Raw genomic sequence first — 144179 nt, 5'->3', positions numbered from 1 at the left:
TGATGGTTTTCTGTGTTGTTTAGAGTTAAGTGTGTAAGGTGTATTCATTAGACATTCACTCAGCAGTTACCTATCAAGTGCCTATTATGTACCAGGTTTTGTTTATGTGGTATACCTCACTTAACAAAACTAAGTTACTTGACCTCTGGTTGTATATATTCTAGGAGGTAGAAACTGCACCAAAATGCTAGGGATTTTGGTCTAGGTCTTGCTGCTTATGGCACAGAAAGCCAATCACTGAGACAATGATTACTGCCATGGAAGAAAGCTTTAATAAGTTGCTGCAGCCAAGAAGATGGGAGTTCAGTCTCAAATTCATCTCCCTGACCAACTAAATTTAGGAGTTTATATAGCAGAGAAGAAATGTAACCAAGTATGAGAAAACAGCAATTAGGGAGGTGTAAGTAAGAGAAGTTGATCAACAGGAAGCAAGTGATTTTTGGACAATCATAATAGGGGATCAGTCTGGCATCTCACGGTCCAGGTGCAATGATCCAGTGCTTCAGCTCTTTGATGTTATCTGGGTAGCCTGATGGTTGGTTTCCTGAGAAGGAAACTCAAATCAGACAATTGTAACTATCACAAGTTTTAAGACTGGTAGTATCAAATTCTTTGTTTACTCAAAGAAACCGTAAGCATCAGTTATATGGGAAAATTGGGTTTGTTTCAAAAACAGGCAATGAAAAATAGATTTAATGAGTAAATTATTTGCTAAAAGGGTGCAATTATGTATGAGAAACACATAGCATAAATGTAAAACACAAAAATCTGCTAAAGTGACCAGAAAGCCTGGAACGTATAGTGAGGCAGTTTGCAGAATTGTGAAGGTAAGCTATGAGCTAAGTCTTAAAGGAGCAAAATGTAACCAACAGATATATGAGGGAAGAGCATTCCAGCAGAGGGAACAGCCAAAGTGATTCCATAAAGTCAGAGTATGCCTGGCATGTTTGAGCAATCATGGTGAGTTCCTTGTTGGTGGCATGGAGTGAGCATAGATAATAATAGATAAATCACTAACAGCTGTTCTGATCTTGTTTCTCATACCAATATTCTTAACTCCTTTTCAGTACAGTTACAGCAGATACACTGTAGCCTGATCATAGAAGTATTCTAGGACTACTATTTCTCCACATTAAATGTGTCATGTGGAAGCCTTGCTAAGAATCACTTGGTGGTGCTATTCAGATTAAACAAACCCATTCTCATTATTAAGAATTTTTGCACAATCTTTAAAATATCACTTCCTTGATACTTAAATTTAAGGTATGAAAATTGTATTTACTTACATAAAGGAATTTAAGAAAACATGCTTCTCAACTTAAATAAAAACAGTGTTTCTCACTAACTGAGCTTTATTATGTATATGACTTTCACTAAATATGAGGCTTAAGTTAACTTAAGTAATGCAGTGATATCCAAATAGTTTTTAAAGTGTTTTGAGTTCATGATATTCCTGAGACCTTATTTTTCTCTAAGTGAGATGTCTTTGTTATATGTTATTTAGATTAATCTTATCATTCTTTCATGCCTATTTTTACATTAGTTTTTTTCTTCCTAAATTTACTATATTTTAAAAACTCCAAGTACTATAGTTTATATTTATTTTGATCATTAGGATCTTAATGGCCTTCTTCTGTGAACTTGCTAAATATAACATACTTTTAAAGGTTTCAAAAATTAAACTCCATATGAAAACTACAATTCTTGCATTTTCCTCACTCTTGTGCTTTTTCTTCTTACGTGAAATATCAGTATAGATGCCAAAAAAGTAGAAAGAACATATTCTGAATTATATCTTTCAAACATCACCTTATGTTTTCTCAGCATCATTGGCTGTGTACTACTGGCAGTGGGAAATATTTTGGCAATGTTAAAGTATAATTTCATACTTGCTTTTAAATATGAGCCAAATGAGTGAACAGCTGGGAGCCCCCAGCCTTGGAGAAGCCTTTTCACAAGAGACCAAATTACCAGCATAGGCATAGCACAATCTTAGTAGCTCCTTGACTTTTGCTCTGTGGTATAGATAAAAAGATAAGCAAACAAAATATTCTAAAAATAAAGAAAAATTACTGTTTTTCACAATTTCATAAAACATTTTATCTATCTCATTATATATCTCAAATCTACAATTATAAAATACAATAATATACCTAAAAAATACATGCATCTCAGGCATGTATTCTCAGCCTAAGTATTTGATAATAGTTCATGTTTTATTAAGATTTACATTGGTTTAGTGTATTGAGAATAAGATAAAGAAATTTTATACTATTAGTAAAAGAAATTATTAGAAATCATCCAAAATGCATTTATTTTCCACCTACAACATATCTCAAAATAGGTTATTGAAGTTTCCCCTGTAGATTATTGCTCTATTTCTATTTTTATTTCTTAATGTTTTTGATTTTCATATTTATATAGTCCATTATAAACACAAAACACTTATGATCGATTTCTCCATTTATTTTATCATAGCTATATTCATCAAGATTAGTTACAGTGTTCACTGACTGCTGCTTTACTCTTTAATGTTGGTTCCATTGGTCATTTCTGTTTTGGTTATGTTTATGAATTTTCATGTAACTTTAGAGGATGTTCTTAATGTGTAATTACATTTGTTGAAGATAGCTGAATGATTTTTGAAAGTGAAAATGTATAATACTTCCTTTCCTTGATTTTTACCTTCTCTACTGTGCTGCAGTGTAACTTCCTGCACAAACAATCCTCCCACCTCCAACTTCCACTTGACATGCTACGCCTATCTAATTTGGATATTCCCCAAATTTGAATTTATTGTAGAGAAAAAAGAAGAGATTGTATGAATGACATCAAGCATTTAATAGCAACATATATGCAAACAAAATGGGTGGGAAATTTCAGAGAAAAATACTGGATATCTCACAAAACCTAGGATAAAATTTGTGATGTCCATTTGTAAATATTCAAGAAAAACAGTAATCTATATTACTACCTTTATGTCTTATTTATCTACCAAATCACATATAGATAGCCCTGAATTTATTACTTCATTCATATTTTTACAGTATGTATTATTTATAAGTATTATTATATATTATTGTAAAATGTCAGTCTTCTCTCTTTAAAATTTAACAGTAAATTGAAGAGTATAACCCTCTTAAAGAAAAAACTTTTGCAATAAAAATACTTTTGCATTTATTCCATCTTCTGCTACCAGTTTTGTCTCAAATAAATGCTTTGTAGATAGCTTGTTTGTTTTATATTGATTTTTATGTTTTCCTAAAACAACACTTTTATTATTTAAAAAAATAGTATATGGGTAGACTTCTGAAATGCCTGTATAAAGAGCTTGAAAAATTATTTCTAGAATAATGCAGCAAAAAATGGTCAAAATAGTACAATATAACCATTTTAAGTCTCTGAAAATTGACTACAGAGAATACAACTTAAAAAAAATAGTTTATTCAAGAAAATGTCCTATTATGAGAACACACCATTGAATTTTGAGATAGGTCGGAGGCTGTTCCCACCTACTCTCAGCAACTAGTTTGGAAAGTTTATTCTGGGAGTTGCTCTAAGTTTCCATCGTTTTACCATAACTTTGACTCACGAGAAATGGCTGCTTCCTTTCTACTCCCTCCTGCACCCAGTTCTTGCTCTATTGTACCGAGATTCCATTCCGGGCAGAGGCCATTTCTACTACTGACACTATGTTGAAGAAATTCTACTTATGGATTGATATAAAGTGTTTGACATTATACAGAATAAAGTATGGAAAAAATCAGTTTCTAGAAACAATTTTCAGAAATCACAGTGGCAAAAAATACATATGTATTATATATATACACACACACACATATATACACATACATACATATATATACATACACACACACACAAACACACACACGCACACATATATACATATATATATATATGTAGGGCAGAAAAATGGAAAAATGGCCAGAAATTTGTCAAGGAAACCCAGAATGAGATACAGACAAAGAGGGCTCTCCTAAGATCAAACTCCATCTTTTGTGGTTTTGAAGGCAATGCACATGTATAAAGTTATGGCTGTTCAGGAGACACAGAGAGGGAAATTGTGAACACTTGTCACTGGCTGATTACAGGGATTACTTTTAACTTCCCCCAAGTTGAAAACATTCCTAAGGATACACAAAAACCTATCTCAAAGCGTCAAAGCCATATGACTTAAAGTTTAAGCACAATCTCTGACAAATCGCTGGCTGATTATAAAACTAAGCATACTGTGGCCAGTTCTGAGGAAGCCAGGTCCAAATGATGAAGTTAGAGTATAAAGACCTCAAAGAAGGTCTTTTAAACATGCTCAAAATACAAAATTTTTTTTTTTTTAAAACATATTTTAGCGGTAGTGGCTCCAGCCTGTAATCCCAGCACTTTGGGAGACGAGATGGGATCAAGGGATCCAAGAGATCGAGACCAAATCCTGGCTAACAGTGGAAACCCGTCTCTGCTAAAAAAACTCCCTGAAAGCAAGGCAGGCATGGTGAGGCCTGTAGTCCCAACTACTTGGGAGGCTGAGAGGCAGGAGAATGGTAGCCGGGGCCGAGGAGCTGCAGTGTGAGCTGAGATCCGGCCACTGCACTCCAGCCTAGGCGGCAGAGCGAGACTCCATCTCAAAAAAAAAAAAACAAAACAAAACAAAAAAAAAACATATTTTAAAAGAATCACAAAAGAATATGACAGTTACTCATTAAATAGAGAATCTTTATAAAAAATAGAAATGGTAATATGTAAGCAAATAGAAATTTTAGAGTTTAAAAATAGAGTAACTAGAAAAAAAAACTTAAAGAGGATAAAATAGATTTGATGTGACAAAAAAAGACATAAACATTTGATGATACATCAATATAAATTATCTAATCTGAAGAACAGAAAAAAATGAACAAATAAATATATAGAGAGATATGTGGGACACCATTAAGCTTACCAAGATAAATATAAAGAGCGTCAGAAGGAAAAGGAAGAAAAAGAGAATATGTTTGAAATAAATGGCCAAAAACTTACAAATTATATTTAACAAATGAAGGCACACATATAAAAAGTTCAAAAAACTCCAAGTTTTTGAACAAAAATATTCACACCTGGACACCCATAGTCAAATAATTAAAATACAGTTACAAAAAGAAAATCTTCAGAGCAGTGAGAGAAAAAACGATTCATTACACACAAGTGAATCACTTAAAGATTAACAGCTGATATTTTATTAACAATAATGAAGGCCAGAAGGCAGTGGATGACATAAAGTCCTGCAAATAAAACAATAAACACAAAATAAAAACGAAAACAAAAGTATCTAGATTACATCTAGAAAAACTATCCTTCAAAAATGGAGGTGAATTAAAGACAGTCATGAACAACAAAGACTGAGAGATTTTACTGCTATCTGGACCAGCTTATAAGAAATACATACACACACACACACACACACACAGAGCTGTGTGTGTATATATGTATATGCATACATATATATTTGAACAGGTTAAAAGAAGTAAGAATGAAAGTAATTCAAATTCATATAAACAAATGAATAGCATTGGTAAAAGAAATAAGGTGGGTAATTATATAATTGTATATTTTCTCCATTATTTGCTTAAGTAACTTTTAAAAAGTACGTAAAACAAGAATTATAAAATTTTATCCCTTAACTTTTAAAGATGTATACACATGACAACAGGGCAATCTAAGAATGGGATAATAATGCTCTACTAGACAGAGGAAATGACTCCAGATTGTAACTCAACCTTCTCCAATGCAAGAAATAAAGAATTCAAGAAACAATAAATAAGTAGGTTAATATGCATGATTATGTAAATATATTTTATATTTTATTTGTGCTTATAGAATCTGAAAGACACAGGATTATATAAAGCATGAATTTTAACATTCTAATGTTGGGTTTATAACACACATAGATGTAATACAGATGATTGAACTTGAAGAAAGGGAGAGAAAATGTTACTATAATGGTGCAAAGTTTCTGTATTTTAATATAATTAAATTAGCATAAATTTGAAGCAGATTCAGACAAGAGGTGTAGTGTCATCTCTAGAGCAACTACTAAGAATAAACATCAAATATGTATCAAAATGTTATAACAGTCTGCAAGCTGTTAAAAGAAGGCAGTAACAGAAAATCAGGGGAACAAAAAATCAAGACTTACCCAAAGGAAACTAATATCTAAATGGAAGATGTAAATTATACTATATCCATAATAATATGAAATAAGGATGAAGATCTCAAATCAAAGTGTTTAAACTAATATCTAAATGGAAGATGTAAATTATACTATATCCATAATAATATGAAATAAGAATAAAGATCTCAAATCAAAGTGTTTATTATAAAAAGCTTGAAAACTAATTCAAACCAATGAAAATAAACCCGAAAAAGAACTAATAAAGATTGAAACAGAAATTAACAAATTAGAAAACACTTAAAAAATACAACCAGAAATCGGATCTTCTTCAAGATTAAACATACAACTCATCCACATTTAACGAGATTAGCCAAGAATAATGAAGAGAAGACACAAATTACCAATATAAGGAATGAAAGAGGGTGCAGCACTACTGACCTAACAGATATTAAAGGAGTTGGAGGAATGGTATGAAAAAATGTATGCCCCAAATTGGTCAACTTAGATGAAGTGGACAAGCTTCTAGAAACACAAATTACCCAAATAGACCCCAGAAGAAATGGATACTCTGAAAAGGAGTATACAAAATAAAGAGATTAAATTATTAATTAGAAATCATTCCCCCACACACATATTTTGAAATATCCAAACCCAGGTGCTTTAACTGATAAATTCCACCGAACGTTTATGGAATAAGTAGTACATACTGTGTAAACTGTGTCAAAAAAAACGACAAGAGGATAATACTTAGTTCATTGTATAAAGCCAGTGTTGCCCAGATACAACTAGATGAAGTTGGATACAGACATCAAAAAACAAAACAAAACAAAACAAAACAGAACAAAACATAAACTACAGAACAATATCCTTCATGATTGTAGACATACAATTCCTCAATAAAACACTAGCAAGCTAAATTCAACAACAACAAAAAAGGAGTATATGACATGTAGAGTAGTGTTTATGGCAGAAATAGATTGATTTAACATCCAAAAGCCCAGTTAGAGTTATAAAACACAATAGTAATAGAACAATAGACACAAGACAAATTATAATCTTAATAGATACAGTGAAATTCAGTTGCAAAATGCAAAATCTGTTTTTAATTTAAAAAAGAAGACTTTTCACTTACTGAAAGTAAAGGGGAATCACCTTGATTTGAAAATAAACATGTAAAAAAATACCTTATTGCTGACAATCATAACTGATGTTGAAAGACTGAATGCTTTTCCCAGAACAAGAAAAGATTCTCTCCTTTAAACACATTTGTTCAACATTCTACTGGAAATGCTAGCCAGTACAATTAGGCAATGAAAGAAAAAAATGAGAAACAAAATCAGGACAGATTAGAAAGGAAAAGATAAATTGTCTTTACTTGCGGACAATATAATCTTGTATGCAGAAAAATACATATATTTACACATTTAACAAGATTAAATGTGTAAACATGCTCACACACATACTCAAAAACTATGAACTCCACCAGTCTCAGTCAAAAGATCAAATATCAATTTTAAATAAAGCTAAGAAAATTCCAATTATAGTAGCATTAAAATAAAATATTTAGGAATTCAACCATAATTGTACAAATATTGTATTTTGAAAACTACAAATAGTACTCAAAGAAAATGGAACAAGAACAAATATAAATAAACTGTAAAACTTCCATATAAAAGTATAAAGAGAATTGGTATTCTTAGGACAGCAATAATTCCTAAATTAATATATAAATTACAAAATGATCCTTGTTCCAACTGTTGCTGACATATTCTGCAGAAGTTGGCAAACTTGTGCTAAAATAATATAAAAACCCAAAAGACTCCATAACCAAAACACTTTAAAAAAATAAGAACATACTTTCTACTTTCAAATCTTAGTACACACAGTCCCTGACTTATTATAGTTCAACTTAAAATATTTTTGACTTACAATGAATTTATTGAGATTTAACCCAGCATAAGTTGAGGGGCATCTGCACAAAGCTACAAAGTATGGTTGTGAAATAAGGAAAGACATATGAATTTGTGAAACACATTAAAATTCTAAAAGAAATTATTGCACGCATGATAGACTGATTTTCAACAAAGAGGCTAAAAGTACTCAATGAGAAAAGGATACTCTTTTAAGCGTATTATCTTAAGACAACTGTACATCCAATGCAAAAACAGAAATTTGGATCCTAACCTCATACTCTACAGAAAAATTAATTCACAATAAGTCATATACCTAACTGTGAGTGCTAAAACTATTAACTCTAAAAAAATTGTATTTCCCTTATATTAAAATTAAATGTTCTTAAATTTGGAATACATAATCAGATATAACATGAAAATGGCAAGCGATAACAGAAAAATTGATAAATTTGTCTTAATCAAAATTAAAAGCTTTTGATTTTCAAAAGATACAATCAAGAAAGTAAAAAATCAAGGTAAAGCTGGCAGAAAATATTTATAATTATACTATAAAATATTTACATCCAAAATATATATAGAAAGAACTCTTACAATATAAGAATATAAATAGCCTCATTAAAAATTTGAAAGAATATAAATAATTATTTATTTCACTAAACTTGACATACAAATGGTCAAAGAGCACATGAAAAGGCATTAAAGTCAGTAGCAATTAGGGAAATGTGAATTCAACTCTAATGAAATAGCACTTCACACCTAATAGAATGACTATAGTTAAAACATCTGACAGTAACAAATGTAGGCAACTATTTGCAGAACCTAAAATATATATTCATTGTTTGTGAGTATCTATTGACAGTGCTTTAAAATATTAAACATTATTAAACATAGATTTACCATACCCTTGCAATAAAAGCAATTATCTTTCTAGGTATATAAATATACATAAATATAAATCTACATATATTCAAGACAAATGAAAATATTTATATAATCAAAGATTTATATATGGATGTTCATGACCACATTTTTGTAATACCCTATAGACCAAAGACCAAAAATAAAAAATCTAGAGTCATGTATTTAGGTATTTTTTTCTTAGAGTACTCACAAGTTTTATTAAGTTATTAATGAAAATAAAATGAGAATCATATGGAGATTCCTTAGTTTGCAAGTTCTAGAGCTGACTTAAATCTTAACTCTATTGGCAATAGGTTGGGATTTTGGGGAAAAATCACGGAGAGAGTAAAAATAAGAGCCCTGTTTCAGGAAAATTAACTGATAACTACATTGAGAGATCCTGTTCAGTAACATAGTAAAATGTACAACAGAGTCAAATAATGCAGAGCCTATTCTATATATTATTTATAGTTATTCTTGAGCCTGTAGAATAAGAAATTAAACTTAACAATGCAGGACAAACATGTTAGTGTTTGTCTTAGTTCACTATTGCTGCTATAACAAAATCCCTGAGACTAATGTATAAGAATATACATGTATTTCTTACAGTTTTGGAGACTGAGAAGTCTAAGATGAAGGCACCATCATTTCATATACGGCGATGTCCATCTTGCTGCATCCTTGCATGACAAAAGACCAGAAGAGAGCAAACCCACTCCCTAAGCCTGTTTAGAAGGGTTCTATTCCCATCCATGAAGACTCTGTCTGCCCTCGTGACTTAATCATCTCCTGGCTGGGCGTGGTGGCTCACACCTTGTAATCCCAGCACTTTGGGAGGCCGAGGCGGGAGAATCACGAGTTCAGGAGATCGAGACCATCCTGGCTAATACGGTGAAACCTCGTCTCTACTAAAATTACAAAAAAATTAGCTGGGCGTGATGGTGGGCACCTGTAGTCCCAGCTACTCGGGAGACTGAAGCAGGAGAATGGCATGAACCCGGGAGGTGGAGCTTGCAGTGAGCCGAGATCGCACCACTGCACTCCAGCCTGGGCGACAGAGCCAGACTCCATCTCAAAAACAAAAACAAAAACAAATCATCTCTCCTAAAGACCTCATCTCTTAATACTGTCACATTGGCCATTAAGTTTCAACATACAAATTTTGGGGAACACAGATCATAGCACTGTGTTATTCCAGGGAAACTAATAAAAAATATCTGATATACATTGAACATCAGTGGTCAAAATGCTAAGGATTTTTACCTCAGATTCTTTTTGTTAAAAAAGAAAACACTGTTTTGCAGACTCCAAATATCTAATAAAATATTGAAATGTTTGTATGTCTAGTTTGGCTGTAACTTTTATTCTATATTTATTTAAAATGTCAGACTGCAAAATAAATTACGTTTCAATTATTCATCTTTATGCATATAATAATAACAGAGGCTCTTTTGGAGAGTAGAATTATACTAGAATTTATCAGAACTTCACTTACTGGAAAGAAATGACAGTAACTTGTATTTACTGTAGCTCTGTGAGTGCCATGAGAGTATGTGCAGTAAATGGCCTATGGCATGTTTTCAAATCATTACAAACCCCAGGGTTTTCATAAATCACCAGTTAGGAAGCACCCATTCAACATTGTTATTAAAGTAATAAATATGATAAATGCTTATATGTTAATTTTATTCTTAAAAGTAAAGTACTCCAATTTTCTGAAAACCCAATTTATGCATTATAGCTGTCTTAGGTTTGCTGTCAACACGATGAACAAAATATCCATGTTCACCTTAACACACCAATAGCAAGAGAAATGAAAAGAAAGAGATTGTGGAGTGAGGAAAATGTAATGGGAATTAAGTTTGATGAATTTTGTGTTATGTTTCTGGTTCATCATTTTGAAACTGGACTTACAGAATATGCAGAAAGAATCCAAAATTAAGGTTAAAATTTATGATATCTTAAGCAAGGGAAACAATCCAGGAAGTTGTATGGTAATAATTAAATTATTTAAATAGATTTTAACAATTTAATTATTTGAACAAAAGGCAACATAAGCAATATAAGTAAAGATAAAATCTTTAGAAAAAGAAAGAAAAGCATTTTCAGCTATGTAAGTCCAAATGTTAATATAACAAATTTACAATAAACTGACAAGCATGAAAAGAATGAATGTAATCTGATACAAAATGGTAAGGAATTAAAGTTTTAAAAAGGAATAAAGAAAAGAACATGGAAAACAACACAGAAGTCCCTCAACAGATGAATGGATAAATAATAAGTGGTATATACATACAATGAAATATTAATCAACTTTAAGAAAAAAATCATACTGCTTACAACAACATGGATAAACTTGAAGGACTTTTAAAAATTGAAATAAGACACAGAACCACAAGTATTAGATTATACCATTTATATGAGGAATCTAAAATCGCCAAACTCATAGAAATAATGAAATGGTTTTTGTCATTGGTTAGGGGAAAGGAAAATGGCAAGGTACAATGTTTCAGTTACACAAGATGAATAAATCCTGGAGTTCTACCATACAGTATAGTCCCTACAATTAGCAATAGTGTACTGTGTACTTAAATTTTGCATACTTAAACATTTGCTAAGATGGTAGATCTTATGTTACGTTCTTTTCAGAAAATAATAATATTTTTTCTGAGAAAAGTTTTGGAGGTGCTGGGTATGTTTATGGCACAAATTGTATTCATGGTTTTATGGGTGTGTTCTTATCTCCAAACTCATTAAGTTGTGTATATTAAATGTGTACAACTTTTTGTTTGTCAATTATACTTCAGTAAAGTGTTTTAAAAATATACACAGGAATCCGCATACAGACAGAAGGTCAATGAATATATAAAATTGAACAAATTAATGATAAAAAAGCACAAACACTAAAAAATGTATTTTTGCTTATCAGATATATAATATCCAGTGAGGATAGGAGGTCAAAGATCTCTCTTGTGCATTACAGGTATTTTATAAACATGGGAACAATATTCCAGTGACACAACTTCCCCTCCAACTGAATGTCATCAGAGATCAGGAGATTTGGCAATGCCCAGACGTCTTAGGAACATGGGCTGTCACCACAGTGTGAATATGTGTACTAGAGGACAACCTCTGCAGATGACAAATTGAGATAGTATTTAGTTGGAGTGAATTACCAATTGGAGGGAAGAAAAAACAGTATCTTTTCCTCACTGATGCATTACAATGTTCATGGATGAGACCCCTATGACAAAAGATGGAATAACAAAAGGAAATCATACAAACTTATTTAATATAAATTTCATGTGACATGGGAGCCTTCAGGAATGAAAACTCAAAGGAACAGGGAAACCTGTGTGTTTTTACACTTATGTTTGAAAAAGAGTGAACAGTTGTCAGGAAATATGATTGGGCAAAAGGGGGGATGATATAAAGCTCATGAACTAGGGGGAACTTAGCAAGGTCTCTTTGTTCAGATTCTTCTGTGTCTCTGTGCTGCTAGAGATAAGGGTATTTCTTTCCTCCGGACAGAGAGAAAGTGGAACCTCTGGAATGAGGATGTTATGATTTATTTCAGGAGAGAGAAGGGAAGGGGGAAATGGAAGGTTAAAGTGATCTTCCTGCTTCCGCTGTTTTCTCAAATTCTAAGGTGCTGTATTTTACAGTTCTGTGTCCTGAACCCTGTCACTATATTAGAAAAAAAAGTCACTCAATTATTTTTACCATTTAGAAGGACAGTGCTAAGTAGGTTGTATCTATAATATGCAATAGGTAAATCTGAGTGAATCCAGAAATAGGAACCCAACTTAATGAGACAGTTTTAAGTCTGTCTCTTCATAAATAGGGAGACGACTTTAGAAACATTAACCTGGATAAAAAGATTCAAGAAAAAAAAATTGATTTTATACCTGTAAGAAGTCAGGAGATGTGTGATTTTACTTTATCCTCCAGACAAACAGACATCAAGGAAAGTTGTGATGTGTGTAATTGACAGCTATTTAAAGTGTAATACAAAAATGGCAAATAGACAATCTTCCTTGTGCAAACTTCTATCTTGTTGTGTTAATGAAATTTCAAATAAACTAATATAACATAAACAATTATAAATATGTTTGCATAAGTAATGAATAGCCCAGATATAATCAATATTTGGAGCACACGTTATTTTATAAATAAAAATGGTTATCCTTACCGACTTTTACATATGAATGACGTAGTCTTGTGTTTTTCATTACCTAATCAAGAATATTGGTATATCTGAAAGCATTTCAGGTGGCCAATTACATTTGTTCTTACTGGAAAAATTTTAATAAGCCATCTTTCTAACAACATGAAAAGCAAAAAGCTGCAAATAAAATGGAAAAGAAATATTTGTTGATAACTAAATTATATACACATTAATTAATATGAAAATTATCTGGCCAGAAACAAGAAACTATAGTAACAGTTGAATTTAAAAAAACAATTACTATTCTGTTTGAAAGTCCATATTGGTACATGTTCAAGAGATTTAATTTCAGGGCATCTTCTTAGAAGTATCATTTTAATTAGGACATATTCATTTCCACTGGCTAACGCAAAAGCATTTTTCAAAATGGTTGCTCCTACTAGCAGAGGATGAGAAACCCCAATGTCCTACATAACTTCCAACACATTTTAAATCTTTACTAATCTGATGTCTATAAAACGGTTTTGCATTATAGTTTTAATTTTTATTTAACTGATTACTAATCAGTGGAATATTGGAGGGAGTGATTCTTAGTTAAAAGTTGAGATATGTATCTTCAAGTGAAGTGTTAACATTTGTGCTAATCTACTATATTTATCCCACTCAGAAATGCTTCTGATTTCCCAATTAAAAGGAAAAATTTAAAAGTTCCTTCAGAAAGTTTTAGGCTTCTTTATAAACTGAAACCTATTTTTTTTTTCATTGTTCTTGAGGAAAATCTGTATGATTTTTCAGGAGCAAATTTACTTAAGAATAGCAATCAAAACACTTTGTAGGAAAACAGAGATATTAATAACACTTTGTTATTGCACATGATATGATTCCTTCTGAAGTTTAATGGTGTACAATCTTCTTTTTTTTTTTTTTCTGGCCTTATGAGGAAATTAGCTCTGTTTCCTGGCACAATTAGTTGTAAGTCCTTCATTTTCATTTTTTTGAAGACTGAAGGACAAATCAGTGATAACAGAATTAAGCACTTGAGTAGTCAGCTACGATTCTTGGCTAGGAGTAATTTATCATGGAAATGGAGCCCGCTTTTTTAATGGAAATTTGAAAACTGCTTTCTGCATGATTGAAGCCTTTGTCAGTAGCCCACCCTAGAGTATGACAAATGTTACTTTTCTCTACAAGCTAATAGCAAGACCAGTGTGATAAACTTTTGAAATGGCATAATTAGTTGAATAATGTACATGTATGTCTTTCCAAATCCTCTCTTGCTTTTTTAGAATCTTATGTGCACCTGACATTCATGCTTTAGATAAAGCTTAAATATTATAAAATACATTTTTTTCTCTGAAAATTGACAATTTGGGAAGTCAAATCAGCAAATTATATATATACATATATTTTCTATCAAACTATAGTTTCTTCAAAGTATTAAAATGATGCTAACATATTAAGATATTAACATATTAACATAGTGTCTGCATTAAAATATGTCTATGTAAAACTTCAGAAAATGTCAAGGTGATTATCTGTATGACACTGGATAATAATATTTTCAAATATATAGAAAAGAGATTATTTATTTTTCTTGACTACTTGGCACCATATAAATCATCCAACATGAGGCAGTATAGGGAAGAGACTCCATCTTGGCTGACAGGTGGCATTAAAACCAAAGTCCTGCTGGGTCTTACATGTGTGGGCATATTCCTTCCTCTACAATTTTGCCTCCCTTAGCAAGCTGATCCAAGTCGCGTAGCTTGATGTGGTGACCAGCCTGGTAACTTAGGTGACCAGGCTGAGATCCTAATCATGAATGAAGAACGCATTTATCTCTTTGAGTGATGTTTTCTGAGGTCACTGGAGGAAGACTCTGGCATTCCCAATAAGAATATAACCAGATCTGGCTGCCTGAAGACAAGGTGAACTTCAGCATTGACCTTTCACTGACGTTTTCTTCATTATAATCTCATTGTAATACTAAACTCTTCAGCCAAGGTAGGTGGGACTTACCTGCTTTTTTTCTGGTCATGTGATGAGAAAAGATCCTCACTAAAAATGCTTATATGTTGGTCATTCCCTTTCCTACCTCAACTTCCTTAAAATGACCAGAACAGAGCCCCTCTGGGAGCTGGTACTAGGATTCTGTTCCTGTCCATTGTTCCCTTGTGTGCTCCACCCACAAGCTCATTATATCTTGCCTGAGAAAAATCTCCAATTGTCCTGGTGTTAATTTCACCTCACATAATAGCCATAGGGATCCAGGATGTGTTAACAAAATCTAAATATATAGTATATGGATATTGATATTATAGCCAATACCTAAAAAGATGAGCATATAATCAAATATTTGATACTTATCCTTAAGGTAAAAAATATGCCAAAGGACCCAAATCTCTGAAAGGAATGTGAAAATTTTAGAAGTAATTTTAACACACCCTGGCAGAAACTGATTTTTCTAAGTAACAAAGTTTTTCTTTAAAAGTCAGTTAAATATTATATTTGACCACCGACGAGTTGATGGGTGCAGCACAGCAACATGGCACAAGTATACATATGTAACAAACCTGCACGTTATGCACATGTACCCTAGAACTTAAAGTATAATAATAAAAAATAATTAAAAAAAAAGAATAATACTGTGACATTATCATTATATGATTTGCTTTGTATTTTTATTCTATTTGTGTACATATTGTCAATTTGAGTTTTTCATTTTAGTTGAATATAGAATATATTTTATTATATAATACCGTAGTTTGAATTTTAATGTTTATGCATTCGATTCCAAGATATTTTGGAAATGTATATATACATATATAGAGAATAATACTAATATATTATTTTAACTAAAAAATGGAAAATATGAATATATATGCTAACAATGTCATATTCTGATTTTGTGTTCCCTATACTGTAATTCTTTTTGGCCATTACAATTGGCATCAATAGTCTTTGCTTAGCATGTCTCTTTCTTTTTGCCTCCCCTGTGTATTTGTGTTTTCCTGCTGATGCATTTGCATGGTTTACAATTTTATGATGCCATTGACTATGACCACATTTCTCTGAAGTTATTGTTGTTTCCATGTCACTGCAATGCCAACCTTTGGAATTGATTTACTTGCTAGGAAGCCCCTAAGGTGTCACAAACACTTCCTTCAAGAGAATTAAATGCAGAATAGTAGCAGTGAATGCTACTGTGGGGTCTAACAAATCCCTAGTTTGAGGATTCAATGAGGCTTCTATAACTTTCAAAGTTTTAAGTGATAAGAATATACATAGAGGGCAAAATTATCATTATTAAGTGTCCATCCTATATTTTAAAACATTTTTAAATTGTAAAATGTTTAATTATTCTACAGTAAAAGATTAGTAGAGCTAAGAATCTTTCTTAATAGACTGAATGGGAAAATTTGGTTTGATTTTGTACATTAAACTTATCAGATGACCCATCCTATTTTCTCTGGAAAGTTTTAATCTAATGTTATTGCTTCCCTTTTATTATGAGTCTGTTCAAGATGTTGTGCTTACTGGTGTTGAAATGGATATTACAGATGCTCTTCAGTATAGAATCATGTATGAGACTCTAAAGAAGTACAGGACATACATTTGCTACTCATTAATGGATGGAATATTCCAATATGCAGAAATGAAATTTAAAATTAACAATTTTGGGTATTGTGACTTCGCCAATACTAGGGATATATTTACAGAGTTTTGTGGGTCTGTGTGATTGCAGTATGAGAGTATGAAAGTAATCATTCCTGAAAAAATGATGAGTGTGTGTATGATTGTCTTCTTTGAGTTGGTGTGTACAATACGGATAAGACACTAAAATATTAAACAGAAACCTTCCTATGGTCTGGAGTCAAAGATACAATGTTTTTGCATTTGAAATAAAACTGACTTCAGAGACATTACTCAGAGTGTAAGTTGAAGATGTGAAAAGCCTTGGGACAGGAAAGCAATGTAGGTACTTAAGGCATTCATTAATTAGCTAATCTACTCAAATCCCAGAATGTCATTTACTCTACAGCAGAATAAAGCTGATTCCTCAGTTTAACTGCTGTGCCTCAGCAACTGCTGTTTTCTACCTCATGTAGGAGAGACTGATAAGCAGTGAAACTGACTACTATGAACATTTTAATATTCAGTTTACCTCTTTCACCCTTCGCCTCAGGCAGCTCACACACTTTGCACAGCCTGAACTTTAGCAGGATTTGAAAAAATTCACCTTAGGAAAATTACAACTGCAGATATAGTTGAGGAACCAATGATTACAAATAATCTGCAAACCACCATTGTTTGGCAATACTGAGCTATATTGGTACAAACTCAGAAGTTTGATTTTTTGGTGTTTCTTGGGTAGCTATATGCATTGTAAATAATTTGTAAGTGTATAAATTTCTCAGGCTAAATCACCTTGAATATGAAAACACAAAGTGTTCGTCTGTGTGTTTGTTTTTGTATAATATGATTAATTGATACTATCAGATGTTTGCATAACCCCCTCGAAAACACACAAGAGGAGATACGTCTGGTAGTTATTCATTATTTTGGGTGCTTAGGTGGATCACCCAGATCTTCTTTCAGAACATATTTCTCCAAAAGCAGATTGTGAACTGCTAATAGTTCACATCTGAGACTCTCCATAAGAATATCATCAGTGGAGGCCGGGCATGGTGGCTCACGTCTGTAATCCCAGCACTTTGGGAGGCCAAGGGGGACAGATCATAAGATCAGGAGATCGAGACCATCCTGGCTAACACAGTGAAACCCCGTCTCTACTTAAAAAAAAAAAAGTTAGCTGGGTGTGGTGGCAGGCACCTGTACTTGGAAAGCTGAGGCAAGAGAATGGTGTGAACCCGGTAGGCGGAGCTTGCAGTGAGCTGAGATCGTGCCACCGCACTCCAGCCTGGGCAATGACAAAGCAAGACTCTGTTAAAAAAAAAAAAAAAATCGTTAGTGGAATAGAACCTGTCTTATTCAAGATTACCATTTCCTCCCCTCTTCTATGACATTCGCATCAAATGATTGGTTCATTCAGCATTTCCAAGGCTCACCTCTCATGTCTCAATTTTGAAGGTGCATTCAACTTCTCCTTCTGCACAGTTCTCCTTTCCTTACTCCCATTGAAGTTTTGGTCCCCAAATTCCTCTACAAGAACCATCCAGAATGCATATTTCAGTTACAAAGTCTATTTCCCAGGCAACCGAAACTACAGAAGGTGATTGAATAAATAAGACTCATCTTTTACAGGAGAATGTCAAAAGACAAATCCAAGTTCTGCTCCTCTATTCAACTTGCTCTTTTATGGAAACATTTCACTGAAATTACAGCTCCATTTTGAGGAAAGACTGAGGAACTGGAATGGGACATTGAAGCGTTTTCTGAAGACTGTTCTTAAGTAAACTTGAAATGAATTGTAGTTTACTGGCTGCTACTTTATTGAATTATTTCAGAATTCCAAATTGGTCCTGACAATAAATTGATAGCAAAACAATACTTTACATTTTTGTTTTTTTCTAAAAAACATTCTTATTTACATTTTCTTCAATTGAGAAATTACATTTTTTTGTTATAACTTACAGAAAGACATGACCTCTTGTAGCTGGATGTGTATTTTCTGTCAGGGAAGCAGTTCCAATCCCTTCAGTTAATGTAGAACATAAGGATTTAAGAAGACCTTCATCCCCTGGGGTCCAAGAAAACACTATGAATATTTGGCTTCTAAAAGCTGATATATCATTTGGTATTTACTGAAGCTTGAATATACTGATGATACTGTTGCAGCTTTTTTACTCGTGCCCTTCGATGAACAGGAGAGAGTGGCACCTGGCAACTTCTTAACTCCTGTAGTTCAGCAAGCAGAAGGGAGTGTTAAAACTCTTTTACTCCCACCATCTACAACTTGATGAGTGGAAACATTACAGCTCTATTGCTCCCGCAGTTTGGCAAGTTCTGGTTTCTTGTCCCATGACCAAGAAGAATAAGGCTAATGGACACTGGAAAGTAAGACAGAAGAGGATTTATTAAGTGACAGAAAGGGTCTCAGCAGCGAGAGGGGACCCAAAAAAGGATTGCCAACAATGAGGTTGAGCAAAGGAGTTTTTATGGTCTTATTATGGGGAAGGCTTAAACTGAACAGTGCACCAAAATCAACTCAGAGAGACATGATAATGCAGAGGAGTACAAAGAACCAAGCAGGAGAGGGAAGCATAAGGGTCAAGACAAAGCATGTGAAACAGGACAAAGGCATGCCAAAGGGAGAGAGAAGTGTGCCTAAAAAGAATTGGAATTTATTCATCTGGGCTAGTTGAATGGCGATTTTCATTTAGGGATGCAGGCTTATTCTGACCTGGGGCCTGCAGCTTGGTTTTCAGGCTGTTCTTGGTTTGAAGGAGTTTTACTGAGGACCCGCCCTAACTGCTGCCTCACCAGCTCCTTCGTTCTTCCTCTCTCGGTACTTCATGTTCCTGGAAATGTAGTGGCCATTTTATCCACTTTTCAATGAGAGTTATGTAGAGCAATGATCCTCAATCTTTTTGGCACCAGGAACCCACTGTGTAGAAGACAGTTTTTCCACAGGCTGGAGAGGGGGATAATTCAAATGCATTGTATTTATTGTGCGCTTTATCTCTTTTATCATTAAATTGTAATATATAATGAATTAATTATACAACTCACCATGAGTAGAATCAGTAGGAGCTCTGAGCTTGCTTCCCTGCAACTAGACAGTCCCATTTGGGGGTGATTGGTGGGAGTGGCAGATCATCAGTCATTAGACTCTCATAAGGAGTGCGCAACCTGCACATAGAGAACTGCACATACGCAGTTCAGAATAGTGTTCACACTCTTGTTAGAATCTAATGCTGCCACTGATTTGACAGGATGTAGAGCTTAGGAAATAATGTGAGTAAGGAGGAGCTGCTATAAAACCAGATGAAACTTCACTCGTTTGTCTGCTGCTCACCTCCTGCTGTGTGGCTCAGGGGTTGGAACCCCTAATGTGGAGGCTGTACATTCTCACCTTACATAATTTTTTCTTCAAATTATATCTCTAAATTTCCTATAAAAATGACTCCTAAAATATGCACATTTTTGTAGTAGTTAAGAGTATAAACCATCAAATTAGTCATGCCTGATTTACATTCTTGTTCAGCAATTTACTAAATAATAATTAACAAAATTTTTTGACAACTCTAAGAACCAATATGTTTCTATACATATTAAAAATAGTAATACGACCTAGTAGGTAGGGCTGACAAAAGAATTTAATTTCATGATTTGTTCAAAGCATAAAGCATAGTATTTGGCGTATAGTAAGCACATAAAAGGCCAACTACAATAATATAAAAGGATTTTGAACTTCATAAGTTTACTGGAAGATTTTAAGATTTTTTATATTATTTCTCTAAATTATATTATTTTCTCAACCAAGGTAACATTTAAAATTTGCCATAATATATCCTTAGTGGATTTAACTGCTTTAAAATCATGGTCTTCTTTCCATGGGTCTCTTATATTCTGTCCTTCATGTATTCAGGCTTCTTATGCTCTTTCTCACTGATGCCTTCTCCACTCCTTCTGGTAGGAAAATAGCCTCTTAAACCCATTTGAGACACAATTTACACCTAGTCATGAATTTTTAAGGTGTTATTTGTTACAAAGACAGATAAGAAACATATCTTTAGAGATTTAAGGCAGTTTTACCTTGTTAAAAAAGTTAGGCAAATACAATTATACATTTATTTAAAACATTCAAATCACAGCAGGAAACAACTTCAGCCTGTGTGTATATTACTGATACTATAGAAGGTTAAATGATTAAGAAGGCACATCCCCCCTTTAAGAGAGTGCACTCATCTAGTGTTATTATAGCACACTAAATAGTACTCTAGTGACCTAAGATATGCATCCCCAAGCACTTATTTCCAAAAAAACAACTTTCATTCTCAGAAGCATCTGGTTCATTATGTAGGCTTAAGTCCATTATTTACAAAACTTCGGGGAAACAGAAACCAATTTCATTCGCACCCACTCGTTTGAATCGTTTTATCCTGCCACTCCCCAACTCTGCAAGTTTCAAATACACAAATATTTTATGTATTTGAGAATAAATAAGATTGTAAATGTATATGTATATTTCCAGGAAGTAGTTGTCAAATGCAGCTAAATTAAATCACAGTTATTTTAAAACAAAACCAAAGAAAACTGAAACACCTATGTGGTTTACATGGTGATTCACAATTCTATGGACATACAATACCTAGAAGTTTCCAAAAATAAAAGGTATATTTTCTAGATGTTCAATAAAATAGAACAACATGTTCTATTTATTTATTGAACTTAGCAGACACCAAATATTTAGTCAAATTGATGCTAACTAATGTCGAATTATTTTGTTGTGTTCTAAATTTGCATTGGCTCAGAGTAGTAATAATACTATAATAAAAAAAGAAAAGATGTTTACCTATTTCCTAACAAATCCACTCTAGTATACATAATATTTAAAATCATGAAATCTTTTGGGAAATAAAGAGCAAAAGGCAAAAAGAGTAATTAGAAATAACTAATTCCAATGGCTATTTTGTATCACTTCTTGATATTTGCATTTAAAATAGTCTAAATATATTCTTGATATAATTACCTGATTTAAAGTAGATTAATCAAATGTTCAGCAAACTCTTTAGCCTTAAATGATATTGACTAAACAAATGAATATATATTAATGCAAGTTTCATGGATAAGCCATAAGCAAGATGAAGATAAATAGCAAAAGTTATAAGAAAAAGAATGAATAAAGGACTGGAAAATGTAATGCATATACAAAATAGTAGGTTTATTGTGGTCAATAGCTTTTTTTCAGATGAAACCCAAATCACTGAATTAATTACTAAATTACTCTTGCAACGATCATGCTAGCTGCCTGCCCCTTACTTATTTCTACTAGTCAGCGTTAGGATTGTAGAAGGAATTGGAGACACAACCACTGTCTTTAAAATTCGCTCTGGATGATTAGACATAATAAGAATAAAAACATGGAACATTGGGAAAGTTTTAAAAGTTGAATGTAATTAGTATACAATATGAGCTAATGTACTGCAGGAATCAAGAGGAGAGGGAATCCAAGACCGGCTGAAACAGACAAGGATCCTCGGGAGATAAAAATTAACTGGATCATATAGATTGTAAAAAGGTGTTTACATAATGGATTGAGAAAACATTATCTTGATCAGGGGAATGATATTAAGCTAAAACTAACTTTTAAGTAGAAATATAGTAGGAAAATTTGGATCATAATTAACATTTTTTCATAAACAGTCTTGATAAAAATTTTGAAGATTTTTGTATGAAAAATATTTTTTGAATCTTTTCTAACTTTGCAAGTGATATTTGATTTCACTCCTGAGGTCATTATAAGTGAAGAGTAAATTGGATGATGGGGTTATGTTTCAGCAACGACAGTTTTTTTCTCCCATGAATTGAAAATTGTGGATAGAAGCTGCTCACGCAATTTAATGTTTGTGCTTGAAGTTTATTTCTGATCATCCTTCTTTAATTTTAAAGCATCCCCAGTGAAAGATTCTTAGAAAATCTTGTTTGAATTTTAGATCCTCTATGCTGAAGTGACATTTGAATAAATGAAATATTTTTCATTAACCTTGTTCTTTAAGAACATCTAGGTTGTGAGACATTGAAAATCTTTTATTAGAATTAAGTTAAACTTAACATATTCCTTAAACTATATGGTAAATATTCAAGTACATGCCTTAGAAAACATTTATCTAGAAATACACAGCAGGAAGCAATCACTAGCTTTAGAGTTTACCAGCTATAATTAGATTTGAAAGCTGAAAAATATTAATTCTATTTGATCTATATAGTATAAATAGAATTTCAAAATAAAAACAACAAAATCTCAATATTGATTATTTTATTCAGTCCCTTATTCAGTTTTATCTCTTGTATTACTTATATGATAGATGCTCTAGGGAAAAATAAAAATATATATGGTTGAAATCTTCCTGAGCATATGCTGTGGCATTTCAAATATTCTTATTTCAAATGCACTTTTTAACATGAACAGATAAACCAACAGAAGATGCCTGGAGGAAAATCTAAAATTACGTTATAGTATTTCCAATTTTAAGACATAAAAACTGAACACCCAAAGTCTGATTTATTTAAATGTCACCATTAAATTTTCAGCACTGTTATTGATCAATGCATATTTAATATAATAAATTTTAAAATTGTATTTACATACAAGTTATTTTACTTTTTGTTTGTTGGCTTATCAGTAAAATATACATGCTTATGTAGATATCTGACGAATCATCAAAAATATGCAGATTTACTTCATTGTCATTACTCATTGAATTGAGAGTAAAAACTGGAATCTATCAAGATAAAATAGTAAGATAACATTTCATTTGAAAAACTGTAAAAAGCCCTGTATGATTAAAGTGTTGAAATTTACGAAGAGTGAGACAGAAAAGGAAGTTAGGGAGGGAGAATACACCTCAGATTGTGGAAGATCAATTTAAACAGGTTTAGTCTTCAAACATAACCAATGTGAATCAGGGAAATCATGTCTGCACTTTAGAAATAACATACTGAAATGAAATGGAAGAGAGAAAGTTCAATGAAGAAAGATATATCAAAGGCTGAGATCATGAGCATTTGAGAGTAGTAAATGAATTTTAAATAACTATTTTCTAAGATTTCTTTCAAAATTTTAATCACACTCTTTGCTTCAAACACATGACAAAGAAAGTATATGTATGCACCCCACACCCTATGGATCAGATACTGAACAGAAATGCAAAAATAATAAATGGGGTACAGTGGTTAGGGTATTGATGTAGGAAAGAAAAAAAAAAAAATGATGTGGAGGAGAATTCAGGTCTTGGAGATAAAATGTGCTAGCTACTGAGATTTGAGACTTGCTTAATAACCTGCCCTGACTGGAAATATTGACCCATATCATTTAGCGTAGCTTTTCAGTTTTCTTGGTTGACTTAACTATGTAACTATAACAAGTCTTACTATGTTTGCTCAAGATATACTAATCATTTTATCTTTGATTATATTATCTTATAATATTTTGCCAACACATTAAACCATGTTCAAAAAATTAAAGTTAAATATTTTAATTTTAATGTCTTTAAACATTGAAAAGATATATCTATATATGGGTACACACACACATATGCATGTAGAAAATTGATTAACAACAGAATCATGCAATTTAATTAGTAGCCTAGATGTGTGCACCTTACATGTGCAAGCTATTTTTTTTATTTTTGCAGAAGTTCAATGATAAAATTAAAAGAAAATATTGTGTTTAACTATATAAGAAATACATTGACAAAATATCTTTCTTATCCTCTATAAGGAAAGGATATGATTTGTTAATATGTGATTACCCAGTTGGTATGCTATAGGAATTATTATTAAAATTATTGTAATTAGTTATTACAGTCCATCGTCTATTGGTAAAATATTTTTTGTAATTGAAATAGAGAAAATTCTTTATTGCCCAGTATCATGCCTTAGGAATTTTAGTCAAAATTATCTGTAGGAATTTAAAAATATATTAGTAGGTCTAAGCCCAGTATACTGATGTAATACTTCTTAGAGGGGAGAACAATGAAGAATTTTAAAAAGTAATCTGGGTTATTCCAAAGTATAAAAGACTTAGAAATCATCACAGTGGGTAATATTTTCAGGTCAGTGAAAGAAACAAAAAGCTACTGGAGTGACATATTTAATAGTGATCCCTCTTTTCTGAGTAACACCTCTGCATGTATTTGAAAACTTAGGTGTATAAATAAAAGAAATGTGGGCATATGGCACAAAAACTAAGAAGAGCAGAAGTGATTTCCTTCTGAGCAAATAGAAAAACTGAAAGGAAAAAGATATTGGGGTTCCCAGGCACTCAAATGGCAGTAAACATGATTTCATTTCACTATGAATGATGAAAGCACTGTAGAGTTGACAACTGCATTTTAGAGAAAGCAAGAAAGGTCCCTATTCATTTTGTTAGCCAACAATGATTATATAGCTAAGAATGGTTGGCATTTTAAGGGATTCCAACTGGAATATCAGAATTATTTTTATTTACATGAAGGATAAACAAAAACCTTACATTTCTTTCTAGGTCCAACATGCTTAAGATTAGGATTTGAAGGGAAAGAGAATTTGCCAACTTTATACACAAATGACTGCTTACTCTTTTCTTACATAAATGAATTATATTATTAATTTTCTCTGAACAATTACTTTATCATTTTTGCAGGTGTTATAAATATTGCCAAAGACATCCTATCAAGTGCTGTGAGAGGAATTATCACGCGAATGTCCTGTTTTATTTGTTCATTGTAGCAATTGAATTAGAATCTATCATCTCTGACCTCAAGTCCTACACTTCTTCATTTCCTTCAGAAGACCATCATGACTTATTAAAGACATACTGTATCAAAATGTTTATGTCCTGTAATCGTTCAAATAACTCTCATTTATGATGATAAAGTATCAAAAATTATTTATTGCCAAGTGTCATGCCTTAGGAATTTTAGTGAAAATTAACTGAGACTTAAAAAATACATTACTAGATTTCAGCCCATATATTCTGATTTAATATTTCTTACAGGGAAGAACAATGAAGAATTTTAAAAACGATCTGGGTGATTCTAAAGTATAAAAGATTTAGAAATTCTAGCAGTGTATAATATTTTATCTTCTAGTCAGCCAATTTACTTTACTAAAAAAATTCAGCAGGACTGTAACAAAAATGCAGCTAAATATAATTAAAGTTTAGTAATAAAGAACTAAAACTCTTTGCTCTCCTTTAATCGTATTATGACTCTAGAAAACTTACACAGAATTTAGCTACTCCTTTTCTTTGTCACTATACTGAATGCAAGAAGTATACCTTTCTCATATATTGTTTTGCAAGCATTCATGGTTTATGTGAATTAAACATTAAAAAAAAAACTGAAAAAGACTCGAAACAAAGCAGAAAATAAACTTAAAGCAGTTTTTCCTTCTAAATGATTTGGACATTGAAAACCCGTATCAGGCAGGGCACGTGGCTAACGCCTGTAATCTCAGCACTTTGGGAGGCCGAGAGGGTGGATCACCTGAGGTCAGGAGTTCGAGACCAGCCTGGTCAAAATGGTGACACCCCATCTCTACTAAAAGTACAAAAAAAAAAAAATTAGCCGGGCATGGTGGCAGGCGCCTGTAATCCCAGCTACTCGGGAGGCCGAGGCAACAGAATGGCTTAAACCCAGGAGGTGGAAGTTGCAGTGAGCCGAGATCATGCCATTGCACTCCAGCCTGGGGAACAAAAGCAAGACTTCATCCAAAAAAAAAGAAAAAAAAAAGTCGTATTAGGAGTTAACTTGAATTCATAAACCAAGTTACAAAAATATAACTTTTATATGTAAAAATTAAATGGTCTTAAAATAGTGATTATTAATAATTTTAATTACTGTCATTGTTACTATTGGAAAGTGCTTAGAAATTTTATAATTAGTATAATATTTTAAAATCATAGGCATTTTAGGAAACCTAGTAAAAATAGTATATTATAAAATTAATGTCACTTCCAACATTAGTCTATAGAAAAATACAAAATAAAATAAAAAATACAAATTAATAAATTCTAAATAAAAATGAATCACAAGTTGACTTTTATAATTAAATATTTCAAAATTTATAATCTTTATTTGTATTTTGCCCACCAATACAATGTTCTTAATGATATAATGTACTGTTAAATATTAGCTAAATAAGTATTTTAATTTTTCTTATTCTTGAAATGACACTTTGAGTATATAGAGATAGCAATAGAGATAAAAATTGTGTAATCTTGGCATTTTGGGAGGCCAAAACAGGTGGATCACTTGAGGTCAGGAGTTCGAGACCAGCCTGTCTAACATGGTGAAACCTTGTCTCTACTAAAAATACAAAAATTAGCTGGGTGTGGTGACACACACCTGTAGCCCCGGCTACTCTAGAGGCTAATGTGGGTGAATCACTTGAATCTGGGAGGTGTAGTTTTCAGTGGGCCGAGATTGTGCCACTGCACACCAGCCTCGGTGACAGAGTAAGACTCTGTCTCACAAAACAAAACAAAACAAAACAAAACAAAAAAAAGACCTATTTATTGCTCTGCAGTATTATTTCTCAGATGCTTTTGAATTAATCCTTAAGTTTGGGTATATATTGACATGATCCAAATATTTATTCATTTCATATATTACTTTATTATACTTATTGAATATATTACATTTCTCTTGCTTTAGTACAACCTCACCTCCCATTTCTTCTGACAGTTTGTAAATTGACATATATATGTGTGTGTATATACACACACAAACATATGAGAGACACATATTCCAAAGTTTCCCTTCATACCAAAATGTGCTAGAATCATCAGTGAACACAATGGCAGTATGTGACATAAATTTTATTAATGTAAATCACACTGAATCTTTAAAAATGTTTATTGAATTAATGATCGGTGTCTTGGACAATCACTTTAAATTTTGATAATGGGTTTTATTGATAAGCCTAAGTATGTCAAATACTATTTCCAGATTGCTCATTCCTTCAATTTTAGAGACCTTCTAAGACTAGTAGATCATAAGTCTGAGGTAGTTTTTCCAAGGAATACATGGAGCAGTCAAATGTTATAAGTGCAAAGAGAAAAAAGATATTAAATATAATTTTCAAAAATGGTGTTATATGCAAATTTAGACACTTTCTATTTAGGATAAATTATTGCATAAAGCATTTAATATGCTATTATATATTATACATCTCAGAAAATTCATAATGCACAACATTTCTCAAAGTAAGTCCCATAATCTACTTGGTATAAAACATTTCTGAAAAAATAAAAAAATGAGAGTTTAACACACTTTGGGAAATATCACTTTAAAGGAAAACTGAATTATAGAGGAAAAAAAAAATGGAGTTCTCCTCAGCTTCCAGATTCTGATGTTAGAAAAGTTCATTAAGATGTGCAGATGTTTAGAAAGTGGATGACAGGGACAATTATGCTGAAAAAGCAGTGAGGAAGAAAATGGAGAGGCAGTGAGGTGCACTGGAATGAATATTAGCATGAGTCCGTAAACTGAGGTGGCAGTCCTGACCTGAAATACATAAGCTACATGATATTGTGCAAACTATTTAACAACTTTGTCCAATAGCTTCCTAATCTTTAAAATGAAGAAGCTTAGCTGAAGGTTCTACAAGGTCTCTCCTAGTATTTAAAATCAACTCAAATACTTCTAATCACTGGAACAAGCTCTTACAGAGTGAGAAGAATGCCTTAATTAATATATTTTTAGTCATCAAACACAGATTTATGCAGTTAACTTTTTATGACTTATGAATATGATGTTATATTAAAGAAAATTCCATGTATGTAATTATAGTCAAGCCAAAGATAAGTTAATAGAAGGGCAAGAAGCAGGACAGATAATATGATTTATTTGATTTACTTGGGTTGCAGAGAAACAGTTCAAGGATTTCTGGTGAGATCCTCTTTCCTGCTATTTTCTTGTGTTTTCACATGATTTGTTAAAAGCATTGGTTAATTGGATGACATCTTTAGTTTCCGGAATACATAGGCTTCCATAGCAGACCAATATTTTTGAAACACTGGTAATGTTTGTCCTTTGTTTTAATTTTAGCCCTTTCTCTCCTTACCACTCCCACTCACATTTAAAAAGCTTGGCCACCGATTCGAAATAAAAGGAGTAACAGGGAATACAGCACACAAATGGTGCCTGATTTTGGTTTTAAATACTTTATCTTTAATAGGAATACCATGGTTAAAACAATATTTCTGATTGTTATCACTTCAGGAGTGTTTCCCACAAAGACTAGAAAATATTTATTTTGAACCTGAGGAAAGGGGGATGGGGGGAAAGGCAGCTGATGAAACAGCAACAACGAAAAAAAGCCACTAGTGAATTAACCAGTGAAGCTGCTAGCTTTCCACCAAGAGTCTTTCCTTCATTCATTATAATATCATTATAGCCAGACACATTTTGGCCCAGTTAGATACTTTGTACCAGCTTCCTTTGCAGTTAGTTATAAACAAATAGCTAAGTATCTGCCAATGGAATTTGCACAGAAGTGGAGTGTGCCATTTTTGGTTTGAGAATAATGACATCAGAAATAAATCCTCTACCTCCACCTTCTCTTTCAACTGTTAGAATATAGAGGAGCTTCAAACATGCAGAAGATGACTTGATTTCTCTCAAGGAACAATGGTTTAGAAGGGAGCTAAATGCCCCAAAAACCCATGAAGAGAAGAATTGTTCCTGAGATGGGAACATTATTATTGTAATTGTTACATGAAAGAAAAATTAATTCATTGTCTTTGTACCAGTATAATTTTGGATCCTTTTTTATAGCAGTTTAGCTTTGCCCCAGTTTATATAGTTTAACATATGAAGGCTCTTAGAACATTTCTGGTTACATAGTAAGTGTTAAATGTTTTTCTTATCATTATGATTATTAAAATATAAGAAGTATTACTAGGTTAAGTGTGTGTGTGTGTGTGTGTGTGTGTGTGTGTGTGTGTGTGTGTCTGTGTGTGTGTTTTGGATGATCTAGTTGGAAAAGGCCACAAAGAAAATAATTAGAAATGTGTAATTTCTAGCTTCTGCAGAGATAGAAATAAGGAACCTTGTAGCAAAGGTAAAACCACAAATGGAAGGTTTCTGGAGTTAAGTCTAAAGGTGTTACCCAACAGATCATCCAGCTTCCACTCCAAGGAGGATGTTTCTTTTGTCAGCTCTAGAAGTTAAGATAAGTGTTTACTGCAAACCTTTAAACACCATCTTGAAAGATAATCATACACACAACCTGATTCCAGGAAACTACACAAATTCTATTTCCTGTAATGGGATGGTAAGGCATTTTCTTCAACAGTATTCAATACTGACAGTAACTATGCAGGAATAGTGACATCTGTTCATAACCTAAGACTTTACAAATATTTCCATTGAACTTAGTAGGATAATAAACCTCTTTCGTTATTTATCAGTACACTAAAAACCTCTTATTTTCAGCCAAGTCTATTTTCAGAAACTGTACTTAGCCAAATAGAGCCAGCCACCACTTAAAAGATTATGCACACCTCCCTGATGGCAGGCACAGCCAATAGTTGATGGTAGGTTATACAGCCTGGTGTTCTTTTCATAATTTAGATCACTATGCAGGACCATCACAACTGGTCCAGATCTTCTTTTGGATAAGTTTTCCACTGCATTTGCATCACAGTTCAACTTCTCCCTCTGTTCACCATTGCTTCCTTCAACTCTCACTGTATTTTTCCTTAAATAATATTATGATTAACCTTTACATCAACACTCTCAGTATACCAAAGATTGTTTTCTGGGTATCTAACTTACAGCACCAAGAAAAAGAGGTTGATACCATGTAGACTTTTGAGATAGTCATATTAGGTTTTAAACTGGCAGCTTTAATTTTGTAGGGTTGCAGATAATTGATGGAGGAAATAGTACCAATTTGACAGTACACTGATCAGAACAGCAGAAGTGATGCATTTCCACTGCATGTTTTTCAATTTGATTTCATCTCAGGAGCATACATTTTCGATTTTAGGTAATTATCAGAAACAGCATGAATTTGCATGTAAACTTGCATTTAACTATATGGGTTTCATTTAGTCATTCAATATGTAAACATTTTTAGACTCCCTACATGTGAAAGATACTACGAAAGTTTCTGAGAAAGAAAACAAAGCAGACTTTAGTCTCTTTCTTGTAACTCATAAAGCCTGATTGTAAAGTCTAATTTTCATTAGACTTTCATAAGTACTAGATATCAATAAAATAACTTAATTTTAAGTAATTGAAATTTTTAAGTAACCTTAATATAAAATTGTTTAAAGATAGAAAACTTGTCAATATATGAACATATAAATGTCAGCTGGCACATATCTGCACTCAAGACATGTGATGATTTTTCCTGACTTCTTTTCTAGTTTGACATGGATTCTGAAATAATAGAGATACTATGATTGAAATTTTAGCATAATGCATTTAAAGCAATTATGTATACTTAGTAGATGATGGATTTCAGAATCTTTTCTGGCTAGCAGCTCATCATAAAAATGTATTTGTTCAATTGAGGATGGCAAATATATTAGACTAAGGAAAGGTTATTAGGTTTATGTTTACTACTTATGAAACCCAGCTATAAGAACTCACCTGTCACAAAGGTTGTACGGTAAGACAGAATATGACTTTTAACATGGAAGAGGGAAGCAATTAGGGCCTAGCACAAATTATGTGGTGCTTCCCAAAATTTCTCTACATATTTAGTGTATTACTCAAAACAACTTAGGCACATGACAATAAGTGATCCAAATTTTGTATGTATGTCTTCACCATTATCATTGTATATAACATGTATCAAATGTTAATTAGTACTGGATTCTATGCATTTTATAATCTTTTTATGTATTATCAAAATGACCACATGTGGTATATATATAATGTTCATCGACAAGGACATTTCTATAATTAATTCAATTTGTCTGTTAAGGGGAAAAGACCTATGGTTCCTATTGAAGTTTCTTGAGTTATTCTTTCCTACAATAGCGTTAAATAAATTTTATTTTTCTTTAGTTGTCAATGAATAAACATAGTCAATCATCCTATGTCCATCCCAAGAGGTATGAACATGTAACTTTCAAAACCTGTTAACGGTTTTTTTTGGAAACTTGCATACCATGTTTTAAAGATATGTTAGGTTACCTGACTCAAGCCTGCTGTATTGCTTGAAATAACATACATTAGTCACTACAAGATTAAATGGAGAACAGTATATTACAAGGGGAAGATTCATTTTCTAACTAAATTTAGTTTGTTTGATTAGCAATTTTCTCTAATCCATTATGACAGATCAGAAGAAATTTAAGAAAATGGGTCTTGGAATAAGTAAATTGTTGGCAACGAGGTTTGGAAGAAGGTGCTATCAGGAGCAAAAAGTAACCAATAATAGATGCTTGCACAGTGATATGGTCTGGCTGTGTCCCCGCCCAAATCTCATCTTGAGTTGTAGCTACCATAATTTCCACATGTTTTTGGAGGGACCTGGTGGGAAATAATTGAATGATGGGGGTGGTTTTCCCACACTGTCCTCGTGTTAGTGAATAAGTCTCACAAGATCTGATGATTTTATGGGGGATTTCCCCTTTCGCTTTGCTTTCATTCTCTTGTCTGCTGCCATGTAAGACTTTCCTTTTACCTTCCACCATGATCGTAAGGACTTCCCAGCCATGTGGAACTGTGAGTTCATTAAACTTCTTTTTGTTGTTATCATTTTAATAAGTTACCCAGTCTCAGGTATGTCTTTATTAGCAATGTGAAAATGAACTAACACACACAGGATGGTGCTATCATTGAAATATGGAATACCATAAGCAGATTTCATGTAGAAGCAGTACTATATAGCAGTTAAAACCATAGACTCAAGGGAGACCACTGCCAGATCTGAATTTTATTTTTTTTTTACAAATTATTCCCTTTATACATGTGATTTTGAAGAAGGTACTTTCTCTCTGCTTAAATTTTCTTTTGTATAAAATAGGGATCCTTCTAGTAACTACCTCATTGGGTTAAAGTGAAAATTAAAGTTTAAATTGTAAAGCACTATTTAAAGTGCCTGGCATTTAACAAGAACTCTTAGCTATTTCTAATACCCATTATAAGCATATTTTAGTTAGGTAAATAGGGAAATTGATAAGTAGAGCTGTAGAGTTTATCTATTTGTGTTTTTGCTTGTTTGTTTGTTTGTTTTTAAGACAAGGTGTCACTTCTCTCAGGCTGGAGTGCAGTAGAGAGATCATAGAGAGAGCAGGACTCACTGCAGCTTTTACCTCCTGGGCTCAGTTGATCCTCACACCTCAGCTTCCGGAGTAGCTGGGACTGCAGGTCCCATCACCATGCTCCATTAATTATTATTATTATTTTTTTTTTTAGTAGAGATGGGGTTGCCCATGTCACGCAGACTGGTCTCCAATTCCTGGTCTAAAGCAATCCACCTACCTCAGCCTCCCAAAGTGCTAGGATTACAGGAATGAGGCAACGTACCTGGCCTATTTATCAATTTTTTTAAATATTTCTAAAATGTCTGCTTTGCAAATTTTCTAAAAATATTTTATAATGTTTTCTAAAAATAACGTTCATTGACTCACTTATTCTCTGTCAAAAATCAAAATCATCATAGTATTAATGTTAATTACAGAAATTTAAGTTTTTCTCCAACCCTCTTAATAAATAGTGTTATGTGTGTTGTGGTTGAAGTTGTTTCCAGGGCCTACCATATAGACTACAAGCAAGTATAACTGGTTTGACTATAAATTTAAAGACATAATTGACCTTTTAAAATTATCATCTATATGCCAAGTTCCAAGCTAGACTGCATACATGGATGATACCTTCCCTAAAACAAAAGTATTGATAGTGACTGATAATCCCAGTTAATTATATGTGGCTGTGCACAGTTAGCACTATTTCATAAATGGAATAACTGATTCTTTAATAACTTATCTGCATATAATATAAAGAAATATTTCATAGAAAAGTTAATACAAAAAAACTGAAATGTTGAAAAGTGTTAAAACATAAACTTTCCAAAAAACATATTGATGTTTTAACCCATCAATGTGAATGCAAATCCCAAATTCTGACTTCAAGAGTTGATGACTTTTGATATGTATACCCAGGAGATTTAAAATACTTTTATTTTATGCATTATAGAATTGTACTGCTATGGTAATAGTTTAAAATTCTGTGTCTTTCTTCAACTTCTGCAATTTTTAAGTATAAAAAAAGTGATTGATTTCGCAGATGTCTGCATCAGGAGTGTCCATCATACCTCTTAAAGAGCTATATTTCATTTATCTGAAAAAAAATATGTACTTCCTTAGAAGTATTCTGCAGATCTGTGGCTGAATGAATGATAACTCACTGGGGAATACGATGGATACAACTTGTTACATTTTTAAGTAAAAAGATACCTGAAATTCCTAGTAAGTAAATATCTCAAATTTCCTCTAAGTAGAAGACATTTAATATATCTATTAACTACATTAATAGAATATAATTGTTTAATTGGGAAATATCTGAAATTCTATAAAACTACTTCTTGAATGGTATATAAATTGTTACTGTGATATCTGCTGATATCACATAATAACTGGGGTTAAGTTTTTATACTTACTGACACAATTGAAAATACTATCTTTCATAAAACTATATATTTATTAATAATAATGACACACTTAAAAATAGTCTGTTTAAAACGTTTGTCTTTCTTGTTATTAATTTTTTAAAATGTTATCTTCATCTATTAAAAGAAGTTTTCAGGAACCTGGATACAAATGAATAGGTTTTTCAACACTGTAAACTCTGAAGGTGTCTGAATTAATTTTGTTATTTTCGTAAATGTTGCACAGCCGATGGAAATGTTTACAGAAAGTTTTACATTACACAAAGTAAAACACACAAATCAGCAGAATACATGGAAAAAATATAAATAGTGCTTAATAGTATGTTCAGAATTTTTATATGTACATACTGGTATTCATCATACTAGGTGTGCCTGCTATACTCAGATTCGGAAAACTGTCTTATCATGAATATATCTAGGTGATACTATTTTTTCTCAGGCCAGTAATTCTGATTTTCAACTATTAAAATGCACCTAGCATCTTGGTTTAAATTTTTCTGTTCAAAAAGTTCTCATTTGTACACTAATTAGAATAGCAATAAACTAGAAAGTCTGTGATGTTTAAATCACTCCATGGCTCCAATGAAAATGCAAAGAAAGAGGGGTTAATTCAGTTTACCAGCAACTATCCACTGAGGTACCACACCTTATGATACCCTAATAGTGTTCCCAGGCCTGATTCTAGACAAATTTATGAAGTCTGGAATTTGTCTTTATTAATTCAACTTGTATTTACTGCTACTACCAGCACTACTACTGCTATTACTATTACTGTCTACCATGATTGACTGCTTTGATCGCCCAGGCAAGTGGGTAACTCTGCATGTGCATCTCTTAACAAAGGCACTGTTACTTCATCTTGCCCTAAAAATTTAAAATATCACTGAGACTCTATGTTTATCTTAAGGATGTTTGTAAATGCATTCCTGACTTAATAACTCATGAAACTTGGACAACGGGAAGTGCATCTCTGTGTTAACAAAAAGGGCCGAATTGTGAAGGAGATCTCAAGACAATTGTAGATCTTACGCTATGTCATTTTTCCAGGCACAGAGGCAATCCTCTTCCTGGAGGAGCCCCCAAACAATATCATGTAGATGACTCAGAAAGTATTTTAATCTCCTTTTTTGACTTTAGTAAAAACAGGCAAATTTTTAAGTTATATATTTTGAAATACTATTGTAAAATGAAACTACTGGCTGGGTATGGTGGCTCACACCTGTAACCCCAGCACCTTGGGAAGCTGAGGCGAGAGGATCATGAGGTCAGGAGATTGAGACCATCCTGGCTAACACAGTGAAACCCCATCTCTACTAAAAATACAAAAAATTAGCCAGGCATGGAGTCACATACCTGTAGTCCCAGCTACTCAGGAGGCTAAGGCAGGCAAATCACTTGGACCCAGGAGGTGGAGGTTGCAGTGAGCCGAGATTGTGCCACTGCACTTCAGCCTGGGCGACAGAACAAAATTCCTTCAAAAAAAAAAGAAAAAAGAAACTACTACGATACTACTACAATTTAGACACAGCCTATGTGACTACCACCCATATGCATGTTCCATAAATTCATACCTTTCAGGTTTATTTGCCATGAATAATCTAGACAGATCATTGTAATACCTGACAAAACATTTTATAGATATGGCAACCCCTTTTGTAAATACTGTTATCGTGTGTGTCAGAATGTCTGATTAAAGTAATTCATTTTCCAAGTTTCCTTGGCTGGGAGACAATGCACATAGACCTCACACTTAACCTTTCTTCTTCTGTGTACCAAACATGAGTAGATATTGGCGGGATAAAGAATAACCTCACCCTGGCCTATTATGTAGAAACTGGAGTACCAAAGACATTGATTTGAGCTTCTTGAGACTTTAACCTACACTGAATAATGGAGAGTCAAAAATAGGGGGATAGATACTGAGATGTAGCCGTTTTTTACCTAGAGGTTAAATGTCATGGTTACTAGTGGTGTAGTTTGAAAGAAGATAATCTCTCAAAAAGGATGCACAATTTAAGTTAAAAGGGCCAAATTATGAAAATTTAACTTCTTAGATTTTTTTTTTTTTCTGGGAATGTGGAAATTTGGGTATATTATATTTTAAAAATACAACTAGGAAGGATGCAGAGCAAGATGGCAGAAAACAAGCCTCCAGCAATGATTCCCTTTACAGGAATACCCATTGAAAAACTTTGCACACACAAAAAGTAACCTTCAGTAGAACCAAAATTAGCTTGGGCAACACGTTGGCCATAGTAGGGTAAAGCACCAGGAGGATCCTGGGGTCTTCGATTCCAGGTCTTGGTTTTGCATAGCATTTCTAGACCTGCCCTTGGCCAGACAGAATTCAGCTGCCCTGAAGGGAAAGAATCAGGACTGTCGACATTTACCACAGGCTGAATGAAGAGACTTCGGATCTTAGTAAGCATTGGAGGTAGCCAGTCAATACTTGTCATGGGACTGGTGTGATGGTGGCCACAGGGATACACTTCTCTGCTTGAGGAAAGGAGAGGAAAGATCAGGAAGGACTTTGTCTGGTGGCTTGAGTGTCAGCTCAACCACGGTAGAATAGAGCAGCAGCTAGATTTCTGAGGTTCCAGACTTCAGGTTATGGCTCCTGGACGGCATCTCTGAACTCACCTGGGGCCTAGATAAACTCACTTCCTGGAAGGGAAGAACCAAAGCCTGGCTAGATTTGCCACCTGCTGATTGTAGAGCCCTGAGTCTTTGAGTGAACATAGGTGGTAGCCCGGAAGTGGTCACCGTGGTCCTTCAGTGAGACCCAGTGTGGTCACTGTGGACCTTCGGTGAGACCAAGTGTTGTGCTGATTTAGGGTCTCACCCAGCACAGTCCATGAGTTGGTGGCTGCAGGGGCACTTATATCACCACTCCCCCAACTCCAGGCAGCGAGAGAGAGAGACAGAGAGAGAGAGAGAGAGAGAGACACTCCATTTGTTTGGGAGAAATTAAGGGAAGAGAACAAGAGTCTCTTCCTGGTAATCCAGGGTATTTTCTCGATCTTACCAAGACCACAAAGGCCTTTGAAGTAGAAAAACCTCAAATAAATAATCTAACAATGCCTCTTAAGGAATTAAAAAACCAAGAGCAAACCAAAGTGAAAATTAGTACAAGAGAATAAATAATAAAGATCAGCACTAAAATAAATGAAATTGAAAGGAAGAAAACTATACAAATATCAAAGAAAAAATAGTTGTTTTTGTTTAAGAAATAACCAGAGTGAACAAGCTGTTACCTGGACTAAGAAAAATGGAGAGAAAACCCATATAAATAAAATCAGACATGAAAAAGGAGATGTTACAATCAATATGGCAGAAATTCAAAGGATCATTACAGGCTGCTATTATAAAATATGTGCCAGATAATTGGAAAACATAGAAGAAATCAATAAACTCACAGACACATACAACCTACCAAGATTAAATCATGAAGAAATTAAAAACCTTCACAAAAAAGTAACACATAGCAAGATTAAAGCCATAATAGAAAGTTTCCTAGCAGAGAAAAGCCCAGGACTCAATGCTTTACTGCTAAATTTTACCAAATATTAAAGAAGAACTAATGCCAATCCTACTTAAATTATTCAAAACAGTAGAGGAGGCCAGTACTTATACTATGAGGCCAGTATTAACCTGAAAACAAAGCCAGGCTAAAAGCAATCAAGAAACAAACTAATCAAAACAAACAAACAAACAAAAGCTAAAGACCCATATTTCTGATGAACATTGATGCAAAAATTGTCAACAAAATACGAGCAAACCAAATTCAAAAATCCATTTAAACATTATTTACTATGACCAGGTGGGATTTATCTCAGACATGCAAGGCTGGTTCAACATATCCTAATCAGTGAATATTATATATCCTATCAATAGAAAGAAGGAAAAAACCATACAAATATTTTAATTGATGCTGTAAAAAGTATTTAAAAACATTCAACCTCCTTTCATAATAAAAGCTATTGATAAACTGGTATAGAAGGAACATACCTCAACACGGTAAGATAAATATATGACAGACCCACAATTAGTATCGCACTGAATTATTAAAAACTGAAAACCTTGCCTCTAACATCAGGAACAAGTAAAGGAGGCCCACTGTCCCCACTGTTATCCAACATATTGTTGGAATTCCTATGTAGAGCAAACAGATGAAAGAAAGAAAGGGCATCCAAATTGGAAAAGAAAGAAGTCAAATTATCCTTGTTTGCAGATGGTATGATCTTATATTTGGTTAAACCTGAAGACTTCACAAAAAAACTTTTGAACTATTAAACAAATTCAGTGGTTTCAGAACAAAAAATCAATATATACAAATTAGTAGCATTTATATATGCCAACAGCAAACAATCTGAAAAAAAAAAAATCAGTAAAATAAATACCCAGAAGTAAACTGAATCAAATAAGTGAAAGATCTCTGCAATGAATACTATGAAATCCTGATGCTAGATATTAGAGGAAACAAAAAAATGAAAAAAAAAAATTTGTTCATGGATTGGGAGAATCAATATTGTTTAAATGTCCATACTACCCAAAGCAATATATAGATTCAGTGCAATCTCTATCAAAATACCAATGACATTCTTCACAGAAATAGAAAAAAATAATTCTAATATTTATAAGGAACCTGAAAAGACCCCGAATAGACAAAAGTATACTGAGCCAAAAGGACAAACAGGAAGAATCACCATTACTTGACTTTAAATTATATTGCAGAGTTACAGTAATCTAAATCATGTTATATAATAATGAACTTAGGTCCAGTAATATGTAAAAAGTTCTTACAACTCAATAGTAAAAAGATAAATATCCTCAACTGAATATGGATAAAGGACCTGAATAGACGCTTGTCTAAATAAGGTATACAGTATACACATTAAACATTGCTCATTATCATTAGTCATGAGGGAAATGCAAATTGAAAGCACAGAGATATTACTTCTCTCTACTAGGAATGCCATAGTCAAGATGTCAGTGTTGGCAAGGAAGTGGAACAATTCATCCAAATCATGCAACTAATTTGGAAACACTGTGACAATTTTTCATGTTAAACATAGAAGTACCCTATGATCTAGAAATTCCACTCTTAGCTCTCTAATGAAGACAAATGAAAATACATGTCCAAAAAAAAATCAGATGCTACAGATTCAGATAACAGTATTGTACACAGTGTTTAGAAAGTAGAAACTCCCCAATATGCCATCAAGTGATGAACGAATAAACTGTGATATATCCATACAATAGAATATTATTATAAATTGTGGTAGATCCATATAGTAGAATATTATTTGGTAGCAAAAAGAATAAAATATTGATACATGCTATAATGTGGATAAACTCCAAAAATGCTACACTGAGAAAAAGAATTTAAACAATAGAACCTTATATTTTATGAGTCCATTTATATAAAATATTCAGAAAAGGCAATCTGTAGAGACAGAAAGTAGGTCTGTGATTGCCAAGGGCCATTGTAGTGGGTAGCTGAGGAGGGACTGGTAATGGTTAAGAGGTTTCTTCTTGTGGCCATGCAAATGCTCTAAAATTAGATTGTGATAATGATTGCAAAAGCTAATGAATGTACTACAAAAAAATTGTACTGCGCATTTTAAAAACGTGAATTATAGGTGTAGGAAATGCTAAATACAATTTCACTGAAATTTAATAGAAGATAAATTAAAATGAAACTGAAAGATTTATATATGTAATATACCATTTAGTATATATTTCATATACCAATTTGTATATATTTAATATAAAACATATATAATTTTCAACCCTATACACAACAGTTACTTTCTCAATATGACATATGAGAAAGTCATCACATTCATATTTTGGCCATGTAGAGCTTTTCTTTATTTTTAAGATTATTAAAAAAAAAAAAAACACAAACTATGGTTTTGTGTTTGGGGTAGTGTGTTAGGGGGTTACTGTAGAGAATGTTGATTTAATTAATCACCTTATAATTCGTCTACACTCATTTTGTAGATTTATGAGGATTTTTTAAAATCATTAATTTGAGCCATGTGTGGTGGCCCATGCCTGTAATCATGGCTCCCAAACCTCGGCTTTGGGAGGCGGAGGCAGGCAAATCATGAGGTCAGGAGTTTGAGACCAGTGTGGCCCACATGGTGAAACACCGTCTCTACTACAAAAATTAGCTGGGCGTGGTGGCGCACGCCTGTAATCCCAGCTACTTGAGAGCCTGAGGTAGGAGAATCGCTTGAACCCGGGAGGCAGAGGTTGCATTAAGCAGAGCCCATGTCACTGGACTCCTGCCTGGGCGACAGTGCGAGACTCCATCTCAAAAAAAAAAAAAAAAAAAAGAAAACACGTTAACTTTTTTTATTTTAGTTTAATAATTATTTTCTTTCATTTGCATTGTACTTTCTATTATATGTATATAAAATTTGTGTTTTATAGGTGTTGGATCATATGGATATGCCCCCTGCTTTTCTTCATTGTGTTTATTCTGTTTTTTCTTCTTTTTATTTGTACAGGGGATTTTATCTGCTATGGATCTAACAAACATATTCAGCTTCCAGCTGTATCAAATCTTCAAGTCACTGTGTTATTTTATTTGATAATCTTGTTTTATGTATTTAATTGATTTCTCGATGGACTCATTACTTGAACAATACTGTCCTCTATGTTGTCACAGGTGCCTTCATTAGTCTCCTGTGGCAGTAACAGCCTGCTGTCTCTTGCCACGTTAGTGTGAGTTTGCCGCTATCACTATTATTTTCTATATTAGCATTAACATGCTTTCTGATATTTTCCCTGAACGAACTCTCATGTTATTCACATTGCCTTTGGAACAGATTTATAGTTTTAGGACATCTTGTAGTTTTCATGAAAAACATCTGTACTTTCTTCTTAAGAGTTCCTTTTCTTTGTAAACTTCAAATGGTATATATCGGTCTTCACTTGTAACTATATTGGTTACAAATTGCTCATATTTAATTGAATCACTCAAATCTGAATGCTTAGCACTTACTCTCACTGAATTAGCAGGAGATGTTTTTAAGATGCTGCTGTCCCATTGTTCCCTCTAAGAATCTTCGTGTGGTATCTGCATGGGATAGGAACTTCTCAAGTATCCTCATGATAACTGCAGTCCAGATCTGAAGACCACTCTTCTCACAGCCCTTTCTGGAATCTTGGTGTTTCTGTTAATCACAGGTTGCCAACTGATAGGGTTTGGATCTGTGTCCCCATCCAAATCTCACGTCAGATTGTAATCCCTAATGATGGAGGTGGGGCCTGATGGGAGGTGATTGGATAACAGGGATGGATTCTAATCATTTAGCACCAACCCCCTGGTGCTGTTCTCATAATAGAGTTCTCATGAGTTGTGGTTGTTTAAAAGTGTGTAGCACCTCCCCAGTCTCTCTCCTCCTCCTGTCCTGGACATCTTTGGCTTTGCCTTCTCCCATGAGTAAAAGCTCCATGAGGCCTCCGTAGCCATATGTATTAGTCCATTTTCATGCTGCTGATAAAGACATACCCAAGACTGAACATTTTACAAAAGAAAGCGCTTTATTGGACTTAGAGTTCCACATGGCTGGGGGGACCTCACAATCATTGCAGAAGGCAAGGAGGAGCAAGTCACATCATAACATAGATGGCAGCAGGCAAACAGAGAGAGCTTGTGCAAAGAAATTCGTTTTTAAAGCCATCAGATCTTGTGAGACCCATTCACAGTAACAAGAACAGCACAGGAAAGACTTGCACCCATAGTTCAATAACCTCCCAGTGGGTCTCTCTCATGATATGTAGGAATTGTGGGAGTTACAATTCAAAATGAGATTTGGACGGGGACACAGCCAGCCCTTATCACCATACTCCCTGTGCAACCTGTGGAACCATAAGCCAAATAAATCTCTTTTCTTTATAAATTACCTAGTCTCAGGTATTTCTTTATAGTAGTGAGAGACTAGTACAGAAAATTGGTACCAGGAGTGGGCATTACTATAAAAATATCTGCCAATGTAGAAGAAACTTTGGAACTGGGTAGCAGACAGAGTTTGGAAGGCTGTAGTGGGCTCAGAAGAAAAGAGAAAACTGAGGGACATTTTTGAACTTTCTAGAGACCTGATAAATTGTTGTGACCAAAATACTGATAGTGATATGGATAGTGAAGGCAAGGTTGAGGAGACCTCAGATGGAAACGAGAAACTTATTGAGAACTGGAGCAATGGTCACTTTTTTATGTGTTACCGAAGAATCTGTTGACATTTTGCCCTTTCCCTAGGTATGTGTGGGACTTTGAACTTAAGAATGATCATTTAGGGTATGTAGTGGAATAAATTTCTAAGTATTAAAGTGCTCAAGACATAGCCTACTGATTCTAGAAGCCTATGCTCATATTTATGAGCAAAGAAATGTACAACTGGAACTTATATTTAAAAGGAAACAGAGCATAAAAAATTGGAAAACTTACATCTCAGCCATGTGGTAGAAAAGAAAAGAAATATTTTCTGGGAGAAATTCAAGCCAGCTGTGAAAATTTGCATAAGTAAAGAGAAGCCAAATGCTGATTGCCAAAACAATGGGAAAAAGACCTCCAAAGTATTTTGGACACCATTCCAGCAGCCCCCCTTATCACAGGCTTGAAGGCCTAGGAGGAAAGAATGGTTTCCTGGGCAGGCCAGAAGACTCTGCTGTGCTGTGCAAGTTTGGGACATTGCTGCCTGCATCCCAGCTACTCCAGACCTAGCTGTGGCTAAAAAGGACCCAAATACAGATTGGACCACTGCTTCATAGGGTAAAAGTCATAAGCCTTTTCAGCCTTGACATGATGTTAAGCCTACTTGTGCACAGAATGCAAGAATTGAGACTTAGGAGACTCAACCTAGATTTTGAAGGATGTGTGGAAAAGCCTGTATGTCTTGCAGTAGTCTGCTGTAGAGGTAGAGCCCTTGTGGAAAACCTTGACTAAGGTTTTCCTTAAGGAGGAACTGTGCAGGGAGGAACTGTGAGGTTGAAGCCCCCATACAGAAACCCTACTGGAACACTGCCTAGTGGAACATTAAGAAGAGGGCCACAATCTTCCAGACTGCAGGATGGTAGATGCATAGTGCTCCTGGAAAAGCCTCAGGCACTCAAAGCCAGCTGGTGAACCAGCCACAGAAGCTATACTCTGCAAAGCCTTGGTGGTAGAGCTGCTCAAAATCTTGGGAGCCAACTGGTTGCATCATGTGTCCTGGATGTGAGATATGGAGTCAAAGGAGATTATTTTGGAGCTTTAAGATTTAAGGACTGTCCTGCTGGGTTTCAGATTTGCATGGGTTCTGTAGCTCCTTTCTTTCGGTAGATTTTTCTGTTTTGGAACAAGAATATTTACCCAATGTCTATACCCCCACTGTTTCTTGAAAGTAACTAACTTGTCTTTTATTTTACAGGTGCATAGGCAGAAGTGACTTGTCTTATCTCAGATGAGATTTTGGACTATAGATTTTGAGTTAATGCTGAAATGAGTTAAGATTTTTGAGGGATTGTTATGAAGGTAAAATTGTATTTTGCAATGTGAAAAATACATCTTGAAGACTTGGAAGAGGCCAGGGTGAAATAATATGGTTTGGATCTGTGTCCACCTAAGTTTCATGTTCAATTGTAATCTTCAGGGTTGCAGGTGGGACATAATGGTAAGTGATTAGATCATGGGGGGCATTTTCTAATGGTTTTGGGTCATCCCCTGGGTGCTGTTCTTGTAATATTGAGTAAGTTCTCATGTGATCTTATTGTTTAAAAGTGTGTAGCCTCTCCTTCCCACTCTTACTCCTGCTCTGGCCATACAAGACGTACCTACTTCCTCTTTGCCTTCTTCCATGATTAAAAGTTTCCTGAGGCCTCCTCAGAAGGCACTGTGCTTCTGTACAGCCTACAGAATCTTAAGCCAATTAAACTTCTTTAAAAAAGTAAATTAACCAGTCTCATGAAGTTCGTTATATCAGTGCGAGAACTAACTAATACACCAAGTAATTTGCTCAATGAGTCTTTTCAAACATTTTCTTGACTTCCAACCCAAAGTGAACATGTTCCTTTATATCAAGTGGAGAAATCTTAATCTATTGTGTAACAAGTCTTTCCACAGGAAACGTACAAAAGAATTATTGGAAACATGGGGACATGGTTCTTGGGTTTATAATTTCATGGAGTTTGAGACTGTAGGAATGTACAGAGGAAGAACCACTAGGCACAGCCTTGAACTACACCCAAACACTAGTCTCTCAGACACAAGTCCTTGCTGCTGTATCTGAACCTTTCCAGTGTCTTCTGTATTATTTTTGTTTTTATTATTATTAATCTTCAGCACCATCAGACAACACCAGCCCTTTAGACATGTCTATATGTCTTATGCAGGAATTCTGAGCCTCATCCAAATTTAGGGAAAAAGTTGAAAAAAGGTTTGTCCAATTGTTCTATGACAATTGAAATCAGCAGCTTTAAAAGGAGAAATTATACAAGAAAAAAAAAATTAAAAGGCATTCAAATTGGAGAGAAGGAAGTGAAATTATCTGTCTAGAGATGACATGATCTTACATGTAAAAAACCCTAAAGATACGCACATAGACACACACACACACACAGAACTAATAATTATACTCAGTAAAGTGGCAGGATACAAAATTGATGTCCAAAAATTAGTTCCCTTTCTGTATAAACAATGAACAACCAGGAAAGTTTACAAATTCATTTACATGAGCAACATAAAAGGAATTATTTACAAATAAGCATAACCAATATTAACAAATGATTTGAACACTGAAAACTACAAACATTGCTGAAAAAAATTAAAGACATAGATGAATGGAATGGCATCCCTTGTTCATTAAATGGGTAGTGTGACAGGTCCTCTACCTAACTAGTTAAGGGTGTATGTCTACTGCCTGAACCTTGTGGGAAAGACAGTGAACCAAGGCCACAGGCTCAGCAGGGCAGCAGGTGTTCCTGAGAACTTAAACACCTCTGGAAGTATCTGACAACCTACGAAGAAAATCAAAGAGCTATTCAATTAGCTTAGAAGTAGTTTGGAGAAAAGAGCAACATGGATCTTTAAAGCTACCTTACTACCACCCAGGTGTGCCTCATATGTACATCCTAATGAACTCATCTACTCACCAAGTTGGACTCATCCAATTTACTCTTTGGTTTCTAGACTTCCTTACAGTTTGGGGGAAAGGTTTTTGTTCATTTGTTTGCTTCTACAATTCCAGGTTGTTCTCATTACTATTTGAATACTTAATATTGTTAAGATGTCACAATTACCCAAACCAATCTGTGAATTCAAAGCAATCTCTACCAAAATCTTAATGACAATTTGACAGATACAGGAAAACCCATACTAAAATTTATATAGAACCTCAAGGGAACCTGAATACATGAAATAATCTTGAAAATAAGGAACAAAGTTGGAGGATTCACAATTACTGATTTCAAAATTTACTAAAAACCTGCAGTAATCAAACCAGTGTGGTACTAGCATAAAGATATACATATAGAAATAATAGAATAGAATAGAATATCCAGGAACAAATCTTTATTTGTATATAAAATAATTTTTGCCAAGGGTACTAAGACATCTGAAAGGAAAGGACCATCTTTTTAATGAATGATGATGGGAAAACTAGGTATTGAACTGTAAAACTAATAAAGTTGGACCCTTACCTTACACTCTATAAAAAATTAAAAATGAATCAAAGACCTAAACGTAAGAGCTAAAATTATAAAACTGTTAGAAGAAAGCATAAGAAAAAGCTTCATAACATTGGATTTGTTAATGATTTATTTGACATGACACCAAAAGCACAGGTAACAAAAGCAAATAAATTGTACTACATTAAAATGTAAAACTTTTGTGCATGAAAAGACACTATCAACAGAATGAAAAAGCAACCTGTAGAAAGGGAGAAAATATTTATAAATCGTATATGTGAAAATGTATAAATAATTTCTCAAACTCAATGGCAACAACAAGACCCCCAAAAACCTGATTAAATATGGGGAAATATTTGAATTGAAATTTTTACAAAGATACACAAATGGCCAATAAGCTTATGAAACAATGTCCAATATTTCAAAGCACTGAGGAAAAGCAAGTCAAATCATAATGAGATACCAGTTTACACCCATTAGGATGGCTATAATTAAAAGATCAATAACAAGTATTGGTGAGAATGTGGAAAAAATGGAACACTTGTGCATTGTTGGTGGAAATACAAAATGGTAAAGTTGTAGTGGGTAAAACTATGACTGCTTCTCAAAAAAAATTGTACTCAGAATTATCATATGATCTAGCTATTCCCCTTCTGAATATGTGCCCAAATATATTGAAAGCAGGGACTTAAACAGATATTTCTAAATCCAGGTAACACATTATTCACAATAACAAAAATGTGTAAAAGATCTAAATATTCAAGGATGAATCAATGGATAAATAAAATGGTTATATACATATAATGCGATATTATTCAGCCTTAAAAAAGAATGAAATTCTGATACACTCTACAACATGAATGATCCATAGCAACATTACCATGATAGGTAAAATAAGCCAGACACAAAAACCAAATATGGTACGATTCCATTTGTATGTGGCACTTGGAATAATAGCCTAATTCTGAGACAGAAGGTATAGTGGTTACCTAAGACTGGGGTATAGGAAAATAGAAAGCTGCTTAATGTGCACTAAATTTTCGTTTGGGATGATTAGAAAGTCCTGGAGATAGGAAGTGGTGATGGTTGCATAAAAGCTTGCCACTGATTTGTACACTTAAAAATGGTAAATATTATGCAATATATATTTTACTACAATAAAATAAATAAATAAAAATATACCTCTTTCTCTTTTCATTGCTTCAGAAATTAGATTTTTGTTATCAGAGTAAGAGATAACATGAGAAAGAGTAACCTGAATGATTGATTGCTAATTTTTATTCTCTTAATTGGACAAATATTTTCTTATCTCAAAGTTACTTAGATTTACCTGGGATCTTAGAGAAAAGGTATCGTCATCTTTAAGAATTAAAACTTGGTGTCAAACAATTCTCACTCCACCATAACAAGCTGAATATCTTTGGCCAAGTTAACTTACATCACCAAGCCTCAGTTCCTCCATCCAGTAGAATTGTAAGGAAGCTAAACTGAGATGTACATTTTAAGACATTTACATAGTATCTGATGCACATCAAATGCATATTTAATAATCTTTAAAATATAAGTTTTTTTACTAATAGCTATAACTTCCAAATATATATCTTTATTAGAATACAATATTTGATTTTTATTTTTAGACTAGGCTTTATGCAAGTATGTGTATATAATTTTTCTTATTTGTGTGAGAGGAAGATTCTTTTTTTCCATTTCATATTTTGTGCCCTAGTCAAGATTACTTCTGTGAAATGTTAAGTGGTTGTGTGTTTTCAGATTGTGTTATTTTGTTATATCTATAGAACTTTTCATAATGTTTAATATTCTAATGTGTACATACATATCTTGAATAAGAAAAATATTCTACATGTTACCACTTTTAAAGAAAATTTCTCCTTTTTGTGATGCATCTAATGAAAGTGATGTTATATCTCACATCATAACAAGCAAAAAAGCTATTTAAAATATAACGTGTGGACATGTGTTTAATATTTTTGTTAACTAAAAATACTAGTACTTAAAATAAAACACTAATTTCAAGTTATCAAAGACTAAAACCTAAAGTCAGTACTGCCTAAAATTTTAAATCACTCATCTACAATATTTTCAGCATATATTACCCCAATTTGTTTCTTTTTATTACTGGGATTTATCATTAAATATTGATAAATTTTGTATAGTATTAATTTCCTAATAAGAGAAATAACTTACTATAAGGAAAACTTTGCATATCTATCTAATCTAGATACAAAATTATAATGATTTAAACTGCCAGAATAAATTCCAAGTATTTATCTTAACCTTTAGCCAAACCAGAGACAGGACAACTGAGGGGACAATCACAGCTTTCTTCTTCATTCCTCACAATAGGAAAACAGTTAGGTCACAATAAACATTATGCTGAACTGGGCTTTGTCATATTAAAAAAAAAGAATTGAAAATAAATGTATAAGGGCAAAGGCAGACAGAATAATATTTTTAATAAAATCTGTGTTTTAATTTTATATTTATTTTTCTAATATCAATTTTAAATTTAGAAAACATATTTCTAGACAAACTTATTTGTAGACTCCACTTTTAGAAAAAAATATTCAGGGACTTTTAAGATTAAAGATTCAGAAACAGTTCTCACATGGAATAAAGAAATGTCTAAAGTGACTCCACTCTTCTGCATCATTTGTGACATTTTTCTTTCATGTAAAGGTGTCTTTGCAGTTGAAAAGTCAGCTAAGATCTACAGGGAATGCTTTCAACCATAGTAGACAATTAAAAATATAGCAGTCATTTTAAGGTTCAATTTCAAACTTCAAAACTCTGGACATATTTTAAATAATATATATTTACGTGATTTATAATTCATTTACTTCTTGGTGTAGGTTTAATGCTGTATTTAAAACTCCCAAGTCTTTGCACAAAATGTAACCTCAGATTTTTTATTGCCAAACTTTGATCAAAAGCCCCATTGAGAGAAATTTATAGACAGTGTATGAAGGGCATCTTAATTTATTCTTCTAATTTATTTATTATGCAAGGACCAAGCTGGAATTCCACAAAGCTGCAAGTTAGATCACATTGTTTTGCATGTCCTTCTCTTAATCTTCACCCAGAATAGACTGATTTTCCTGTGTTATTCTCTGAAATTATTACATGAAGTAAAGAGTTCTATAAAACCTACTGCTCTATCAGGTAGATTAATGCAGACATTGATTAATATTTTATTTCCCTGTATAAAATCCTTTAAAGAAATTTTCTCAGTTTTAAGTGCTAGAAATTTTATGTCGATTATAATTTATTTCATTTATTGGTTAAAATTGCATTGCATTCTCAATATGTGTTAGATACTATGTTATGTTTAGTGGACCCATCAGTGTAGACAAAAACAATTCCAGTGGAGAGAGACCTAAAAATCAGTAAATATATGACAATGACAGCATTGAATTCTAGGTAGGAAGGTTAACTATGGTAAAGAAAATGGAAAATTGAAGTTGCTTTTATTAAACACAAGTTGGTAAGAAAAGAAAAGACTTCTGACCTTTCAGACATTAAAAAGAAATCAAGCAAGAAATTCAAACATCAAAATGAAGAATGCTTTGTTTCTGAAAAAGCAAATGTTGAATCTTTGCTTTAGGAGTTTTTAATGAGGTATTGGAAAGTGGTAGAAAGGCCATTGTGATCAGAATTTTAAAAAAAGATGGGAAAAGTATTAAATAAGTCATAGCCTGTTCAATAATCAGTTAATGTATTGACATATGGTGTAGAGTAAGAAGTCCATGTTTTATTCTAGAGAGTTTTGGGTAGCCATTGCAGGTTTTCTGGGGGAAATAAGTATGTAATAAATGTCAGTTTTAAAGACTCGAACTTCTGTGTGAAGAACGTATTATGTGTATTTGGAAGAATATAGTTGTATGTCTCTTAACCACTGGGGTATGTTCTGAGAAACGAATCATTAGGCGATTTCTTCATTGAGCAAACATCATAGAGTAATTACACAAACCATGATAGCATAGCCCCTCACACATCTAGACCATATGGTATAGTCTATCACTCCTAGGCTATAAACCTGTATAGCATGTTACCTCACTGAGTACGATAGGCAATTTTAAGACAATGATGAGTATTTGTGCATCTAAATATAGAAAGTTTACAGTAAAAATATGATTTTACAAGCTTATGGGACCACTCTCCTACGTGTTGTCTATCCTTGACCGAAACATTGTTTTGCAGTACATGACTGTACTTAAAATTGAAAGGAGAAGATCAATTGGAAGGCAACTTCAATAGTCCATGTGCAGATGTTGGTGGCTGGTGCTCTTGTGAAACAAGAGAATGAGGGCAAATTTGTTTAGAGTTGAGGCATACTTTGAAGATCTCTTTCATGGGAACTGGGCATGATTTCATTTCGTTCAATGTTAAACATATAAGATATTATTCATGCTATGCTTTAAAAACTTAGAAAATAAATATTGTCGCTCAAGTTAACATTGTGCTGAACTCAGAACTAAATTTCCTTTTTTTCTCAATTTTTAGTAGATTTTATGTTGATATTTCTTTTTCAGATTTTTAGAGATCACTGCCTTTACATTTTACGATAGTTATTATGGTAAACTACATTAAAAGCTTGATAACATTCAGTGAGACATAAATGAATTTTGAAAAATGCAGTCATTTATAACTTTGGTGTTTGAAAGAGCTATGATTAAATGTTGAGGCAAATGATGTACTCGGTAGACCTATCTACCAATTACAATGCTGAAGAAAATATACTTAAATAAAGAGCAACTGTTTGAGATAGATTATATATCATTGAGCTATTATGTTTGTTTTGAATTTTCACTGTGTTTCAAACAAGGTTTTATGAATAACTAAAACAGAAATATTCAATTCCCAACTAAAATAAATGGCAATTCCTTTTGCAATTGAATTAACTCTTCTGATACACCAAATGCTTTGTTCATTCACTGACAAAATACAGTTATGTGAAATTCTAGCACTACTGTTAAAATGTCAAAGGCAAATGACAAAATTTTTATAAAAATGTGTTTATAAAGTATAATTCATTAACAAATTTTAAAATAAAATTATACTAATTTATCACTTCCATAAGAGTGGCCATTATTTGCTGATTGCACTTTACCCATTTTACCTTTCTTATTTTTGTACCACTGCTGTATATAAGATTATCACGTCATTTGTATACCATTAAAGTGGGGAATGTATGTGCAAATAAGAATATAACCATAGTTATGACTTCATATTTGTGTCAACAGACATCTAGCAATAGATAATTTATTTTGCTTGAAGAAACAAGTTCTGGGAAACTTTATTTAATGATACGTTTCCTTATAAACATCTAAAGCATAAAAGGCTATTATTCACTAAACCTGCTGTTCTGAATCTTGATGTCAAAGACATACAGAGTAACAGTGAAACATTTCAAGCACTTATTTCTCCACTGGTTTCATTTGATAGCAGAATAAAAATACTTATCTCTCCATATAAATGTTGCAATACAATCATCAATACACTATTAAGATATCACTAAATACACATTGCTATCTCATCTGTCTGCAAAAGAGTTTGACATTACTAATGTTACAGAAACTTCATGATATATTGTCAAATGAAACAACAATCAGTGAATGTTACTCTAAGCTTTTTAAGATGATTGTGATATATTAATATTTATTCTTTGCCAATACAGATGGCTAAAAATTGCTGATAAAATAATGAAACACTAAGAAAACATTACTGATAGACTTTTAATGTGTATCACTTTTCCATCAGCTACAGTAACAACTTATAATAATGGAAAGTTTATGATATTTTTGTTAAGATGTTTTTCATCTACCATTTATCCATGTCTTATTCTATATCTTTACTGATAAAAAGATGTATCAAAATACTCTTTTAAATGCATTTTTATAGAATTAACCCCATTAATTTATTGATATTTTTCTTTAAGATTAACTTCAGAGCCATTTATAATGACCAATAGTCTTTCAGCAACTGTATACAATGTGTAAACTGTTAATTATTTCCCAATTTGCCTTATAAATCTCTCATTCCAGAACAGTCTTGCTGAGGTCTTCATCTATTCTTGTTTGATCAGTCTCTGCTTCCCAGGCTCTACTCTTTTCTTCAAACAACACAACTTCCACACTGAATGAGACTTAGCAGTATAAATCCAGGTAGTTCCTATCTCTCGACTGTCTTATTTATATTTCTGTCACTAACTCAGTATTATCTAAGTAAAAATGTTCAAATCATTGGGATCAATAAATTCAATGTCCCTTAGAAATTGACTATAAATCAAGTATTTGGCCTTTTATTTCCACCACTTTTTCATAAATTCTTTTCTCTATTCACACTGAAATACTTTTTTATGGATATAAACTATATCTACACAACTTAATACTTTTATTCAAATTATTTCTTATAACTGATACACATTTTTTTCATGGGAGACATCTTACCATTTGTAGGATTTAGTTAAATTGACGCTCTAATGTTTGTTTGCGACCTTCAAAAATCTATGGTTAAATTACTATTTGTTTTCTTTGTACCCTAAGGATATATTTTTCCAATCCAATTAACTTGTGTTAAAGTCAATTTTTAATAACTTGTTTTCTTTCTATATTGAACTGCTTAGCTCAAAACCATTAATTGGAAGAGCTAACTTAAGGATTTCCCTAAAATTTAAGACAATGAGAAAAAAAGAAAACTATATGAGCAAAATATTAAGTGATAATAATAATTTACCCAGCAAGCATAATATCCTTCAATAGGCATTCTTACAGGAGAGAAGAAAAATAACAAAGGTTATTGATTATTAAATGAAAGAAGTTAATGATCCTTGATTATTGCACATTTTACTTATTTGGTATTTACCGCAACTATTAATTGTCATACTATCCTCATCAACCTGTGCATATAGTCTATGTGAAGCCTGAAAGATATTCCCAAATATCCACCAATTTTCTTCTTCAGACTTAGCAATTAAGTGTTGCAATTTAGCTGATTACATTTTTGTACAGAGTAAAGACTGTATTTCCCAGACTTCTTTGTCATAGAATTATCTCCCAAATAACAGAACCAACAGACTTTGGCAGATCTTTAAGAAATAATGGTGCTTTCACATCCTCTCTTCCTTCATTCTGATACCAGGAATGTGAATACGGTGGAGAACCATCTTGGAACACAACAGAAATTCAAAGTGAAGATATTGCAGTGATTTATAATTTTCTGTTCTATTGTTTTCCATTTTGTTCCTATCTACCTATCCTGCCTATTTATGCATATAATGACATTCAATATAAACTATATATAACCCAATTTAATACAACTGATAAAGATAAAAAGTAAAAGGTTCATTTATAGGTACTACAATTAAAAAGATGTTTTCAGATAGTGAAAAAGATATACATACAGTTACAATTTAAAATGTAACATCCAAATGATTACTTTCTTCTTTTGTATATTTATTTCAAAATTAGCATATTATATATAGGTTTGAGAAAAAAATAATTTTCTTATAACATACAGAAAATTAAATAGTATACTAATAAGTGTGCATCTAATTTTAAAGTTTTAATTTTGGATCTCTAGTTTTATGATGATCTATTAATCCCAATACAATCAAACCAACCTCCTTATTTCAGACAGAGACAATGAAGCATGCGACATGGCATCGGGGTGACCAGCATGGCTGCTCAACTTGGCACTCTCATCACCCCAAAGTGACCTCAAATGCCCTTTCTCTCTTCCCATATCTGTGTATTTATATATTTCCTGTATGAACCTTCAGCCTTTATCATCTAGACATGTAATACTGTTTGGCACTCCACAGCATTTCACAAGATCCCTTGAGAAATTGTATACATTTCTAAAAGAGAATAGAATGCAAGTTATGTGGGTTACAACCATTTATTCCAAGACTCTGTATCAGAGTAAGCTCAGTTATGCTTGCTTTATGTAGACATGAGCAATGTCTCTGAAGAAATAAACCCACAGTGGTTTTCAATGAATTAGAAAGTGCAGCAGAGACTGATTTCAAAGCTGTCTTCCAAATTTCTGCATGAAACTGCTTCATAGATGAAGCCAAGCCATAATGATGACAATTTGTTTTATTAGTAACCAAGCCTCCTAAATGTGATCTAAAAGGGGTTAACTTCATATTGTTGTTATTATTATTATTTTATATATTTTTTATTTTTTTTGAGATGGAGTCTCACTTTATAATTGTATACCTATTGTATTAGAATAGCTACACATCTATATGTAATTGGATGTTTTAATATGATGCATCTATATGTAATGCACACTTTAATTTGTGCTAGCCAAAACCATTATATCATGCTTAATACACTTCATTCACGAACTTACATGTTTCAACAAAAACAATAATTTAAATTAAGTGATTTATTTTGTTATAATAGGTAGTATCAGAGAAGGTACAGAGAGGGTACAAAAGATTGTGAAATTATGCGTGGAAAAGAAACATGAGCATTAATGATCTGACTGGGAATGTTCCCAACACAAATAAATGACCAATTGTTGATGTGATGGGTATCCTTATTACCCGGATTCAATTATTATACATTGTATGCTTGTATAAAAATAGTACATGTAATGTGTAAATATGCACAACTATTGTATATCCATAAAAATTAAAAACAAATATAAATAGTGTTTAGAGGGATCATTCTCTCTGCTGTTACAAAAGGAAATGTGTGACAGAAAGCCCAGTTAGATGCTTGTTAAATAGTAATTTAACCAAGAATTGTTGACCTGCACTAAGTTATTGGCATTGGGTATGTAGATAGTGTTCATTTATATTTATAAAATAGTTAAAAGATTACAGGATTATCAAGTCAGTCTCAGTCTTGAAAAGTATCCTTTTCTTCCAAAATATTGCTATTGGGATTACCCATTCTAACAATTATAAACTTTGTATGTGACTTTCTGTTTAAGTATAAGAAGACACTTTGGAATTTCATATTCTCTCACTTCTTGTAATTCTATATTTCAACCTAGAAATTTAAAATTTAATACTGAGCCATAAAAATGCAAAGTTTGTATGTGTATGTATATCCATATATAAAAATATGTATATATATTTCTACTTATGTATTTATATATAAAATCAATGTAAAATATATATATATTTCTAGTTATCTTTTTTGTATTGACAGTTTAAACCTAGATTATAATTTTTTTTTCATTTTTTTTAACCAAAAACTTGACAGAAATAGAGACCAGCACAGTGCCTGGCTAATCACCACAGTGCCCAACTAGCCACCTTTGGCCTGCTACAGTGAACTTTCAACAGAGCACCCAGAAAGAGCCATCATTTTCAGCAAACTAATACAGGAAAAGAAAATCAAACAGCACATATTCTCACTTATAAGTGGGAGTTGAACAATGAGAACACATGGACGCAGGGAGGAGAACATCACACACCAGGGCCTGTCAGGGGGTCGAGGCCAAGGTGAGGGAGAGCATTAAGACAAATACCTAATGCATGCAGGGTTTAAAACCTACATGACTGGTTGATGGGTGCAGAAAACCACTATGGCATGTGTATACCTATGCAACAAACTTGCAAGTTCTGTACATGAATCCCAGAACTTAAAAAAAAAAAAAAGAGTTACAACAGTACCATGTACCACTTGGACTGCTTTCATACAATAAAAAGTTAATTAATTAATTAATTAAAGTCAGAACATATTGCCTGATCGAAATCAACAAATGATTTCCTATTTCACTGAGAAATAAAAACTAGTCTTTATTTTGACATACAAGGTCCTGCTTGTACGTTGCAGATCAATCTAGACTTCTGCTACTCTCCTCTTCTCTCTTTACATATGTTGTAACCACACAGCGCTCCAAACTGTTCCTATGGTATGTCAGACATGCTTTAACTTCAGAGCCTTAGTCTTGCTGTTTTCTGACTGGAATTCTCTTCCTCGCAAATCTGGCTGATTGTTTTCCTCATTGCCTTCAAGTCTTTTTCCAATGAACACTCTTTTAGGGAGGACTTTCTTAAACACCAACCTTTGAAGAGCAACCCTTCTCATCCCACCGTGATAACATTTCATCATTCTCTATCTGCTTTCTTATCTATTTTCTCCATATACTTACCCAAGCTGATATTATACACCCAGAGTTTATTTATTGTTTTCCTTCTTCTTCAGCCTCTGAAGGAATGAGCGAAGCATTATTATACTGACCATAGTTTTTTTACCTGTAGAACCATAGTTTTTTTACCAGTGCCTGTCATAAGTGCGGAATGTAGGGAAAGACACAAACTTGTTGCGAGTGAGTTGAAGTTTTCCCCAGTTGACGGACTATTACTTTTTTTTTTTTTGTCTTTTCCTTTTTCTGTGAAATAGTAGACAAGGACAACTACAGATGGTGAAGCCATGAAAAGTTGAGAGAGAAGGAAAATCTATTCTCGCTTAAGTTTTAAATCAGATGTAACCCTTTATATTAAAATTCAAATGCATTGTAAATGTTCTTATGGTTTCAGCAAAAGAACGAAGAAGCAGGGCAGAAAACACAAGTAAATTAATTACTGCTTTTGTACACACACCATGGGCAAATCAAAGAAGCAGACCACATCAATTCTCAGAATTTTCTAAAGTACAGGCTGCCAGCTTTTTGCCAGCATATCTCAGTGTAGTCATTGGTAAAAAAAATAAAATAAAATAAAAAATTTAAAAAAAAATTATACTTAAGAAACGTAAGTGGTCATCAACCATGTGAAGGTTTAGATTGTAAATTCAGAAATGAAACATTCTCCTTTCCTTACTCCTTATATGAAAATTAATTCAAGATGGATTAGAGACATAAATGTTAGATCTAAAACCATAAAAACCCCAGAAGAAAACTTAGGGAATACCCTTTAGGACATAGGCATGGGCAAGGACTTCGTGTCTAAAACACCAAAAGCAACAGCAACAAAAGCCAAAATTGACAATGGGATCTAATTAAACTAAAGAGCTTCTGCACAGCAAAAGAAACTACCATCAGAGTGAACAGGCAATCTACAGAATGGGAGAAAATTTTTGCAATCTACTCATCTGACAAAGGGCTAATATCCAGAACCTACAAAGAACTCAATCAAATTTATAAGAAAAAACAACCCCATCAAAAAGTGGGCAAAGGATATGAATAGACACTTCTCAAAAAAGACATTCATACAGCCAACACACACATGAAAAAATGCTCATCGTCACTGGCCATCAGAGAAATGCAAATCAAAACCACAATGAGATACCATCTCACACCAGTTAGAATGGCAATCACTAAAAATCAGGAAACAACAGGTGCTGGAGAGGATGTGGAGAAATAGGAACACTTTTACACTGTTGGTGGGACGGTAAACTAGTTCAACCTTTGTGGAAAACAGTGTGGCAATTCCTCAAAGATCTAGAACTAGAAATACCATTGGACCCAGCCATCCCATTATTGGGGATATGCCCAAAGGATTATAAGTCATGCTACTATAAAGACACATGCACACGTATGTTTATTGTGGCATTATTCACAATAGCAAAGACTTGGAATCAACCCAAATGTCCATCAGTGACAGACTGGATTAAGAAAATGTGGCACATATACACCATGGAATACCATGCAGCCATAAAGAGGGATGAATTTGCGTTCTTTGTAGGGACATGGATGCAGCTGGAAATCATCATTCTCAGCAAACTATCACAAGAACAGAAAACCAAACACCACATGTCTTCACTCATAGGTGGGAACTGAACAATGAGATCACTTGGACACAGGAAGGGGAGCATCATACACTGGATCTTATTGTGGGGAGGGGGTAGGGGAGAGGGATAGCATTAGGAGATATACCTAATGTAAATGAAGAGCTAATGGGTTCAGCATACCAACATGGCACATGTATATATATATATATATATATATATATATAAAACAAACCTGCATGTTGTGCACATGTACCCTAGAACTTAAAGTATAAAATACACACACACACACACACACACACACACATGCACACAAACACAATAAAGAAAAAAAAATTCTGAAAACAGAATGATGTTGGGCAAGAATCAGGGCATCTCTACATTGAGTGAGATCCAGGTTGAACCAGAACAAAAATTGTGCTCTCAGAGGTGTAACTAATAGCTATATATCCAATGAAAAAAATTTTTGGCTTGGCAAAGATATTGTATGTCTTAGGGAATTGTGGTAGGCAGAATTCTGGTATAGCACCTTTTTCCCAAGATTCCCCTCCTAATTCTTGAATTAAAATATGTTGAATATTGGAGCTATGATCATATGTTACCTTAAATGAAAAAGGGATCTTTTCTATGTGAGGATTTTTTTCAAAGGTAATTAAGATTACTAGTCAGTTAACTCGGTACTTTAATTAATAGGGTGATTAACTGAGTGGACATAATCAAACAACGGAAGCCCTCTAAAAAGAATGTTAAACTTTCCTGCTTTCTTTGGCTGGTAGCAAAAGAGAAAGTCAAAGAGACTGCAAGTGTGAGAGGTATTTTACCTGCTGTTGCTTGTTTATACATGGAGGGGGCCATGTGATGAAAAATACAGTTGTCCTCCAGCAGCCAAGTTCAATGCCCAGCTGACAGTCAGTAAAGAAAGAGGGACTTCAATACTATAACCATAAAACAATGAATTGTATCAACTTAACTGTGCCTTGCAGAAGATTCTTCCTCAGATCCTCTGTACATTAGTCTAGTCTTATCAGCATCTTCATTTCAGCCTTAGGAAAACTTAAGCAAATAACTTTCATGAACCAGTTACTTCTGACCTACAGAACTATTAGCTAGGAAATGAATGTTGTTTAATTCACTAAGTAATTTGTTACACAGCCAGAGAAAATTAATCCAAAAATTTTGCTCAATTTTAAAGTAGGAGTTATGGCTTTACTTGAAGAATAGAAAAAAATTGGAAAATCCGAACTCTTTCTGAATGGCACAAAAGGCTGTTCACTTTAGATGAAGCACAACCACTGCTATTGCAACTGTTTCATCCTGGACACGTTATTCCCTTCAGTTCAACATACAAATATTTGAGTTTTGATTCCTGCTCTAAACCATAGTGACCAATCTCACAGGGATTCTTTACAGATGGTAAAATATATTTTCTGTAGTACTATGCTGTATATCTTATTAGAAGATGCATATGTATAGGCTTACTAATAAACAATTGAATGTATATGGTTTAGAAAATTCTGTTTCCAAAGTGTGATCCAAAATTTTAGCCTTTAGCCCTCACAATATATCAAATTCTCTTGTAGTTCATATTGAAACATAAACTGGTTGACTAACTCCCTTTCAACATAAAAGAAAGAGTCAGCCTTTATCTGCAAAGCTAGCTAAACAGCACCTCTTACACACCATTTATAATATTTAGCTTTAAAATAAGATTTTACACTATTAAGTTTGGATGACAGCATTACTTATATGATGAAAGGCTTAAACGTTATAACAATCCCATTTGAATATTTAAGAATCAGTAATACACATCAATATTTTATAATGGTATATATATTTACAGGAAAGTATAAAAGATTAACTCTCAATCAATATATCCAACTCCACAAGTTGACAAGGAAAGTTAAAGTTCATGTGCAAGAAAACAACACAGTCTGCAAATCTTAAATTAAATGGTGTACCATGGTTCATAGTAATGAGATTCTGGTAAGTAGAGAAGTGGTTGTCAAAGTTGTTCAGGTTGCATGATAAGAAGGGTGCCAGTAACACTTAAAGTTTTTTGGGGGGGATTGTATAACATACATTAAATTTTCAATGCTGAGCTCTTCATTTGGTAAGGAGAAAAAAATCTATGAATTTTAAAGAGGCTTGACCATAACATCTTCAGGGCAAAATGCTTGTCAATGTGTGATCTGAAAATAGCACAATCAAGCACATTGAAAATTCAGCAGTTTTTCTCGTAGGAATGGATGTCTTCCTGACAAGTGAACACTGGGTTTTATTTTGGCCTGGGGATTTGTTTTGATAGAAAAATTTATTTACTCCAGATAAATCTTATAAACTATGAAAACAAATCCAAACTTCAAAGTTATTTTCTATGCAAAATGCACAAAAGAACTGATTGCTTTTCATGATTGTTCTCTTTGAGCAAAGACATAATTACTCATCAATCAAATTGGGTTAAAACTCCTATGAGTCTAATTTTTTGGTTATACATAGTTTATGACAATACAGGATACATTTTCTAATTTGGGTGCCATATGATTTATCAATAAGGAATTGTTTTCTTTTCCCTTCTAATATCTTGTTATGTACATGTTAATTATTCAAAGAGCAAAGTATTGATTACTTTATAAAATCAAAAAAAGTAAATATATTTAGTTTTTAAGTATTATCTGATGACAAACACATGCATTGACAGAGATTCAACTCAGAAATAGAGGTAAATTACTGTAAAATAGTGTAAAATACTTACTATTTGTGTACTGAGATGATAGTGCCAAAATATCATGCTTTTGTTGCATTATATTCGAGTGTTAAGAAGTATCAACTTGTGAAACTTGAATTAAATATTTTAGAAGCTAAAACCAAGCACAAACAATAACTGAAAATAATGAGGTTGGAGTGAGGAGAAACAAAACTATTTCTTTTAAAGAAAATTTTCCAGAACGAACAAGTGATAAATGTAGGTGGCATATTTTGCGTTTGTTTTGTAATTCTGGATCTGGCCTTATGGGAATAACAATTTTACCCTTCCTGGTTAAATCGTGTTATTTCCGGTTAAATCGTATTATTTCTCGGCTCAAATACTCTAAGAATGAATCTCATTCAGATCAAAAGCCAAAGCCCTACGATGTTCACAAGCTCTGATTTCTCTTGCATCATTGAATTAATCTACTGCCTTTCTCTATTTGCTCACTCCAATCCAGTCATCCTGGCTTCCCTGTAGTCCCTCCAAATCCAGCACTTTCCTTGAACTATTGCTCGTGGTTAGTTAGCTCGTCTCTAGAGAACTGCATGGATTAACTCATTTACTTCAAGGGTGAGCTAAAATGTCAACTTTTGAAAATATTTCTTTTGCACACTTTTAAAAGAACCAAATGTACCTGCCCCCACCTCCCATTTCACACCAGAACTCACTCTTCCTCTTACTTTCTTCACTTCTGTAGTATGCATTCGTATCTAAAACATTTACACATATAACTTATGTGCATATTAATTTTGTTTGTTTCTTAAAGAGATTGCAGAATGTCAGCTCCAGAAATGCTTACCAAAAAGAAGTCAGCAACTAAATATTTGGTCAGTAAATCACATATATATGTTGGTACAAAAGCAATTCTGGTTTCTGCCATTACTTTCAATGACAAAAACCACAATTACTTTTGCACCAACCTGATGTATATTTTATAAGGAGTTATATATGCATCACACCTCCTTTTCTGTTGTGTATGTGATATGTATATATCACTCTTCATAAAATGACATATATATATCACTCCTTATAAAATGCTTATCACTTTAAGAAGTATAGAAATTTCACTATTAAAAATAAATTTAAAGCAAAAGGTTATGAAGATGGTGGTACTGAAAACTAAGGGTATAAATTAGACTCTATACCAAGATATGTTAAACTCAGATATACATGTAAATTTTCCTTTTATTATCTGGAAAAAGCTGACAGGATTTGCCTGTCAGAAGTAAAACCGCAATTACTATGGATTTAATGTTTGTGTCCCTCCAAAATTTATATATTCATTCACAAATCCCCACTGCAGTGGAATTTGGAGATAGGCCCATGGAAGTTAATCAGGTCACAAAAGTAGAAACTTCATGGTGAGATTAGTGCACTTATGTGAAGAGATACTAGAGGACTTGCTTCTTCTCTGTCTCTCTGCTATGTGAGGATACAGCAAGAAGGCAGACCAGGAGCGGGTCCACACTAGGAATTGAATTGGCCAGCACGTTGATCTTGGGCTTCTCACTCTCCGGAACTGTGAAGATTTATTTCGGTTGTTTAAACCACCCAGTCTATGATAGTTTTATTATAGCAGCCTAAGACTGACTAAGATAACATTCTTACTCATAGCTGACCAAGAATATACTTCAGACCCAAAGGATGAAAAAAGCAGTAATTTATAGTTCTTGGTAGGTGGCTTTCAATTGGTGCAGTATGTCTTAGATGGCTATTCACAAATTCTTCTTCCCTGAATCTCCCTGCCTTTTACCGTTTCTAATCATCTTCCTACAGTGTCTCAGTTTGATTACTCTACTGTTCCTTGTTTTCCAGTGTATGCCGCTTCCGTGCTTTACCTCGTTCATGTATTCTGTTTTGCATTCTCACATTATTCAGTCTGGGCAAGTCACAAGACAAGCAATCTATTCACTTGATAATGCTAATTGCTTCCCAGCTAAATTATTCCTCCTCTGCCATCATTTTGAACTAGATTTTTAAAAACTTTTACCTAGTTGAAGTATCATTGACAATGATAAGAATACTTGACTTTTTGATACCTGTCCATGAAACACTTCCCATGGCAACCAAGCCTCATAATTTCTCCCTTGTCAGAATGGACCTAAGAATTGGGTTTCAAACTCTGAAATTTTACCCTTGATCTCCTGATTCTGTAGACTTTTCTGACTTGTGTTAGTGTATGCTTATTATAACAAAAGAGGGGCTCAGCTACTATTAACTGTGTTAGCTAGATTTTGACTCTTGGTTACTATAAAACAAAATGTTACATACTTTATTAAAAAAATGAGTTGCCTCTAACCAGCTCTCCCCATTAGGCAGTGTTTTGTCCTCTGAATAGATCTCGTGAAAGAGCATTGCTATTTCTCTGTATTTACACTCTATGTCCAAATCTGCTTTGGTTTCTAGAGGCTGTTATAACAAATTCCTACAAACTGAGTAGCTTAAAAACAGCAGAAAGATTTTGTCTCACAGTTCTGGAGGCAAAAATCTGAAATCAATATCAATGGGCTGAAATTAAGGTGTTGGCTGGGTTGTACTTTCCCTGGAGTTTCCAGGTGAGAATCTGTTCTTGCTTTTTTAAACTCCTCCTGGCATTACTTGGTTTGTGGCTGCCGCACTCCAATTCCTGACTCTATCTTCACAAACACCTCCTCTTCTGTTGTGTATATTTATATTTATAGTGTAGAACGCTACATTCTTCTCCATAACACTTAATGGAAAAGGCATAATATCTTCTTTTTATAGAGTAAGATTTTTCTCTGTTTACAGAGCACATTTGCATAACTTGTTTCTGTACTGTTTCTTCTTTTGTCAGTATCTCCAAAATAACCTCTGGGGTTGGAACACTTGAACTTTTATTTTTTATTATTACGAATACTTAATAGTTGGACATATTTACAGGGTCCATGTGATATTTTGATACAGGCGTACAGGGTATAATATTTAAATCAGGGTAACTGGGGTATCCCTCTCCTCAAGAATTTATTATTTCTTTGTGTTAGGAATATTGCAATTCTATTATTTTAGTTATTTTTAAGTACATAATAAATTGTTGTTAACAATAATCACCCTATTGTGCAATCAATCACTAGATTTATGCATTCTAACTGTAAATTTTATCCCCATGAACCAGCCTCTCTTTATTTTCCCCTCCCTACTTCTGTTCCCATCCTCTGGTAACTATCACTCTACTCTATCTCAAAGAGTTTAATTTTTTTCCAGCTCCTGCATATGATGGTAACATAGAACGCTTGTTTTTCTTCACCGGATAGCCAGTTTAGGGTTTCTGTAATTGCTTGAATTCAACCACAACAGTTAACACTAGGCTGTTTTCTGTCCTACTCATTTTGAAGTCAGTGTTCTATTACCTGCAACTGGTATTTTCCCTTCTTTTACCAAATATGGTATCATGAGAGCTAGGCTTGTAGGATATAATATTTTTATTTCTTTTGTTTAACCAAGATCTGTATTTTATACATAAATTACGGCCTAATAACACAGTAACTGTTTTGTCTTATAGCCTACCTGTCATGGTTTATAGAATTATTAGTTTTCATCCATCAAAGTGTTTTACATATGTTTAAAAAAATAGTTTATACTAGTTTACTTCAATTCCAAATCTGTGACCTTCTGATTTTAAATAAATAATAGAATTACAGAGTTAGACTGGCAAATGCCATGGCTGTTTTTACAGTAAACTTCCTTTTGTATTACTTCATGAGGCTTTGGCAAACATGGAGCCTTTCTAAGATATTGATAACATTCCATTTCTTCAGCTGGGTGGTGAGTCTATTATTATTTATTTTATTTGTATTCTTTCCCTGTCCATATTCAGTGTGTATCTTATTTTGTATGTATTATGCCATTCACAATGTAGGTAAAATAAAATTAATGCACGTTTTCCAAAGGTGCATTAACTAGCCTTATTGCCATGGGGAAATGCCCAACAATCTGGATCCGCCCAAAACCATCACTGTTATTAGACATTCCGGAGCATGCAGTGCTCTGTGGGGATTCTCAACACTGTCAGCCCTGACAGCTGAGACACTTTTTAACAGTAGTTCCTGTCAGATTTTTCTCCATGGCTTTTTCATCTTTTCCTATGCTTATGCTTTGTTTAAAGTATTTCTTTTATGCCTCTTCTCTCATTTCTTTAAAGAAAATTAAAAGACAAAAAACAAAACTCATCACCACCAAGATAGAAGAAAAGTATAATCAGTCATTATTTAAACTTTCATGTACACCTGAAGTGTAAAAGGAAAAACTTCTGTGGTTTTTTATCCAGATAATAATGTCTCAATAATCCAGATTGCTTTTTATTTTAGTGTTCTGATAATTATAGGTAGAAAAATTACTGCTAAGCTCTAAACGCTCATGTTGGCTATGTTTATTTTTTAAATGTGTTAATCTTCCTAAAAAGGATTAAAGGCTTCAGAAATTATATAAAAATTATGAACTGTTGAATTTTGTTTAAAATCTATGAGAGTTTAAAAAGATATATCTCTCATGGTGTGTGTATAATCTATTCAGAAGTTCAGTCGTGGTAACATTTTGAGATTAAAAGACACAGAGTGAACACTGTTCAAGGAATAATGCCACTATTTGCAAAGAGAAAAGAACTCTTTTTAGAAGACTACATCAGTGGCATAAATGAGAAAAATTTGTCAAAAAGATTTCCTTACAAGGAAAAGGAAGAGCACAGAAAAGGCATAGTATGTTATATAATCTGAAAATAAGGCCGGGTGTGATGGCTCATGCCCACTTTGGGAAACCGAGGCAGGCGGATCACTTGAGGTAAGGAATTCCAGACCAACCTGCCCAACTTTGTGAAACCCGTCTAGACTAAAAAGTACAAAAATAGCCAGGCATGGTGGCGGGCATCTGTAATCCCAGCTACTCAGGAAACTGAGGCAGGAGAATCCCTTGAACCTGGGAGGTGGAAGTTGCAGTGAGCCGAGATCGTGCCATTACACTCCAAGTTGGGAGACAGAACAAGAATCTGTCACAAAAAAAAGAAAGAAAAATAATTTGATATTAAGTCTAATAAATCTTAATTCTTGCTTTGCTTTTCACTTCTTGTGATATCTTCCACTCTTATTTGTAGATGTTTATTTGCCTTCCTGATGCTCTAAAATAATTGTTTTGAAAGAAAAAGCATCTGTAAAAAGTAATTTTTATATATTTTTTGCAGATATATAAGATTGAGATTTAGATTGGGTAAGAAAAAAATCTCATGAGATTTTGTCTGTGAAATCAATTACATAATTTAGGGATTATGGGGTCAGAATCAGCCTTCCTCAGATCCTAGCTCTTACCTTCTACTTATTCGGGGTATGGATTCGGAAAATATGAAAATTGTCAGTACGTCAGTTTCTTCATAATTAAAAAATGACAGTAAAAGTAGTATCCTCTAATTGAACATTTGTCAAGAATCAGTGAACGAATATATTTTCTTTATTACTTTTATAGAGATTACTCATGAATAAGTAATAGTTATTTGACCAGAGATTGTAGTTAACACAGAATTGAATAGAAATTCAGTAAAATGTCGTCATTAATTTTTATTACTTCAAAACAACATAATAAATAATTTTTATTAGTACGCCAAATTCCTTCTGAACAGTGGTGACATTGCCCACATGAGACCAAAAAAAAAAAAAAAATGCTTTTCGAAGTTTGAAAAATATTGCTCTTTTTGTGTATAAAGTAAAGATACATAAACAATACATAAAGAGATATACATTTTATCCGTGGTATTAAAATTTTATGAGAGTACATGAAGAAAAACTTTCTTAAAAGGCACCTTGGAGAAAGAGTTATAATGGCAAAAAGTTTAGAACCATTGGTTTAACACAAGGTAAAGTAAAGATAAATTTTTAGAAATAAACTCATAAAATAAAAAATCCTTGATTTTTAGTTTTTATTTTTAGCATGAACAGTACACTATTTGAATAAAAAACTGTTGTTAGTTAACAGTTCTCTATGACTCTCTCACATTTTTGGACACCTTATGAGCTGAGGCTAACTTTTTTTTCTGGAATATCTTCTCAAGTATGTCTATGTGTCAACAGCCTTAAAATATGGAGTGTTTCCCTTTCAAGCAATTGGCCAACATACATGCTGTGCAGAATAGTATCTTCAGGTTCTCCAAACAGTGTTTCTCCTCTGTGCTGCAGCTTACTTTGTGCGTAGATGTCACCTGACAATTTTAGTTTACGCAGTGTTTATTCGGGATTAGGACCCTAGTGCCATTTAATAAATTGCTGATTCTCTGGCTACTGCTATTGCTGTGAGTAATAACACTGTTTTTCCTCTGGCCCAGCAATCTCATGCCTTCCACTAGCATCCAAGCATCAGGGGTGGGCTAACTTGGTAGCTTGAATACGGAGGAAAATTTCAAACTTTTTAATTCTTAACATGCATAAGACTTTAATTCAAGCATTTTTATTTCTAATTGTTTATACTGTAAAAAATTAAGTACATTTTATTTCATACATGAAAGTAATTTATTTTGCCAAATACAGATTTCAGCGTGATGATGTTTTTCAATATCTTGAGTGTTACAATAATTGATAATTTTGATCACTGCTTAACTGTATCACAGACCAATTTTCTTCAATATTTAATTTATTCATATTCAAAAACAGCATTTGAAGTAATATATAGATTCTATAAGGGTTATTTGTATCTTTATTATTACTAAAACTATTGTAAGCAATTGTTTCATTGTTTACTGTTGTACAAGACATTATCCAGATATAGCTTCATAACTTTTGAATTTTTTCAATAAATGTATTGATTGTTTTTCCAACTCGTCTTTTATCACACAAATGATTATTCCAGTAAACTGAAATAATGATTTGAGTAGTCTAATAATAATAGCTCTTATATGTGTTTTCAGTTGTTCAATATTAATGGAGACTGTTTCCCATCCCCTCCACCCTAGGGAAAATTATGCTCCAAGTTTACTGTCCCATCGACTTTCTCTAGCTGCCTAATTGGTAATCACCAAACTTAAATTTCTTATGTCAAGAAAAATAAATGTATTGACATAGACTTTTCTGCTGCAATGATCCCACTTGTCTACACTTATGTCAAATTCTGTAATAGTTATTCCCATGACAGGGTTCATAGGGGATTTCCTATTAAGTTGAATTCAGAAGTCAAGTTTCCCCTAAGGATTACTGAATGCCAAGTTGACAAAGTAATAGAGAGTTTTTCTTTCTTTTCTTTTTTTTTTTTTGTTTAGTTTTTTAGTCTTCTTTTAACTCTGTTTGCTTGCCTTTAAACTAATGTTACTTGTTAAATATTAGGTTTTTTAATAAAAATTGTCCAGTAGAAGTAATAATGAGTGAATATCATATTATCAGGAGTTCCTTTTTCCTATTTTGTTATTCCGATATAAAACACTGCATTTAATTTTTTTTTCAAATAATTATATAGTTACCAACTGTAAATTAGGCATTGCACTTAAAAGTGTCTGTATACAAAATGTTCTAAGGGCAACAAGTTCAATGAGAGAGAGACCTGAATTCAATTTGCTCCAACATAGGTTTCTCCTTCTCTTGTAAAAATGTAATTGCATCTTCCTGCTTCAATTTCTTGCTGTAATCTAGCTTTGTGTTTCTCTTTGCCTCCTTTACTATGTCTTCAAAACTAAATGAGATTTTTATGCTCCTTCCACTCCCTTGTCTCTTCCATCCCTGTCTCAAAACTTCTGCTTGGAAGGCTTCAAGTGAGGTAGGTGGAATATTTTAAACCATAACTTTTACTTTTCTAGAACACAGAAATTCACATACAGTGTGAAATAGAATGCTTTAAGAAAAAGTTAGTCCTGTGCTTAATTGTGTGAGTGTTTTAGTAAAATCACCACAGAGAATATCTTGAAGCAGATACTGAGTAATGATAACATACAGAGAGTGGTACATAACTCCTCCAAATTAGAGTCATCTCAAAAGAAAAAAAAAATGCAAAGGAAGTGAGTGAAACCTAGGGAGGAAATTGAGATCTTTAATTGCTGTCATTAAGTAGTAAGAGGACTAAGACATGTTTTGTATCTTTCTTTCTACATTGGAAGTCTAGGCTCATTGTCTAAAGAAAACAATAGGAAGCATTGTAGCTTTTACCTAATGTTATAGTGGCTGAGATTCAGAATTTTTTCAGAGAATGCAGAGTAGATCACAGAAGGAACTCTCCCTGGGAATTTATCACAAATGTCTTAGAGAATAAGAAAAGCAGACAGATTTTCAGATTCAAAATTAGCATTTTTCAAACATATTTTAAGCTGATGTCAAGAATAAGAAAACAATTCCATAGGCTAGGCCTTACACTGGGGCTGCTCTGGGAAATCTAAATGCAATGGGAGTATTTGGATCTCATGGTGGCAGGGGCTGACAATTGTATCAGCACTCAACCTACAAAAGCATGATGGGTATGGTTGCCATAGAAACAGCAGAGTCACAGCAGCAGTCAGATTGGTGTGAGTCATGCAGCCCCATGCTGTTGGCTACTTGATCATGGTGTTTGTAGAAGTGAAATAGATAGGAAGCCTCTTAAATCCTTACTTGACCTGTGTAAACAGAAAAGTGCCAGGTCAAGAGAACAAAAGTCTAATCTGAATCATAAAAACAGTCATGGCCCCTCACTTGAGACAATTTACAGGCCCTGAACCTCTTGAATGAAGGGCAACTCAGTCACCTTGAGGAAAAATCCCAGTACATGGACAAAAATTAATACAGCGCATCCTTTTCTCAGTCTTTCACAAAGCGCTCTACAGCCTTTTTTCCAGGATAACTGTGCATTGGGGAAAATGAAATAGACAGAACTTTCAGGGACTACTGAAACTGCACTGGTTCTGAAGTGCACTCATTTCAGGAGACTCGAAATATCACTGTCGTCTACTAGCCAGCGTAGGAGCATATGAAGATCAGGTGATGAAAATAATTTGGTTGGAGTAATCCTTACTGTGGGATCTGTGGGACCCTGCATGTAATCTGTGGTTATTTCTACAGTTCCAGAACGCAAAATTCAAATGGATATACTCAGTAGCTGGTTGAATCCCCACATTGTTTTCTTGACCTATGGAGTGAGGGCTATTATGATGGAAAAGACCAAGTGGTAGCCATCAGAACTGCCTTTTACTAGAAAAATAGCAAATCAAAAGCAATACCACATTTCTGGAGGAATTGCAAAGATTAGTGCCACCGTCAAAACCTTGAAAAATGCAGGAATGGTGAGTGGCATCATATTCTCATTTGACTCACCAATTTGAGAAGTGCAGAAAATAGATGGATATTAGCGAATGATTGTGAGTTATCACACATTTAACCAGACGGTGTCTCCAATTGCAGCTGCCATACCAAATGTGTTTTCATTGCTTGAGCAAATTAACACATTTCCTGGTACCTGGTATGCAGCTATTGTTGTGGAAAATGCTTTTACTCCATATCTGTATATAAGGCCCACCAGAACCAGTTTTCAGCTGAATAGGCTAGCAATGAACCTTCACTGCCTAACTGAAGGTATATCAACTCTCTAGCCCTACGTTATAATTTATTTTATAAGAGTCTTGATCACCTTTCTCTTCCGAAGGTTATCACACTGGTTCATTACATTGATGGCATTACAATTGATTGGATCCAGCAAGAAAAAACTAGTAACTACTCTGAGCTTGTTGGTAAGTTATTTTCATGTCAAAGGGTGGGGAATAAATCTGACAAAAATTCAGGGATCTACTATCTTAGTGAAATACCTAAACATTCAGTAGTTTGGGAAATATGAAGATACCACTTCTAAGATGAAAAAGAAGTAGATGCATCTTGTCCCTCCTGCAACCAAAAAAGAGGCACAAGGCCTTGTGGACTTCTTTATATTTTGAAGGCAACACATTCCTTGTTTGGGTATGTTACTCTAACCTGTTTATTGAGTGAGCCCCAAAGCTGCTAGTTTTTTTTTTTTTTTTTTTTTTTTTTTTTTTGAGACTGAGTCTGGCTCTGTCGCCCAGGCTGGAGTGCAGTGGCCGGATCTCAGCTCACTGCAAGCTCCGCCTCCCGGGTTTACGCCATTCTCCTGCCTCAGCCTCCCGAGTAGCTGGGACCACAGGCGCCCGCCACTTCGCCCGGCTAGTTTTTTGTATTTTTTAGTAGAGACGGGGTTTCACCGTGTTAGCCAGGATGGTCTCGATCTCCTGACCTCGTGATCCACCCGTCTCGGCCTCCCAAAGTGCTGGGATTACAGGCTTGAGCCACCGCGCCCGGCCAGCTGCTAGTTTTGAAGGGGGCTCACAAAAATGAAAGACTCTGCATCAGGTCCAAGCTGTTGTAAAAGTTCTTCCGCCACTTGATTCTACAGATCCAATGAGATGTAAAGTTTTGATATCAGATAGGAATGCAATTTGGAGCCTTTGGAAGAGCCTCATATGTGTATTTCAGTGCAGGCCTATAGCATTTTGGATCCTAGTGTTGATATTCTCCAGATATCAACTCCAATTTTTTATAACTAGCTCTTCGTCTGACTGGACCTTCATGGAAATTAAATGCTTAACTACTGGCCACCAAATTTGTATGCAACCTGAGCTGCCCACCATGAACTAACTCTTACCTAACTCACCAAGCCATTAAGTTGGGCATGCTCAGCAGCATTCCATCATCAAACAGAAGTGGTATGTATGTGTTCAGGCCTAAGGAAGCCCTGCAAGCATAAGTAGGTTACATGAAGAAGACGCCAAATGTCTATAGCCCCCCCCCCCCCTTCTCTTACACTGTCTTTTCTCACCTAGCCTGTACCTACAACCTAAAATCAGTTGACAAGAGGAAGAAATTAACCTTGATTTAGAAATAGTTCTGCACAAAATGCAAGCATCATCCAAAAATAAAGAGCTGCAGCATTACAGCCCATTTCTAGGACATCCTTGAAGGATAGTGATGAAAGTAATCCTCCCAGTGGACAGAACTTTGAACAATGCACCTAGATGTTTAATTTGTTTAGAAACAGAAATGGCTAGATGTATGATTAGACCCCAGTTCGTGGGCAGTGGCCAATGGTTTGACTGTATGGTAAGGAATTTGGAAGAAAAACGATGGAAAAATTGTTGATGAAAAAATTGGGAAAATGACATGTGGATAAACCTCTGTGAACAGGTCAAAAAACATGCAGATATTTGTGCCACATGTGAATATGCATCAAAGTATGACTTCAGCAGAGAAGGATTTTAATAAACAAAGCAGGTGATATGGCCTGTTTTATGGATAACAGTCAGCCTCTTTCTCCTGCCACTCATGTCATTGCATAAGGGCCCATGAACAAATAGCCATGTGGCAGGGATGGAGTTGATATATGCCCTTAGAAGCATGAATTTCTTCTCAGTAATATTTACCTGCTTACAGCTACTGCTGAGTGCCCAATCTGCCAGCAGAAGACCAACATTGAATTCCAAATATGGCACTATTCCCATGAATGATCAAGCTGGTGACCTGGTGGCAGGTGGATTACATTACACTACTTCCACTATGTAAGGGCCAGCATTATGTCCCTTCTGGAATAGAAACTCTAAATATAAATTTGCCTTCTCTGCACATAATGCTTATGCTGAACCTATCATCTAAGGACTTACAGAATGTAATGCTTATGCCAAGGACTTCCCTGCATATAATGCTTACGCTAAAACTACCATCCAAGGACTTATCCACTGTGATTGTATTCTGCATGGCATTGCTTCTAATCAAAGAACTCGCTTCACAGCAAAATCCACAAAAAAAAAAAAGTGTGACAAAGGGCCACGCTCACAGAATTTACTGGATTTACAATATTATCTGCCACCTGAAGCAGCTGTTCTGGAAGAACAGTAGAATGGCTTTTAGAAAATTCAGTTACAGCACTAGCTAGGTGACAATAACTTCCAAGTACAGAGTGATATGAGGAGATTTCTTATGATAATTGGCTCACAATTATGGAGATGAAGTATTCCCATAATATACCATCTCTGAGCTGAAGAACCAGGAAAACCACTGGTGTAATTCAGTCCAAATTCAAAGGTCTGAGAACAGGGACCTAACTTCTAGTTGGAGGCTGAAGGCCTGTCAACTGGAAAGAGTAGGGGGAGTCCTAAGGCCCAAGGCCCAGGAACTTTGGTGTCCTAGGCAGGCGAAATACATATCCCAGCTCAAAGGAGTGTGAGAGAATTTGTTCTTCTCCTATTTTTTTGTTCTATTTGGGTCCTCAATGTATTGGATGATGCCTGCCAACATTAGCAAGAGTTTATCGTCTTTACTCACTCTACCAATTCAAAGGGTAATCTCTTCCAGTTACGCTTCACAGACACACACAGAACTAGTGTTTTACCAGTTTTCTGGGCATTTCTCAGACCCATCAAGGTGACACATAAAATTGATTATCACAAGTTATATATGCTCTGATTCTGTGTCTAATCTATAATGTTCTTTTTCCCACAGCTAGGATTCACAGCATCAGGAATCAAACATTAGAAATGAGAATGGTATTACTAAAAATTACTTCACTGATCTTCCAGCCAAATGTTTGATTTTTGTTCCCATAAGTTTATGCTTCCTGGCCTAGTTTTAGAGAAAGGAATGCTTTTACTGGGAGACATAGCATTGATTCTATTGAACTGGAAGTTAAGAGTGCCACCTGACCACTTTGGACTCTCTATGTCTGTCTCAACATGCAAAAGAGAGTCATTTTTCTAACTGAGGTGATTCATCCTGATAAGTAAGTAGAAATTGAAATATTACTCCATTGTGGATGTAAGGAAGATTATGTCTGAAATTCGAGGTGCCTTTTAGTATTTCCACGCTCTGTGATTAAGATCCATGGACAACTACAACAACCCAATATAGAAAGAAGTACTCTTGGCCCAAACTCTTCAGGAATGAAGGTTTAAGTAACCCTACAAGTAAAATAAACACAATTAGCTGAGGTGCTTATAGAAAGCAAGGGAAATACAGAAGAGGAAGTAGAAGAAGGTAGTTATAAATACCAGTTACAACCGCATGACCAGCTACAGAAAGGATGACTTTAGTTGTTATGAGTATTTTCTTCATATTTTATTATGCATTTATATGTGTGTATAAATATGTATTTATATATCAATATTTATGTGCCATATATAGAAATATACACTAAACAGATATTTTGTTTTCCTTTCTCTCATTTCTTCAAGTAATATAAAACAAATTGATTCTATATCATTGTGTTTATGTATTATAGTTTTCTATTATAATATTTAAATTGTAGACTCAAATACTTCCTCTCTTAAAGGAATTAGTGTGTTTTCTGTTGTATTCAGGATAGCTGAATTATATTAAGCAGATTATGACTTTGCCATTTTCTTTATTTGCAGAATAAGTATGGTTTAAGGAATTGCATATGGGTTCTAAGTTGATAAAGAATAGACCTGTTACTGTTAATTTCATGTGTCAACTTGACTGGGCCATGAGGTGCCCAGGTATTTGATTATACTTTATTCTGAGTATGTCTGCGAAGGTGTGTTTTTATGAGATTAACATTTAAATAAGTCTACTCAGTAAAGCATATTATTTTCTTTAATGTGAGTAGCACTTAACCAATCAGTTGAAGTCTGGAGCAAAAAGCTGACTCTTCCATTAACGGGAAAAAATTCCTCTCTGCCTGACAGTTTTTGAGCTGGGATGTTGAACTCTGACTTGGATTAGAATTCTGAGGGAGGATTACTTTCTGAGGGAGGATTACTCTTCCCTCAGAAAGAAGCAGGAGAACCTGAGATAACTCTTGCAAAAACAGCATAGCTTCCCTTCGTGACTTTGTGGAACTTACTTTATTGGTTTTGGGTTCTCCATTATTGGCTGCTTATCTCTTTTAGATATGAATATGAAATTCAACCATTTTTTAAAAGCAAAATCTTGGTAAATAAACCTCAACGGATTATGCTAGTGACCTGAGTTGCCATTACTGGAATCATTCTTTACACTCTATAAAAAATTCAGTCATTTTGTAAACTCAGAAGACATGAAGGAATGTTAATGGCAACCTTCTGTGATCAGTTACTTCTTCCATATGATGACTATTTTGTATTTGTCTCTGATTTTTTAAAATTTACGGCCTGTGTATGATGAGCATCTACTTTTAGTAGAGAGTGTGTTAATTAGACTGTGATAACCATATGCTACACCATATTCCATTTTACAAAATTTTAGTCATCAGTACTCCTTGAATGCACACAGTGCTTATCTTTTTGGCTTTGCTCCAATATTCTGAGTATTTTATTCTGGGATTTTTCTACTATAGCTGGACAGAACTTTCATATACATATAGAATCCTGCTCTCTATGGAACCCCATGAACTTGGTGAATCAAATGATCTATATAGCAAAGTAGATTTCATGGAAGTATGGAAAGACCAAGAAAAGAGGGCATAGAAGCAAAAGGTGCAGACTTGCAATGTAACTCTAGAAGTCTTGGCCAGGTTGATATTCAAAACAACACAAAATATTTCGATATCCAAAAACAAAACAAAACAAAACAAAAAATTTGAGTACCTGTATGCTAGTTCAAAGGTATTATGTAATATATCATTTTTCTTTTCATTAGTGGGTAATAAAGTCTATTATTTTAAAGATCTCATTATGTACAGACTAGATTTTTAAAACTCTATACCTTTAAAATTATATAAAATATATACTGTCACATATCAAAATTAATCTATTTGCTTGTTACATATCTTAAAACAACATTTTAAATTACATACACTTAAGTTGCAAAAATCACGTTTAAATTTTATTCATTTAACTTGTTATATCCACTAGAAAAGTCATGATTTTGGAAAAAAAATTAATTCACATTAAGGAATAATGTATAAAATTTCTTTAAAATTATGTTTTTGAAAAATATTTTATGAGTGAGGTATAATTAGAACCCCCTCCTAAAACCCAGCATCTTTGTTTGCAAATAATTTCATTTGTATTCCTCCATATTATTGGCTATTGTCTTTGAACAATGATAATCATTATTAAATTAATTTTGTCTTTATTTTACTTTTCTATGTTTTCACCAAGGATACTGACTTAGCTTAAATGTACAGTGTCACTTTTAAACTAACAAACCAAAACCCTACAACTATTCTTTGTTGTACGTAGGGATTATATTCCCTATTGAAATTTCTACCTTTTGATAAATATTTTTGCAAAGTAACTATCTGCATGCTACATTGAACAATTCATAATGCCTCCCCAGAACAATAAATGAAGTCACAGGTGATAAAGTATGTCTTGAAAGAGCATCACCCTTAATAGAATATCATAAAAAGAACTGTTTATGGCGGAAATAAGGAAAATATAGAATCAAAAAGAACTAGGGAAATAATCATAGAGCTAAATACATCCATTAAATTATGAGATAAACAATATTAAATTATCATTTTCAAGGCCTAGTTTTATGTGTTTATTAAATCCCTTTTTGTATTCAGCAATTAAGCTGGAAAACCAATTTGTATTCCCAGCTATTGTAGTTATAATAGAAGGGCTAGTAATTAGTGAAAAGCGGAAAAGGGTAGAAAAGATGGAAAGAAAAGAGAAACTACCAAGCAAACTGTTATAAAACTTACAAACACCGCATGTTCTCACTCATAGGTGGGAACTGAACAATGAGATCACTTGGACTTGGGAAGGGGAACATCACACACCGGGGCCTATCATGGGGAGGGGGAAGGGGGAGGGATTGCATTGGGAGTTATACCTGATGTAAATGATGAGTTGATGGGTGCTGACGAGTTGATGGGTGTAGCACACCAACATGGCACAAGTATACATATGTAACAAACCTGCACATTATGCACATGTACCCTAGAACTTGAAGTATAATAATAATAATAAATAAATTTTTAAAAAAGAGAGAAGGGATAGAGGGATGGAGGGAAGGGGAAAGGGAAGGGAAAGAATAAATCAGCCAATCTATTAAAAAGAAAAACTTACAGCATAAAGAGAAAACACATTTGTTTTTGCAGAATGTAAACATTATTTTCATGACTTTATATTTATATTTAGATTATTTGCATTATTTTAATGTTTTATCATCTTATTCATGCTCTTTTTAGAGTGTTTTGTGTCCAGGAATTCATCCATTTCTTCTAGACTTTTTAGTTTATTTGCATATAGGTGTTTAGAGTATTCTCTGAAGGTAGTTTGTATTTCTGTGGGATCAGTGGTGATATCCCTTTTATCATTTTTTATTGTGTCTGTGTCTTCTCTCTTTTCTTCTTTATTAGTCTGGCTAGTGGTCTAAAGACTAAACCAGGAAGAAGTCAAATCCCTAAATCGACCAATAATAATTCTGAAATTGAGGCAGTAATTAGTAGCCTACCAACCAAAAGAAGTCCAGGACCAGACGGATTCACAGCTGAATTCTAGCAGAGGTACAAAGAGGAGTTGGTATCATTCCTTCTGAAACTATTCCAAACGATAGAAAAAGAGGGACTCCTCCCTAACTCATTTTATGAGACCACCATCATTCTGATACCAAAACCTGGCAGAGACACAACAACAACAAAAAAGAAAATTTCAGGCCAATATCTCTGATAAGCATCAATGCGAAAATCCTCAATAAAATACTGGCAGACCAAATCCAGCAGCACATCAAAAAGCTTATCCACCAACATCAAGTCGGCTTCATCCCTGGGATGCAAGGCTAGTTCAACATACACAAATCAATAAACAGTTTATGTAATCCACAACATAAACAGAACCAATGACAAAAAAAACACGATTATCTCAATAGACACATAAAGGGCCTTCGATAAAATTAAACATTCCTTCATACTAAAAACTCTCAATAAACTAGGAATTGATGGAAATTAATTAATAGCTCAAAGTAATGAGAGCTATGTATGACAAACAGACAGTCAATATCATACTGAAGGGGCAAAAGCTGGAAACATTCCCTTTGAAAACTGGCACAAGACAATGATGCCCTCTCTCACCACTCCTATTCAACATAGTATTGGAAGTTCTGGCCAGGGCAAGCAGGTAAGAGAAAGAAGTAAAGCGTATTCAAATAGGAAGAGAAAGTCAAACATTCTCGGTTTGCAGATGACTTGATTGTATATTTAGAAAACCCCATTGTCTCAGCCCCAAATCTCCTTAAGATGATAAGCAACTTCAACAAAGCCTCAGCATACAAAAAGCAATGTGCAAAAATCACAAGCATTCCTATACACCAATAGTAGAGAAACAGAGAGCCAAATCATGAGTGAACTCCCATTCACAATTGCTACAAAGAGAATAAAATAAATAGGGGAATGCAACTTACAAGGGATTTGAAGGACCTTTTCAAGGAGAACTATAAACCACTGCTCAAGGAAATACGAGAGGACACAAACAAATGCAAAAACATTCCATGCTCATAGATAGGAAGAATCAATACTGTGAAAATGACCATATGCCCAAAGAAATTTATACATTCAATGCTATCCCCATCAAGCTACAATTGACTTTCTTCAGAGAATTAGAAAACACTGCTTTAAATTTCATGTGGAACCAAAAAACAGTCCGTATAGCCAAGACAATACTAAACAAAAAGAACAAAGCTGGAGGCATCACACTACTGACTTCAAACTATACTACAAGGCTACAGTAATCAAAAAAAGCATGGTACTGGTACCAAAAACAGGTATATAGACTAATGGAACAGAATATAGCCCTCAGAAATAACACCACACATCTACAACCATCTGATTTTTGACAAACCTGGCAAAAACAAGCAATGGGGAAATGATTCCCTATTTAATAAATTGTGTTTGGAAAACTGGCTAGCCATATGCAGAAAACTGTAACTGGACCCCTTTCTTACATCTCCTACAAAAATTAACTCATGATGGATTAAAGACTTAAACGTAAGACCTAAAATCATAAAAATCGTAGAAGAAACCTAGGTAGTTCCATTCAGGAGACAGGCATGAGCAAGACTTCATGAGTAAAACACTAAAAGCAATGGCAACAAAAGCCAAAATTGACAAATTGGATCTGATTAAACTAAAGAACTTCTGTAGAGCAAAAGAAACTATCATCACAGTGAACAGGCAACCTACAGAACAGGAGGAAATTTTTGCGATCTATCCACCTTACAAAGGGCAGATATCCAGAATCTACAAGGAACTTAAGTAAATTTACAAGAAATAAACAGCCCCATCAAAAAGTGGGTGAAGAATATGAACGGACACTACTCAAAAGAAGACATTTAAGTGGCCAATAAACATATGAAAAAGAGCTCATCATCACTGGTCATTAGAGAAATGCAAATTAAAGCCCCAATGAGATACCATCTCATGCCAGTTAGAATGGTGATTATTAAAAAGTCAGGAAACAATAGATGGTGGAGAGGATGTGGAGAAATAGGAGCACTTTTATACTTGGTGGGAGTGTAATTAGTTCAACCATGGTGGAAGACAGTGTAGTGATTTCCTCAAGGATCTAGAACCAAAAACACCATTTGACCCAGCAATCTCATCACTGGGTATATATCCAAAGGATTATGAGTCATACCACTTTAAAGACACAGGCATACGTATGTTTATTGCAGCACTGTTCACAATAGTAAAGACTTGGAACCAACCCAATGCCCATCAATGGTAGACTGGATAAAGATAATGTGTCATATATACACCATGGAATACTACACAGCCATTAAAAAGGATGAGTTTATGTTCACTGCAGGGACATGGATGAAGCTGGAAACCATCATTCTCAACAAACTAAAATAGGAACAGAAAACCAAACACTGCATGTTCTCAACCATAAGTGGGAGTTGAACAATGAGATTAGAATGTACACAGGGAGGGGAACATCACACACCAGGGCCTGTTGGGATAGGGAATGGATAACATTAGGAGACATACCTAATGTAGGTGATGGGTTGATGGGTGCAGCAAACCACCATGGCACATGTATACCTATGTAATAAACCTGCACATTCTGCCATGTGTCCCAGAACTTAAAGTATAATAATAATTTTAAAAAAGAATGTTTTGACCCTGTTGTTAAAAATAATGTTTTCCCATTTGTCCAGTGGACAATAAAACCAGGTCATATTTAATACCTACTTACACTTGGGAGCTGTGTGTCTCTGTCCCTCAGTTTTCTCATTTGCACATAGAATTTTTGTGAGATAAAAATGACTTCGGTAATGTAGGTGACTCGGTGAACTTTGAAGATTGTCATTGAACAAACACTCTGTAAATGTTAGTTGCTTTTGTGAAAATTATAATTAAAGAGACTTGTTAAAAATCACAGAACACAAACTTGGGCTCTAGTTAGAGCTCTACATTTCCTAGCAACATGACCTTCTTCACCAAGGTACATAAACTTCTTGTTTCCTAATTTTATTTATTGGTAAAGTAGGGTTAATAGAACCTGTTGTTTGCCTCACAGTCATTTGAAGAAAAAAATTGTATAAGTTTTGTAATAGCTTAATTTTATCATATCATAGAGGAATATAGAAGAACACAAAACCACTTTCTGAAGTCCCTTGGAGCAAAGATAACATGGAATCCTTTAAGGATTGGATTGGGAGGGAGCACATATTGGAAAGCAAAGAAGATAACATTTTTTTAAACAGATTCTGTTCAATTTCATCTTCCTGATGATTGATCTCTGCTTTCCCATCATTTCTCTGCCTCTTTCTATTATCATAATTCATTGATTGAGTGAAATTGTGTGTCTCGGGCTCATGATATTTTTGATAAAAATTTTATTCAGTTTTATTAATCCTTTCATTCTCTTATGCAATGTATATTTTAAAGAAAGGTAAGTGACAGAATCTTTGGTATATCCAATAATTTCATATTTCAATGTAAAGAACTTGAAGTTTCATTTCACATATGAGCTTTCTTCTAAATGTTCACATTATTTTTATTTTAAGTTGGAAGCAATATTCTATCCAGAGACTAAACTCACTACTTATAAGCTCTATGTTGAGTATGGGGTTGTATTTACATTCATTTGTATTTCATAAATAAAGAACCACAGTAAGTCTATGAAATTTGTGTTTTCTTAGGGTTATTTTGCTAAATGTATATAATTACCTATGCAATATTCTTGAGAATATTAGAAAGCCTTTTTCTTTGGAAATTTTGATTAAATATTTTATGTAATGAATATAAATAGAAATCTCTATGCAAAGAGAAGGTTATTTTCATTATCACTCTATTTTTTCATTATCATCATATTATCAATATTTTTTCAATGCATTTATCTATTTTTTAAGTCACAATACTTAAAAAATTCATTGAGCCTTAGTCTGTTCTGATTGTATATACCTCATAGTTTTATTTCTTGCTTTTCTCTTAAAATTTGAGGATTAGGAAGCAGGAAATGCTCACAGCAGTTACCAATAATATTAAATTCCATTAGCATCTATGACACAAACACAGTGTAAATAAATTTAATCTCTACTGTAAGTTTTACTTGATATTAATTCCAGTTAACAACTAGAAGCCTGCCACAGAGATCACATACACAGTAGCCAGAGCTATTTATTCTTTACTTTTGGACTGCAAGGTGGTAGGGGGTGCTTCTTAAAATTTTTTCTTTGCAAACAGTTATTGCCTTAACCCACCACCACCATGACCACCAACACTCAATGATTCACCAAAACTTGTGGAAACCATCATTCTCAGCAAAGTAATCCAAGAACAGAAAACCAAATACCGCATGTTCTCACTCTTAGGTGGGAATTGAACAATGAGATCACTTGGAGAGAGGAAGGGGAACATCACACACCAGTTCCTATTGTGGGGAGGCGGGGGAGGAAGGGATAGCATTAGGAGATATACCTAATGTAAATGACAAGTTAATGGGTGCACCACACCAACATGGCACATGTATACATATGTAACAAACCTGCACGTTGTGCACATGTACCCTATAACTTAAAGTATAATAATAAAAAAAAACTTGGGTAAATAATGATCTTACTTGTTTTTAATTAACCTTTCTTAAATATATGTATATCTCACATTTATTTTAATGTCTGATAATAGAAGTGTTTGAGTTCTTAATTTAGAAGTTTGCTAATGTTTTTGTGACCAGAAATATGCCATAGGAATTTAATTCTTGTTTATATCAGTTAGCCTGTAGTAAAATTGATTTCCTTATATGTCGCTTCACTTAAAGATGCAGTTTTCAAAAACTTATCAATAACATTAAGTGAAGACTTGCTGTATGTGTGTCTGTGTTTGTATGTTTTTGCATGTGTAAATTTGGTGTAAGGGAAAACACAAGACCTCATTAGAGTCCTTAGAACTGGATCCTCTCTTATTTTTCCACAATATTTTTCAGCCAATAACAAAATGTTTTAGTTTTAAGTGAATCTAATTAATGTATTTAAGTGAAATTCAAATATCTATTATATCAGAAAAGAATACTGACATTGTTTTCCATTGTCAATTTTTAAAGTTTTAAATAAAATGGGTAACTTTCATTTTTTGACGTTGCTTTCAATATGTCAAAAGTGATACTGAGAGACAGTATTAGAATAGAAATGTTATATAAGAAAAATTGATTTATTGTAATAAGAAAAATTGATATATTGTAATGGAATATTTTGTTTTTCTAAGAAAAAGAAGTGGTGCTGAAAGTAGAACTATAGAGTAATTCTACTTTCTTCTTCTTTCTTTCTAGCATAGATTAATTCCGGTTTTATTAAACTTATCTTTGACAGTTGATTTCTATATATTTATGTCTAGTTAATGAGTAGAGAGAAGATTTGCATTTTGAGTTAGAGCCCTGATATTTTATACAATTTGGTGATTCTTCTAACTGTAATTTATTTATAAAATAAAAGTGAATTTTTTTTTCTAACATTATGTTTTAAGGGATTAGGAAAAAACCAATTCATTTAATTAATATTGGCTAATATATTTTGCATATATTATAAATTAACATTATGCTATTTCCTTTAAATTGCATGAATAATATAGCATTTATTTTCCATTACTATATTTATTCATGAAAACACTTATAAAATGATTGGGATGTAATAGAAAAGAAAATGTGTTTGTCTTTGTCTTTGGGTATTTTCTAGATCTAATGAATTTAGTGGTGTGTGCAAGTTTCTGAAATCTCTGTGTTTCCATTTCTCTGCCTACATAATGGGAGTAGAATTTACTTTATACCTTCCATCATGAATTATATATGATGAAACATTAAAAGACATGAAGCAATTGTTGGCACATATTAAACATTGAATCATTGTCAATAACAATACTGGTTGTTAATGGTGCTGCTATAATATTTTGAGTTTAAATTTAATTATCATGGATTGTTCTAAGTGTACATTTGTTTCTTCTTTTTTGAAATCTTGGTTTCATTCAGACTATGCCCAAGATTCTAGAAATCAGATTGTTATTACTTTGAAGTCTCTAATATAAGATAATCAGTGTGTTTACGGTCAACCCTCTTTACAATTCTTTTCCTTGGGTATCTAAATGCTCTGGAAAACAATGACAGATTTTCTTTCTGCCTGGCTTAATAAAAATACACAATTAGATCCCTGCTTTCAGTTCAATATAGCCAGTGCAACTTAGAATTAGGGACAGAAAAGTGAAATAATTCAATATTGTTTGCTTTCATCCTGGGGCCTATCGTTTTCTGAAGTTGTTCTGAGGGTAAAATTTCAGTCACAGCCTGTGTCATTAGTGATCCTTTTACTATGGATTTTCCTTGTCTATACTGTCTGGTGACATTATGAACATTTAATAAAAATGTAGAAAGAGGCATATTGGGAACATCAAATTTGCTAACCTGATGGTATAATGACCAGATACACTCTTTCCCTTTCATCTTCTACATTACACATAATTGATACTAAAGATTTTTTTAATGAAACAAATCAGTGACAAAGTTATTTTCTTTTCTTTCTTTCAAAAAATTTAAAACTTATATTCTCATGAGAGCAAAGGCCTACCTTAGTTTTTGATATTAAGATTCTATTTAAGATTTATTCAGATATTCTTTTCTTATAGAGAGAAAATTTTGCGTGATGTGACTCTAAGAAGGATGCTTCTAAGCCTCCATTCACTCATAAGAAATGCACTCATCTCAAATGAACAAAGATATCATACGAATATAAAAGACTGTGTATACAAAAGGAAAATGTCAAAAATATATGTTATAAAAGGGAGACAAAGATATATTATTTATAAGTAATTTGAAAGTGTATGTATATTTTAAAAATATTAAATTGAGAAATAAAACAACAATATACTTGCTTGCATGATTTTGATTATTATAATTACCTTGGTCTGAAAATTTCTTGCTTTTATCTTCTCTTTTAGATATCGCTTGGTCAAAATGAAAACTTGCAACTAGCATTTTTGTTTTTTTGTTTGTTTGTTTGTTTGTTTTTACCTCATCTAAAGCAATAATATCTACAAAATTATGGGTTTCTTATGTTAGTTATATAATCATTTCCTTAATACTTATTTAATTAAATAAATGCATACCTATTTTTCAAGTGTTATTTATTTATTTATTTATTTAATTTTATTTTTTAATTAATTAATTTTTTTTTATTATTATACTCTAAGTTCTAGGGTACATGTGCATAACGTGCAGGTTTGTTACATATGTATACTTGTGCCATGTTGGTGTGCTGCACCCATCAACTTGTCAGCACCCATCAACTCGTCATTTACATCAGGTATAACTCCCAGTGCAATCCCTCCCCCCTCCCCCCTCCCCATGATAGGCCCTGGTGTGTGATGTTCCCCTTCCCGAGTCCAAGTGATCTCATTGTTCAGTTCCCACCTATGAGTGAGAACATCGGCACTATTCACAATAGCAAAGACTTGGAATCAACCCAAATGTCCATCAGTGACAGACTGGATTAAGAAAATGTGGCACATATACACCATGGAATACTATGCAGCCATAAAAAAGGATGAGTTTGTGTCCTTTGTAGGGACATGGATGCAGCAGGAAACCATCATTCTTAGCAAACTATCACAAGAACAGAAAAGCAACTAGCATTTTTGAATCACAGGTAGTGCAAAGTGGTGGATAGGGACATAGCCTATAGAGCATTGCTGCATGTGTGTATAGTTGACCTCTGTCTCTTCTTATCTGTGAGATTTTTTATTTACTTTAACTCTCTGTGCCTCAACTGCCTCAACACAGAATGGTTAACAGTACCCCCTACACTAGGACGACCCTACGAAGATTAATGTCCCAATATAAGTAAAATCCTTACAAACCATGCTGTTTCTTATCTTGGACTCACAGTTTTTAAAATGGCCAACATGAACATCGGGAAATTGTATTTTACATTTGTTTCATGTACTATGAAACTTACTTAATTCACGTTGGTATAGCCAGTGCAAATTCATCAGGGTATGTAGCCTAAAGAACCAAATGGATTAAAAAAAAAAAAAAAAAAAAACTCACACCCAAAGTCTTGTTTCCTGAGTTGATATGCCTGAAAAATAAACTTAAATTATACTTTCTCTTATATTTTTGCCAAAGAAACAGAAATGCTTGTAATTCTGTGGTGAATTGAACTCTGGGAGAAGAAATGGGAGATGGCCATGAAGTAAGGAAACCTCTATGTTTGAAATATCAGATTTCCAATGAATCTCCAAGCACAATGTTTGAGTTCATGTAGAGAATGCACAAACTATGGCTATGTTGAAAAATGATTACAGAGTTAAAATGTTAAGAATTCTAAATTTGATTTAAAATGTAGTCTCTGTTTCTCACCCAAATCATGCATATTATAGGGAGGAAGTCTGCCTCCAGAGAAGGTTAATTAGTTGGCTTCTTTCTTGTTCTTACTTACTGCAGCTATTTAATCAAAGCTTCTGACCATTCCTTGGTTGGCCTACAGGAAGAAGAATAGGAACTGAGCCAATTAATTCCTTCCTGGCTGATACTGCCACAAACTGGTGGCACAGCTCTAGTATCAGTATTTGCTGGACTTAGGGAGTATTTCAGTTTGTCTCTCATAGACATGTTTCTGCTGCACAAGCTATTCCACATTGCTGGCATTATTGATCTACTGTTTATTGATGGAGATAAATGCATCTCTATTTTTGCTGGTCACTCATTAACTCATCAGCCTGTAGAATTCAGACATACCTCAGCTTCTATCTATTATGATTTGTTCACATTGAGAAGGCTTTATTGGAGAGGTTCTAATATATACTACAATGAATATTTTTGTGTGTTATCACCTACATCTGTTACATGGGAAAAGCTTCCCATCTTTGCTCTGAATGAAAAGGTAGGTACCTCCTAAACTACAACCCTATTTTGTTAATATCTTATGATTTTGATTATTATCTGTGACTTAGACACCAATGTATTTTATCCTACAAGCCTCAATGTATAAGTATTGAGCTTTCAAGTGACTGCTTTCAGAACACTCCCTTTTGTGTTGAGTATGTATCATGACAGTGAGAAAAGTAAAATTTCACAGTACTGTTATAGCCAAAGAATTATTAAAATCTTCCCTTCATATACCCTCATTCTATTGTATTATAAAAATAATTCAAGATTTTCAGAATAATATGAGAAGTCATCACTTTCTGTTATTTCTGCAATATCCTTGTGGCCACACAAGTCAGCCCTAATAATTATGGTGGGAACTTCACAAGCTCGCTGAATACCTGGAAACAGAAATCACTTGGGGCTGTCTCAGTAGCCAGCTAGCACAGTATGTCCTCTGGCCACCAATGATTCCCGCTACCCCCACATGCAAAATACACTTGCCCTCCTCCCAGGCCATGAAATGTCTCATCTTATTAAAATTATAATAACTTATTATCCAAATTAAGTTTTTTGAGCAACTTCTCAAGAAGTTTCTCTCATTCTGAAGATCTGTGAGTTAAAGAAACAACTTATCTGTTTCCTATTTACATGCACACAGCTAACACAGTGAGGCGGTTCTAGGGTACTGCTACACACATTCCTTTCCAAAGAAGGGTGTCTGTTGGGAAGAACACAGAAATCACTGTTTCTCAATATTTTTGAAATTATGACAAGCCAGTTGAAAATTTTCTTGTTTGAGACTCAGTCATACACTTACCATGGACTGATTCTCCATGATTCTTTTCTCTGCCCTCTCGATTTATGAATTCTTTATTGAAAATACCTCAGCTGAATATAACCTACAGCCCACTCAGAAAGTGACTTTGTTTTTACTCTCTTTGTCTCTTTTGGTGAAAACTGGAACAGTTTATGCAAATATAATTCTCTTAAAAATGTGTTCATTTATTCCTATTGAACTCTTAAAAAATTCAATTGCATGTTTTTAAAATATATTTTGAGAACAAACTTCTACAGCTTTTGTGTGTTCCAAATATCTTCTTCAACTGCATGGCTTGCCTTTGAAATCACATATGTGTATTACTTATATCTTTATTTATTTACATATATAATATACTCAATACATTTTATTATATTAATTATATATACATATTTACATATGTAAAATGCATATATTAGTCATAATATATATGTGTTTTACTTAACTTTTCTTCAATTTTTAATCATGATTAATAATTTTTAAGTTCTATTTACAAAATTTTAATCAGAGGTCAAGTTGATATTTTCTTGTATACGCCACAGAGCTTATTTTATTACAGAGTGCTTTTAGAACTAAAATGTATTACAGATCAGTGGTCTTTTTTCCTCATATGCACTCCATCTCCATAAACAGGACATGTTCCTTGAAGATTACTCTCACCAGGCAAGTCTCAGCAGAGAAAGTGGTGGGAGGGTAATCCTGCAGATTCTACAGTTCAGCTCGCTTTCAGCAAGGGGCTGATATCCCAATACCTCTATTTTCCATGAATTACTCTTCTGAGGGCCCCTCACCTGTCTGCCTGTGAGTAGTCTTTACAGTATGTTTCCAAAAAATCTTACAAAGACTATCTCAGTGACTCTCAACTCTCAACTCTCAACACTTTCTCTCTCCCCAGTCATTGTTGCATAAAGTTTGGGGATAAGAGCTGGAGAGCTACTATTGTGGAAAAGTGGTAATTGTAGTAGGAATAAATTCTATTTTCTCTTTAGTAATCCCTAAGGGTCTTCTTTATAACTGGACACACATCATCGCTTGGTGGCAACTGTGGATCCTGATCTCCGCGGCAGAAGTTAGCTAAGCCTCAATTACATGAGTGAAAATGAAGATCCCCCTTGTCCCTGAAGGTTTGTTTATCTGTTGAGTTTTAGAGCAGAATACTATGTGATGGCACATATTGAATTCTAATGTATTTTTTTATTGTTTATGTTGAAGAATAAACTAATAAAGAACATATTTTCAGGAAAATAGTGCATTGAACTTTTGAAAAAAAAAATTATCTCAAACTGTAAAATTACCTGACATTACTTTCCAACAAAATGAATGATCTACTAAAGTGTAGAATCTGTGATATAGAACTAATCTTCTAAGTGGGTGGGTAGGTAAAAACAAAAGAAAAATTTCTACTAGCATGACTCTTATTAATGTTTCAGCCCTACACACTAAGTTGAAAATTTATTCTTTATTATGTAGAGTCTTCTATTCAAAATCATTCATGAATCTTTCAGTTATTAATTGCACATGAGATTTGTTTTTGTGCTATGATAACTCCTCTGGAAATGAAGTTATAACACAGGCTATGTGAAAATTTACAAGGTGCTAATGAGCTTTCTTCAAGCACCACAAATTATTTAAGTAACTTAATGCTGTTGTTATTTTTACAGTGTCAGAGGAGTTTTCACACTAATGTGAAGCAGCCACACAATTTATTTCTCTGTTTTCAAACTTCCAAGTATAAATTGAAAACATAAGCATAATGTCAAACAGAATGGCATTAATTTATTTCTTTCAAATGCTTGGATGTTAAAAAGTATTTTTATTCCAGGGAAATGTAATACCTAATGATATAATTGACTTTGATCTTTAACAATCTGAAATGTTTAGTACAGTATTGAGGAAGGGAATGTGTAATAGAATGTTGATATATTTTAATAAAATATTTAATTTCTATTCATTTCAGTTGGATGCACTATATTAAAATTTGATCCAGGTATATATTTACACTAAAACCTCTCAGTGATAACTGTGCTCATTCCATCACACTTGAAGGTCAATTTGATTCTTGTCTAATATGGAGAAGTAAACACTGGATAAGCATAATTCTCTGTTATTTTAAGGAACCTCAGAAGTGGAAAGCTAAGTTGAATTTGCAGTGGTATGCAGAGCTAAGGATTCTAGAGAAAGATAGAAAATTCCAAAGGATAAGTGAAAGCTGAGTTTTGAGCTCATAAGGGTTTAACACTAGCTTTGGACTCTTGAGGAGATTCACTTGTATGGTTGTAAACTCAACAGCTGAGAAAATTGGAAGGGGTAGAGAGGTGGACAAGAGTTTTAAGCTCTCATTTAGTGAAGATGCCACCCAATAGAAATTTTAAAACCTAGACACACTTGCTTTCTATTTCCTCAGTTACCTGTGGTCAACAGCAGTCCAAAAACATTAAATGGAAAGTTCCAGAAATAAACAATTCATAAATTTTATATTGCACTCCATTCTAAGTAGTGTTATGAAATCTCACACCATCTCACTCATCCCTCCAGGAATGTCAGTCCTCCCTTTCTCTATCATAATCTCAGTGTATTTGCTACCTACATGTTAGTCACTCAGTTATTAGATCAACTGACATGGTATCACAGTGTTTATGTTCAATTAACTCTTATTTTACTTAATAATATCCTAAACGTGTATGCATAGTGGTGCTGACAATTCAGATATACCAAAGACAAGTCATAAAAGATTTCCAGCCGGGCGCGGTGGCTCAAGCCTGTAATCCCAGCACTTTGGGAGGCCGAGGCGGGTGGATCACAAGGTCAGGAGATCGAGACTATCCTGGCTAACATGGGGAAACCCCGTCTCTACTAAAAATACAAAAAACTAGCCGGGCGCGGTAGCGGGCGCCTGTAGTCCCAGCTACTTGGGAGGCTGAGGCGGGAGAATGGCGTGAACCCGGGGGGCGGAGCTTGCAGTGAGCCGAGATCGCGCCACTGCACTCCAGCCTGGGAGACACAGTGAGACTCCGTCTCAAAAAAAAAAAAAAAAAAAAAAAAAAAAGATTTCCATTAAGTAAAATGGGTCATATCCTGAGGTTGCTATGATATATGGTAAGAACATATTTGTGAAACTGTGAAGAAGAAGAAATAAATTTTTGTTAGTTTTGCTGATTCACCTCAAACTGCAAAAGTTATGGCCAAAGTGTATAATAAATTCCTAGTTAAGAAGGAAAAGGCATGGAAGGAGTGGAAGACATGAAAATAAACACACTCCTGTTGACAACAATTAGGTTCAGTACTATCTGTGGTTTAAGGTATCCACTGGGGGGTCACAAAACTTATCCCTTTTGGATAAGGGAGGGCTCCTCTAAAAAAATAATAATTAGTTTAACACTGATCTTTCCAATGACTTACTTTCTGAAGTGATTTTCTACCTATGTGGCAATATATTTAACCCTTCTGAGAACAAGACTTAAGATCTGTCAGATTCAGGATTTAACTGCAGGTTCAATGCTTACTAACTGCAGGGCCCTGAAAAATTTATTCACAATCTCTAAAATTTAATTTCTTCTCCTTTGAGATGGGAAAAATAATAATGCGTATTTCATCAGGTCGTTTTCAAGGTTTAAATGAGTTTAGCTGAGTGCCTGACACAGATTTCAGTTTCACTGAATTTTAATAGTTGATTACTTTTGCTAAATGATATGAATGACGTAAACCAGAATATATCATATGATATAATAATAAGAATTATACAAAATGATAGAAATCATTTATTGAGATTACAATATTTGCTTATACAATTAACTCAGTGCTTTAAGTAAGTTTAATCATTTCAATAACTCTAGATAGAGATAAATAAGAGACTGAGTAACTTTAATAAAGTATTAAAATTAGGGAAAAATATTGTAAATCCAACCTCTAGTTAATGCGTTGAAGAGTTTTGATCCTTAAAAGTTGTCAGTGGTTATCTAACATGCTTATTATTAACAAAAGCATGTGCTATTACCCTTAATTATCACTTTTAAGTCTTTGAAACCACAGCTTCTTTATTTATAAGTAATGTGCATCCAGACCAGGTTTGGAGATGTTGAGCACACTAATTGGCTTCTTGTTTTGTTTTGTTTTGCTCTGTTTTTGTTTCTTCTGAGATGGAGTTTCACTTTTGTTGCCCAGCCTGGAGTGCAATGGCGCGATCTTGGCTCATCGCAACCTCCACTTCCAGGATTCAAGCAATTCTCCTGCCTCAGCCTACCAGGTAGCTGGGATTACAGGCACCCACCACCACGCCTGGCAATTTTTTTTTTTTTTTTCATAGAGACGGGGTTACATTATGTTGGCCAGGTTGATCTCGAACTCCTGACCTCAGATGATCCACCCACCTCAGCCTCCCAAAGTGCTGGGATTACAGGCATGAGCCACTGCACCCGGCCGGATTCTTATTTTAAACCACGTTTGCAAGCATGTGTGACTTGTGCATTTCATTTAGGGATTTGGACATATACCACAGAGCAACACTTTGCTTTGATATGGCTGCTCTGTAAACAGATGGTAAATTCCTTACTGATTTCAATTAAGTGCATTTTTTTTTCCAGAAACTTTGAAAATACTAAACATTCAGAAATTGTACCCACATACACCTGTAATGTTATGAAGAGAGCAGAATAAATTTTTGATAATATAGTAGGTTTAACTTAGGTAGTTCCTGGACTGATGGATTTATTTTCTCTATGGTTTTCACACTAATATATAACTGTTTCTTCCATTTAGGCTAGGTTTTAATAAAGGCACCTCTTATTTATAGTGTACCTCTTAATTGACTTAATTAACTCTGATTATATAACTGCAAATTGGCAGATGTAAAATTTATTTAAATGGTGTTTCTCAAATTTCAAAATAAAAGCATTTCTGTTTCCTTCAATCATACAATTTAAAATCAAGAAAACATGCAAATGTTAAATTGGGAGGTTGGAGTTTGACAGTATATTTATTTGATTTTAACAAAAAAAAATGTTGCTTTGCATATAAAGTGCATGAATTTCAATTCAATAATGATATAAGTAGGAATAGCAGAGATGATTAAAAATGTTACCTTAATTCTACATTCTAAGTATATCTTTATACCTCCTATTAGCTCTATGCTTTTTATTTCCCATCATCTTTAGTGATAAATGACCATAAAATTTTCACACCATGAAGGAATTTCAAAATTATAGTTTCAAGTGTTTCTTGCATAGCTTCAAAATATAAAAAACAGAAAATTGAATACAATTTTCCAAACTGCCATGGATAATGGAAGAAGAAATTCCACGTTGATTTCATTAAGATTAAATGCTGTTTCCACCATACAATAAATTGTCTTTACAATCTGCCAACTAAGTAAAAAAAAAATGTATTATATTCTAATATTAAAGCCACCTCATATGCTATTGTCTTCACAGGGACAACAAAACATAAAGACATTCTATTCTGTGTGTTTCTATTTACTGAAGATAATTGTGTTAAAACAATAGGTAATGATGGATATTTTAGAAGGAGATATAAATTAAACACACATAGAACTTAATGTGTAAGTATGTATGTTTACATGCACACACTTATCTACATATAGTCATTAAACACTTGGATTTGCAAGGACTACACAAATAAACATATGTGCACTTGAAAAAACCATAAGAGACTGTGAAATAAGCTTTGGTGTAAGAATTAAGTCTATATACTACACTAATGCTTATTTAAGATCCATTAATGTGAAATTTTAGTTGAAGATCATTTTGTTGTGGAAAGAGATTTGGGCTCTGATCATGATAGAAGGAAAAAATAATACTCAATACTCACTTCTACTATCAGTTCCTTCTCAAATTCTACCTTATAATGTTCATGATATATTCTTATCTTTATGGACTATGATGTATAGCATTGCCATTAATTTATAAATTACATTGATAGACATTTTGGAGAAAGCTTAAATTTATTTTGAGCTATTTCAGGAATATAAAATGAATAAAGAATCTAAAATATTCTCTGTCTCCACTATTAACAAATAAAACTTAAAACAGAGTTGAATCATTCCTACAAACTTTTACTGATTGTATTCTTCTTCCACACAGAGATATTTATAATTCTGAATTTATATTTATTACCCCTTTACATTCTTTATGTTTTACTTCATATGTATGCACTCTGAAATGTTGTGACTAAACTAGAACTATGTATATCAATATAAATGAATTAAAAATACATAATTTTGTAAAATATTAAAAGAAATTAGTTGGTGAAAACCTAAGTAGTATATATAACAACAATTACATGAAGTTTTATTCAGATTTATGTCTACCTATAAATATTGTGTAATTCTCTATGTCTCTGATAGTTTCTTCTACATATAGTTTGCTAAACAATACATAAGATTTTCTTAACAAATCTTGATCCCCCTAACTTCCACTCACTAGTAGAGTCTTATCAACTTGATTCTATAACCGAGGGACCATGATCAACTATGTTCATTATATTAGATCCCTTGGAAGCAACCAATATTTTCTTTCTGTCTCCTGACATCTGATATTGCCACATAACATCTAACAGCTTTGCTTATCAAGATATACCTTCGTTCTGAGGGTCTGATTTTCTTTTTTCTTTTTAGTGTCATCATTCATATGAACCATTCATTCTGTTTGTTTGTTTTTTTTTTAACTGCTGATATTTTATCACTGTATCACTATCTGGCAGAAACACATAAGGTCTTTTAAAACTTCCTATCACATTACACTGATATAAAATATAACATATAGAATAATAACTTCTCATCAATAGCATTTGACGTCAGGATCCATTTAAATTAAGACTCACATTTTCTGATACATGTGAAACAAACATACTTCTCTGTTAAATGGACTGCTTAATATTTTTACATAAAGATCTTCATAAAGTGTGATAAACCATTTAAGTATAATAATAATCTTGGTTGCTGCCATTTTTCTTCCTCTGTTTTTGTCACAAAAAGGCAATCTGTGCAATCCTGTATTATAGAAGGACATAGAGCATAGAGAGAAAAAAAACAATTAAATTAATTACATATTCTAAGCAAGATTAGAAAGCAGTAATAACCCAACGAGAAAGATAAAATACCACTGAATAGTGGAACTCTAAAAACCGTAGACACATTTCCCATTAGAATTAAATTACATAAAAAACAAAGTTACCCCTGGCCCTTATCAAAAGTTCCTGTGTCTTGCGAGAGCAGACACAATCACATCAGACACATATATTGAGAAAATGTAATGAAGAGCAATGAAACTTAATTGAAGTGCTTTTGGCCATTAGGGTCAGGCCTTCAGTGGATTAGAGGCACATACTATTAGGCATTGCTCTTGCTATTTCCATTTAATGTCAATTTAATGTAGGTGCACGCACTATTCTTCTGCTCCAATTAAATTAGTCAAAGTTATATTTTGAAATGTTCCAATACAGAGTTAACCTTGGGGAAATACACTAATCATATTAGAAGATGATATATTTTAATAAATATTTTACTGAAAGAAATAATTGCATTATGTTAACAATCTGTTATTTCACTGGAATAAATTATATCAGCTTTCAACACGTCTACATTTAAATATTTCATCTGCCTTATTCATCCTGAAGTTACACACACACACACACACACACACACACAAACACACTCAACAAATATCACCTGTTTGCACCTATATAATGAAGGTTAGTTCTTTTCTTTAAATATTTTTTCTGTTCTTTGACCTGAAACAAGATTTATTCTCTTGTGAATGTATCTAGTCATTCCAGTTGTAGCAGTTGTCTATTTGAATAGATAGTTTGAGGTCAGAATTTCACACCAGGAGAGCCTCAGAGGATAATGTTTTATTTCACTGTGTATCTCCACTGGGACATGACTGTCACCCTCATAAGTAATAAATAAATAAATACCAAATATTGCCAAGTAGAGATGAAATAGCAGAATAAATGTGATGCATATAAATAAATATTTATTTTCTTCTAAAAATAAAACTGATAAAAGTTATAAAATTAATAGGTGAATTATTAGCCTTCTTTCTAATATGTGATTGTAGAAAATCACATAGATATTTAATAATTCCTATGGTTTTCAAATAATAACTCTGGACATTTATTAACACTCTTATATTTAAGTCTCCTCACACACTCACATATAGGAGCCCTATTGGCCTTTCTTAGAGGAATAGTGCTTTGCTATCAACTCTGAAAAGTCTGAGGTAATTTATGAAGAGCAAATTTCATGAGTTACCATAAACAACAAAATAAGATGAAGGAACTGATGTTATTCTTCAAATGCCTTAGCCCTTACTCTTGCTGTTCATTTTTATCAAAATCCAGATGTCAAAAACTTTAGTACTCTGCAAGAGAAACTCATAGTTGAAGATGATCTTGACAGACTGTAACATGTGCATAATATGACTTGTTTATGGTTTAAAAGAATAAATGTATAGACTTACTAATACAGGCTAGTTGATATGACAAAACACATGAGAAAGCAAAATCCCTGTGATTTAGAATTAATGAAAATACTATTGATGGATAGTTAGGTTGATTCACTGCCTTTGGTATTATAAATGGTGCTGTAATGAACATGCAGGTGCATATGTTTTAAAACAAAATAATTTATGTTCTACTGGGTATATACCCAGTAATGGGATTGCTGGGTTGAATGCTATTTCTGTCTTTAGGTGTTTGAGGAATTGCCACATTCTCTTGTCAGAGCTAAATGATGAGAACACATGGACACACTGGGGGAACAACATGCACTGGGGCGTTTCCGAGGGTGGAGGTGGGAGGATGGAGAGGATCAGGAAAAATAACTAATGGGTACTAGGCTTGATAACTGGATGATTAAATAATCTGTACAACAAAATCATATGAGACAAATTTTCCTACGTAACAAACCTCCACTCGTACCCTCAACTTAAAGTAAAAGATTAAATAAATAAATAAATAAATAAGAATAAAATAGAAAAAAATAATGAAAATAATATTGAGACTCCCCAGGAGCTCTAGCTACAGATACAGCATATACAACTCTGTATGTAATTTAAACAAAATACAGAATACTATCACACAATTCACCAATTGACAAGGACTATTAGGTATAAAAAGACAAATATTAATTAAGAACTAAATTTCTAGAAAAAATACATTTATTATACTTTGATATTTTATTTTTAAATAAATAATTATTATACTGAATGATAAACCTAAAGACATTGAAAATATTCAGCCCAGAAAGACAATGTGTAAAAGAGATAGTACAGATAATATTAGACAATAGTGAAAATGGAAAAAATAGCATAACATGGGGAAAACAATGAGTACAAAGTTTGTTCTTTGAAAAAAGATAAGAGAGAAAAATCTCTGGCCAGATTGATCAAGAAAAAAAAAAAAAAAAAAAAACAGACACATGTAAAAATAATATTAGTAATGCTAAAGCAAAAATAACTGCATTAAAAATGAGAGTACTTTATTATAGTAATAACTTGAAGATTTTGCTGGAATACCAGAATTCTTAGAAAAAATATAACCTGCATCTGAATCACAAAAATCTGAATACCCCTATAAAATTGAAGTAATTAAAATATTTCTTATCAAACTACAAGAAAAACACCAGACCCAGTGATTGACAATATAAAGGTCTAGGCCGGGCGCGGTGGCTCAAGCCTGTAATCCCAGCACTTTGGGAGGCCGAGACGGGCGGATCACGAGGTCAGGAGATCGAGACCATACTGGCTAACACGGTGAAACCCCGTCTCTACTAAAAATACAAAAACTTAGCCGGGCGTGGCGGCGGGCGCCTGTAGTCCCAGCTACTCGGGAGGCTGAGGCAGGAGAATGGCGTGAACCCGGGAGGCGGAGCTTGCAGTGAGCTGAGATCCGGCCACTGCACTCCAGCCTGGGTGACAGAGCGAGACTCCGTCTCAAAAAAAAAAAAAAAAAAAGGTCTATAAGGCTTTCCTAGAGTATATCATTCTAATGGTATCCAAATATTTTAAAGTAATTTATAAAGGAATATTTTCTATCTCATTCAGTGAAGCCATGTCACCTACATACCAAAAGATGATGGGAATATTATCAGATAGGTATAGTGAATTTCTTCATCAACAAAGCTCCCAATATTTTTCATAAACTATTAATGTCCAACTCTAGCAGTATATTAAATGGTAATTCAACATGAAAAGTTGATATATCCTGGGAATTGGCAACGAGAGGTGAACAAACAAAATCTATAAAAAAAAAAACTATTCAGTACATTAACGGAGTGAAGATAATAAAGAGAATACAGGATAGATGGATTCAGAATAAGTATTCTTCAAGCCTGACATGTCTTCATAGTATAAAAGCCATCTTTAAAAACTAAAAAACAAAGAGAATTTCTTTGTCTTGATAAGGATTACCTGCAAATATCTTACTGCATAACATCAATCAATAAGGAAATGTTGGGAAAATTCTTTTAAAATTAGGAATAATGCAAGGATCTCTGCAATCAAAGCTTATCTTTCACATGGTCTTGGTAATTCTAACAAGCACACTAAAACTTTCAAAATAAATTAATTCTAGAAGATTGAAAAAATCTTCTAGAAAAAGATTGAAAAAAGTAATAAAAACACACTGTTTCCAAAGATATCATGATGGATTGTCATAGAGCACCCCCTCGCCCAAATTTGCAGGTTCATTATTAAGAAAAATTGACAAGGTATATAGCTATAAGATTCATAAAAAGAAAATAAATTGTGTTTCTATACATGTACTTTACATCTGTTTCTCAACAGCCAGTGATGTGCGTATCATATAAAAATTACCTTGTCTATCAAAGATAACTTTTGCCATCTTTGTAAGTCTTGCTGTTATATGTCATTGTCCTAATTAATTATTTTTTTATATTTTACTAATTGCATCTTACAAAGAGTGTTTTGTTTACTTATTTTTAATGATTCCACTTTAAAATTTCATGTGTATTGTAAAAGAACAACTGAAGAACAGAAGTAAATTTTTGTTATGTTTAGAAACATAAAACATCTTATGAATCATGCTTTAGAAATAACCTATTTATTATTAATGTGTTAATTTTGATTTTATCCCAAATCCTATCACCCTTCTTTTGGCTTGACAAGGATTTAGCTTTGTCATTTACAGTTGGGACAGGTTAGTTTTGAGGATATGCAAATTTCACACAAGTTTGAGCTGAAGGAAAATATCCTCAAGCACTTCTGAAAATAAATATTTAGTGTGGTATATAAATGCATTGTCCAATGGGGTTCATACTCTCTAGTCAGTTTTCAGATACATATGTGTGATGGGAAGTTACACATAAAGCAACGAGCTGTCTCAAAGGGTTAATACCACATTACAATGGGCATTGTGCAACACACAGTATATGAATGCAATTCTGAGACTAGCAGAAAATATAAAGAGTCTATGGCTCAGTAGTTTCTGGGGCATATTACAGCCTTTGCTGAGTAAGGTGTACAGTTCCTACCTGCAAGACTTTGGGAACATATAGATAGGTATGCTATCTTTGGCTGTAGAGTGATGGTACTTAGTATACATTAAGATGATATTAAAGCCATGTAGTGAGCCAACAAAGCACATGTAGGAAGGCTGGCAAATATAGAGTCAATAATAAGATATGAGGACGTGTGCGGTAGCTCACACCTATAAACCCAGCACTTTGGGAGCCCAAAGCGAGTGGATCACCCGAGGTCAGGAGTTCCAGACAAGCCTGGCCAACATGCTGAAACCCCCCTCTCTACTAAAAATATAAAAACTAGCCGGTTGTGATGGCATGCACCAGTAATCCCTGCTACTCGTGAGGCTGAAGCAGGAGAATCGCTTGAACCCAGGAGGCAGAAGTTGCAGTGAGCCAATATGGCGCCACTGCACTCTAGCCAGGGCAACAGAGTGAGGCTCTGTCTCAATAAATAAATAAATACATATATACATACATACATACATACATACATACATACATACATACATAAATAATATGAGGCACAATTCTGAGACATACTGGTACTGTGCATTTTATTCACAAGAAGGAATGAATGCAAGTCAAATTCATTTAAAACAATAGACTCATCATTCAAGGTTGGATCACTTGAGCTACATCATTTTCTAGGTTCAACCTTTGGGGTTCAAATGATTCTCCTGCCTCAGTCTCCTAAGACCTTTTACTTTTAACAATGCAGAAGGAATAGAAGAGAGGGGCTGCTGTTTTAAATGCCATAAATCATTTTGGGGTTTTTATAATGTCTGTGGGAAATGAATTCAATTTAAAGTATTAACATGTAGAAAAAAATTATTTCAAGTCCTCTCGTATGTGAAATGAGTAACAGTGTTTATATTTATAAACTGTCACTGTTTACTATATTTTTAAGGTTTTTGGTGTTCACAAATTATTAAAATTCATTTTATGAGCTTGACACTCATAAAAATATAAATTTTTACCATTTAGACAAGTCAATCTCTGTAATAAAACTAGTCAACCAGAGTTCATATTTATTTCTATTGAATGGAAACTAATAACAGCAATAGAAATAGAAAAATATATCTTTTCTGATAAAGAGCTTAAAAGTTTAATCTCATAAAGAAAATTTCTTAAACTGATTAGTGAAATAAGGTTTTCTGTTCAGTAATAAATTCCCCTTTCAACTCATAGAAGAAAGTTAAATAATTTACCTGAATAAAGAAAATACTTCTAAGTTCAAAAAATGTGCTTCATAATAGCTTTTCTTAATTGAAGTGTTGTTCCTTTTAAAAGGGAGAAATATCTCTGATGAAGTTTTCTTTCTCATAGACTTATACTACATTTTTATTGACAAGATCATACCAATTTTTCTATGTATGTTTTTTTCATTTATCCAAAGGGAACAAATTTATTGATCTACATTATTCATATTATCAATAACATGTAAATACCATGTTATTTTATTAATCATGCATGCTTATCTGTGATTCATCTGTTTATCCATTAGTTTCATTAAATTACCTATAATTTCCTTGGTGTTAGAGACCTGCTTTTTTACTTACATTTTTTTCTAGTACTGATTTCAATTTGAGAAGATATAAATATGAAATTGATTTTTTAAATGTATAAATAGGAAATGTATACATACATAGGTAGACTTAAAGATGGGAGATGGTAAATCATCCTCCCATATAAACCATGGTATTGTAGTGTGTGTCTTGATTTCCTGTATTGTTGAAAAAAAAAAAAAACTATCTCAAATGACAACATTTAATTATTACTTTACTTTTTAAAACATATTATATGATCATTTTCTGATCTTTTAAAAATATTTTGGCTGGAAGTAGTGGCTCACATCTGTAATCCTAACACTTTGACTGGCTAAGGCAAGTGGATCACTTGAGCCACAGGAATTCAAGACCAACCTGGGCAACATTGCAAAACCTCGTCTCAACAAAATATACAAATATACAGAAACATGTGCACTCCTGTGGTTCTAGCTACTTTGGAGGCTCAGGTAGGAGGATCACTTGAGCCCAGGAGTTGAGGCTACAGTGAGCCGTGATCGGGCCACTGCACTTCAGCCTGGGCAACAGAGTGAGACCTTGTCTCAAGAAACAAGCAAACAAAAAACCAAACTATATATACATACAAATATATACATTTTTTATTCTTAACATACAGTCTTCTTAATTGGTTTTCTAAATATATGCTTATAATTAAAAATTCATTTGTCTTGTAAATAATGTAACCTAAAATATACTATATAGTGAATGCAGACATCAATTAAAAATTAATCAGATTTGTTTTTTCATGCTCAACAACTCTGCATTCATTCATTCTATAAACCATTTATGCAAAAATATATAATATATATTGAATGCAGCTCTATATGTTTTCCTAATTAGCACATGTTTAATTTATCAGGTTTGAACACGAAGCCTCATGACTTTAATTTTTAAATAAGTTAAACATGGTTTTTATATTTCCATTAACTTGATTTAACAATACTATATTTAAAAGTTTATTGAATTTTGTAACAAAATCAATGAATAATTCACATTTACTTAATTACTTTCTTCAGAAGCAGTAAACTCTTCATTAACTTAGGGGTTATGGTTTATGTAAAACACTATAGATTCATTTCAATTTTTATAAAATGTTAAATAGGTACACATAAAACTTTTATGGAATTTTAACCACAGTCAATATTTGCTTCACCTAACCTTGTAATTCAGCTCTATGGTAGATAAATTATTTTATTCAATAATACTCGAAAATAAGCTGCCATTACTAAAATCTGTTGAGAACCTACTGGCTTTAGGTATCTAATTATTTACCTATTGGTCTATCTGAAAAAGCAGTGTTCATATTGAGTTGAAAACATATTTATCAAACTCCTGATATGTACCTGGAATTATCTATCCTTGACACTGAAGAAAAGTTGCTGAATAAAAAAGACATAGTTCTTGTCATATTAGAGACTAGATTTGGAGCAGGGAGAGAAACAAATACACGTACACACTCATACAAATATGGCTGAAAAGTACAGCAGCAACATTCATTCTAATAATGATAAACACAATAACGCAACAGAGGGAGTCAAGCAATAGATGTTCTATATTCATGTGAGCCAAGGAAGATCTCAGATATGATGGCCTTTGAACTAATACCTAAAAGATGAGGAGTCAGGCATAGAAGGAAGGAAAGAAAGGGGAATATGGCAGAAAGAAAAATTACGTACACGAGTTCTAAAGCAGAAATGTGTATGATGTATTCGAGAAACCGGAAGAAGACCAGAGTGGCGGGATCATGATGTGGAATAAGAGATGAATTCAAAGAATTTGGAGAATACAAGCTACCATCAAACTAATCCATGTGTAAATACAATGTTAGAGACCAGCTTTCACAAATATATAGAAATACAAAGAAGTATGTTTCTCAATAGAAGCAAGATCTCTTGTGTAGGACAAAGTTAAATGACGTGAACAGGCTAACATTACTAACAAATACACACCTCAATGTGTAATGTTTCTAGACTATAAACTTATTCTCAATCAAGTATCCAGATCAAGGAATGTACAGGTTGGAGGAAGTGCTCTGTTCTATGTATTAATTCAATAGCAAAATGTCAGTGACAATACACCTTCAGCATGTCTCCTGCAAGAATTTCCTTTTCATCAACCTTCATGTAGCAGAGGCAAAGAGTATAGAAGACCATGGGTGGAGAGTTGTTTTATGCGTCTAAAAGTCTCATAGGTTACATTCATTTGCCTCTACTTGAAAATAACTCAGTTGCATGGCCACACTGAACTGGAAGGGATGTTGGGAAATACAATCTAGGGAGAAGGACAACTGATGTTTTAATAGACCCTGCCACAGTGCGGCACTTTTAAATTTCAGGTCATGTCATTCCTGTATTTATTAAAGGTACTTCATTTCCTCATTGTCTAAGGAGTAGGCAGGACCTGTAATCCAATTCAATAAATTATATGTAAGTTGTTTTTAACTGATACTTATACTTTATGATAGCTAATAAAACAACAATATTTTAAATATTTCTTGTCTGACAGCTACATTAATACTTTACATTTAGTTATATAAGAAAAAAAAGAATTACAAGCCTGGTATAGAGAATGATTATATTATAGAATATAACAAACAATATGTATCTTGAAATTTGAGTTAGCAAGAAGAAATACTCATATAGTAAAATGACTTCACTGGTCATTTGATGATGAAAATCTGATTAATTTTGCATGTAAAAAAGAAATATGTACTTAAAGCTTGACTTCTTCATGATCTTCAGCAACTACTTTGAACCACCTATGGTCTAAATTAAAGCGACCATCAACTCTAGAGAAATTTCTAATTACGTCTGTTCATTGTCTGAATTTTAATGCATCTGAATGCACCTTCCATCAGCATTTCAGAGTCAGTGCTCTAGCCTGTCATCTGAGAATACACTTTTCTATGTTATTTGTCAGTCCCCATAAATATACTGAATTGGAGAAATTATCTGTGTTAAATGCTTTAGATGATATTTAACACAGCCACTCTTCTAGGTGATCTTTTGTCTGTCCTTGAGAGCCAAACCACATAGACATAAGCTCACTGAGCTTTACTTTAGCGTTCAACACTTGGTTGTTGTCTAAAGAAGTTAAATTGTCCAGCCATTTGAAATCTGTGATTTCATTATCTGCATGAACACTGCAGAAAAAAGTATCACTCTGTGCTCTTTTTACAGAGCCTCAGGTGAAGATTTAAGTTCATATTGCTTTTAGAAGAGATATGCAAGGTACAGTTCACATCCTCTAAGGAATCAATGTTTTTTCCCTTTCTGATGATAATAATCCCATAAGTGGCCATGTGTTACTGTTTCCTCTTGCCTGCTTTAAGAAAAATAAGCAAATAATTAGAAAGTAATTTATGGCCAATGAATTTGTGGTCTTCGATTTCTTTGCTACATTTATCTCGTACTTTTTTGAGATAATGCTTTTTTATATATATTATAACTTCCTTTGACATTCTTACTGTTATTTGTCTCAATGCTTTCTTAAGAAGATTAAGATCTGCACAAACAAAAATGTCATAACTCTAAGTTTTACTGAGGCGACTGTTGAAGACGGGGTTTCAACAGGATTGCTTAGGGCTGTCATCACTCCACATGTCTATCGGTATTATAGCCTGAATTTATGTTCCTCCAAAATTTATATGTTGAAACTCCAACCCCCAATGTGATGGTGTTAGGAGATAGGGCCTTTGAGAGTAGACTAGAGGTCAATAAAGTGAAGCCTTCATGAATGGGATTAATTCTATATAAAGGGATGGAGAGATCAGAGTTCTGCCCTTCTGCCATGTGAGGACACAGTCAAAAGATGACCATCTATGAACCAGAAAGAGGGCAATAGTGAATTTGCCAGTGCCTTGATCTTGGACTTCCCAGACTCCAGAACTGTGAGAAATATATAACTGTTCTTTATAGATGACCCAGTTTATGTTATTTTGTTATAGCCACCTGAACTAACACAGTAGACAACACTTACTTGGATGGACACTTTAGTATTGTTTCTATTCAAACTTATTTGAGGATTTACATAGCAAGTTGTATCTCCATATTGCTCTGCTCTATATATATTAAAAGAATACAAAACCGTTTCATGGAGTGGATGAGAGTGCTGTCTCTAATTTTAATTTTACTGTTTCATGTCTGTGATGTCCTACCTTGCACTAATGTGAAAACACATGCATATGAGTGTTGTCCTTGACTTTAAACAAATCTAAAGATTTTTCAAACAAAGGAAATAATAGACAAATTAAGAAGTCTAGAAATAACTTTCAATTGTAGAGCCAAAAAGGAGAATTGACATTTCTTTGAAGTAGGTTTCTTTCAGCATTAATGAAATGCAGACTCCTCTGAATTTCTCTTTCTTAAGTCATATCTCCTGTCAAACTCTTAGAGCCACTGAAATCCTGGAAAAATTCTGGAACTACTGAGCACTGAGTATCTCAAATACGTGCTAAGAAAGCATAGACTGGGGATTTATGCACCAGGAAGCTTGAAAAGGGGGCAAATGTAACAATGTCCATACAGTGATTTACATTTTACAAGCTATTTTTACATGGAATATCTCATTTGATTCAGGGAAAAAAGAAAACAATAAAAATGAATAAATGAACAAACAAACATTGTGAGATGAAGAATGAAAAGTAGAATTAGTCTTCAGATTTTATAATAATAGTTGTGGAATTTGAATGTCAAAGAGGTTAAATAACTCCTCAAGTTTCCATGGTTGAACAACATTGTACTAGATTAGTCTGTTGATAGATCGCCTCATTGAAGACCTGTGTATAGTTTCAAAATTAAGCTAATTACTTTTCCAGTTCCCCATGTCTGAACACGCATGAAAGATTAAATCTAGCTAGTGTTACCCTGATAATTTTAGTGAATAATAGTGTCAGAATTGCATTGCAATTTTAATTTTAGGTCACATTAAAGAAGTCATTTTCTTAAAAATTCCTATATTTTTACTGGAAGATTATAAACATTAATGTTTGGAAGAGTATAGTGCAAAGTTAACTTTCATCTTAGTTTTCAAAGTTGTATTATCTACTATTAGTATCTACTACTAGTATCTATGTTCCATGTCTCTTTGCTTGATTTTATCTGTTTGCTTTTCTAGACCAGAAAACAAGAATTTTCATTTTAATATTAAGACAAATCTTTAAGTAATATGTCAAAAGAGAAAATACTCTGGTCTAATGTGCAAAAACAGTACTCAGTAGCAAATTGCTTTATTTTCTTTTTTCATTATATAAAATAGGAAAAGTAGATTATGGGCTTGAGAAGGAAAAAAGACATTGGAATAGTAATATTAGATTGAATAATTTCATCTTGACAAATATTGCTAGGAAAAATATTAATACATATTAATTTTCCAGTTTTCATAAAGATCTGTGTGCATGTAATTGTGAATTTGTGAATTATTTGTAAATAGCTGTAATTTCAAATATTCACTGATATAATTGTGTCTGGCTGCAGTAAAGTTACATATATTGTAGCAGGATGAGCTGCAGACAAAATTCCTCAGACACCAAGTTAAAGGAAGCGGTTTATTCGGCCGGGGGCATCGGCAAGACTCCTGTCTCAAGAGCTGAGCCCTCCGAGTGAGCAATTCCTGTCCCTTTTAAGGGCTCACAACTCTAAGGGGGTGCATGTGATAGGGTCGTGATTGATTGGGCAAGCAGAGGGTACATGACTGGGGGCTGCGTGCACGAGTAATTAGATAGAAACAAGATAGGGATTTTCACAGTGCATTTCCATACAATGTCTGTAATCTATAGATAACAGAACCAATTAGGTCAGGGGTTGATCTTTAACTACCAGGCCCAGGGTGTAGCACCGGGCTGTCTGCCTGTGGATTTCATTTCTGCCTTTTAGTTTTTACTTCTTCTTTCTCTGGAGGCAGAAATTGGGCATAAGACAATATGAGGGATGGTCTTCTCCCTTAATAGTACTTTGTGTATCCCTCACTCATCATGAAGCATGTCAAATGCAATGAGCAATAGAGCATAGCTGCCTTGTGGAAACTTCTCTCCCTTTCTATGCTTCACTGCTTTCTGTCTTGACCCAGGATAGAATACCAGCATTTTAACATCACAATTAAACTATCAAACAGTACAAGTTATATCACTAATCAAGTTGAGGGAGAAAAAAGAAACTATTGTTATTTTCCTTTATAAATCAAAACTGACTTTTTAAAGGAAATTTATGAACTCCTTTAGCAATATTTATTAAATTCCATAAAATAATTATTATGAAGTGTTGGAGGCCCCAATTTTAAGTAATATAAAACGTTTGTATTTTTCAGCAAAACATTTTTACTAAGAGCAAGATCTAAGAATTAAACACAAATAAGATACAGTTTTAAATTACATTCACTATATAACACTTAAGATGTCTACATCAAATGAGAAACGTTTGTCTACATCAAATGAGAAACGTTTGAATTTTCCCTTTTTATGGCATAAATGCTGTTGAGTAAATATAATTAAAAATAAAAGTTACTCCAAACCTAGAAAACCTCTCTGCAAATGTAGAAGTAAAAGAAAACAACTTTTATAACTGAATAGGTATCAAAACAGAATGTGATGTTCATCACAGATAATCTGCTAAGGGAATGCAAAGACAGGAATAAATATTATTATTTTGTATAGTGAAGCAGATCTAATCCATTTCATATGAGTTCTCAAGATAAACAATAACTAGTGCTCAAATAAGAGGCCCCGACAGCACCATTTAACACACAAAGGTCATTCTATAATCAACAGGTCATTAAAGTAGCCATCTGTGTTTATGAATTGGCTAATCCAAAATTAATAAATAAATCAACTTTTCACATCCTTCTCATGAGAGAATTATACAACTTGGAGTGAAGCAGCCACTGAGTTAGGCTCCTTCCTTCACAAAAAAACTGGGAAATAAGGGCACTACCCCTTTCTTCATGATTACATTTCTAAGAGAAGATTCCCAAGACTTGGAGAAAGATATTCTTGGGTTTTAAACCTGACAAGAAGCTTATTTAACTTTTAAAAATATTTCCATATATTTCAAAAAGATAGAAGAATAACTTAAAACTGTAAGTATTATAAAATAAATGTTATAGGAAAGGGGGAGTCTCTTCTCTTATTTTAAATATAAATAATTAAGCCTCTTATTTTTTATTTGTTTGATTTTATATTCCACATAGATTATGTATCTATAGAGTGACTAAGTTTTCAATACATTCTGCTAAATAATGCCATATGATAAAATGTTAATTTTTAGGCCATTTTTCTCATAGGCAAATTTCTTTTTTGAAATACATTATCTAATTTTACTATTAACTCCTATTGGTTATTAGTAACTACTAGCAACTTTAGTAACTATTCAAAACTTGGTGACGGTGGGGGAAAGAGGTGTCATGTTGCATATCTGCTGATATTGTTTTCAGTAGGCAAATGGAAGCATCATAATGAACCTACACTTTTATTATTAAATAATATGCTTTCCTCTGAGACCCTGTAGGCTATTATGCTATTTAGATGATCTGATTTCCTTAACATCTTCCTGGACACCTTGCAGTCTGTTTACATATGTATATATGCATAAGCATTCAGTAATTACTAATGAAGTTCAGCATCTTTTCATTCATTTCCCAGAAAGGAGGAGGGGAGATTTACATTGAGCTGGACTTATCAAGCCCAAACATGATAGACATTCGTACTATTTTTGAAGAGAATAGTTGTTTGCTTTAAATTTATAATTCAGTTACTGTCCAAAAGTTAAGCCTGCAGTGATGTAAATTTACTATCATAATTAAATTGAATTGACTATGGGCTAAAATTTTAGATTTTAATGAAACCCTTCAGGAACGGTTATGCTTCAGGACTTCAGCTTTAAAAGATATATTAGTTACACTTTAAAGATTGAATGATATCTTCATCTATATGTGTTGTGTGTGTGTGAAATTAATGTCTATATATGTACATATATAGGTAAAATTACCTACCTATGTGTTAAAAATTATATATAGTATATATAATATATGCATATACTATTATATGGTATATAATATATGTATCACACATATTATATATATCATATAATATATTTTTATATATATGGCTATTCTCTTATCTGTAGGTTATCAATGTCCTTTTAATGCCCACAGTTTATTCAATGCAGAAGTTTATTTCTTTATAAAAGAGACAATGTATTTGAGGCATTACTTTTTATGATTGTTGCTATGTCCTTCAAACTTCGAAACAGTAACTACTGTTGATTAAATTTTCTGATTTCTAATTTTAGATTACACATAGCATTGAGATAAAAATCAGATAACTTGTAGCCCCCTTGCCTAGAGTCTTAGTTCCAATAATTATTAGCTGTATGACCTTGAGCAAGTTAAGCTCTATGTCTCAAGCCTCCTCATCTCTAAAATGAGTATAACAATCATAATTTCCTCATAGGTAGTTGCAAGAGTTCAGTACGTTAATACAAATAGAAAGGGAAATTGTAACTACCAAAGGGATTGTGGGACATGATCCTAACCTCTGTCTAAAGTTCTCTTCCCTCCTTTAAAAAATAAAAATTAGCCGGGCGCGGTGGCTCAAGCCTGTAATCCCAGCACTTTGGGAGGCCAAGACGGGTGGATCACGAGGTCAGGACATCGAGACCATCCTGGCTAACACGGTGAAACCCCGTGTCACCCCGTCTCTACTAAGAAATACAAAAAACTAGCCGGGCGAGGTGGCAGGCGCCTGTAGTCCCACCTACTCGGGAGGCTGAGGCAGGAGAATGGCGTGAACCCGGGAGGCGGAGCTTGCAGTGAGCTGAGATCCGGCCACTGCACTCCAGCCTGGGTGACAGAGCGAGCCTCCGTCTCAAAAAAATAAATAAATAAATAAATAAATAAATAAATAAATAAATAAATAAAATTTAAAAGAAATAAAAATTTAAAAAGGCAAATCTTTGGTGATTGATAGTCACATGTTCTTTAATTCTAATTGGCTATGAATGAGAATTCTATTTTCTTCTTCTCAAAGACAATACAAAACAAATATTTTTATTGCATATCACGGCTGAAAGTATCTCATAAATTGCAGATATATTGACTGCATATGAAAAAAATAACAAGATTGCACTAAGATATCAAAATATAATTTCCTGTATTCTTGACTTAAAATTGTAGTTTTAAAACATTTGATTACAGAACTCTATATTTACATGAATGCTTATTCATGCTTTCAATATTAGGGGAGAAAGAATAGCCCATTCACCCCTTCCAGCCTGTCTTATACACCAACCAAGACTGCCTTTCACGAAGTGCTACAGAACTCACTGGTCTAGCAGAGTTTAAATTTGCGTTTTGGCCACCATCCAGTGCAATAGATCACAAAGACTTATTCCTTCAGTCTAATGAAGCAATATACCTTTGATTAATATCTCTTATTTTCCCATTCATATAAGCAATTATTGTCAATTAAAATTAATTATTAATTAACTAAAACAATAAAAATAAAATACACAAAAATGTGTGCTTTGTATAAAGTGAAATAATTACTTATTTTTCATCAATGTAATCTCTTTTTGGTACTTGCAGCTACCAAAAATAGCCATTGCTTTTATAGTTATTTTAAGAGTACTATCAGTAAGATAAAATAATCTTATTAATTAGAATTGCCTGATTAATTAGAATTACAAAATGCATAAGGTCAAGTAATCAGAGACACCATATTTTGTTGGAATGTAGCAAAGCAGAGGGGTGCACCATAAACTAAGCTATTGGAATTCTAAAGCTAGGATTTTACCAGGATTTGTTTTGTTATGCTAAACAAATGAAGCAAACTCCATCAATTCAGTGACATTTGTTTTAAATAACAAACAGTTCCTGCTGCTTCTTAGATCTCAGCAAAAGATATTTTTAATGTAGGGTATCAGATCCCCAAAACAATTCTTAAAAATATATTTTTAAAGGAAAAATATTGCAGATAGGCTCAGACTCACAGATTGCTGTGTTTGGTATTATTTTTCTGTACTGCATCTAGTATTTACCCAGATCTCTGTTCAGAGTCCTGGGTATCTATTAAGTCAGCAAACTATGACCTTTCTCCTGCTCTCTTGTTTTTCTTACCCAATTTATATACCGATGTATGACTTTTATTCTAGTTCTTTCTCCTAAGTTTCAACCTAACACTCAAAACCATTAAAGCCCTCTGTTTTTAGGGGATACACTCTGTAATACTCATTTCCAATTTTTTTTTTTTTTTTTTTATCACAACCCAATCCAATTAAATACAAGTGTCCCATGATGTATTCTGTCCACTTTGGAAACGTTGTGACTATGCCTCCCTCACTAGAACAAGTGTCTATTAGCTTAGGGACTTTGAGCATAGCTGAAACCTAAGTTTGTTACACTCATTAAATATTATAATGTGAACTTCCAATGGGTAACAACTATTGATTTCTTTATTTCTGGCTCTCTTATACCAGGTTTTCTCTTTCTACTATGACCTGTGTCCTTGAAGCCTCAGCAGACTTCACCATAATCTAAGGTTTAATACAAAATTATTTAACATGAGTTTATTATGAAGCTGTATGAAGCCATTTTGTTAATATTAAATGGTGCATAATAACATTTCATTTGATTTCATATGAAATTTCTTTAAATAATATTGTCAAATATACAAATAAAGAGAAACATAAAATCTAAAGAATGTTTTTCTCATAAAAATCATTAAAACAGTGATGTTGACCATCTTGTAGCAGCAACAGATAAAATATCCATGTTATAATCCAAAATATCCTATTCATTCAACTTTCAAGTTACATTACACTTTTGGTAGAAGACAGAGTCTTGGATAGAGCTTCAGGGTCTGAAAATAATGGCTAACCACTAGATAGATTAAGCATACATACAGGATGGCAGGCAATGACTAAATCTCACACATCAGATGTTTTCAGTTGCACTATACACGTGAGTGATTTTGCATCACATATACATAGATAATAATTTTAATTTTCTAATACAAAGGACATAGGCATAAGGTAAACTCTACTTTTTTTTTCCCTAGCATCTTGGGTAGAGATAGAAAATGTCTTAATATTGATGCTAATTTTAACACCTCCTAGCATTGTAAAATGACTTATATCACACCATAGTAACAGCACAAAGAACACTGAACCAGAAAACAAATTGATCATGGTTTTGTTATTGTCTTTTAGGCCAAACTCATCTTCCCTTAAGCAATTGTTCAGTGCTCAGTGAACTGAGTTTAAAAATGCTCATCACCTTCTTTTTCCAATCTTGAAGGATCTGGAGGAGACAGCATCTTCAAGGATGAACAGGGTTTAATAGATTTTAAATTCTTCCCAGAATTCAAGAAACAGAGTTTTTCATTTGTTGTGCATGCTGTGACACTCAAAGCATTTATGGAATACATCGTGTGTGTGTGTGTGTGTGTGCGCACGTGTGCGTGTGCGCGCACGTGCGCCCATGTGTCCACTGGGACTGGGAAAGGGGTAATATGAAATATTTGGTAAGGCAAAATGATCAATCCAATAGCTCAGTTTATATCACAGTATGTGCCTTAGTGGCTTGGTTTGACATAATATCTTTATACCTATTAAATCCTGTAAGACAATAAATTTTATAAAGTTACAACACAATGTAAATATAATTCAATAAACCTTGGTTTGTTAACATTCATTGACTATTCAATTAACTAAATGGTCTTTGGAGGATCTTTTTAGAATACTAGACTTTATCCTCTTTGTTCTTTATGTTTTAACTGTTTCAGTTATTTAAGGACCCGTGATCTGAAAATAGATTATTTTATTTACGAACAAATGAGACTTGGAGGATGAATTGGAATGTCAGAGGCATAAAAACCTTAAATTGCCTAGGATTTTGGCCAGGTATCTATTCAGAGTATATAATCACTAAGCTTGGTAAATCCAGAATGAAATAGCAGAGGCTGTGAAGAGATTGCATCCCTTCTTGCTCTAAGCCTAAGATCACAACTAAACAAAAGATCTTGTAAACCTCATAAATGTTTTACCAAAACTTTCTTGACTTGGGATTTTCAGAGGTTAGTTAGATACAGGATCTTGAGAAAGAAAGCAAAATTATGAATTTAGAAAACCTCAAAGTACAACACAGCAAAACTCGGGAATAATAAATAATCAGACAGCTATTTAGCTAGCAGAACAGTGTTAAACATACTGCAGATTTGTACACACATGTATAGATGCCCGAAATATCTTTGTGTCCAAGAAAAGAAATAACCAAGAGTAGGAATACTGTTAGTAATAAAGAACACTAACTATTTCTTTTCTCACTGTCTGTCTCTGTGATCACGAATAAATAACTTATTTGGACCTCATTTATTTTTACATGTGTTTTAAAACTTAAAAAAATCAAATAATAGTAATACTTGAATTGAAAGATTTCTAAGAACAGACTGCAAAACAACATTTTAAAAATATATAATACTACCACACATAAATACAAATGTCAAAAATTAGGTAGATTTTGGTTAAATATAAAATATTCAGCTAGTTATTGCTTCATACTAGTAAAAGACAGCTCATGACAGAATTATCTTTTTTCTCATTTGGAATTAAATATCCGCAGCTGTAGTTACACAAATGCACTAAACTTCTCTTTGCAGAGTTTACATATTATTAAACAAATATTTTAATGCTTAATACCCCAAAATGGTCAAAATCAGAGACAAAATGTTCAAGACAAATGATAGTGCCAGAAGCACAAATAACAGCTGTCAAAAGAAAAAATGATAACTGCTGTTCCTAATTGCCTGTTAAAAATCAGTAGTGTTTAAGTTTATAAGTCAATTTTTCTTTGTGAAACATGGAGTCAACAGTTTGTAACATTAAACTTGGAATATTCTTATTTGCATTAGTAATAGGGGAACATCCCTTTATTTGGAAAAAGGTTTAATGTATTTTATTTGAGGCCTGATATATCTACAAGTCATAGAGTCATTGTACAGAATCGTGCTGAAGTTAAATTAAATGCATTGAATGAGTACAGCACAGTACTACATTTTGTCAGGTACAAATATAAAATATATTAAACTAGACATATAAACATAAAGATTCTGAGAAAATAATAACAATAATATGTGAATACATGTAACATAGTGTAGGAAAAAGAGCTGTTGATATGATATTTAGTAGATAAAGAAGATAATATGGCAGAATGGATTGGCTGAGAAAAGAACAGAATTGGTAAGAATTGAAACATGATATTAAAAAGTAGAAAATAGTGTAATTATGGTAGATCTTTCATATGAGAGTATTGGTTAGATGGTTTTTCATGAAAAATATCTGTAAGAAGATACATTAGATTTGGCAAATGTATTAGTCTTCTATAGCTTCAGTAACAGTTTACCACAACTTGGATGGTTTAAAACAACAGAAATTTGGTCTCTCACAGTTCTGGAGACTAGAACTTCGAAATCACATACCAGCAAAATTAGTCCCATCTACAGAGCTCTGAAGAAGAGTCTGTCCCAAGCTTCTTTTTCTGCTTCTGAGAGTTACCAGTTACCCTTGACCGTCTTTGGATTATAAATGCTAAGTGTGAGCTCTGCCACCGTCCACATGCAGAAATCTTTTCTCTGTGTCTCTGTCTCTTCTCCTCTTTTTATAACAACAGCAGTCATTAAGGGCTTACTCTATGCAAGTATTGCTTCATCTTAACTAATTATATTTGCAATGACTGTATCTTCAAATAAGCTCATATTCAGATATTCTGGTGGTTAGGACTTTAAGTGTTGAGGGGGTAAATTTTTACCTATAACAGTAAGTAAATATTTTATGTAATAGAGTTGAATAATATCAATATTAGCTTGAAGTTTACAGGAACTCATTAGATGTACAAATTAGGAGAAAAGCAATTTGGAAAGTGGAACTTTGGGATTATTTAATTGCTTAGGAGAATTCTACAAAAATACAAATATGAGATAATTAAAACATAAATATAGTGGAAATGGAAAGAACATATTGAAACAGTCTCTTGTTAAAGAATGATATACCCTAATGGCACCACTGCAAAACAAATAAAAATACCAAGAAACTATTAAAAAAGCATAACATAAAAACATAACTTTGAATCTATCAATGGTATGAAAAATAACTTAAAAATTCTCAGAGACCAAACAGAAAGTAAAAAGAGGCGAAGATTCTAAAAGAGTCATCTGTCAAATTCTATTGAATTTAACCTTCAATTTTTGCTACCATATAGCAGAAGACAAAGTGTAGAAACTGATTTTGTGGGAAATCTGATAGAAGACTCAAAAAACAAAGCTGACACCTGTAAAAAATATCCTCTTAGTATGACTGCAAACTAAAGAATCATCCACCCACAAAAGAGGGCAGCAAGAAACGTTCTTCTCTCAAACTTTGCATTGTGTACCAGAAGAAAATACCTTCGTTAAGAATTCAAAATCAAAAACCTCAACTGAGCATGCCACCTGAATTTACAGTTCTTATATATTTCTGAAAAACTCTAATGAGTGTATAAATGCCATTGTAAGCATATAATGTCACCAAGAAAATGAGAAAACAAAATGTAAATTATTGTGGGTAGAACACAGTCTTCAAACAAGACCTCAAACATTATTACAAATGAAGATTCTAAGGGGCATGAGCTAACAAAGATTAGATATGCAAGAAACAAAGGCACAATGAGCAAGACCAAAAGTATACAAAAGAGTATAGTCATATCCAAATGAATATAAAAATTAACAGTAAGAATACAACAAACAAGTGTGTGCAATATAACTGATGAAATAAAATAATAAGTAGAAAATGAGTTTAAAAGAAAAAAGAGACATAAAATTGTCAAGCACATTGGAATAACAACCAAAGAAGTTAAAGGAGGGAAAATAGTAGTTTCGTGTGATGAATACAGTGGCAATTGCCTAGTTAATTAGATGCGGCTAGGAGAAAGACTGACTTGGAAGATAAATAAAAATATATTATAGTGGTAATTCTAAAAGAAAGATTAAGAATGTATGGAAGAATCTAGTTACCACTTGGCTGGCAAGACTACTAGGAGGAAAGTAGAGAGAAAATGGTGCAGAGTCCACATTTAAAATGATAATCATTGACAAAACTTGGTGAAAGACTCACATTTTCAAATTCGAGAATCTCAATGACTCTCAAACATTATAAATAAGAAATACTAAACCTAAATACACCAGAGTGAAACAGCAAAACAGCAAAGAACAAAAGAAGATTTTAACCACAGCCAGGGGAAAAAAACTATATTTATTCCAAAGAAATAACTTTAGATCAACAGTTAAATTTTCTATAGCTACAGTGGGAAGCATAACATGGTATATGAATAATTTTTGATGAATTTGTAACCAACAGAATCTCTAGAAGCAATATATGGATATGTCTCACACAGAAGAAAAGATTCCAGAGAGATTGCCTAGTAAACATGTACAAAAGTTAAGAGATAAATAACTAAACAGGCAAAACTATGATAATAATAAATAATAAGAAGAAAATAACAGTAATAGTATTTTGTAGGATTAAATGAAGCCATAGAGATCTAATATCTAAACAACAATAGCAAAGTTTGATGTGCAAATGTGACTTAAATTATTGATTTTATTTCTTTTCTCAACATAATATTAGGGCTATTTAATAAATTTAAATATTTTAAATTATACATGTTGAAATGCTGATGGTAAACATTTTCAACAAAACAAAAATAGTGTATTTAATTTCTAAATTAGAGGAAGAAAGTAGAAAAAGAAAGCAAAATAATGTCAAACAAATCAAAGTTATTACAATGGAAAGAAAAATAATAACATAAAGCAAAATAAAATTTTGAGCCAAAGAAATAAAGTTGTAGAATACATACATTATTATTTAATTTATATACAATTCCAAATGCAAAGCCAAGTATAATAAAAATAATGCATGTATATATTCCAAAAGTACATAAAAATGAAAGGGAGTGGTTAACATAGAATTGGGGTAACATTTCTCTCCTGAACAGAGAAAGGGAAAAATAATTGGAAAGGAGGCATACAGGGGATCTAATATTAAAAATTAGGAATTTGTATTATCCACGTTTCAATGAAGATATACAGTTGTGTGTTTTATTATTTGTATTTAAAATTAACAAAAATGATTTGGGCATATTCAAAAATTAATAAAACATTTTAAAAGAAAATAAAAGGATTGTAAAATTATACTAAATTTAGAGAGATACCATTGTCAAAACTGGAAATTTGTTACAGGATTTGTTCATATACTAGCATTCTCAAACTGCAAATTTTGTCCTTCAATGTCACTTTCTGGTTGTTACGATTGTTTCTAGAGAGAAAGTTGAGGTTTGATGCAGCAAGCTTGTCCTCCTCTAAAATTGCTTTGCACAGTCTACCAAGAAATCTAATTTTCAGGTGTAGTGAACTCATCATAGAAGCATATATGTATGCATATATAATCAAATATATAAATATATATTTCCAATCAAATTAGACAAAGACATTGTCTTTAATGATAGCATTATTTAGTATGCTTTATGGTTCTTAGAAATTATAGATTTGTCCCCTTAATCTTTGGCAGAGTCAAAAGTAATATCTTATTAGTGTCTCTTGAAAAACAGTAAGAGACATTGCCATTATTCTTAATCTTTGATATGTTTCATTTAATCTCATTCAATATTGTAACTTTATTCAGCCCTTGCTAAATTTGATATACTTGAAATGAGGGAGACATATGCTGAAAGATATATTTTTAGAAGGAATTATGGAAAGTATGTATATATGTTCTATTCACTGATATATACATATTAATATTAAGCATATATAAAAAGAAAACTACATAAAATAAAGAAAGAAACATATTCACTATGAAGTGAATTGAATTACTGAAACTAATATTCCATTTGATAGATTTTCCTAGAGTAAAAATCTATAGTTAAAAAAAAGAAATCTGACAGATCAATCACACAGCTCAATATCAGAGAATTATTCCAGTTATTCAAGAATGAACTTTAATTTTTATGGTCCTTTAAAATTTCTTTATACAAACATTTAAAAACATAATCTTTAAATCTATGGATAAATATATAAATCTGACACTATCATGTGTGCTATTCTTTTAGTAGTTCTTTTCCTTTTGCTTTCCTTTTTAAAATTTGTATAAGTAGCCTCTTCTCTTACTTCTCATTAGAAGTGCTACCAATCATTAATCCATGTTAGTTCACTAAGATACCTTCTTGTATTTGCCCTTAATTTATACATATGAAAATACAGGAAGAATTAAGATCATTTATGACTGTCAAAAAATTGGGCCATCTTACTCATAACTAACTTAATCGCAGAAATCTCTCCAAATCAACTGGTATATATCTACTACTGTTGGTTTTGACATTTAAAAAACAACAACAACAACAACAACAAAAACAACAAAAAACTGTCTTTAATGATGGGCATTTATTTGCTTCTTCATCTCACAATGTATCTTCTTTGGGTAATTGTGTGTGTTTGTGTGTGTGTTCAAATGAATAAATATATATTTGTTAATACATAGGTACTTTGCATTTTTGAAAGTGATTATCTGTTGTTTAATTGTGGGATCAGAGTCTGTGCTACTTAACCTTGATTTTAGCAAGCTGTTAGTTTCCAAATGACTGTAATAGTTAATGTATCTGAATACTCCTTAATCCACCATATATAGGTATTTCTAATTTGGAAAATTCTGATTGTATATTGTGACATGCCTGATATGTCACTAAAGTTTGTGTTGAGAATTTCACTATTGATTAAATAACTAATCTACTTCTCACTGAAATAATGCTAACTTCATAATGCAATCTTTTCACATATTTTAAGTTCTATTCATATTTTTTGTGTAGTTTTATTTTGTTCAGATCTGCATACCTTTTCCTATGCAGTTTCCAGGTCAACTTGTTTTCAGAGGTTTTATGATTTATTCTCTCAATTCATACACAGTAAGTTTTTAAACATTCTTGCCAGTTGTTCAGTATTCTGGCACAGCTGTTATCCCCTTTGATTTTAAGATCATTTTATTAAATTTCAAAAGCAACAACTAAGAAGGTGCTGAATCTAAAAGCAAAACTTTAATAATGGAGATTACTTAAGAAATGCCACTATAATAGAGATTATTCATAAAAAGTTAACAGATGGATAAACAATATTCAGATGTGTCATGTGCTAAAACATTATTGTCATTCTTTGATTAAAGCTAATATATTTTGTATTTGGCTGTTAGTCAAAATGCTGTAAGTAATAAACATAGATGACTTCGAAATATATTTCTAATTATCTCTCAAGTGAGATTTAGATAGAATTGATAATTGCGTAATGAGAAAATATGCTGTCTGACAGAGATTGGTACTCTACAATTCTCTATAGGTGACTGAAGAAGGATATAGTTGCATTTGAAACAAGAACATTACATGGTGTAATTGAAATGGTCAATCGTTTTTTCATAAAGAAGTACATATTTCAAAGTTTAGTCATACAAAATATGTGAAAGAATACAATTAATAGTGATTTGAAAAAGAACACAAAAATAAACAAAAAATTGTATGAAAATGTTATAGTCATTGGTGGTTCCTGGAATATGTTAAGTTTACTTAGTTGAAGGAATAGAATTATACTAAGGGAGTTAAGCTGAATGGGCATGTTCTCCTATTTTTGTGGGAGTGCAGGTGAGATGGTTTGTAGCTACATTTCTTTTTGTCTTCCATCTTCATTCATTTTCTGCTGTACTTTATTCTATTTCTTTGCTTTCCCAGAAAGTCAGCAAGATAATTGAATCAATGCTCACGTTAAAATTACGTACGGTTATTTAATAATATGATTTCTAATTTTGATGCTTTGGTCATCTTTTATTATGCATGACTTAAAACTTCTTTATAATGAGCATGCATATTTTCAGTGCATTCAAACCAATAGTCTAAAAGTAATTTAGTACCTAAAAAGTATTAGATTGAACAAAAAAACAAAATATCTAAATCGATTGTTTAAAAAATTGCTACAAACAAAGTCATTTTTTATTTCTGGATTTTAGGATTCATTTCTTAGAGTGCCTTGATGTTATGTTTCATAAATAGTTACTAGCCATAACTTAATAGCATTCTATTTATATGATAGTTATTCTGTATACTAATGATTTATTCTATATTACATAAATACATCTTGACTGTAAATTTTCTTCTTATGTCTGCTTTGCTGTGCCTCCCTTGCAATCCCTAAGAGTAGTTTTGTCCACGACTCTGTCCTTGGACTTCTTCTCTTTCCACTCTTTTCCACTCTTAAATTTTTCAGCTCATTTGAAAATTACTTTAAATATCACCAAATACCACCTACAAGCTCATCACTGCAGTAGTCCCCCATTATGCATAGTTTTACCACCATGGTTTCAAGTACATGTGGTCAACCAAGGTCAGAAAATAAGTGATTACAGTACAATAAGATATTTTGAGAGAGAGACCAGATTCGCGTAACTTTTGTGACAGCATATTGTTATGAGTGCTCTACTTTATTAGTAGTAATTGTTGTTAATCTCTTATTGTGCCTAATTTGTATATTAAACTTATCATAGGTTTGTATGTATAGGAGAAACTTGGTAATTATAAAGTTTGGTACTTTCTGTGGTTTCAGACATCCAACAGGATCTTAGAACACATTCCCTGCAGATAAAGGGGCATGCAGCTGTACTTAAGGAGTAATTTCTAGCCAAGAATCTCTCTTCAAGTCACAAATGACCATCAGAAAGATCCATCAAATGTAAAGATAAAAATTAAATATAATCATTATTTTTATTGTGATACTTCTCCCAGTATGAATGCAAATCATGTCCACAAAATATTCTTTCTTCTCTAACCCTTTCCCTTTGAAGAGTGCTATCCTCCAAGTCATTTGAGTCATAAAACTAGCGTCTTCCTATCTTATTTATTCTCCTAACTTCAATCTCCATCCATCACTAAATTCTATAGATCTTATCTCCTTTATACTTCACATATCTAGTCTGCCTATATCCAGTACTCCTATATTATTCAGACAGATATTTAGTCCTGAGCTATTGTCTTCTAAGTATTCTGCACACCTGCATTCCCACATCACTCAGAAACTTTTTATACCTGTTTCAGAGTAATTTTCTTCCAACATAGGCATGATTATACCACATCCATGCTTGAAATTTTTTCATGAGCGTTGAGCTAATTTACACGCCTAACAACAGTGTTTAAGCATTTCCTTTTCTCCACTGCCTTTCCAACATCTACCGTTTCTTGATTTTTTAATAGTAATTGTTCTGACTGATATGCAATGGTATTTAATTGTGGTTTTAATTTGCATTTCTCTGATAATCAGTGCTGTTGAGCACTTTTTTCATATGTTCACTGGCTGCTTGTATGTCTTCTTTTGAGAAATGTCTATTCATATCTTTTGCCCATGGAAAATATTATGGATCTTTGTCAAAGAACTAAAATTTGATTTACCATTTGACCCAGCAATCCCACTACTGGGTTTCTGCCCAGAGGAAATCATTATATCAAAAAGACACCTGCACTCATATGTTTACCACAGCACTATTCACAATAGTGAAGTCATGGAATCAACCTAAGCATCCATCAATTGTGCATTGGATTAATAAAACGTGTTATTTATACACAACTGAATACTACACAGCCATGAAAAATAATGAAATCAGGTCCTCTGTGCCAACATGGATTGACCTCGAGATTATTGTCCTAAGTTAATTAATACAGAAACAGATTATTATATACTGCATGTTATTACTTATAAATGGGATCTAAACAATGGGTACACATGTGCATGAGGATAGAAATTATAGACACCAGGGGACTCTAAAGAGAAGAATGGCGGGAGAAGAGTAAGAGTTGAAAAGCTTCCTACTGAGTACTATACCCACTATTTTGGTGATTACTTCACTAGAATCCTAAACCCCAGCAATACGCTTAAAAATCTGATGTATACTCCAAAATGTAATTTAAAAAAAATTGATAGCTTCTTCACGTTCTAAATCAGGAACTAGTAAACTATGATGCGTGGGCCAACTCTGGCTTCCAGCAGTTTTTGCAAAGTTTTCCTGGAACCAGCCATGCCCATTCATTTGTAATTGTATGTAGTTGCTTTGGTCTATAATGGCAGAGTTGAGTAGCTATGATAGGGACCATGTGGCCTACAAAGCTTAAATATCTGGAACTTTACAGAAAGTTTTGATACTCTGCTTGAAATCCTAAACTCTTAATGTTTGACATCTCCTCCATATAAATCTGAGTTCTTTTCAATACCTTATGCTATAGCTATCAGAATATACACTGATATAAATATGCATCATAACATACACTGATATCTCCTGAGATCACAAGTCGGAGACCTGCCTGGCCAACATGGCAAAACCCCATCTCTACTAAAAGTACAAAAATTAGCTGACGTAGTGGCAGGAGCCTGTAATCGCAGCTACTCAGGAGGCTGAGGCAGGAGAATAGCTTGAACTCGGGAGGCAGAGGTTGCAGTGAGCTGAGATCTTGCCACTGCACTCCAGCCTGAACGACACAGCAAAACTCTGTCAAAAAACAAACAAACAAAAAAAACAAAAAACAAAACAAAACAAAAAAAACTACACTTTTCATGTTGCAACCTAAATCCTCGACTTCTTGGTCATTGGATAATCTTTTAAGATTCAGGGCCGGGCGCGGTGGCTCAAGCCTGTAATCCCAGCACTTTGGGAGGCCGAGATGGGCGGATCACGAGGTCAGGAGATCGAGATCATTCTGGCTAACCCGGTGAAACCCCGTCTCTACTAAAAAATACAAAAAAAAAAAAAAAAAAACTAGCCGGGTGAGGTGGCGGGCGCCTGTAGTCCCAGCTACTCGGGAGGCTGAGGCAGGAGAATGGCGTAAACCCAGGAGGCGGAGCTTGCAGTGAGCTGAGATCCGGCCACTGTACTCCAGCCTGGGCGACAGAGCGAGACTCCGTCTCAAAACAAAAAACAAAAAACAAAACAAAACAAAACAAACAAACAAAAAGATTCAGAACAACTTTTCACCTTGTCGTTGAAACCTAATCGCTGGGGAAACTAAATTAATTTCTCCTTGCCCTATGCCCTCTTTGCCTCTCTATGCCCTGCACAAGGTTATTTCCCACACGTAAAGGGTTCTCCTCTACTTAATTCATGTGGCTCTGTCTTAGCTTCTCCACTCTCCTGTGCAGAAGCAGGGGGCATGTTTTACACTTTTTTTATTATTCCCAACATATAACCCAGTGCCTGTCATAAAGTTAGCACTCAACACATAGTTGGAGCATGCATATATACATAAGTGAGTATCTATATATATTTTGGGAAAAATATTTTTTAGGAACAAAGGTAATTAGTACCTATGTTATTGGAAAATTGTTGCTCCCTATCTTTCTTTCCCCATACAAACTTTTCTTCTTAAAGGAAAAAAACTACAATCCTGAATCAATTTACTTTCAAGTTCCATTTGATCCCACACTATTTATCTTTGACATTGTTTCCTTTTATCATACTAATAGGTTACATTGGTTTATAGGAATAAAACTGCATTCCTCTCATTTATTTTTTAAAATATTTTTATTTCTTTCAAAGTTGATTTCTATTCATTTTTTATTGGACTTAACTTATTCAAGTCTTAACTCATTCCAAGAACTTAACATTATTGAAGTCTTACTATAGCCCCAGCACTCTTATTTCTAAGAGAACACATTAATGATTTCCTGCTAAGAACAAAAGAACAACAAATCTGTGGACATTACTTTAATAGTTGTAGAACAATACTTTAATAGTTCACAGTTAATTTTGTTTTCATTGTATATGTCTCTGTAGGAAATATAGAAAAACACCCTAGTACATATTCAGTTCACAACTTCCTCTTCCCAGTGTTGTTGGTTAGGTATTTGTTTCCTTAATGATAAAATGAGAAAAGACAGGTTGAGGATAGAAGTAAAGTTATTGTTTAAAACCATAAAATTTTAATGGAATACTGTACAAGCAAAAGGATAAGATCACGCATCTGTTCCACTTGCCACTTCTATTATTTGTGTAAATTAGACAGGATTTCCTCTATCCCTCACTAAAAATAATCATGGGTGAATGCAAATTAAGGTGTACTTATGAACATAGTTTAATTCCCAGTATCCAATTTTGGAAAGAAAAATGTAACATATATATTAATCAAACTGTTTCATATTCTTAATAGGTAAGTAGGTAGGTAGACAAATGCATATTATTTCTTTAAGAATATTTTCCCATATTAGAGTCAAGATTGCTTCTGAAGAATCAGATACTATATTTTGGAGAACTAGTTCAAATATAAATAATGCAATTTGTTCAAAGATAAAATAATTCTTCAGATTGCATCTGAAGAATCAAACACTATATTTTGGAGAATTAGTTCAAAGATAAATTATGGAATTTATAGGTGGTAAAATATGTACTTAAGGAATCAGTACAGTACAGATGTCAGTTTATCCTGGACTTTACATGCATGTGCACATACACATTTTCAGCAAAATGTTTACAATAAGATAGACAGGTGTGTATTTTATAGTAATTTATTATAGGTTAGTGAAAAGTAATTGTGGTTCTTGACATTAAAAGTAATTGCAAAAACCGCAATTACCTTTGCACCAACCAAATAGACAAGGCTAAACAAGGTTGACCTGGTTTTTAATCTATTATGCTGATTATCAAATAGTTAAATTCTGCATAACATATAATTAAACAGAGTAAATCATATTGTATTGGTTTTAAAATGCCTTACTGTTGTGTACAAAAACCTTCATTTTAAAGTAGGTATAAATTGTGGCATCAACACATATTTGTGTTATTCACAGTAAAAATTTTAACATTAATTAAATAAGAAAATAGGCCAGGCACAGTGACTCATGCCTATGATCCTAGTACTTTGGGAAACCAAGGTGGGAGGATCACTTCAGCATGGGATTTCAAGACCAGCTTGGGAAAGGTGGTGAGATCCTGTTTCTACAAAAGTAAAAAAAAAAATAGCCAGGTGTGGTGATGCATGCCTGTGGTCCCAGCTACTCAGGAGGCTGAAGTGGGAGAATTGTTTGAGCCCAGGAGTTTGAGGCTGAAGTGAGCCTGAGCAACAGAGGATGATCCTGTCACTACTTCTTCAAAAAAAGAAAATTATAATAAAGAAATTGCAAGTTTACATTTATGCACTAATAACAGAAAATTATTTTAAATGTCCTATTACATGGACCTTAATTATATTTAATTATTTGAGACACTACATTTCACTGGGCATACACATATGCACATGCACACATGACTAACCTTATAACTCTAAGTAAACCGGAAAATCAAGTCAGTTTGTTTTAGCTACTTTTTTCATAGCAATAAAGCAAAGTGACTAAAGCTATGCATTCACAATTCCTATTTTCATCAATGCCTTCACAATTCCTGTTTGCATTGAAAATTATTTATCAAAGTAAATTTGTAAAAATATTTCTGGTATTCATTAATTTTGTTATGTATACTGTTTTTCATGCAGTCAAGCCATACATCCATCCAGATATATATATATATATATATATATATATAACCGACATACCATGTCTTGGGTGCCCTCATACTATCATAAAGGTTGGAATAGATCCATGAATAAAAACAGGCAAACACATTATTCTCATTGAGCACATTCTTCAATGAGTGGAGACAGACTCTAGACAAGATAAATAAGTAAAATATATAGTACATTACATGGATATTAATGTTATGAAATATATTGTATTACAAATGGAAGTTGGAAGTGATGGTAGGGCCTTCTTAAAAAAGACCCCAAGGACACAAATAACAAATGTGGAGATTTCTGCTGTAAGAATGTTCCCGTCAGAAGGACCAGCACACATTGCTCACTATGAGAATGGCTACAGGAATAGCAAAGAGGCAAGCATAACAGAAGTGGAGTGGAATGAGTGAAGTAAGGGAGAGAAGGTAAGGGAGGGAGGTAGGGGAAAAAACTGGGCAAGAAACTCTAAGATTTTATTCTGAATTGTCCTTTTGTAGAGGTTGAAATAAACTTTATTTTTATAGCAATAAAATATAATTTATATTGTAAATGAAATTCTGAATTATTCTTATTTTGTAGGAACACTATCTCTTGCGGGTCTACATCGCTTAGTATTTTGGTCCTGTCTTCCGTTTATGCTAGTGCGGTGGTGTGTGATCTGCTGGTTTTCTTCCTTTCAATGGGGGAAACTAACTAATATGCATGTTTTCAGAGACTGTATTCCACTTTTGGGAGATTTTGAGGGGGGAAGTGCCATCCTCACTGAAAGGAGTGAGTTATTAGTCTGTTAGTTCCTGGGAGAGCTGGTTATTTAAAAAACTCTGGTACCTCCTTCCTCTCTGTCTCACTTTCTTCTTCTCTTGCCATGTGATCCCTGCTCCCCTTGGTCTTCCACCATGAGTGGGAAGCTTTCTGAAGCCCTCACCAGAATCAGATGCTGACACTATGCTTCTCACACAGTCTGCAGCACTGGGAACAAGACAAAGTTATTCTCTTTATAAATTACCCAGCCTCAGTGTTTTATTTATAGCAACACAGATAGACTAAAATAACAAATTGGTACTGATGAATGGGGCATTACTATCCCTAGCATCAGTGTCAAATCCAGAAAAATGTATTTCCTGAAAATACCAGACAGATACCAAAAAATGTATAAAGACGTTTGGAATTAAGTAACGGACAGAAGTTGGAAGAATTCAGAAGGCTCAGAAGAAGATAGGACGATAAGGGCAAGTTTGGAATTTTTTGAGGCTGGTTAAGTGGTTGTGACCAAAATGTTGATAGATATATAGACAGTAAAAGCCATGCTGATGAAGTGTCAAATGGAAACAAGAAATGTATAGGAAACTGAAAAAAATAAGCCGTCCTTGTTCTGCCTCCGCAAAGAACGTGTCTGCTTTGTTTGCATGTCCTAAGGCTTTGTGAAAGGCCACACCTAAGAATGATGATTTAGGTTATCTGGTGGAAGAAATTTCTAAATGCTAAAGCATACAAAATGTGGCCTGGCTACTTCTAACAATCTATGATCAGACATGGGAGCAAAGGAATAATATAAAGTTGGATCTTGTAATTACAAAGAAAACAGAGTGTATAAATCAGGGAAATCTGAAACTTAGTCATGTGGTAAAGAAGGAAAAAGCATTTTCAGGACAGGAATCCAAGGGGACTAGGAAGCAACAACTTGCTAGATAAATTATTATGACTAAAAGCAAGTCAGGTGCTAATAGTCAAGGTAATGGGTAAAAATCCCTGAGGGCACGTCAGAAATGTTTAAGGCAGCCCCTCTCAGCACTGGGCAGAGGCCTAGGAGAATAGAATGATATGGGGAAGTGGCAAGCCCAGGTTGCCTGTGCTAACTCAGAGTGCTGCTCCCCACCAAACCACTGAACAGGCTGCTCTGGACCTAGGCTCAGCTCAAAGGGTCCTAGGTACTGCTTGGATAACTGCTTTGTGGGGGCACAAGCCATAAGCCTTGGCAGCTTCCATGTGGGATTAAGTTTTAGGTGCCTAGAATGCAAGAATGGTCGAAGCTTGGCCATTTCCACCTAGATTTCAGAGGATGTATGGAAAAACCTGGGTGCGCAGACAGAAGCCTGCCATAGGGACAGAACTTCTGCAGAGGCTTTACTAAGGCAGTATTGAGGTGAAATGTGGGATTGGTGGCGCCACAAACAATTCCCACTGGGAGACTGCCTACAAGAGTTGTGAGAATGGAGCCACATCCCTCCAGACCCCAGAAAGTTAGAGCCACCAGCAGCATGCACACTTTAGCCTGGAAAAGCTGCAGGCAATTGCCTCAAACCCTGAGAATAGCCACATGGCCTACACACAGCAAAGTTGGGGAAACAGAATTGCCTGAGGCCTTGGGAGCCCACTTCTTACACCAGTGTGCCCAAGATGCCTGACATGGAGTCAAGGGAGATCATTTTGGAACTTATATTTAATATCTGACCTGCTAGGTTTTGCATGTGTCCTGTTACCCTTTTTGTTTGTTTGATTTCTCCCTTTTGAATGGGAAAGTTTATTCTCTGCCTCTACCACCATTGTATGTTGGAAGTAAATAACTTCTTTTTGAACTTATAGGCACAGAGCTGGAAGGAACTTGCAGTAAACAAGTCTAAAGCCTTGAGAGTCAAGACTTTTGAGTTGGTACTGAAATAAGATTTTGGGGACGATTGAGGAAGGGTGCTTGTATTTTGCAATGTAAAAAGGATGCAAGATTTGGGGGCAGCCCAAGGTGAAATGATATAGTTTGGATTTGTGTCTCCTCAAAACCTCATGTAGAAATTGGATCACCAAGATCGGAGGTAGAATCTGGTGGGAAGTGTTTGGGTCCTCAGGGTGGATCCCTCATGAATAGCCTTGTGTCATCCTCTCTATAACAAGTTCTCACTATTTACTCCTGCAAGAACTGATTATTAAAGAGTCTGGCACCTCCCTTCTGTCTCTTGCTTCATTCTGCTCTCACTATGTGATGTCAGTTCCTCTTCACCTTCCATCATGAGTGGAAGCTTCCTGAGGTCCTCACCAGAAACAGAAGCCAGTGTCATGCTTCTCGTACGACCTGAAAAACTATGAGCCCAATAAATCTCTTTTCTTTATACATTACCCAGCCTAAGGTTTTTCTTTAGAGCAATGCAGACTAATACAAATTTACACCCACCATCTCCTCTTAACTGCTGGCCCTGTGGACTCGTAAGTCGAGCAAGGACACACACACAAAAAAACAGACTTACCAACTCCCACAAATGCTTATGGCCTAAGCCTTGACTGAAAACATAAGTAAATATTCAAATTCATAAAATGACAGATATAGATAAATTGAAATATAATTAATTTACTTTGAAAAGTGAATAAATGATAGATATTTTTCCCCATGTGGAATTGGTTAAACTTTCAAAAAACAAAAGCACACTATGCACAAATGTTCCCAGGACAGAGAGAAAATATTATTTTATATCAACATATTAAAATGCCAGTTTATTATCTACTAAAATACTGAAATATTTCCATGTCCACTCATAAAAACACTATTACATTTATTAATATTAATTACCTCCACATAGTTATAGAAATCAGACACACATTGCAATTTCAAGGAATACATTCTTCCGGATTTGACACTGAAGCTAGGGATTCTACTGCGGCTATTTTATTTACTTCAGTTTTCTGGCATTGCCACTAGATTTAATCTTCCAGAGGAAAGAGAAACTTCCAAGTCAAGTTAAAAGGAATATATTGTGTAAATCTTTGAGAGAAATGCCTAAGGGGAAAGCTTGACTTAGTTCAGATTGCCTCTGCAGAATGTGTTGGGGTCCATGGTGACAGACAAATGTTTTCATGATAGCCTACTCCCGATGATTTGTGATACTAAAAAAAAAAAAAAAATCCCCTAAGTATAGGCAGTGCTTTCTATCCATTTTCGAAAGTTATCACAAACAAGCATCAACCTGAGACCTTGTTTATAAACCTATGCAAGTAACAATGGATCCACCCCTTCCACCCTCTTATCACAGGTACCATAGTGGCATTTGTGTATATATATAATTTGTATAATCATATTATCTTATACATATGTATATATATCCATATATACATTTGTCAAAGAAATTAATTGACTTAAAAATTTGAAAACTACACATGCAGAGACCAGGCGGAGCAAGATGGCTGAATAGGAATGACTCCAGTCTCTAGCTCCCAGAGCCAGCGACACAGAAGACCGGTGATTTCTGCATTTTCAACTGAGGTACTGGGTTCATCTCACTAGGGAGTACAGGACAATCGGTGCTGGTCAGGTGCTGCAGCCCGATCAGCCAGAGCTGAAGCAAGGTGAGGCATTGCCTCACCTGGGAAGTGCAAGGGGGAAGGGAATCCCTTTTCCTAGCCAGGGGAACTGAGACACACAACACCTGGAAAAATGGGTAACTCCCACCCCAATACTTAGCAAACGGGCACACCAGGAGATTATATCCCACACCTGGCCGGGAGGGTCCCCTACCCATGGAGCCTCCCTCATTGCTAGCACAGCAGTCTGCGATCTAACCACAAGGCAGCAGTGAGCCTGGGGGAGGGGTGCCTGCCATTGCTGAGGCTTAAGTAGGTAAACAAAGCCTCTGGGAAGCTAGAACTCGGTGGAGCTCACAGCAGCTCAAGTAGGCCCGCCTGTCTCTGTAGGCTCCACCTCTGGGGACAGGGCACAGCTAAACAACAACAACAACAACAAAAAGGCAGCAGAAACCTCGGCAGACCATTGCAAACAACTCTGTCTGACAGCTTTGAAGAGAGCAGTGGATCTCCCAACACGGAGGTTGAGATCTGAGAACGGACAGACTGCCTGATCAAGTGGGTCCCTGACCCCTGAGTAGCCTAACTGGGAGACATCCCCCACTAGGGGCAGACCGATACCCCACACCTCACACGGTGGAGTACACCCCTGAGAGGAAGCTTTCAAAGCAAGAATCAGACAGGTACACTCACTGTTCAGCAATATTCTATCTTCTGCAGCCTCTGCTGCTGACACCCAGGCAAACAGGGTCTGGAGTGGACCTCAAGCAATCTCCAACAGACCTACAGCTGAGGATCCTGACTGGTAGAAGGAAAACTAACAAACAGGAAGGAGACCTACACCAAAACTCCATCAGTACATCACCATCATCAAAGACCAGAGGCAGATAAAACCACAAAGATGGGGAAAAAGCAGGGCAGAAAAGCTGGAAATTCAAAAAATAAGAGCGCATCTCCCCCTCCAAAGGAACGCAGCTCATCGCCAGCAATGGATCAAAGCTGGACGAAGAATGACTTTGACGAGATGAGAGAAGAAGGCTTCAGTCCATCAAACTTTTCAGAGCTAAAGGAGAAATTACATACCCAGCACAAAGAAACTAAAAATCTTGAAAAAAGAGTGGAAGAACTGATAACTAGAATAATTAATGCAGAGAAGGCCATAAACGAACTGACAGAGATGAAAACCATGACACGAGAAATACGTGACAAATGCACAAGCTTCAGTAACCGACTTGATCAACTGGAAGAAAGTGTATCAGTGATTGAGGATCAAATGAATCAAATGAAGCAAGAAGAGAAACCAAAAGAAAAAAGAAGAAAAAGAAATGAACAAAGCCTGCAAGAAGTATGGGAGTATGTAAAAAGACCAAATCTACATCTGATTGAGGAGCCTGAAAGTGAGGGGGAAAATGGAACCAAGTTGGAAAACACTCTTTAGGATATTATCCAGGAGAACTTGCCCAACCTAGTAGGGCAGGCCAACATTCAAATCCAGGAAATACAGAGAACGCCACAAAGATACTCCTCGAGAAGAGCAACTCCAAGACACATAATTGCCAGATTCACCAAAGTTGAAATGAAGGAAAATATCTTAAGGGCAGCCAGAGAGAAAGGTCGGGTTACCCACAAAGGGAAGCCCATCAGACTAACAGCAGATCTCTTGGCAGAAACTCTACAAGCCTGAAGAGAGTGGGAGCCGATATTAAACATTCTTAAAGAAAAGAATTTTCAACCCAGAATTTCATATCTTAGCCAAACTAAGTTTCATAAGTGAAGGAGAAATAAAATCCTTTACAGACAGCAAATGCTTAGAGATTCTGTCACCATCAGGCCTGCCCTGCAAGAGACCCTGAAGGAAGCACTAAACATGGAAAGGAACAACCGGTACCAGCCATTGCAAAAACATGCCAAAATGTAAAGACCATCGAGGCTAGGAAGAAACTGCATCAACTAACGAGCAAAATAACCAGTTAATATCAAAATGGCAGGATCAAGTTCACACATAACAATCTTAACCTTAAATGTAAATGGACTAAATGGTCCAATTAGAAGACACAGACTGGCAAATTGGATAAAGAGTCAAGACCCATCAGTCTGCTGTATTCAGGAGACCCATCTCACATGCAGAGACATACATAGGCTCAAAATAAAGGGATGGAGAAAGATCTACCAAGCAAATGGAGAACAAAAAAAAGCAGGGGTTGCAATCCTAGTCTCTGATAAAACAGACTTTAAACCATCAAAGATCAAAAGAGACAAAGAAGGCCATTACATAATGGTAAAGGGATCAATTCAACAGGAAGAGCTAACTATCCTAAATATATATGCACCCAATACAGGGGCACCCAGATTCATAAAGCAAGTCCTTAGAGACTTACAAAGAGACTTAGACTCCCATACAATAATAATGGGAGACTTCAACACTCCACTGTCAACATTAGACAGATCAATGAGACAGAAAGTTAACAAGGATATCCAGGAATTGAACTCATCTCTGCAGCAAGCAGACCTAATAGACATCTATAGAACTCTCCACCCCAAATCAACAGAATATACATTCTTCTCAGCACCACATCACACTTATTCCAAAATTGACGACATAATTGGAAGTAAAGCACTCCCCAGCAAATGTACAAGAACAAAAATTACAACAAACTGTCTCTCAGACCACAGTGCAACCAAACTAGAACTCAGGACTAAGAAACTCAATCAAAACTGCTGAAGTAAATGGGAACTGAATAACCTGCTCCTGAATGACTACTGGGTACATAACGAAATGAAGGCAGAAATAAAGATGTTCTTTGAAACCAATGAGAACAAAGATACAACATACCAGAATCTCTGGGACACATTTAAAGCAGTGTGTAGAGGGAAATTTATAGCACTAAATGCCCACAAGAGAAAGCAGAGAAGATCTAGAATTGACACTCTAACATCACAATTAAAAGAACTAGAGAAGCAAGAGCAAACACATTGAAAAGCAAGCAGAAGGCAAGAAATAACTAAGATCAGAGCAGAACTCAAGGAGATAGAGACACAAAAAACCCTCCAAAAAATCAATGAATCTAGGAGTTGGTTTTTGAAAAGATCAACGAAATTGACAGACTGCTAGCAAGACTAATAAAGAAGAAAAGAGAGAAGAATCAAATAGACGCAATAAAAAATGATAAAGGGATATCACCACTGACCCCACAGAAATACAAACTACCATCAGAGAATACTGTAAACACCTCTACGCAAATAAACTGGAAAATCTAGAAGAAATGGATAATTTCCTGGACACTTAGACTCTCCCAAGACTAAACCAGGAAGAAGCTGAATTCCTGAATAGACCAATAGCAGGCTCTGAAATTGAGGTAATAATTAATAGCCTACCAACCAAAAAAAGTCCAGGACCAGATGGATTCACAGCTGAATTCTACCAGACGTACAAGGAGGAGCTGATACCATTCCTTCTGAAACTATTTCAATCAATAGAAAAAGAGGGAATCCTCCCTAACTCATTTTATGAGGCCAACATCATCCTGATACCAAAGCCTGGCAGAAACACAACAAAAAAAGAGAATTTTAGACCAATATCCCTGATGAACATTGATGGAAAAATCCTCAATAAAATACTGGTGAACCGGATCCAGCAGCACATCGAAAAGCCTGTCCACCATGATCAAGTGGGCTTCATACCTGGGATTCAAGGCTCATTCAACATACACAAATCAATAAACATAATTCAGCATATAAACAGAACCAAAGACAAAAACCACATGATTATCTCAACAGATGCAGAAAAGGCCTTTGACAAAATTCAACAGCCCTTCATGCTAAAAATGCTCAATAAATTTGGTATTGATGGAACGTATCTCAAAATAATAAGAACTATTTATGACAAACCCACAGCCAATATCATACTGAATGGGCAAAAACTGGAAGCATTCCCTTTGAGAACTGGCACAAGAGAGGGATACCCTCTCTCACCACTCCTATTCAACATAGTGTTGGAAGTTCTGGCTAGGGCAATCAGGCAAGAGAAAGAAATAAAGGGTATTTAGTTAGGAAAAGAAGTCAAATTGTCCCTGTTTGCAGATGACACGATTGTATATTTAGAAAACCCCGTTGTCTCAGCCCAAAATCTCCTTAAGCTGATAAGAACCTTCAGCAAAGTCTCAGGATACAAAATCAATGTGCAAAAATCACAAGCATTCTTATACACCAGTAACAGACAAACAAAGAACCAAATCATGAATGAACTTCCATTCACAATTACTTCAAAGAGAATGAAATACCTAGGAATCCAACTTACAAGGGATGTAAAGGACCTCTTCAAGGAGAACTACAAACCACTGCTCAGTGAAATAAAAGAGGACACAAACAAATGGAAGAACATACCGTGCTCATGGATAGGAAGATTCAATATCGTGAAAATGGCCATACTGCCCAAGGTTATTTATAGATTCAATGCCATCCTCATCAAGCTACCAATGAGTTTCTTCACAGAATTGGAAAAAACTGCTTTAAAGTTCACATCGAACCAAAAAAGAGCCCGCATTGCCAAGACAATCCTAAGTCAAAAGAACACAGCTGGAGGCATCACACTACCTGACTTCAAACTATACTACAAGGTTACAGTAACCAAAACAGCATGGTACTGGTACCAAAACAGAGATATAGACCAATGGAACAGAACAGAGTCCTCAGAAATAATACCACACATCTACAGCCATCTGATCTTTGACAAATCTGAGAAAAACAAGCAATGGGGAAAGGATTCCCTATTTAACAAATGGTGCTGGGAAAATTGGCTAGCCATAAGTAGAAAGCTGAAACTGGATTCTTTCCTTACTCCTTATATGAAAATTAATTCAAGATGGATTAGAGACTTCAATATTAGACCTAATACCATAAAAACCCTAGAAGAAAACCTAGGTAATACCATTCAGGACATAGGCATGGGCAAGGACTTCATGTCTAAAACACCAAAAGCAACAGCAACAAAAGCCAAAATTGACAAATGGGATCTAATTAAACCAAAGAACTTCTGCACAGCAAAAGAAACTACCATCAGAGTGAACAGGCAACCTACAGAATGGGAGAAAAGTTTTGCAATCTACTCATCTGACAAAGGGCTAATATCCAGAATCTACAAAGAACTCAAACAAATTTACAAGAATAAAACAAACAACCCCATCAAAAAGTGGGCAAAGGATATGAACAGACATTTCTCAAAAGAAGACATTCATACAGCCAACAGACACATGAAAAAATGCTTATCATTACTGGCCATCAGAGAAATGCAAATCAAAACCACAATGAGATACCATCTCACACCAGTTAGAATGGCAATCATTAAAAAGTCAGGAAACAACAGGTGCTGCAGAGGATGTGGAGAAATAGGAACACTTTTACACTGTTGGTGGGACTGTAAACTAGTTCAACCATTATGGAAAACAGTATGGCGATTCCTCAAGGATCTAGAACTAGATGTACCATATGACCCAGCCATCCCATTACTGGGTATATACCCAAAGGATTGTAAATCATGCTGCTATAAAGACACATGCACACTTGTGTTTATTGCAGCACTATTCACAATAGCAAAGACTTGGAATCAACCCAAATGTCCATCAGAGACAGACTGGATTAAGAAAATGTTGCACATGTACAGCATGGCATACTATGCAGCCATAAAAAAGGATGAGTTTGTGTCCTTTGTAGGGACATGGATGCAGCTGGAAACCATCATTCTCAGTACACTATCGCAAGAACAGAAAACCAAACACTGCATGTTCTCACTCATAGGTGGGAACTGAACAATGAAATCACTTGGACTCGGGAAGGGGAACATCATACACAGGGGCCTATCATGGGGAGGGGGGAGGGGGGAGGGATTGCATTGGGAGTTATACCTGATGTAAATGACGAGTTGATGGGTGCTGACAAGTTGATAGGTGCAGCACGCCAACATGGCACATGTATACATATGTAACAAACCTGCACGTTATGCACATGTACCCTAGAACTTAAAGTATAATAATAAAAAAAATAAACAAAAAAATTAAAAATAAAAAAAATAAAATAAAAGACTATAAGGGACAAAAAAAAGAAAGAAAGAAAGAGAGAAAACTACACATGCAGAAACATAAAATTTTAATGAAACTTATGTCTATAAATTAACATAGTTAAGTATTTGGGAGGTATAGCTTTCTAAATATATATTTATATATTTATACCCATTCATTTACCATTTATCCTTCTATCAATTTGTTTATCTATCTGTTTATCCTTTTATATACTTACCTATCATGTTAGCTGTTTTCCTGCATTATAATTGCTTAAACAAAAAATCATGGAAGACATTCATTGGCTCTCCTGTCATTATTTACTATTTGTTTAAATGTTTATTCTTTCAATAATGAGTTATGAAGAAGAGAAGTTAAAAAACGGTACTGCAAATAGAAAGCAAACATTTAGCTATTTTTAAATGAAATTTTGTGACAAATGATAGATTCACATTAGAGTAAATCATTTAGTGAACAGAATATTTACCTTAAATTATACCATTATTTTTCATATTTATGGCTATGGTTAGCAAAATTGTTTTGGTCTGAATCATCATAAAGTGATTTACCTTATGCCATCTTTGTCCCAGGCCCTAAGGACTAATAATATCTTTTAAATAAGCAAGAACTACGATAATTCTGAAAAGCAATATACAATGTTTTTCTTGAACCAGATAGAGTAGAAGTTAAACTCTACATGGGTTTTTGCCCAAGTTTGTCATTTATATAAATTAAATTTTAGCTCTTCTACTATTATTACGATAAATTTGTCTCTAAGGAAGCACATTTTAAAATCCCACACAAGCCATTGAAATAAGATACATTAAATCTGTACTTTATAATTCATGTATGTAGTAATATTGTCAACAAACCTACTGTGTTTAATGAAGACACATAGCTAACTCTATCATAAACCTACGTAATCATGAAATAACTACCACCCATTTGGTCAGTTATGAGTCTTGTTTAGAACATAAATGTAAAGAACAGGTACATTTACCAAATAAAAATAAAATCTCTGCTTTGGATCAAGTGAAGGTGAATTAATCTAAGATTCTAATTCAATCCAATGGTTAATATGCAACACAATTTCTACCTCATCTCTCTCCAAACATATTGTATTTTTATATGTGAATAGTTAATGAAATTCTACAGTGTCATTATTAAAGAAACTTGGAAAAATTATTGCATTTTAAATGCACTGTGAAATACAATCACATTTAACCTTCTTTTAAAACTGTAAATATACAATTTCCTGTTAATATAGAATAGAAGAACTCTGAAAAATTAATCAAAATATTCTGACTTAATTTCTTAGGGCATCAACACAAATTAACATAAAATATTTGCTCAATAATTCTGTAAGGCAAATACTAGCAAAGCTCCTAGTAGAAATAAGCAGAAAAGAATGAGAAACAGTAGCATATAATTTTAGGACACACTGTATTACAAGAGTGATGTGAAAGTTCATAATTGATTAATTGACACTGTACCATAGACCGAATCTGTTAAGCTCTTATTTATTCTGTTACTATACTCTGGTTTATAAGCTGGAATATTTAAACAATTTTTCGATTTTAGAGGAAAATAGTGGCTAGCTAACAATCAGTTACACATTTTGTTTTGCATTATATGTTTTGACCGGGGATGTGGTCTTTGACAACATATGTTTGAGGTCCCCGTGGCAGAGTTCCTGTGGTATTTCCCTGCATGCTGTTTGTCAGTCCAAGTAATCCATTAAAGTAGTTGATTTCTTCTTTGCTTAACAGCAACAAAGAAGACATTTTTAAAGATTAATTTTATAATGTCATGAAAAATATTTGTAAAATATACTATTTGAAATATCAATACAATTACTTAGAGATTAATGTGCTTGTCATTGAAACAGCTTAGAATTTTTTGATTAATTTTCCAATACTCTAAAAAGATATAGAGATGTTTTCTTTGTAGCATGTCCAAGGTTTTGGAACAGTTATTGGATTACTTTAGAACACTATTTGTTAATGCTAAGAAAAGAGAAACATTTTGATTAGATATGTTGAAGTTTGTTTGGAAAGTCAAGTGGTAAGACAATAATTCCATTTTATTGTTACTCTTTCTTTTGAAATGTTTTGAATTTATAAAAGCATAACAAAATAATGCAGTTTTTTTCATGAAATTAAGCATTCTTTACTGCTGCTTCGTGAGGTTGAGGTGTAACGAATCTATTATTTTCTTTGAATAAACATATATAGGCCAGGCCTGGTGGCTCACGCCTGTCATGCTAGCACTTTGGGAGGCTGAGGTGGGCTGATCACGTGGTCAGGAGTTTGAGACCAGCCTGACCAATATGATGAAACTCCGTCTCTACTACAAATACAAAAATTAGCCGGGCATGGTGGCATGCGCCTGTAATCCCAGCTAGGAGAACTAGCAAATATGGACTCTGTAAATAATGAGGATTGACAATATAATATTAGAATATCATAAATAATGGAGGTTTTTCTTCCTTTGAAAGTAGAGTACAATGAGGGAGTTCATGAATTCCCAGGAAAAGTGCAGCTGTTATTTAAAAAGGGTAAATCAGGGCATCCTGGAGAAAACAAAATTTCAGTAAAGGTCTGGAGCAGGTAAGGAGGGTAGGTATTTGTTTTCTGGTGTGTAACATTCCAAACAAAATGAGTAAAAATAGCCAATGTGCGAAGCTTGAAGCATTCCTGAAATATTAGCCCAAGAGCAAGGAAGTCATAATACCTGGAAGGTCAGAAAGGCGGGGCGGGGGAGAGAGAGAGAGAGAGAGAGAGAGAGAGAGAGAGAGAGAGAGAGAAAGTTGCAGAGAAGGTCAGAGAAGTAATATGAAGAATCAGTTCCTGTGGGTTTTTTGGGCCCCACTAAAGATCTCTGCTTATGTCAAAGGAAAAAAGCAAGAAAACCTGTATACATTAGGCATTCTTTGTGGTGTGTGGAGAATAGCTGCAATAGATCAGATTCATAGTCATATTCATATCTGTGGAAGTGTTGAGAACTAGTAATGCTCCAAATACAGTTTTAAAGTATTGAATGTAGGACATAAGAAAAGAAATTAAAAAGAATAGGAAAAGAAGAGGAACCAGTTAAGGTGACTGAGAAGGACTAAAAGTGAGGTAGAAAAAAATTGAGGAGAGAGTGGTGTTTAGTACCCAAAAGAAGTAGTGGATCAAGATTGAGCACGTTAAGCTTTGTCAAAGGCTACTAATAAATAAATTATATTGAGAAGGGAGCAATTTGACACTTGATTTGACAGCCTAGAAATTATTGTAGTCTTTATGGGAACTCTAGGAGGGAAATCTTGATTGAATTGGATTTAAGAGATAATGGAAAGTGAGAATTTGAAGATGGTTAGCCTAAACTATTTCTTAAGAGATTTGCAAAAAAATGGAAACAGCTTTGGTATATAGTGATTCAAGAAAAAAAAAAAAAGTGTTTAAAAAATTGTAAGACAGGAAAATAACATTATGTTTTTATGATGATGAAAAATCATTTTTTTTTATGTGGGGAAGAGCCAAAGTGTACATTCTCAGGCCATGTACATAAATAGTCAAAAGATGAAAGAAGATAAGGTAAGCTGAAATAAAAGAAATTATTGAATTTAGGCAGAATCGTGATAGCATTACATCTATAGTAACATCAAAAACACGGTCAGTATTTGCAAATACTGGCAAGTAAGGAAAATGTGCTTGTGAGAATATGTAGATACTTTTTAAAAAAACTTTTAAGTTCAAAGGTACAAGCACAGGTTTCTTACATAGGTAAACGTGTGTCATGGGATTTTGTTGTACAGATCAGTTCATCACCCAGGTATTAGGCCTAGTACTCATTCGTTGTTTTTCCTGAAGCTCTTTCTCTTCCCACCCTCCACCCATCAAAAGGCCCCAGTGTGTATTGTACCCCTCTATGAGTCCATTTGTTCTCACCATTTACTTACTTGTAAGTGAGAAAATACCATATTTGGTTTTCTGTTCCTGTGTTATTTTGCCAAGGATAATGACCTCCAGATCCATCCATGTCCCTGTGTCCCTGCCAAAAAACAAAAACAAAACAAAATTTCATTTTTCTTGATGGATGCATAGTTTTCCATGGTCTTCTTTTGAGAAGTACCTGTTTCCTTCTTTTACCCACATTTTAATGGGGTTGTTTTTTTCTTGTTTGTGTAAGTTCCTCATAGATGCTGGATATTAGACATTTGTTGGATGCCTATTTTGTGAAAAATTATCTCATCAGTAGATTATCTGTTTACTATTTTAGTAGTTTCTTTTGCTGTGCAGAATCTTTTTTAGTTAAATTAGAATCTCAATTGTCCATTTTTGCTTTTGCTGAAATTGCTTTTGGCATCCTTGTCATAAAATCTTTGCTCATGGCTATGTTCTGAATGGAATTGCCTAGGTTGTCTTCCAGGGTTTTTATAGTTTTGGGTTTTCCATTTAAGTCTTTAATCCATATTGAGTTAAATTATGTATATGGTGTAAGGAAGTCGTTCAGTTTCCATCTTCTGCATATGGTAAAACAGTTATCCCAGCATGATTTATTAAATAGGGAATTGTTTTCCAATGGCTTGTTTTTGTCAGGTTTGTCAAAGATCAGATGGTTGTAGGTGTGTGGTCTTATTTCTGAGTTCTCTATTCTGTTCCCTTGGTCTATGTGTCTGTTCTTGTACTTGTACCATGCTGTTTTGGTTAGTGTAGCCTTGTAGTATAGTTTGAAGTCAGGTAATGTGATGCCTCCAGCTGTATTATTTTTGCTTAGGATTTCTTTGGCTATTTGGACACTTTCTTGATTCCACATGAATTTTAAAATAGTTTTTCTACTTATGTGAAGAATGTCAATGATAGTTTAATGGGAGTAGTATTGAATCTATGAATTGCTTTGGGCTTTACAGCCATTTTGTTGATATTGATTCTTTATTTTTCATAAGTATGCAATGTTTTTCCATTTGTTTATGTCATTTCTGATTTCTTTGAGGAGTTGTTTGTAGCTCTCCTTGTAGAGATCTTTCACCTTCCTGGTTAAATGTATTCCTAGGTATTTTGTTTCTTTCTATGGAAATTTGAATGAGAGTTTATTTGTGATATGACTCTTGGCTTGACTATTGTTGGTGTATAGGAATGCTAGCAACTTTTGCACATTGATTTTTTATCCTAAGACATTGCTGAAGTTGCTTCTCAGATTAAGAAGCTTTTTGGCTGAGATGATGGACTTTTCTTGATATAGGTTTATGTCATCTGCAAACAGGGATAGTTTGGCTTCTTTTCTTCCTATTCAAATGCCTGTTTTTCTTTTGCCTGATTGCTGTGGCCACAACTTCCAATATTATGTTGAATAGGATTGTTGAGACAGGGCATTCTTGTCTAGTGCCAGTTTTCAAGGAGAATGCTTCCAGCTTTTGCTCATTCAGTATCATATTGGCTGTGGGTTTATCAGATATGTCTCTTAATATTTTGAGTTATGTTCCTTCAATACCTGGTTTACTGAGAGTTTTTAGCATGAAGGGATTTGAATTTTATCAAAAGCCTTTAGTGCATCTATTCAGATCATCATGTGGCTTTTGTTTTTCGTTCCATTTATATGATGAATCACAATTATTGATTTGCAAATATTGAACCAACTTTGCTTCCTGGAGATGAAGCCTACTTGATCGTGGTGGATAAGCTTTTTGATGTGCTGCTGGATTCAGTTTGCCAGTAGTTTGTTGAGGATTTTTGCATCAATGTTCATCAAGGATATTGGCCTAAAGTTTTGTTTGTTGTATCTCTGCCAGTTTTTAGTATCAGGATGATGTTGGCTTCATATAATTAGTTAGGGATGAATTTCTCCTTTTCACATTTTTGGATTCGTTTCTGTAAGAATTGTACCAGCTCTTCTTTGTGCATCTGGTAAAAGTCAGCCATGAATCTGTCTGGTCCTGTCATTTTCTAATTGGTAGGCTATTTATTACTGCCTCAACTTCATAACTCTTTATTGGTCTGTTCAGGTATTGAATTTCTTCCTGGTTCAGTCTTGGGAGGGTGTATGTGTCCAGGAATGTATCTATTTCTTCTAGATTTTCTAGTTTATGTGTATAGAGTTGTTTATAATATCCTCTGATAGTTGTTTGTATTTCTGTGGGATTGTGGTAATATCCCCCTTATGGTTTCTGATTGTGTTTATATGAATCTTCTTTATTAGTCTAGATAGTGGTCTATCTATTTTATTATTTTTTTTTTCAAAACAAAATGGCTCCTGAATTTGTTGACCTTTTGAATGTTTTTTCATATATCCATCTCCTTGAGTTTAGCTCTGATTTTGGTTATTTATTGTCTTCTGCTAGCTTTGGGATGTGTTTGCTCTTGATTTTCTAGTTCTTTTTGTTGTGATGTTAGGTTGTTAAATTGAGATCTTTCTAACTTTTTGATGTGGGTGTTTAGTGCTACAAATTTTCATCTTAACTCTGGATTAACTGTGTCTCAGGGATTCTGGTATGTTATATCTTTGTCTTCATTAGTTTCAAAAAACTTCTTGATTTTTGCCTCAATTTTATTATTTTCCTAAAAGTCATTCAGAAGCAGGTTATTCAATTTCCATGTAATTGCATGGTTTTGAGTTAATTTCTTAGTCTTGAGTTTTAATTTGATTATGCCGAGGTTTGGGAGACTGTTATTTCAGTTATTTTGCATTTGCTGAGGAGTGTTTTACTTCTGATTATTTGATTGATTTTAGAGTAAGTGCCATATGACAATGAAAAGAATGTGCATTCTATTGCTTTGGGGTGAAGAGTTCTGCAGATAGCTATAAGGTTCATTTGATCCAGTACTGAATACAGGTCCTGAATATCTTTGTTAATTTTCTGTGTTGGTGATCGATCTAATATTGTCTGTGGGTTAAAATCTCCCACTATTATTGTGTGGCAGTCTGTCTCTTTGAAGGTCTCTAAAAACTTGTTTTATTAATCTGGTTGCTCCTGTGTTGAGTGCGTATATATTTAGGATAGTCAGCTCTTCTTGTTGAATTGAACCTCTTTAAAGCCCTTTTTTGTCTTATTTGATCTTTGTTAGTTTAAAGTCTGTTATGTCAGAAACTAGGGTTGCAACCTTTGCTTTTTTCTGCTTTTCATTTGCATGCTAGATTTTCCTCCATCACTTTATTTTGAACCTATGTATGTCATTGCAAGTGAGATGGAGCTCTTGAAGACAGCATACCAATGGGTTTTGGTTCTTTATCCAGGTTGCCACTCTGTGATTTTTTACTGGGGCATTTAACTCATTTACATTTAAGGTTAGTATTGATATGTGTAGATTTAATCTTCTCATCATGTTAGCTAGTTATATTGCAGACTTATTTATGTTATTGCTTTATAATGTTACTGGTTTGCGTATTTTAGTGTATTTTTGTAGTGACTGGTAATCGTCTTTCCTTTCCATATTTAGTGCTTTCTTCAGACGCTCTGGTGGTAACAAATTATCTCAGTATTTACTTCTCTGAAAAGAATCTCTGAATCATTTTGGACATTGTTTTCCTGAATTAAATTGTAACCAATAGATATAATTATGTGTGTTTTTTTTTCTAGTCACTTTTGTTCATAAATTTGCATGTGTGGAATAAGTGATGTGTTTAATTTGAGTTTTAGTTTTGCTAATAAGTAAGACAAAACACAGATGATCAAGGGTCAGTGTTATATTTATTAAATATTAAGAATCCAAAACTTCATGGTGATCTTATCCAGGATATCATTTCTTTACATTTGCCTGACACACACACACATAAACTTTCTGCTTACCAGGGAGGTTTTATCTCCTTATTGAAAGATTCAGTGATGCAGTAGCTTTCCAAATGATGGTCTACCTTATATGTCTCAATGTGCCCCTAGTTGATATTAATTTATTCTACACATTGCCAACAGATTAATCTTTATGATACCCTATTTCACAAATAATATATTTTGTAATTAAAAAACCATGCATGTCTCCTTTGTGAGAAATCACAAAATAACGTAAAAGCTTTGTTTATTACTCTTAACCTTAGAGAAAACCAATTAACCTCCTTTTTGCATTTTTTCTGATAATGTTGTGGAAATTATTATATTTCAGTGACAGAAAATATTTTAATACTCTTTAAGTAGTGATAACTGTTAGTTAACAATCATAAAATATTTATTTTATATTGGCCGACTAAACTATTTTAACCATTTTATGGTTTAATATTTTTGAAAATATTTATAATTTTTTGTAGTTAAATCCCTTTATTAGATTCCATTTTTATTTCCGAAAGATCCACATAAACTATTGATGAGAAATAGATGTATTTCTCTAGTAATGACTCATGCCTAAGCTCAAAATTTATATATTTTACTTGGTTTTACTTCCTGCTTGATTTTTCACTTGGATATTGAATAGGAAATTCAAGCATAATGTCTCCAAATATCTTGTTTCAACTCTACCATGTCCCTGTCACAACCTACTCCCCATGTCTTTTGTATTGCAGTAAAGTGTACCATTATTCACCTAGATGTTCATTCTCAAACATGATGTTTGATTTTACTCTGTCTACCTCACCAATACATCATCAAATACTGTCTGTTCTACTTTCATACAGCCTCAACAATACAATCTCCCATTTCACAGAGTTCTACTCAATTCCTTGTCTGGAGTTATGCTTTTAAATATCAAACCCTCTTACAGCTTCTCATCTCCTTTACAAAGAGGTTTAAGCTCCTACAATGCCCTGTACAAACTGTCTTCTCATGACCTTTCCAAATTAATCTCTCATTTATCTTCCCATTATCACACACTTCATGTTAGATAGGCTTGCTACTTTTCAGTCTTTAAGCATGTTAAGCCAGTTCTGCCTTACCTAGGAACTTTACTCTTACATTTTTTTTCACCAGACAAATGTTTCTCTCAGATCTTATCACAGTGTCACATCAGTATTTTTCAAGTGGTCCTTCCTGAGAGATGTCATTAGTAACTTTCCTCTGTAAAATAGTCATCAACCTTGTGAGCCTCTCTCACTTCCTTCTGCCTTTTGTCCCTTCCTTTTTTTCTAATCCACACTTAACCAAAAGATCTCATATTTCTATCTAGATGTACAGATTTATTATCTCATCTTCAATTTAACACACCCACCCACCCCCCCACACACACACTTTATTGTAATTATTTCTATTCATTTCTAGCCTCTCCATCTCATAACTTTATGACTATGGGAAGATCTGTTTTCTTGTTCACTATTCTATCATCAGTGCCTAAATAGAATTCTTCTTAATATGATAACTGTTTAATAAATATTGTTTGAAAGAAAGAAGAAAATATGAAGTGAGAGAAGAATGGAAGGGAAAAAAGAAGAAAGGCATTGCAAAATCTGAATCCCAAGGTATGATAATTTTTTAAATGCCACGTAATTTTAATATCCTTCTTTGACAAAGCTGGAACAACAAAAAAGATATCTTCTTTGCTCAGTTGTCATAGGAAGTGTTATGCAAAAGGGAGTATCATAGTAAGGAAAATGCCATTCAGTGAGGCATCTGGAAATTTGTATGAGCATTTTGTTGTCACATATGGATGGCATTGAATGTAT

At 33.8% G+C, this 144179-nt stretch overlaps 1 long non-coding RNA gene across 4 annotated transcripts; it reads left to right on the top strand.

The window, feature by feature from the left end:
* Positions 1 to 85603: 85603 nt before the first annotated feature.
* On the top strand, positions 85604 to 121183 carry LOC103884638. 4 transcript variants are annotated; one of them, XR_001902651.3, is made up of 4 exons: positions 85604 to 85839; positions 87633 to 87767; positions 92070 to 92197; positions 119360 to 121183. It is a non-coding gene; the product is annotated as an uncharacterized LOC103884638 (long non-coding RNA). The 4 variants fall into 4 exon arrangements; XR_002522218.2 differs by lacking the exon at positions 119360 to 121183 and adding an exon at positions 110172 to 115498; XR_001902653.3 differs by lacking the exon at positions 92070 to 92197 and having other exon boundaries at positions 85616 to 85839.
* The last annotated feature ends 22996 nt before the right edge of the window (positions 121184 to 144179 follow it).

The sequence above is a fragment of the Papio anubis genome, chromosome 3 (assembly GCF_008728515.1).
Source record: "Papio anubis isolate 15944 chromosome 3, Panubis1.0, whole genome shotgun sequence".
In the NCBI taxonomy this organism is placed as follows: Eukaryota; Metazoa; Chordata; class Mammalia; order Primates; family Cercopithecidae; genus Papio; species Papio anubis.
The sequence above is the reverse complement of the archived record's forward strand: the minus strand, read 5'-3'. Positions and strand labels throughout refer to the sequence as shown.